This window comes from Dysidea avara, chromosome 7 (assembly GCF_963678975.1).
Source record: "Dysidea avara chromosome 7, odDysAvar1.4, whole genome shotgun sequence".
Classification (NCBI taxonomy): Eukaryota; Metazoa; Porifera; class Demospongiae; order Dictyoceratida; family Dysideidae; genus Dysidea; species Dysidea avara.
In genome coordinates this window covers 29,996,182-30,140,360 of record NC_089278.1, presented here as the reverse complement: position 1 = coordinate 30,140,360, position 144,179 = coordinate 29,996,182, and the positions used below count along the sequence as shown (strand labels likewise).

Sequence of the window (144,179 nt, the reverse complement as noted above, 5' to 3'; positions counted from 1 at the left end):
GTTTTTTTTCTTCTTCTACTTCTTTTCGCACACTTTGCAAAATCCGAAATAAAACACGAATGCGTGCTCCAATCGGGCTGAAATTTGGCACACTTAAGGGCTCATTAAGGCGAATCTCAGTACGAAGTTTGGTAGGAATCCGATGAACATTCACGGAGTTATGACCGATTATTTGCGTAAAATAAGGTCGAAGGTCTGTCACGCCCACAGGGTAAACCGCTAGAAGGAATGAGCTGAAAATTGCCATGTAGATGGAGTAACTATCGTAGGAGTCCCTTTTTGTGGTTTGAAAGGAATCCAGTTAAAGGCCATCGAGATATAGCACAAAACCCAACCTGTGTCACAATCGAGGTCACAATTACGCGATCGATTTTTATGAATAAAAAACTAATAGTTTTCACGCCTACCAGGCAAACCGCTTAGAGTTGTGAGCTGAAAATCGGTGTGTGGCTGGAATAATTATCATAGAAAGTCCGTGCAGTAGTACAGAAGAATCGGATTACAAACCACTGAGTTATGATTCCAAAGCCAACTACGTGTAGCATATGCGAGATCGAGATACTCTAATAGAACAGTCACCCTAATAAAGCATTAAGCTACGTTTATAACTTACTCTATTATAGAATTATATTACATTGCAAGTTATTCAGTAGGGAGTTCAGCTACATACAGTTAATCTTATAGACAATTCAGCTACAAGCAAGTCACCCTGTAGAGAATTCAGCTACAAATATGTTGCTGTAGAGATTCAGAACATTATAAGTCACACTGAAGAGAATTCAGTGATAAACAAGTCACCTTGTAGAGAGTTCAGCTACAACAAGTCACTCTGTAGAGAATTCAGCTACAAACAAATCACTGCGTAAAGAGTTCAGCTACAAAAAAAGCTACCCAGTAGAGAGTTCATCTAGATCAGCTACAAACTAGTCACTTTAAGCAATGTTCAGCTACAAGTAACTCACTCTGTAGAGAGTTCAGCTACAAACAAGTAACTCTGTAGTACAAACAAGTCACCGTGGAGAGAGAGTTCAGCAACCAATCAAAAAACCACCAGTTCAGCTATACAAACAAGATATAACTCTATAGAGAGATCAGGGTAGAAACTTAACAGATCACACTGTAGAGAGTTCAGCTAGAAACAAGTCACCCAGACTAAGTAGAGAGATCAACTAGAAAACATCACCTTGTAGAGAGTTCAAATCACCCTGCAGATAGTTCAGCTACAAACAAATCACCCTATAGAGAGATCAGCTAGAAGAAGTCACTGTGTAAAGAGTTTAGCTACAAAGAAACTACCATGTAGAGAATTCAGCTATGAACAGATCATCCTGTCGAGAGTTCAGCTAGAAACAAGTCATCCTGTAGAGAGATCAACTAGAAGAAGTTACCTTGTAGAGAGTTCAGCTACAAAGAAACAACCATGTAGAAAGTTCAACTGCAAACAAATCAAACTGTACAGAGTTCAGCTACAAACAAATCACCCTGTAGAGAGATCAGCTAGAAACAAGTCACCTTGTAGAGAAATCAACTAGAAGAAGTTACCTTGTACAGAGTTCAGCTGCAAACAAACCATCATGTAGAGAGTTCAGCGCTAGAAGAGGTTACCTTGTAGAGTGTTCAGTTATGAACAAACCATCATGTAGAAAGTTCAGCTGCAAATGAATCACCCTGCAGAGAGTTCAGCTACGAGAAGGTCACCCTATAGAGAGTTCAGCTACAAAGAACCATCATGTAGAGAGTTCAGCTGCAAACAATTTACCCGTATAGAGTTCAGCTACAAATAAATCTCCCTGTAGAGAGATCAGCTAGAAGAAGTTTCCTTGTAGAGAGTTCAGCTACAAACAAATCACCCTGTAGAAAGATCAGCTAGAAGAAGTTATCTTGTGGAGAGTTCAGCTACAAAGAAACCATCATGTAGAGAGTTCAGCTGCAAACGAATCACCTGTAGAGAGTTCTGCTACAAACAAATCTCCCTGTAGAAAGGTCAGCTAGAAGAAGTCACCTTGTAGAGAGTTCAGCTACAAAGAACCATCATGTAGAGAGTTCAGCTGCAAACAAATCACCCGTATAGAGTTCAGCTACAAATAAATCTCCCTGTAGAGAGATCAGCTAGAAAAGTTTCCTTGTAGAGAGTTCAGCTACAAACAAATCACCCTGTAGAAAGATCAGCTAGAAGAAGTTACCTTGTGGAGAGTTCAGCTACAAAGAAACCATCATGTAGAGAGTTAAGGTGCAAACAAATCACCTGTAGAGAGATCAGCTAGAAGAAGTTACCTTGTAGAGAGTTCAGCTACAAAGAAATCATCATGTAGAGAGTTCAACTGCAAATAAATCACCTGTAGAGAGTTCAGCTACAAACAAATCTCCCTGTAGAAATGTCAGCTAGAAGAAGTCACCTTGTAGAGAGTTCAGCTACAAAGAACGATCATGTAGAGAGTTCAGCTGCAAACATATCACCCATATAGAGTTCAGCTACAAATAAATCTCCCTGTAGAGAGATCAGCTAGAAGAAGTTTCCTTGTAGAAAGTTCAACTACAACAAATCACCCTGTAGAAAGATCAGCTAGAAGAAGTTACCTTGTGGAGAGTTCAGCTACAAAGAAACCATCATGTAGAGAGTTCAGCTGCAAACAAATCACCTGTAGAGAGTTCAGTTACAAACAAATCACCCTTTAGAAAGATCAGCTAAAAGAAGTCACCCTGTAGAGAGTTCAGTTACAAAGAAACCACCATGTAGAGAGTTCAGCTTCAAACTAGTGACCTTGTAGAGACATCAGTTACCTTGGCGAGAGTTCAGCTACAAAAAAAAATTACCCTGTAGAGAGGTCAGCTACAAACAAATCTCCCTGTAGAGAGATCAGCTAGAAGAAGTTACCTTGTGGAGAGTTCAGCTACAAAGAAACCATCATGTAGAGAGTTCAGCTGCAAACAAATCACCTGTAGAGAGTTCAGCTACAAACAAATCTCCCTGTAGAAAGGTCAGCTAGAAGAAGTCACCTTGTAGAGAGTTCAGCTACAAAGAACCATCATGTAGAGAGTTCAGCTGCAAACAAATCACCTGTAGAGAGTTCACCTACAAACAAATCTCCCTGTAGAGAGATCAGCTAGAAGAAATTACCTTGTAGAGAGTTCAGTTACAAAGAAACCACCATGTAGAGAGTTCAGCTGCAAAGAAATCACCCTGTAGAAAATTCAGCCACAAACAAATTGCCCTGTAGAAAGATCAGTTAGAAGAAGTTACCTTGTAGAGAGTTCAGCTACAAAGAAACCATTCTGTAAAGAGCTCAGCTGCAAACAAATCACCTGCACAGAATTCAGCTACAAACAAACCACCCTGTAGAGAGATCAGCTAGAAGAAGTTACTTGTAGATTGTTCAGCTACAAACAATGCACCCTGTAGAGAGAGCAGCAAGAGGAAGTCACTTTGTAGATTGTTCAGTTACAAAGAAACCACCATGGAGAGTTCTGTAATAAATATATGTATTATATATATAATTTGTACATTTACTGATAAAATCAGAAATATTTAAAGTACATCTGCTTCCTCTTTTCTTCTTCCTGTGGAAAAGAAAAAAGACAGGTTAAAAAAGTCCCAAAGCTGGCCTATGGCCGGCTTTGGGGTATACAAATACAAAAAGAAGTGAAATCTAATCCAAAACAGCCAGCTGTAAAAAAAGTGTGCAGCCCTAAAAAAGGCTATGGTGATAAAAGATGTGAAATCCAAGGTGGTGGCCAAGAAATGGCTGTGATGGTAGTTTAATGGTTAAAAATTTTAATAACGGCAATTTAGGTGAATTTTTTGCCGAGACCAAGCGACACAAAAATTCACCTGAATTGTCGTTATTAAAATTTTTACCATTAACCTACCATCACAGCCATTTCTTGGCTGCCACCTTGGATTTCACATCTTTTTTCACCATAGCCTTTTTGAGGGCCGCACTGTTTTTCTACAGCTTGGCTGTTTTGGATTAGATATTGAATTACAAGAACTATAATGTTTATGAAGCAATAACTGATTGGCTGTAATAATAGTACATACAGACTATAATGCGTGGTTGATTAATTGCCTGAGGAATAGCTATAAACTGGATTGCTGGTTTTTAGCACATCAAATTGTTTCTTTGGTCACACACAGACTGCATCCTTCCTTGACCACGTAGCTTATCATATTCCAATATTTATTAATAAAGCATTTAAAGGCAATAGCTTTATAATTGTAGATTGTTTGGTTCAGGAAATATGCCACCAAAGCAAGTTTTCCTTTACTAAAAATCTAATGCCTCTACACAGATTCCTCACTGTGTTCACACCTTCAGCAAGCCTTGTAGAATTATTTTATTAGTGATAACATCTATTTCATTCTCCTTGACTGCACATGACAAAGATGCCAGCTGATCTACTTTAATCTACTTGTCACTAGTGTATACAATGAAACTTCAATATCTTGAGACTGACCAAAAGTGTATTGAATATTAAAGAGTACTGATTTTCTAGCTTACATGTTTAAGGGATACTTTGGGACCTAAACTAAGTGTCCAGATTATGCAGGTGTTCCCATTTTAAAGTGTCCTGATTAACATGCAGATTTCATTGTATTATAGTCAATTCAGGATTGTTGGGGTAGGCCGCTGGTTTGAATTCCAATATATTTTTTGTCTAAATACAAGTGTACGTCAAACTTATGTATTCATAGTACAGTGGATCCTCATTTATTGAACCTCAGTTATCCAAACACCTCAAACATCAAAAGTGACCGTTCTATTAGAGCGTTTTGTCATTAGTGTGCACTCTATTAGAGTAAATGACTGTTCTATTAGAGCAATTGAGTGAAACTCTGTACATAAATAAATGGGCTTCAGTTATCAGAACAATTTCACTTATCTGAACACTTTTGGCTAACTATAGGAACAAAAGTATACTTCATGCTGTAACATATGTACTGTATATAGCACATTTGATTGGAATACAGCATGCATGGACTGCTAGTCTTGGGTTTTTGTAACTTCAATTCTCAATATCAACTGCTTAACTTTGGTGCCAGAAAGTGTGCACTGGTGTGCACGAAAGTTTGCACTGGTGTGCACGCGTCAAGTAAAATTTGCTCAAACCGTTGCTTACAGTATAACTACTACAAATACTGCTGGCCTTAAATACTGTGTATACTTTACAAATTCATTTCTTTTTCTTGGCAGAAACTGAAACCATGTTACTCAATATCTCTTGTTGATAAATTATAAGCCTATTTTGGGGATAGGCAACAGTCCATCGTCTACCTATTACACTACACATGCAGTGCTCAGCAATTCCGCCTAATATACTCAAAAATTATGCCTCAGTTTCCATGGTTTTCAAAATAAACATTTGAACTCTTTGAAACAATATACAGCCCCTTAATAATAATTTTTGGGAATTTGCTTAAAAGTATCTGTACTGTTGACTATCGGAAATTAACATGCTCTAATAAAACAGTCATATTAAATGTGGCTACTTGACTGGAATTACTGGCTGTTTTATTAGAGTATGTTGTTCTTTATAAATTAAAGCAAGGATTTATAGTTTGTCATAATTATTCTTGCCTATGTTATACTATCATTATACTTCAAATATCTCATTATCTTAAAATTATACCAGCATAATTGGCAAGTGTCTAATTGGTAATGTTGTCGTACATAAGTAAAAATTAATTCTAATAAGAAAGCACATATTAGGGTTGTATTTGTAAAGACAACTATATAGAAGGACAGAACAAGTAGAACACCCTACAGTATTGAACACACCCTAAATTGGCACCCTAAATTGGCACCCTAAATCCATCTATCAATATGGCTTCTTATACTTACTATTATAAGCCAATTACACATTATGTTTTGTATATGTGTACACTGTAAGTGTGTCAGATTTGTGGGAGGCAGTTACTAACACACAACTCTAGCCTCTTTTTCCATTGTCCAACTTGGTTGATGGCCCCATGCACAACCCATATAGTAGGTCAATTCAGAGAATTTGCAGTGCAAGTGCACTGCAAATTCTCTGAATTCTCTCACCAACACAGTGAGAGAGAGAGAAGCCCATATAATGATCACCATATGGTGCATTCATACACAGACACAACACACTGATGAGTTCATCTCAATGTACAAAATACTTGTGTTTTAGTAGGATGTGGGTGCATGGATAATTACTGCACTCTATAAATTATTCTAAGGGAGTTGGGAAAAGTCGCAGTATAGAATGGCATTGGCATTTTTCATGTTTTAAACATCAATTTTATCTCATTTTCAAGCCTTTAAAATTCAAAAATTCTGAGCATGCGTAACACTCCCAGACTCCCCCAAAATTCTGATATAAATTACAGCCACTTAGCAACATCTATGCTGTGCTCCCTTGTATGTCAGGTCTAGAACTGTACTGTTGTATTCTACATACATATAATGCAATACAATACCAGTACTGAATGGTTAGCTTTTCCTATAGCTGTAGTATTTACAGCTGAACTGACCACAGGCTGTGAAAATACACCATCTAACTCCACAACTGCTCCTAGAGGCAGAAAGGAGAAATTCATGTAATTATCTAACGATGATGTATATTGTTTTTTTAAAATGAAATGTAGACAATGTCCATCTGCCTACAGCTGTATTGTATTACTTTCATGCCAATTATGGCAGTGAATAGTGAAGCCATCTTTCATAACTTAATATTTAACATGTTGCTATATAGTCATAATAATTGAACTATAGGTCTTCTGAGAGATCATAACTCAATACCGTGTGTACATATTTGATATTTCTATGATGTATAGTATAGTTATCATAACCTCTTACCAGTGTAGAATTTTTGCATTATTGTACATGAGATACACAAATGAAATAGTTGAATAACATGCACCTAGATACATACATACATACATGCAAGCAGCAGGTACTTCTTTAATGACAACAATAATGCATATTTTGATGTATATCTAAATGCATGGAACTTATATTGGCTTGTATGCAATGAGATTTCCATATATAATTAATAAACCAGAATTTAGTTTTGTAAATTATCACATATTTTGTTAGCATTTAGTGCCTACCCTATGGTACAAGGCTTTCCCTACTGGCTACTGTGAAATTCAATACCATAGTAGTTTACAGACTCCTAAAATGTGACATGGTGGCTACATACGAGTGGCCACCACCACCAAATGTGGCTGTTATAAGACTAGTAAAATACAAGATGCACTGCGACTTATGCTAAAGCTGAATTCCTTACGTGTATTAGGTCATCACTCAGGAATGAACTGTGCCACTAAAAATAGTAGTTCAGATTGATATCACCAAGGTAATGTTACATCTGGAAAGTTAAATAAACATTTCGTTTGTGCTATCCTTGTATGTGTAATTTGTATACAAATTTGTAAAGAAGCCAAACCATGTCACACATGTATGCACAAAGAATGTACACACTGTACACATGTGTTCACTGTAAGTGAATGCTTTTACATTTAAGTGTAGATAGGTCTTTATATGGCAAGGTATTCAGACTTGCATTGTTCATTATTGGGTATGTGATGTTGTCATGGACACAAAACAGCGTTCACAAGTATTTCCTGTGCCTCATACCTGTCTATACTCTCAAATATAATGTTTTACAATTTTGTACCACTAAAATCTTATCAGTAGCTATGATGGTACATGCCGTATGTAGTTAGAATCACCTAGACTGTTCAACTTTGTTTGGGTAAATGGTTATCAAACTAATAATATAATTATTATGTACATTATAGTTACACATATACTTATCTTTCTTTCTCTTTTTAATGTGATGATGGTTTTACCTCAATTGTAAGGTCATTAGAAGTCATCATACATGTAATAGTATTTCAGCATGCTAATAAATTCATGTATAACTGATATACCCTAAAGACGTATTTCAGTGAAGACACATTATTACAGAATTGCCTACATATGTAGCTATGCATGCGTCACTGAAATATGGTTACACAGCTGTATACACAAAACTGTTTTCTAACTTGACACGGTCACAACAAAATGTGGCCTAGTAGCCAAGTATACACAATTAATGCTCACAGTATTGATGTTAAATTTTAAAAAGGCATTGCCAAACATCAATTTAATTTCATAATAATTATCATTACTTACATGTATTATACTTATACCTAAAAGATGATAGAGTAATTCCCTGTCTATTGGTAATAACAATTTGCGTGACTGAATACAGCAATTACACGAAACAGAGTTCTTTTGTAATCCTGATAAAATGTGATGTATATATGTACGTAACATATAGCACTAGTGCATGGAAAAAATAACTTTAAAAGTTGCTCTAGTCTGATGTTGCTGAAACGAGTCCACTGGTGACAATCAGTCTACATGATAAATAGTTACACACTCAATAATTCTATACAAATAATTTCCAAGAAATGTAGAAAGTGATTCTTATATGCATCAATCTGATCATGAAATGAAATGATGTACATAGCCTTATTCAACATACTTACACTTGTAAGAAAACTTTGAATAAAAGATGACTCCTATTCTTGAGCAAGCCAGGGAATAACACTCAGATGGCTCACTAAAAATTATTAGATGGTTCTTTGTCCATTAGTTTGCTTCTGATGGCTGCAGTATGAGAACTGTTGTCAGATGATTATACGCTTCATAATTAAAACATGCATTAATTTTTCAATCTATTCTACTAGGCTTCAACATAAAAAATAATTATGGTTAGCTATGCATGGTAGAGTTACTTTATGTGGTGGTTTACTCTTTCCATTGTTTGGAAATTTTCAGACATACATATGCATTATTATCAGTATAGGTGCGGCTATACTTCTTGTAATTTACGCATCATAGATGGCAGGAAGTTTAGACCGTACAGGAAGTTTAGAAACACTTAAAAGGCTTCTAACCCATACAAAATGACAATAAAGCTCTATGGCTGCAATAGTATAAAAACAGTTCACTTTGAGCAAAACACCAAGCAACTCAACAGCCGGAGAGCAAGAAAAGAGGTGAATAAGAACAAAAAATTCAATTCTTTAAAGAAGATGAATCACTTGATTACTGCAATCACTTTCACAGTCATCTTGGGGATTGTATCAGGAGCCCCACTACTCACCTGTGATAAGATCAAAGATGTCAATCAAGGAAAGGACAATCAAGACAGATACCTGGTGATATTGAAAGACCCCAAAAGCTACCAGGATGCTGAATATGTGATGGGAATAGTAGATCTGTACCAGTGGTCTCTGGAAATGAATACTATCAATGTCTATGACACTTCAGTAAAGAGCCAACTAGAGCTATTTGAAAATGTAGGATTGCAAGGAACATTATCAAAGCAAGCATTATTCCTGGTAAGGTTTAAAAATGCAATGTGTATATCATGCACTATTGCTGGTATGGCTTCATGACTCACAATGTGTTATTGACATACATAGGTGTGCATGGACAGCAGAGTAGAGTCAATCATACCACACTTCCCAGGACTTACTGATGATTTGGATGATGTCACAGAGGAAGATACTGTTGACTGCTCCAAACTCATTCTTACTGAGCCATACACTGGTGAAGACTACTCTATTGTTCTCAAGTCCAAAACATCTACCACTGATCTGTCCAACATCATCAGTAAAATGGAACAAGAGAAACTGAATGACGAAGATCTCTCCATCACATTCCACTATGCAACAAGACGGGGAAGAGCAATCAAACTGGTAGTGACAATGAATACAAAAGCTCTTGAATTGGTAGGCAAACATTTCTAGTTGCAAAATGATTGACTATATATATACAGATCTGTAAGGAACGAAAAGTGAAAGTCATCAAGCCAAATAATGACATATCTGTGATTGACAAGAGAAATGTTCCTAAGAAAAGCGAATGACCAGGAAACTTATTCATGAATTATTGTATTGCATTTTTAAAATAATTTATCATACTATTTTTACTATTTATATACTTTGTTATTGGGTTTGTGCAAACAGGTGCTTCATTCCCAATGCATGATGCATCATTCATGTCCTAAAGCTATGATTTACATTAGCCTCATGCCGTTCTATAAATGTACAGTAGTAGCGAATATGCAGCTGGGTCAAGTCACAGGAGCAAAATACATCACCTGTCCTATCACACAACCAAATATGCCTCCAGTTTACTTTTTGCTGTTGTGTCCAATATATTGACATGCAGCATTCATTTCCAGAGACCACTGGTACAGATCTACTATTCCCATCACATATTCAGCATCCTGGTAGCTTTTGGGGTCTTTCAATATCACCAGGTATCTGTCTTGATTGTCCTTTCCTTGATTGACATCTTTGATCTTATCACAGGTGAGTAGTGGGGCAAAACAACATGTCTAACATTTAAATAGTTACATGCCATATAAGGAAGAACATATGGGATTAGCTACTGTAACCCTGTATGCGTGCGAGTCATATCATGTGGAAAAGTTGAACACTTTTGGGATACACCGCCATTGCTAAAGTTTAACATCTTTGGCCATCATCTCTGATTTCACAACTTTTTTCACCCAGGCTATTGAAGGAAGTGCATAATAAAACACAGCCATTATTAAAATTTATATCATTGCAGCCATTTCTAGGTGATTCCAACTATTAAAGGCTACACCATTTTTTCAAAGCTTGGCTGTTTTGTTGGATACAGCACTGAATCTGAATATTAGTAGCATTTATGTTTGGTAATCAAAATGTTTAATCATGCAGCAGAAATTTTTACAGGGTACAAAATTGTCATGTGTATATTTTTGCAAACTGTATCAGTGCTTTGAATGTGTCCATCCTTAAATTAACAGAAACTGTAAGGGTTTCTGTATTTCAGTATTATTATATGGCTGTTGTAAACATCATTGTTTAGCTATACAATAGATAAGATAATAGGTAACAATCAATTCATGCATATATAAAAATTAGATGGTGATGATACACTGTCATTCATTGAAATATATAACTGTTTCTGGAACATTTCTATTGTCAATCACAGAAATGTCACTATTTGGCTTGATGACTTTCACTTTTTGCTCCTTACAGATCTGTAATATGCACAAGATAATTGATAATCATAGTTATACTTTACAGTTAGAAACATCTGCTTACCATTTCAAGAGCTTTTGTGTTCATTGTCACCACCAATTTAATTGCTCTTCCTGGTCTTGTTGCATAGTGGAATGTGATGGAGAGATCTTCATCACTCAGTTTCTCTTGTTCCATTTTACTGATGATGTTGAACAGATCAGTGGTAGATACTCTGGACTTGAGAACAACAGAGTAGTCTTCACCAGTGTATGGCTCAGTAAGAATGAGTTTGGAGCAGTCAACAGTATCTTCCTCTGTGACATCACCTGAACCTTCAGTAAGCTCTGGTATCATTGGGTAGTCTGGTATGAGTGACTCTACTCTGCTGTCCATGCACACCTACAACAATAGTATAAATTTAATACACCTTCCACCATGGTTTATTGCAATATTGTACTTTGTATATTTTGGAAACTTACCAGAAATAAGGCTTGTTTTGATAGAGTTCCTTGTAGTCCTACATTTTCTAATAGCTCCAACTGGCTCTTTACAGAGGTGTTGTAAACATTAAAAGCATTCGTTTCCAGAGACCACTGGTATAGATCTACTATTCCCATCACATATTCAGCATCCTGGTAGCTTTTGGGGTCTTTCAATATCACCAGGTATCTGTCTTGATTGTCTTTTCCTTGATTGACATCTTTGATCTTATCACAGGTGAGTAGTGGGGCTCCTGATACAATCCCCAAGATGACTGTGAAAGTGATTGCAGTAATCAAGTGATTCATCTTCTTGAGAGAATGCTATAATTTCTTGCTCCTTATTTAGCTATACCTTTTTCTCTTGCTCTTCAACTTTTCTGTGGATAGCTGCTTTGCTCAAAGTTTAGCTGCTTTATATACTAGCCATAAACTCTATTAATTGGTTACAGGTTAGAAACCATTATGTTGATCATCACTTCTGTTCCTAGAACTTCCTGTGGTTTGTGAAGCATAACGAAAATTACAGGAATTTATGGCCATACATGCCTAGGGCTATACCATACTCTTTTGTATGTCAGGAAGAGTTTAGGGGTGTAGAGAATAGCTACAAAACATTAAGCATTCCTACATATGGGAGGCTAAATGTATTAGTCACATGTTGATAAGCCTATAACTTCACAAGTACGCAAAAAATTTGGAACTTTCAACTAGAGTAGGGATCATAGCACATTGATAAAAAGTACTGAAACAAGTTGGAGTAGTGCATGATATTAAATCACAGTAAAACAATAAGAAGTGTTATATCCCTACTGTGCTCAAGATGCCATTATACAGAAATGCACAGTAGGGATATAACACTTCTTTTTGTATTACTGTGATGTACTACTCCAGCTTGTTTCAGTGCTTTTAATCGATGTGCTATGGTCCCTACTCTAGTTGAAAATTCCAATTTTTTGTGTAATTGTTTGCTAACTTTTTTTTGTAAATAATTATTATGACTGGTGAACCCACACATACCACATCTGAAATGGCGCCATGCGCCTCCAGCTATATCATCTGAAAAGTGAAGTATCCATTGTGCTTCATTTTCAGCTATGTTCAACCCATTAAACAGAAGTATGAATCAAGAACTGTTCAAAAAGCACCTCTGCAATCAAAATAGCCACTATGAAAAATATGGATGATTTCTGTTATGAAGGGAAGCCATTATGTGCTACTGCCAAATCGACATTTTTTGCTGTCAGCAAAGATGAATGGGACACAAAGGAGGACACTGGTAAGTCCATGAAGAATGCATTGTATGTACTGCGGTATGCCAAAAGGTACCTCTCGGGCCGAAGCAACGTCAAACAGTGAAAAAATCAAACCCGTAGCATTAGCCATCATCAAGAAAGTGTTATCAAGTTACGCTTGTCTGAAGGCATTAGTCAGTCAGTCAGGCAGTCAGTCAGGCAGGCAGTCAGTCAGGCAGTCAGTCAGGCAGGCAGTCAGTCAGTAGAAAATTCTGTTAAGTAATTTTTTTTAAAACTCCCTACGAACTTGTTGAAAGCTTTTTGGGTCAATCTGAAAGTTTGCTTGAGCTTAGTTTTATCTAACCAATACTGCCTCATCGTCATTAGGGAAAATTGAGGCTGGTTTTTGGATGATGTTATATCATGGGCCACGCCTACTCCTTTGTGGTCCCTACTATGATATGTAGATCACTAATAAACTTTACTACACTAATAACAGCTAGTAATGGCCTAATACTGAAGGTCTCATAATCTAATAACTGAAAATTCAGCATTGGTTTATCAAACGGCCACAACATCCCCTATTTGTTAGTGGGTGTGTTATGAATTTCAGTCAAGTATCATTATCCAGCTTCCTTATAAGGATATGATTCATCTTTTAAATTTTACAATGTAAGCATAATATTATTAGAAGTCGTAAGTGTTACTGTGCAGCTACATTACTTCTCTTTCATATTTCCGATTACTACATTTCTTGGATTAGGTCATTTGTTCATGAATGTGTGGCAGGCTACCCATGTCATAGCTGTACTAATTGTTAATTTAGTACCAGTGATCTGGTAGACTACATGGAAATTGAACAGTCTTTCAAACTGCTTTCTCTATTCCTGAATGCTGTTTGCATGCAGTTTTGCACTAATGCTGAGAATTATGTCATTTAAATTTCTATCTTTATGTATGAGCTATACATTTATGTTTACTTCAGTATCCTTGCAGTTTGCTTGCATGTAAAAGTTTAATAAAGTACCCCAGGCATATCTCCTCTGAAACCAAACTCAAACTGTCACCTATACCACTTCGGTACATAGTACACACCTCTAAAATAATTATCATTTGGCAGGTGTTTAGCTAGACCGTTAATAGATTTTGTAACAGCTTTTAAGACTTCACAACCAGCCTAAATGGTAACATTCAACGATGATTGTTCGCACTACTGAGAGGTGGTGATTATTTAGATAATATACCATATAGTATGCAAACAATCACCTGTCAGTAGTGTTTCATAATTGAATTTTACCATTTAAGCCACTATGTTGTTTGCTGCTATGTGCATATAAGTACATCAACTATAACAAACTGTATAGCTACAGCTGTTTAGCTGCTCAGAGTGACTTCCCCTTTCCATTGATGTGGATCTGAACTTGTTTGTGCCCCTCTCCTTGCTAGCTCCTGGATTTTCCCCTGTAGTGGGGCTCCTGATACAATCCCCAAGATGACTGTAAAAGTGATTGCAATTAAGTGATTAATTTTTTTTTGAGATTTTTGTGCTTCTTATAATCTCTTCTCATTGTTCTTCAGCTTTATTTTCTTTTCTTTTGTCTAAGGTATACTGCTTTATTGCAGCCATAAAGTTCTGTTGTCATATGGTCTAGAAATCATTTTGTGGGTAAATCTTTCTGCTCCTGCAGGGTCATTTTTTCTGTTCCTGGATTTCCCGTGGTCTTTGATGACACAAGTTTATATTTTTTTATTATGAACTCTTAGTGACAAACCATAAACTTACCAATTATGTGGACTCTTTTGTCAAAAGATACATGTTCTAGAAAATAGAAGCATACAGTAGGTTGGATTAGAACTGCAACAGAGATGGAAAACAGCAAAACACATTCCTTCATCTGTAGTGTTACATGCTGCATTAGCTACCATGTATGTTTTGTGCCATACGTACTATTCATTACAGCAGAACAGAAGATGCGCTACAGCCTTTTGTATCACAAATAGGTAATTGGTGTGGCAACACCTTGGGCAGTGTGTTCTTGTCAGGCTCAAGCAGTGTACATCCCAGGGTGTGCATGATAACAAATAGGTCAAGAGTTACACATTGACAATGCTCAAATAGCCTATCATATTACTTCCAGGAAATACAGGGGTATGGCAATATGCCTTCCTGCATGTCCAATATTCTAAACAAATCTGTATGTAAATATAGCACTTTCAAGAAACATAAATGCAATAAGGAAATAGTCTGGTTTGATACCTGTTTAGGTGAAAAGATAAATTAGCACTTTGTCACTTTCAATTAATTATGCACAGATGATATACTATTACATATAGCTACTTCTTCTATAATAAGAAGCACTGAGAAGTTCACTGACTCATGATATTTGGGTCAAACTTGAAAATTTACACTTAGCCCATGTCATATAGGTAAAGGAACTACAATAGAGGTGGAAATAGCAAGCATATTTCTCCATTCATGGTGTTACTTACTGCATTACAATCAAAACTTGTGTTTTGTGCCATACTATTCAGTACAGTAGAACAGAAGATAAGTCATGGGTTAGTAATATAAAGACTTCTATAAAGTAACAGTCTGATAAAAACTTGTATTGACTTCAGCCTATATTACTCAACTAACCTAAGAAATACAATGTAGGCTATCAAGACAGTTTTGTCGAATTTACAACAACTATTTAACTCAATGTTGGGCATACTGAATTATCAGTTTGCTGATTATGTGTCCAATTTCTTAAATGTAATGATTGCAATACATGAATCATGAATTGTATGAATACATGTAAAATATTTTACTTATGTACAGTCACTTAAAACTACAACATTTGTTTGGTATACTATAAGGAAATGATTCTATTGTTTTGCATTTTCATATCCGTATAATGCTTTGACCAGTATGACATGCAGTCATTTTTACTACATACAAGCATGTAATGGAATATATAGCGGAGTGGCATGTGGCAAGGGTAACATGGGCAAGCAGTTGCTCAACGTAGAAAGAGAGTGTTTGTTGGACAACCACTAAAGCACAATTGATAAAAGTATAAGAGTATAACTAGAGATGGCTTCTGTTGCCATGTTGTCGGTGCTGCTACAGTACTCCACAGAAAATGGTGAATGATGACGTGAGGAAGGAGTAGCAGCAGTGATGAAGTTGAAATTGTTGAAAGAGTTGCAGTCAAGGCTGTCCTGCCAGTGACCTGGAGAATGGTGTAGACTTCACTAGATGGGGAAACCATATGTGTGTCAGTCTACAGCATGTAGGTGGCTGGAGTTGAAGAATTGATTGGTTGAGTGCACTGGCTAGCTGCACCTGGTTGGCTGGGGCCAGTTCTAGTTGTGGATTTTCTGTTGCCATGTTGCTGGTGCTGCTACAAGCATAATAATAACAAGAACCACTACATTTCTTGCACTGCAGATGATTTGTATAACTATACTTCACTAATCATTTGATGTGTTGCTACTGACAACGTGGCTTAAGTGTACATTTTCAGGTTTGGCTATATACACCAGTAAACTAGAGAGGAAGTATACGGTCATCTACTACTGTAAATAATTAAACCAGTGAAGAAATTTTTGATTTTTCCAGTAGGTGGAACTTCTTGAAACGTTACAATTGTATTTATGTTTATCGAACTTGTGACACACATGTTATTTAGACTATTGGACAGGACATCATCATCATGTATGATTACTTAGTTGTGACTATACGTTATGTGAAATAGCTTGCATGCAAAATAGGGCCAGCCAGTGAATTGTATGTGTACAAGTAGCTGGAAGTTTCAACACATTAATTCTGTACACATTATAATAATGCATATGTAGATATACAATGTATGTATGAATGTTTGAAGAAGAACAATTTGAATATCATAAAGAACGGTGGTATTGTACAGTAAGTTTCCTCCCCAAAGGGTAGTTCCTCTCCAGCTAGCATAAGGTAATGTTCATCTCATCTCCATTTTTAAAGGAAACCATATCAAGGCATTAATATTTGCATAAACATTTTCTCTATGCCCCAGGTGCACGTATACACAGTCAGCAGAAAGGTAAAGGAAAGGTGTGCAGAGGATAACCACCCACCAGAACCCCAAAAAGCACATGTCACTGTGGTATTGTGGCATAAAATGATGGTTGGGGGTATATACAATGTATCATTTGCCTATATAATCTTTCAACTGGTGGCAGGTCAAAAATTTGATTTTAGTTATTGCAGTATTGGTGCTTCTGGTACTTTCATCAAGGAGAATGTATGATAGTTAGCAGCAGTACATATTTTGGTGGGGATCCTTTATTTTTGGAAGGGTTCTATTAATCCATTTTCTAGTTTCTGTGTAAATCATGACATGGCCTGTACCATCTCTGAACTCCATACTATCAATGTTTTAGGAGGGCTTCACATAAAACATAATGATGAACTATTGGTACTATTGTATCATGTGATCATTACTTATGTCTAAAGAGCACTACTCATCTAATGTTTTGATATGAAGAATCAACCACTCAAATAGTAGGTAATAAACAAAGTATGAGGTAATTGTGCAGTACAATTATAATATGTATAAAAGGTTATGTATTGTAGAGTTAACTTGGTAATGTTACTGTACAATTAAAAGGCTTGCTCCAGAAACATGATGTGACTCTATATAGTTAATCACTGTGTATCATAATTTGGCTTGATGGCTTTCACCTTTGGCTGTTTACATACCTGTAGGAGTAGGAATACATAGATAATTTGTATATTCTCTTACAAGTGTGACATTTGCTTACCAGTTCAAGAGCTTTTGTGTTCATTGTCACAGTTATTGTAATTAATTTTCCCCTTCTTGTTGTATAGTGATGTGTAAAGGATAGAGATTCATCATTCAATTTCTCTATTTCTACTCTACTGATGATGTTGTACAGATCAGTGGTAGATGCTCTGGGCTTGAGAACAATAGAGTAGTTTTCACCGGTGTATGGTTCAGTAAGAATGAGTTTGGAGCAGTCAACAGTATCTTCTTCTGTGACATCACCTGAACCCAGATGACTACGCTCCGGTACTATTGGGTAGCCTGTTATGATTGATTCTACTCTGCTGTCCATACACACCTATGTACGTTAATGATACAACATCAACACACCATCCATCATAAGTCCATATTAACAATAGTGAGTACATTGTACTTGTAAAGCTTACCAAAACTAGTGCTTGTTTTGAAAGTGTTCCTTGCAATCCTACATTTTCAAGGAGCTCCAACTGGCTTTTTACTGAATTGTCATGGACATTGAAAGCATTCATTTCCAGAGACCGCTGGTACAGATCTACTATTCTCATCACATATTCAGTATCCTGGTAACTTTTGGGGTCTTTCAATATCACCAGGTACCTGTCTTGATTGTCCTTTCCTTGATTGACATCTTTGATTTTATCACAGGTGAGTGGTGGGGCTCCTGATACAATCCTCAAGATGGCTGTGAAAGTGACTGCAATGACCAAGTGATTCATCTTCTTGAGGGAATTATATTTCTTGTTCCTTGTTTAGCTCTTTTGCTTGTTCTTCAGCTTAAGTTGCTTACTGTTTTGCTCTAAGTGTACTGCTTTTATACTAGAATATTGTAGCCATAAAGTTCTATCTATACATTGCAAAGCCATTTTGTGGGTCATTAGTTGTTTTCTTGACTATGACAGACCACACTTTTACACACAATATGTATGCTATAAACATGAAACCTAGCTGTGTTTTGTGCTTTATAAAGTGGAGTATAATGGCTGAGAGATAAACTACAGACTGAAAATATAACCGGCTATACTGATATTCTGACAACTTGTAATTCAAGCCTTTATATTATCAAATAAGTAATGTGCAGGTCACCCAAGGACACAATTCTCTGATGTAGTGGTCTCACTTAATATGTACAATTTGATTCAATACTTGAAACACTGAATTATCAGGTTACGATTTTTTGCTGAGATTAGGTTGAGCCTGTCATTCTGTATGTATGTCTTGTCTTGTATGAGCACTTGTAAATTAGTTTTATTTGCTATCACTTGTTTACTTGCAATCACTTGTAAGCTCAAATTTTTAGTATGTCGTTACGGTGCTAGGAAATTACTTTTTGCACATTAATTCTTCCGTTTGACTTGTGCAATGGCCTCATTAAGGTATATTATGAGTTACTTTAACTACAAGCATGCAAAGCACATCAATTGTATATTATTGCAGAATTGTCATGTACACTGCATTATGGAGAATTAATAAACAAGTGAGCAGTTTAATGAATTTTATTTGCAAGTTGTTACAAGAGTTGTTACATTTTTCATACTACATCTGATTTATACTTTACTAATCACTTGGTATGTTGCTACCTAACTATGATGTGGGTTAAGTGTGCATTTTCAAGTCATCAGTGAATTCGAACTTGTGGAGAAAATATACTTTTAGACTACTTGTGCATAATTAATTCAAAGTAAGGAAGTTGTGATTTTCTTTTCACCCAAACAAATATCAAATCAGACTACTTCCTTAAACATTATAATTGTATTCATGTTTCATGGAACTGCAATTTTTGTATAAATGGATTAGAATATTGGACAGGAAGTCATATCATGACATTTTCCTGGAAGTATTTAATAATGACTATGATGGGTCATTTGAGCATTGTTAAATGTACAACTATTGACAAATCTGTTGTGACGTACATTATCACTTTGTGGCAACCGAGTCATGATAAACAAACAACCTAGCATTGATATGTGTGCACAAGCTGGCAGTTTAAGTGTGTTAATGTATTGAACCACTAATATGTGGACATGTTGGGATCTTTTAGTATGTGTGGTTCTTTTAAATGATGAGGTAAGGTCAAAATGCAAAAGCAATCATAATAATTATGTTTTACAGGATGAAGACTAGTAGAGGCTTGTACACACAGTCTGGTATCCATGACAATGATGACCAAGAGTTAGTATTATTGTTATGAAGTCTACCAAATAGAGAAGTAATAACAATAAATTATGACGGAAATGGTAGAAGTCAATGTGTTTAAGAATGCAGAATTAGCTAGCTCACGATCCCAGCTGTTGTGGGTCTTTTGTCACATGCCTTACAAGTATTTTGTTAAGTTGTGTTTTGTTTGGCGGGAGTTGTGTAAACACAGCAGTCACACAATGTCCCCTAAGTGGTATCTGTCTTCAGGCAAACTTCCAACTGGCCACTAACAAAGGCAACCAATTCCACCAAGTACATATCTCCTCAAGCAGCCGGCTAGTGGCTACTGACCTCTTCACGCTGCTAGGATTACTAAACTGTTAGTGTGTTGTGTTTACCAGTACATGTCTTTTGTACCAGAAGAAGTCTGCTACTTATTGTGACAGCAAACTCGTATATATGTGCTAGCAAGTGTAATATCTATTTTAAAAAAACAATCTTCATTCCTGATAGTATGGTGGGAGTCCACCATTCTAGATTAAACTGAAAAATCTACATGCTGCTTATAATTATTTTCTTTGTTTTTGTTTCTATGTATTTTTTCACCCTAGTCAAGAATTATGAACATCAGGATTGGTACTAATGTGCTAGTGTATGCACCTATACAAATTTTTTAAAAAGGCATCTAAGACATAGACATAGGTTTGCCCATCCCGATCTGTGCGCTAACTAAATCCCACAGTTACGACTTCAATCAAAACAGTTGCATGGATGGATTTCAATACCAGAAAAAATTGACTGAGTGGACAAGAAACATACTTATCACTGATACAAGAATAGGTTTACTTTGTTGAATTAATCAATAAAGCGACTGTGTAATGTACATACACTAGTTGCTAGCTACAACTTGTATTATCATACATCCCGTGTAAATATTGAAACAACAACTGCTCTGTGTTTGTACAAACACACAGTACTAGTGTATCAGTCATTATATTATTGCCAAAACAAAACTTTCAGCTGTCAGTCCTACATGCATTAAAGATTTAATCACTAACACATTATTTTCATTTCTAAACAACATGAATACAATGATTAAACATTCCATTGCCCACACAGTAGTAAACCCATACACTGATCACCAGATGGTGACATGTACAATATATCATATCAGACACAACAAAAGGATGAACTCATCTAATGTATAGAATACTTGTGTTTCTAATAGGATGACACTCCATATATGTAATGAAAGTATCATGGCACTGATGCACTGTGACTAGTGCTGTAATATTCCTACCTAAAAGGCTGATTGTATAATGTCAAATGTCCTGAATTCTTGTACAATAATGTTTTAGCGAAAAATATTTGGCTACAAAACCAGCATGCCTATCAAAAAAATTTTAGCTGTTATAAATCTAATCAAAAACAGCCAAGCTGTAAAAAAAGGAGTGCGGCCCTTGAAAAGGCTATGGTGAAAAAAGATGTGAAATCCAAGGTGGCGACTAAGGAATGGCTGTGATGGTAGGTTAATGGTAAAAATTGTAATAACGACAATTCAGGTGAATTTTGTGCCAAGACCAAGCAGCACCAAATTCAACTGAATTGTCGTTATTAAAATTTTTACCATTAACCTACCATCACAGCCATTTCTTGGCTGCCACATTGGATTTCACATCTTTTTTTACCATAGCCTTTTCAAGAACCACACTCCTTTTTTTACAGCTTTGCTGTTTTTGATTAGATTTCACTTCTTTTTGTATTTGTATACCCCAAAGCCGGCCTATGGCCAGCTTTGGGGCTTTTAACCTATATTTTTTTCTTTACCACAGGAAAAAGAAAAAGATGAAGCAGATTTTATAAATACTTTAACTCATTCTGATTTTATCAGTAAATGTACAAATTATATATATATAATGCATATATTTATTACATGTCAATTAAGCCCCACAGCATAATTTACAGCTGATCTCTCTACTGGGTGACTTGAAATGTAGCTGAACTCTCTACAGGGAGATTTGCTTGTACATAGATGAACTCTTTACAGGATTCTCTCTACAGGGTTCTCTCTACAGGGTTATCTTGACTCTAGCTGAACTCCCTGCAGGGTTATCTGTTTGTAGTTGAATTCTCTACAGGGTGATTTGTTTGCAGCTGAACTCTCTACAAGATAACTTCTTATAGCTGATCTGTCTACAGGGTGACTTGTTTCTAGCTGGTCTCTCTACAAGGCGATTTGTTTGTAGCTGAATTCTCTACAGGTTGATTTGTTTGCAGCTGAACTCTCTACATGGTGGTTGCTTTGTAGCTGAACTCTCTAAAAGGTGACTACTTCTAGCTGAACTCTCTACAGGGTGATCTTTTCATAGCTGAACTTTCTACAGGATGATTTGTTTGCAGCTGAACTCTCTACATGATGATTTCTTTGTAGCTGAACTCTCTACAGGGTGACTTCTTCTAGCTGATCTCTCTACAGGGCGATTTGTTTGTAGCTGAGTTCTCTACAGGGTGTTTGTTTGCAGCTGAACTCTCTACATGGTAGTTTCTTTGTAGCTGAATTCTCTACAATATGACTTCTTCTAGCTGAACTCTCTACAGGGTGACTTGTTTCTAGCTGATCTCTCTACAGGGTGGCTTGTTTCTAGCTGAACTCTCTACAGGGGATTTGTTTGTAGCTGAACTCTCTACATGGTGGTTTCTTTATAGCTGAACTCTCTACAATGTGACTTCTTCTAGCTGATCTCTCTACAGGGTGATTTGTTTGTAGCTGAACTCTCTACAGGTGATTTGTTTGTAGCTGAACCTTCTACAAGGTGATACTTATAGCTGATCTCTCTACAGGATGACTTGTTTCTAACCGAACTCTCTACAGGGTGATCTGTTCATAGCTGAACTTTCTACTGGGTGATTTGTTTGCAGCTTAACTCTCTACATGGTGGTTTCTTTGTAGCTGACCTCTCTACAAGGTAACTTCTTCTAGCTGATCTTTTTACAGGGCATATTTGTTTGTAGCTGAGTTCTCTACAGGGTAATTTGTTTGCAGCTGATCTCTCTACATGGTAGCTTCTTTGTAGCTGAACTCTCTACAATGTGACTTCTTCTAGCTGAACTCTCTACAGGGTGACTTGTTTCTAGCTGATCTCTCTACAGGGTGACTTGTTTCTAGCTGATCTCTCTACAGGGTGATTTGTTTGCAGCTGAACTCTCTACATGGTGGTTTCTTTGTAGCTGAACTCTCTACAAGGTAACTTCTTCTAGCTGATCTTTCTACAGGGTGATTTGTTTGTAGCTGAATTCTCTACAGGGTGATCTATTTGCAGCTGAACTCTCTACAAGGTGACTTCTTCTAGCTGAACTCTCTACAGAGTGATTGATTATTTTTTGCAGCTGAACTCTCTACATGGTGGTTTCTTTGTAGCTGAACTCTCTACAAGGTGACTTCATCTAGCTGATACAGGGTGACTTGTTTCTAGATGAACTCTCTTCAGGGTGACTTACATGTAGCTGAATTGTCTATCAGATTAACTGTTTGTAGCTGAATTCTGTACAGAATATCTTGCAATGTAATATAATTCTAAGTTATAAACGTAGCTGAATGCTCTATTAGGGTGGCTGTTCTATTAGAGTATCTCGATCTCGTATTTGCTACACGTAGTTGCCTTTCGAATCATAACTCAGTGCTTTGTAAAAGGACTTTCTATGATGATTATTCCAGCTACATACTGATTTTCAGCTCATTGCCCTAAGCGGTTTGCCTGGTAGATTTGAAAACTAATAGTTTTTTTATTCCTAAAAATTGATCGCGTAATTTTTACACAGGTTGGGTTTTGTGTCATATCTCCATGGTCTTTATCTCAATTCCTTTCACACCACAAAAAAGCACTCCTACGATGATTACTCCATCTACATATCAATTTTCAACGCATTCCTCCAAGGGGTTTACCCTGTAGGCGTGACAGACCTTCGACCTTATTTTACGCACATAATCGGTCATAACTCCGTGAATGTTCATCGGATTCCTACCAAAGTTGGTACTGAGATCCGCCTTAATCAGCCCTTCAAGTGTGCCAAATTGCAGTCCTATCCGAGTACGAATTCGTGTTTTATGGCAGATTTTGCGAAGTGTGCGAAATGAAGATGAAGAAAAAAACGAAGAAATTAAAACGAAATTTTGTTCGATCGTATCTCGGAAATGGCTGGACCGAGTTTCTTCAAATTTGGTATGTAGACTCCCATAACTGGCCGGCACGTTTGTAGCAAATTTGGTTCCAATCGGAGTAGGGATCACAGAGCTACATAGGTGTGTAAATTGCGTTTTCTTTCTTCCTGTTAATATACTCACGGTGTGGCGCGCCGGCTTCTTGGGCCGCACGACACACTATCGTGTGTCTTGATACATATAGCACATAGTATATGTAAGTATTTTGTAATCATATTCCTAAACACATGTACAGTTCTAAAGAAGACTACTCTAGTCTCAAAAATATCATGTTACAATTGCTTAATCTGCATAGGAAACATTAAGATAGTTGTTTGTACTAGTGTGGTGGATTAGGTGCTATTGCAATACACTTGATGTACATGTTAAAACATTTACGTAGCTCCATCAAACTAGTCAACAGGTTATTGATATCACCTAGGCAATATCAAAACTGGCAAGGTACAATAAACTGTATGTATTGCTATTTTTAGCATTGCAACAGTACGAATGTGTAATTTGTACACAATTTTGTAGGGAACCCATATCATGTTACATTGTACATGAATATTGCTACATGTAAGTGTAGCTAAGTCTTTATTTGGTAAGTAATGATGACCACCACATATAACAATATTATCCACTCAGGTGTCATAGACGCAAGACAACGTAGACAAGCATTTTCTGTTTTCCTATAGTCTATTTCCTGTGAAGCTTTAATATCGAACTTATAGAGAAAATAACTTGACTTTCCACGCTTACAGCAGGTTTTCCAAACACATTTTAAAAGTACACCTACATAAAACTGGTGAAAATTGATTCAATTACACAAAAGTACAAAATTAATATATTATGCAATGAAGAACTCAGGAATTCAGCCAATGAATATCACAAGTAATCATTATAGTCAATTTTATACAGTCTGATATACTGTATAGGTGTATACTTAAGCTCCTTAATATATATGCAAGTTCACTTGTGCAAAACCTCTCACCTAGCTACATGTGGGTATGTATGTACAAGTTGAGCTGAGCTGTCAACTCATGGATAGAATTACACAACTTCTTGAAATTTGGGTTATTGGTAGACCTGCTAAGAATATATTTCAAAAATTTTCGTTTAGATGTCTGATACACCATCTACAACCAATCAAAATTTACACCATACATTCTATAGAGAACCCATAAAGTACATAATGTGTTGTGGCCTTTTCCCATGCTTCAAGTGTAATGGAGCTAGTGTCTGCTCTTGACACCTTTACTATCACAACCAATTATCTAATTGGTTGAAACACTATTTCTCTCAAGAAAAAATTCTGCTGTTTCCACAGGGCTCAACTTAGTGTTTACAGTGTATATTGTAGTCCACAACTCTAATTATATACTTAATAATTGTGTAGTGATATTATTAAAAGTGTATGGTTACTCTAAATACAGCAATATTGGCACATCCACTGCATATACTAAACTTAATTGTAATTGAACAAAGACATGAGGCCATTCACTCACTGTACATACTGGTCAAAGTACCTTAAGAGTGAAAGTCCGAAATATAATTAACAATTGGTGACTTCACAACAAAGGAATTCATTTCCTAATATGGATGTGTGAAGTACACATACCATGCAATGACGGGCAAATAACTGTGACATGAACACCTGCCAGAAATTTGTGGTCTAAAGTACATAAGTGTAGCATATGTATGTGAAAAGGTTTTACAAGTGCTAATACAAGACCCCTATGTGGGTAGATAAATTCTTGAGATTTGGAAAACATGAACTCAAAAATTTCAACAAATTTTAAGAATTATCTTATAGATACAGCACTCATAACCAAAACACTTCATTAATTTTTTAGTATGAATTAAAATTATAAAACAGCATTGTCATCCTCCAGTGGTATATAATTTGGCTTGGTAACATGTATTCAAAGTAATCAATAATAGAAGTCGTACAACATTTAAATTACCAGCTAGCTGTTGTTGTACAATAAAAAAGCTGCACAAATAAGAAGCCAGTTTAGATTCCATATGAATACTGAAATAGAAAGCAGAGATACAAATTTTTAGTACATATACAATTAGTCATTTTCTAGGATGCTTTTAATTGCCAATTCAACAGTACTCAGCATTAACTATAATATAGAGCTAAAGATTGACGTTTAAAAGCCATCAATTGTGGGGCAGTGTTGAAGTAGCCAGGCATCTGTCAATCGCCCTCTGTGGCCACCGTTTGTTCATATTCTTATGCAAATGATGTCACTGACATGTGATCTCACTTTAAGATACTATTAATTAAAATACTCCAACAGTTACAAGCTTAGATTAAAAATTGAGAAAATTCAAAGAATAGCTGTGACCCTGTTTTGTAAAGTTTGAATAATGGAAAATAATGTCTATATCCTTTTTAGTTACCATTTCATCTCTCTGATCTGTTATACTTAAGAGATTTGAGTGCAACACTTAACTGAAAATCAGATAGACTGTGTTATTCAGACTGCAAACCACCACAAAGTATCAGAAGTCTTTTTCACTTCTTCAGTACCTTGTTACCATGCTATTTTGTGGTACACTATATACACAGAATTTAGGCATTGTGTCTTCTGCATGGTGAATATTTACTGCTGTTGTGTTTGACAAGCCACTGTGGCTTGTCAAACGTATTCCAGACATGAGCTAGCATGTTTTATTGTTAAGGGTATGACCATGATTCTTGTCACTATACGTCAAAGAGCACAGGAAACTCAAGAATACAAAGAATGGTTCAAAAATGGCTTCAAACCCACACAAGATAAACTATCAGAACTTTATGGCTGCAATATCCTACTATAAAAGCAGTGCACATTGGGTAAAACATCATGCAAACAACTCAGCCAGTCTCAACGCTGAAAGCAAGAAAACAGCTGAACAAGAAACAAGAAATTGACTGCTCTCAAAAAGATGAATCACTTGATCACTGCAATCACTTTCACAGTCATCTTGGGGATTGTATCAGGAGCCCCACTACTCACCTGTGATAAGATCAAAGATGTCAATCAAGGAAAGGACAATCAAGACAGATACCTGGTAATATTGAAAGACCCCAAAAGCTACCAGGATGCTGAATATGTGATGGGAATAGTAGATCTATACCAGTGGTCTCTGGAAATGAATGTTTTCAATGTCCATGACAATTCAGTAAAAAGCCAGTTGGAGCTCCTTGACAATGTAGGATTGCAAGGAACACTTTCAAAACAAGCACTAGTTTTGGTAAGCTTTGAAAGTCCAATGTACTCACTATTGTTAATATGGACTTATGGTTGATGGTATGTTAATGTTGTATCATTAACGTACATAGGTGTGTATGGACAGCAGAGTAGAGTCAATCATAACAGGCTACCCAATGATACCAGAGCTTACTGAAGGTTCTGATGATGTCACAGAGGAAGATACTGTTGACTGCTCCAAACTCATTCTTACTGAGCCATACACTGGTGAAGACTACTTAATTGTTCTCAAGCCCAGAGCATCTACCACTGATCTGTACAACATCATCAGTAGAGTAGAAATAGAGAAACTGAATGATGAATCTCTATCCTTTACATATCACTATGCAAAAAGAAGGGGAAAAGCAATTACAATAATTGTGGCAATGAACACAAAAGCCCTTGAACTGGTAAGCAAATGTGGCACTTGTAAGAGATATACAATTCATCTATGTAATCCTACACCTACAGGTATGTAAGGAGCCAAAAGTGAAAGCCATCAAGCCAACTATAAATGATACATCTGTGATTAACTAGAGTGATGTTCCTGGAGCAAGCCTTTTTAAATTTTGCAGTGCAGTAACAACCACACAAAATTATGTGACTTATACATGAATTATTATTGTACTGCACAATCATTTTTAAAATTGTTTAACATTGTTCTATGTAAAACATAATATTTACAATTAAACTACAGAGAAGCATTCCTATTGAGTCAATTTGCTACTATTTAGGAGTAAGGATGTTACATAATGACTATAACCACATCCACATTTGATTATAAGATAAAACAATAAATTTTGGCTTTGCATCTTTATTGCACTCTAGTAGAATAAATTTTCATCTACCAGCTAAGCCTTGTTTTACAACAATCTGGCACTTAAAGAAATCATAGACAATTAATACACACTATTATCTGGCCAATGAGGCTTATAACTACACCACATCAGTATGCAAAGAAGAAAGCACAATTTTCACACATACATTTATAGCTTCATGTTTCTCTAAATGGTACAATATTAATGAAACCTTTCTGACACTGCATTAGTCTACCTGTCTTGTGTGACATCTTGGGTTGTAACTGAGTTATGCAATCGTACAACCAAAAATAAAGCAACCCAACCAATAAATGATGTGCACAAGTAGGCAGTTTAAAATGTATTAATTCTGTAATATGTAGAGTCAGTGTTGATTTGAGAACATAGATAAAAGTGTACTCACTGGAACCTCTCTTAACAAACTTTACAGCATATAGGAGTGAATAGAAGCTGAACAAAACCTCTATAAATTTTGTTCTATCTCTTCTGAAAAAATTTTATATTGTAGAAAAAGTTATATATTCTTGGCCCGAAGTATCCATTATAGAGTAGGTCTGTAATAAATACATATAGTTGAAGTCTTATCAGTAATATAATCAGCTAGGCCTTAATTGGTGATAATCAGCACATCATTCTTTCATGGCTGTTTATCTGCTGAAGATCCTAGCATGCCATCACATGCCATTGCCTCACTTATGCTGTAAAACGTGTCCATTACAGTCATCTTAAGGCCAAAATTTTCTGACCTTATAGCAGGTAGCTGCATTACCACTTTGTGGATCAATGGCCAAGTAGTTTAGACAGGTGACCTGATTATACTACATGCATTGTTGTAGAATTAATCTAGTAAGGTATAACATGCACAATTTAAATCTAACTGCATGGCAGTTGTAATTTATGTGTGCTCACTATTACAAAGGAAGTGTATTACTACTGTCCTACATAAAAATTGAACAATAATATTATTATGTATGTAGCAGCTATTGTATATAAAATATGTACTATATGTATACACTGCAGAACTGCAGTTAACAGTAATACACATGTCACTGTTTGAAGAAATTTTTCATGGCATTTTTAACGGTTTGGAATCATACCATGTACAACAGGTGACTGAAGTTGATCATTGAGTATAATATGAGAACAATTGAACCCAGTGCAAGAACAGTATTCAATGTCTTATATAGCTTTCTTCTTTGTGTATCTCACATTCCTCTCTAGCTTCCCCAATCAAACATACTATAAATATCTCAATGTCATCAGCTACCTGGCATGTTGTTGCCAAGCACACTAACCGTGAACTAAAATTTGATAGCATCACTAATATATAATAACAGAACATGAGACTCGGTTTAATTTCAGCATTTGAGCAACTCACACAGAGCAGCAATATTGTTTGGCTTCACGTGGTGCTTCTACATAATAAAGAAAGTATGTGTGAACAAAGAACATACTAAATCTTGTACTAGAGATGTACTAATTTAACTTTTCTGAACTTGATACGATCTAGGAAGTTTTTACTGATCTACCAATATTGTACTGATCTACTATCTTTTATCTCAGAAGTATGTATGCGATGACTGATCTGTTACAGGCAGTTTTTATAATCTCAAACTAAACTTATTGGTCAATTGTTAGTTGAATAATAGGACACCACCCAGACAGCCAACACCCACAAATACTTTAATGCATGCTTTCACCGAGAATTACTTGGAACTTGTAGGCTGTTGTAGCTGAGATTTTGATAGTTCTAGACTATTTGAAATGGTGTAGCACATTCAATGTTTCTCCCAAGGACCTCTGGTAAGTTTAAGGGACTACGTTTTAGTAAAAAAAACAACAGTAAAATTGTGTGTATTTGTATGGCTTCTTGTAGTTCTTAGTAGGCATTCAGCAAAGAAATGATAGTATACTTTAGTGAATAAGTTTAGTATGTTTGAAGACATGACAATTAGAAAGATCGGTATTAAATCGGTAGCTTCTAGAGAAAATCCTGATTTTGCTTAAATCGTCTAGATCAACACTAATCCGATACTAGATTGCAGTAGATCGGTACATCTCTACCTTGTACACATATTGAAACTATACCAGACACAATCATTAATAAAGTTTAGGGAAAATAATAAGTTTGATTAGGGATCAAGAAGTAGTAAAACAAGGTATTTACTGTATAATAGGGATCATGGAGGCTTGGGTTTTACTGTCCAAAAATATCATGCAAAAGCCCGCTTCATAGTAGCTACCATCCTGGCACCTTGGCAGTATTGGTTAGGTATAACCAAGCCCATGCATCATAACTAATTCCAATTCAATTCCATTATGCTAGGAAATGAGACTTTTGCACATTAATTCTTTAGTTTTAATTTACTAGTGCAATGACCGCATAAAAGCATGTAAATCACATCAATTGTATATTATTGCTGAATTGTCATGTACACTGTATTATGGAGAATTAATAAACAAGTGAGCAAGTTAATGAATTTGATTTGCAAGTTGTTACAAGAGTTGTTACATTTTTCATACTACGTACATATGTTTATACATTGCTAATCACTTGGTGTGTTGGTATATACCTAACTATGATGTGGGTTAAGTGCGCATTTTCAAGTTTAGAACAAACTTCAGTGAACTTGCAGAGAAACTATTCTATTAGACTATCTGTGTATAATACATTCAAAGTAAGGAAGTTTTGATTATCTTTTCACCCAAACAAATATCAAACCAGATGACTGCATCCTTAAACATTATAATTGTGTTCATGTTTCATGGAACTGCAATTTTTATATTATTATTATATTGGACAGGAAGTCATATCATGACATTTTCCTGGAAGTATTTAGTAATGACTGTGATGGGTTATTTGAGTATTGTTAAATGTAAAACTCTTAACAAATCTGTTGTGACGTACATTATCACTTTGTGGTAACTGAGTCATGAGAAACAAGCAACATAGCATTGATATGTGTGCACAAGCTGGCAGTTTAATTGTATTAATGTATTGAACCACTAATAATTATGTGGACATGTTGGGATCTATTGTGGTTCTTTCAAATAACTCTGTGATGAGGTAAAGTCACTCTACAATATTGGGATGGTATGTGTAAATAGGTAGGCAACTAGCTATTTAAAATAAAACTTTATATCATAATAATTTTGTTTTACAGGGTGAAGACTAGTAGAGGCTTGTGCACACAGTCTGGTATCCATGACAATGATGACAAAGAGTGAGTACTATTGCTATCAAGTCTACCAAATAGAGAAGTAATAACATTAAATTATGACAGAAATGGTAGAAGTCAATGTGTTTAAGAATGCAGAGCTATCTAGCTCACAATCTCGGCTCTTTTTTCACATGCCTTACAAGAATTTTGTTAAGTTGTGTTGTGCTCGGCGGGAGTTGTGTAAACACAGGAGTCACACAATATCCCCTAAGTGCTATCTGTCTTCAGGCAAACTTTCACCTGCCCACTAATAAAGGCAACCAATTCCACCAAGGACCTATCTCCTCAAGCAGCCGGCTAGTAGCTACTGGGCTCTTCACACTGCTAGGATTACTAAACTGCTATATAGTATTTTGTGCTTGCCAGTACATGTCTTTTGTACCCACAGAAGAGGTCTGCTACTTATTGTGCCAGCAAAGCTGTATATATGTGCCAGCAAGTGTAATATCTAGTGGCTTAAAAACAATCTTCATTCCTGATAGTATGGTGGGAGTCCACCATTCTAGATTAAACTGAAAAATCTATGTACTACTAGTATGATTATTATTATTATTTTTTCTATGTATTTTTCACCCTAGTCAAGAATTATGAACATCAGGATTGGTACTAATGTACTAATGTATGCACCTATATAAAGTTTCAAAAAAGACATTAAGACACAGACATAGGTTTGCCCACCCCTATCTGTGCATTAACTAAAATTAATCTTACAGTTACGACTCAGTGATGGATACAGGGGGTTGCAATGGTTTCAGCTGAAACCCCTCTGAGAATAGTGCGCTCCCCTAATTTATTTATGACTTGTTGTGTGGGTGATAAAATCACCATGAGTTATACATAGTGTATTATATTAGAACTTTTCCTACTGGTGAAACTTCATACTTTTACCTTTGAAGATGTTCAACAACAAGTAGACCTAGTGACTTTTTTTTGGTCTTTGACTTACAGTTGAGTGGAACCTGAAATCCCCTCTGCAAATTTCTAGATCCGCCACTTTGAATTCAATCAAAACAATTGCATTGATGGATTTCAGTACCAGAAAGATTGACTGAGTGGACAAGAGACGTATGTATCACTGATACAAGAATAGTTTTACTTTGTTGAATTAATCAATAAAGCGACTGTGTAATGTACATACACTAGTTGTTAGCTACAACTTGTATTATCATACATCCAGTGTAAATGTTGAAACAACAATTGCTCTGTGTTTGTACAAACACACTGTACTAGTGTATCAGTTATTATATTATTGCCAAACCAAAACTTTCAACTGTCTTAGGTCAAAGTCCTACATGCATTAAAGATTTAATCACTAACACATTATTTTCATTTCTAAACCACATGAATTCAATGATTAAGCATACCATTGCCCACACAGTAGTAAACCCATACACTGATCACCAGATGGTGACATGTACAATATATCATATCAGACACAACAAAAGGATGAACTCATCTTAATGTATAGAATACTTGTGTTTCAAATAGGACGACACTCCACATATGTAATAAAAGAATCATGGCACTGATGCACTGTGACTAGTGCTGTAATATTCCTACTTAAAAAGCTAATTGTATAATGTCAAATGCCCTGAATTCTATTTGCATCTTATACAATGATGTTTTAGAAAAAAATGTTTAGCTACAAACCCAGCAAGCTTATTAAAAAAATTAGTTGTTATATGGCACATAATATATGCAAGTACGTATACTGTATACTCCTAAACACATGTAGCTATATACAGTTCTAAAGAAGACTACTCTAGTCTCAAAAATATCATGTTACAATTATAGGAAACCTTAAGATAGTTGTTTGTACTAGTGTGGTGGATTAGATGCTATTGCAATAGACTTGATGTACATGTTAAAACATTTACGTAGCTCCATCAAACTAGTCAACAGGTTATTGATATCACCTAGGTAATATCAAAACTGGCAAGGTACAATAAACTGTACGTATAGCCATTTTTAGCATTGCAACAGTACGAATGTGCAAAATTTTGTAAGGAATCCATATCATGTTAGATTGTACTACATGTAAGTGTAGCTAAGTCCTTGTATGGTAAGAAATGATGACTACCATCAAGAGTTAATAATAGTAGTAGGGAGGGTAACTCTTGCTACCATATATATCCATATTATTCACTCGTGAGTGTTGGTGTCATGGACACAAGATAACATGGAGAAGCATTTTCTGTTCTCCTATAGTAATGTCCTGTGAAGCTTTAATACCAAATTTTGTATATAGCTATATATATATGGAGAAAGAAAATAGCTTGACTTGTCACACTTACAGCAGATTTTCCAAGCACATTTTTGAAGTACACCTGCATAAAACTGGTGAAAATTGATTCAATTACACAAAAGTACAAATATATTATGCAATGAAGAACTCTGGCATGCAGCCAGTGAATATCACAAGTAAACATTAATAGTCAATATCAAATTTAATACAGTCTGATATACTGTACAGGTGTATTCCCTTAAGCTTCTTAATATATATGCAAGTTCACTTGTGCAAACTCTTTTACCTACATGTAGGTATGTACGTACAAGTTGAGCTGAGTCGTCAACTCATGGATAGAACTACACAACTTCTTGAAATTTGGGTTATTGGTAGACCTGCTATAGAACATATTTCAAAAAATTTTAATTTAGATGTCTGGAGTAATTTAGATGTCTTTTAATATTTTAATTTAAAAGGCCATAAATTTATGACCAATCAAAATTTTCACTATACATTTCTATAGGGAAGCCATAAAGTACATAATCTGTTATGGCCTTTTCCCATGCTTGTAATGGAGCTAGTGTCTTTACTGTCACAACCAATCATCTAATTGGCTGAAATACTATTTCTCTTGAAAAAATTCTGTTTTATATAGCTGTTTCCTCAGGGCTCAGCTCAGTGCTTACATACTGTAGTCCACAACTCTAATTATATACTTAATAATTATGTAGTGATATCATTAAAAGTGTATGGCTACTCTAAAATACAGCAATATTGGCACATCCACAACATATATACTAAACTTGTAATTGAATGAAGACATAAGGCCATTCACTCACTGTACATACTGGTCAAAGTACCTTAAGAGCAAAAGTCCAAAATACAATTAACAAATGGTGACTTCACAACAAAGGAATTCATTTCCTAATATGGATGTGTGAAGTACACATACCATGCAATGATGGTCAAATGACTGTGACATGAACACCTGCCAGAAATTTGTGGTCTAAAGTACATAAGTGTAGCATATGTAAGTGAAAAGGTTTTACAAGTGCTAATACAAGACCCCTGAGTGGGTAAATAAATTCTTGAGATTTAGAAAAACTGAACTCAAAAATTTCAACAAAAATTTAATATGTGACAAAAAGGTACCTTTTTCACACACAAAATTTGACCCATTTCTTGAACTTTGAAGTGTCATAACATTATTGTCATGGCTCATAATTGCCTGAAATCTTTCATGAGTGTAGCTACAGTATCTGGCTACATTTTGAAACCAAGAGCAAGTTAATCAGTACAAGGACTCAAGGGTTACATCATTTTATTTGCTGGTATGTAAAATGTGTGGAAAATTAAGGTACCCTTTCGCAAATCCAGTCACATATTAAGAATGATCTTATAGATGCAACACTCATAGAAAAACACTTAGTTAATTTATTCTTATCAATTAGTATGAATTAATATTATAAAACAGCATTGTTGATACATAATCAATGTTGGCTTGGTAACATGCATTCAAAGTAATCAATAATAGAACATTTAAATTACCAGCTAGCTGTTGTTGTATAATAAAAAAGCTGCACAAATAAGAAACCAGTTTAGATTCCATATGAATACTGAAATAGAAAGCAGAGATGCAAATTTTTAGTACATATACAATTAGTCATTTTCTAGGATGCTTTTAATTGCCAATTCAACAATAATTACAGTATGATATAGAGCTAAAGATTGACATTTATAAGCCAGGCAGTGTTGAAGTAGTCAGGCAGCTGTCAGTTTCCCTCTGTGGCCACCGTTCATTCATATTCTTATGCAAATGATGTCACTGACATGTGCTCATTTTCTCAAAAATAATCTCACTTTAAGATACTATATACTATTGAAATGCTCCAACAGTTATAAGCTTAGATTAAAGCATGAGAAAATTCAAAGTTACCAGCGGAATAGCTGTGATCCTGTTTTGTAAAGTTTGAATGATGGAAGATAAATTAAATGTCTATATATCCTTTTTAGTTACCATTTTATCTCTCTGATCTGTTATACTGTACTGTAGAGCACTTAAATATATTACCACCATGCCAGATTGAAATGAGTGTAGAATATTGAAGGAAAAGATTTGAGTGCAACACAAAATCAGATAGACTGCTATATTCAGACTGCAAACTGCCACAAAGTATCAGAAGTCTTTTTCACTTCTTCAGTAACTTGCTAACGTGCTATTCTGTGGCACACTATATACACAGAGTTTAAGGCACCATGTCTTCTGCATGGTGAATATTTACTGCTGCTGTGTTTAATGTGGCTCACTGAGGCATAAATAAGGATTATGCCAGACATGAGCATGTTTTATTGATAAGGTTATGACCATGATTCTTGTCATTATACGTCAAGAGCACAGGAAACTCAAGAATGCAAAGAATGGTCCAGAAATGGCTTCAAACCCACACAAGATAAATTAGTAGAACTTTATGGTTGCAATACCCTACTATAAAAGCAGCGCACATTGGGCAAAACATCATGCAAGCAACTCAAAGCTGAAGAGCAAGAACAGCTGAAAAAGAAACAAGAAACAAGAAATTGATTTCACCCAAGAAGAGATGAAATGCTTGATCACTGCAATCACTTTCACAGTCATCTTGGGGATTGTATCAGGAGCCCCACTACTCACCTGTGATAAGATCAAAGATGTCAATCAAGGAAAGGACAATCAAGACAGATACCTGGTGATATTGAAAGACCCCAAAAGCTACCAGGATGCTGAATATGTGATGGGAATAGTAGATCTGTACCAGTGGTCTCTGGAAATGAATGCTTTCAATCTCCACGACACTTCAGTAAAAAGCCAGTTGGAGCTCCTTGAAAATGTAGGATTGCAAGGAACACTTTCAAAACAAGCACTAGTTTTGGTAAGCTTTGCAAGTTCAATGTACTTACTATTACTTATGATAGATGGTGTGTTAATGTTGTATCATTAATGCACGTAGGTGTGTATGGATAGCAGAGTAGAGTCAATTATACCAGACTACCCAATGATACCAGAGTTTACTGAAGGTTATGGTGATGTCACAGAGGAAGATACTGTTGACTGCTCCAAACTTATTCTTACTGAACCATACACTGGTGAAGACTACTCTATTGTTCTCAAGCCCAGAGCATCTACCACTGATCTGTACAACATCATCAGTAGAGTAGAGATAGAGAAACTAAATGATGAATCTCTATCCTTTACGTATCGCTATGCAAAAAGAAGGGGAAAAGCAATTACAATAATTGTGACAATGAACACAAAAGCTCTTGAACTGGTAAGCAAATATTACAGTTGTAAGAGAATATACAATTCATCTATGTATTCCTACTCCTACAGGTATGTAACGAGCCAAAGGTGAAAGCCATCAAGCCAAACTATGATACATCTGTGATTAACTAGAGTCATGTTTCCGGAGCAAGCTTTTTTTTAATTTTACAGAGCAGCAACAACCATACAAAATTATGTGACTTATACATGAATTATTATTGTATTGCAACATCATTTTTAACTTTAATTTTTTCTATTTAAAACATAATATTCACAATTAAACTAAAGAGAAGCTTCCTATTCAGTCAATTTGCTACTAGTTATGAGTAAGGATATTACATAATGACCATAACCACATCCACATTTGATAAAACAATAAATTTTGGCTTTTGCATCTTTATTGCACCCTAGTAGAATAAACTTTCATCTACCAGCTAAGCCTTAAAAATTGTGTTTTACAACAATCTGACACTTAAAGAAATCATTGACAATTAATAGAGGACTTGCAGCGTGACGTAAATCATCGTAATTGCTAAGCAACCGTAGCTGTCGGCCATGTTTTGGGACAGTGTTGTGGCTAAAAAGCGCTTTCTCAGGATTTGGTACAGGCTGTAATGAAGGGAATCAGTGTTGAGTTGTGTTGTAAATACCACTCAGCTCATTAAAAAGGCAAAGAAGTTAGAATTGGTGAGTAATGTATCAAAATTTAGTTAGCCACCTATTTCACGAAGCCAATGATAAGATCCTCTATTTTAAAACCAGTCCCGCTTCCCAGTGCCACTATACCCAGCGCTTAGTGAATAAATCTTGTTACCTTCATTCTGACCCAATATGCGCCATACAAAGTTGTCCCGAAACATGTCCGCCTAGCAACCATTGCTTCACGTGTGCAAGTCCTCTATACACACTATTATCTGGCCAATGAGGCTTATAACTACACCACATCAGTATGCAAAGAAGAAAACACAATTTTCACACATACGTTCATAGCTTCATGTTTCTCTAAATGGTACAATATTAATGAAACCTTTCCAACACTGCATTAGTCTACCTGTTTTGTGTGACATCTTGGGCTGTAACTGAGTTATGCAATCTATTTACAACCAAAAACAGCAACCCAACCAATAAATGACGTGCACAAGTAGGCAGTTTAAAATGTATTAATTCTGTAATATGTACAGTCAGTGTTGATTTGAGAATATGATAAAAGTACACACTGGAACCTCTCAACAAACTCTACAGCATATAGGAGCAAATAGAACAAAACCGTTTTTTATTTTGTTCCATCTCCTCTGAAAAAATCCTTATATTGTAGAAAAAGTTATCCACACAAATACAGCCAAGCTGTGAAAAAAGGTGCGGCCTTAAAAAGCCTGTGTGAAAAAAGTTGTGAAATCAAAGGTGGCGACCAACACATGGCTGCAATGGTGTATTAAATTTTATTAGCATTAACATCATTGCAGCCATTTGTTGGCTGCCACCTTTGATTTCACAACTTTTTTTACCCAGGCTTTTTAAGGCTGCACCTTTTTTCACAGGTGATCAGCCGTGATAGCAGTGGCTCAGTGGTTAAGGATTTGGGTGTTCAATATGGAGGTCCCTGGTTCGAGCGCTGGTCAGTAACTTTTTTCGACATTTTTTATGCACCTTTTTAATCCCGCGGTAACTGTTCTATTAGAGTATTTCAACTCCGTGATTTACAGTTGTTTGGTTTTTGCCTTGTAGCTCTGAGGCTGTCAATGCAATTTCTTTTAAATCACAAAAGGTTTGAGCTATGATGGTTAACCTACATGCATATCGATTTTTAAAGTTTTTCCCATAAGTTGCTTACCTTGTAGGCGTGACAACAAGTTGGCCTATTTAACTGCAAATAATCGTCCAGAGCTCTATGAATATTAATCAGATTTACACCAAACTTTGTACGTGATACATTCTGAAAGTATACCAAAGCTCAAGACAATTGAGCTAGCTACACATTTGCATTTATAATGGTTTTTGTAAAGTGTGCAAAAAGAAGAATCTAAGCCCCCCCCCCCCCCCCCGAGCCCTCTAAAAGAAGAAAGAAAAACAAAGAAATTAAGCCAAATGTTGAAGGCTTATATTTCATGATTGCGTTAAGTAATCTTGCTCAAATTTGGTATGTGGGGTCCTTAAGGTGGAGGGCATTTGCAGTATAAAAATGATTCCTATTTGAGGAGGGAGCACAGAGCTATGTATGCATGAAAACCGCGTTTTATTTCTCCCTGTAAATATACTCACGCCGGATTTCTTGGCCGCACGATACACTACCGTGTGTCTTGAATATATACTTGGCCCGAAGTATCCATTATAGAGTAGGTCTGTAGTAAATGCATATAGCTGAAGTCTAATGAGAATTATGTGGCCAATATGTAAAGGTGACCAGCCAATTCAGGTGGCCATTAAGGGATGTTCCACTGTATATCTGGTAATACATTCACCTGTGTACAGGTGTTTTACTGGGTAAGATACTTTGACAAACAAATTGCACTGAGAGATGCATTGCTAGGATCTTCAGTGGAAATCAAATGATGTAATAATCAGTAATAATCAGCTAGGCCTTGGTGATAATCATCACACCTGTCTAAAACTACTTGGCCATTGATTCACAAAGTGGTAATGCAGCCACCCGCTATAAGGTCAGAAAATTTCGGACCTAAGGTGACTGAAATAGACAAGTTTTACTGCATAAGTAAGGCAATGACATGCGGTGCTAGGATTCTTCAGCAGATAAACAGCCATAAAAGAGTGCATGACCTAATTATACTACATGCATTGTTGTAGGTAAGGTATAACATGTACAATTTAAATCTAACTGCATGGCAGTTGTAATTTATATGCACTTACTATTACAAAGGAAGTGTATTACTACTGTACCACATAAAAGTTGAAACAATATTATTTAGCAGCTATTGTTTATAAAATATGTACAGTATGTATACACTGCAGAACTGCAGTTAACAGTAATACACATGTCACTGTTTGAAGATATTTTTCATGGCATTTTTAGCGGTTTGGAACCGTACCATGTACATCAGGTGGCTGAAGTTGATCATTAAGTGTAATATGATAGCAACTGAACCCAGTGCAAGAACAGTATTTAATGCCTTTATAGCTTCTTCTTTGTGTATCTCACATTCTTCTCTAGCTCCTCCAATTGAACATACTATAAATTTCTCAGTGTCATCAGCTACCTGGTCTCTTGTTGCCAAGAACGATAACCGTGAACTAAATTTGATAGCATCACTAATATATAATAACAGAACATGAGACTCAGTTTAATTTCAGCATTTGAGCAACCCACACAGAATATTTTGGCAACAGCAATATTGTTTGGCTTCAAGTGACGCTTCTACATAATAAAGAAAACACAAGAACCAAATAACTAACCTATAATAAAAAAGATACTAAATCTTGTACTAGAGATGTACCAATTTAACTTTTCTGAACTTTACCGATACTGATATGATCTAGGAAATTTATTACCGTTCTACTGATATTGTACTGATCTGCCATCTTTTATCTCATAAGTATGTTAAAACTGATCTGTTACAGGTAGTTTTTATGAGATTTTATAATCCCAAACTAAGCTTACTGGTCAATTGTTAGTTGAATAGTGATCACAGTATTATTACTGGAATCAATACCAATGGTTGTGTGGACACCACCCAGACAATCAACACCCACAAATGCTTTAATGCATGCTCCTACCAAGAATTACCTGGAACTTGTAGGCTGTTGTAGCAGAGATTTTTATAGTTCTAGACTATTTGATAAGGTGTAGCACATTCATTGTTTTCTCCCAAGGACCTCTGGTAAGTTAAAGGGATTACGTTTCAGTAAAGAAACCAGTAAACGTGTGTGTATTTGTATGACTTCTCATAGTTTTCAGTAGGCATTCAGCAAAGAAATGTGGTAGTATACTTTAGCGAATAAGTTTAGTACGTTTAAAGACGTGGTGATTAGAAAGATCGGCATCAAATCAGTAGTTTCTACAGAAAATCAGTTCAACTGATGTTACTTAAATCGTCTAGATCAGCACCAATGTGATACTAAATCGGTAAATCGGTAAATCTCTACCTTGTACACCTATCGAAACTATACCATACACAATCATTAATAAAATTTAGGTAAAAACAATTTAAGTTGGATTAGAGATCAAAGAAAAAAGTATACATAGCTAAAAGTAGTGAAACAAGAGAGGTTGTAGATATAATAGTGGGAATTTAATCCATAGTTTAGTTAATGTCCAATAGTATACTACCATATTATCTGGTATTAAACACCAAATGTGCAATGTTGGCAATCAAAATGCAGTGTCAGGATAGTGTGTTTATGCAAGCTGAATATAAAGCCATATACATCAAAGTGTCCCCAGTCTTTTACTTGGATATACAAGATTATAGCAGTTGTCCTCGGCTGTATATGAAGCCATATACACCAAAGTACTGACAGTCTTTTATTTGCGTATAAACCTGTAATATTAGGGAGTATGGAAAACCGGGATGCCCAGATCAGTATTATATTTGCTATTGGAATCACCTGCAAGCACTAGCATGCCACACATTATAAAGACTCCACAGTGGAATGAATGAAATTTGCCTGCTAATATGCTCTATAACATTTCTATTATCCTTACTTGTAACAAATCTGCAGGGTACACCATGAATAAATATGAGAGTGATCATTAATTGGAATATGCATTAAATCATTTATCTGAAAATGATCTTTCTCAGCCAAACTTCATCTAAGCATTCAGTGGCATAGCTAAGGTGGGTACTGGTAGGGCACAGGCCCAACCAATCAGTTCCAGTGCCCTACTAACTCAGGTACTCACCGTACGTAGCTAGCTATAGCTAAATTGTGTGATACAAGGTGCAATATGAAGCCTCCTACAGCTACGTAGCTTATTAAAATGTACGTACAGCTAGTGTCCTACTAGAGATGACAAAATGTAGCTGTAAAATGTCATCAAATTGAATCTCAGCATGTAATTTTCAAACATTTTCCTAGGGGGCATGCCCCCAGATCCCCCCTAGCTGCAGCATGCAAAAATGATGTGCTTTGCACATCATGGTTGCTGCAACTTGTATGCATACAATGGTGCCCAACCAATCCTTCTGGGATAGCTACGCCACTGTAAGCATTCCTAACTACACAATCGCTACAATTCCAAGACATAGTTTTGTTACACTTACACAAGCTAGCTAGCCTACTGATGGTCATTATTAGAGGCATACTTCAGTACAAAATGGATTGTGGTGAGTTAGCACAGTACTAGCTAGAAGTTGCATAATCATTTGGTTATTAGTTAAGGGTATGGAGTGTAGCTGAGATATATAGCTGGGTTGTTTTAGGATGTATGGTCAAGTGCACTGATCCTAATTAACACTCACTTTTCTGTTGATTTATCTTGTACCATGCAGATTTGCTACAAGTAAGAATTACCAATCAAGCCAATATGGCACAACAGACTCTGTTGTAGCTAACTAGAGGCCACTGGTGATGTACCTGTATATCAGCGGTGTGGCATTGGCACAGTGATCACAGTCTATAATATCATGCATACAGCCATGCACAACATACAAGTGGAACTTGTTCTTGGTTATGGCTCTACAATGTGGTACTCGTACTTTAATGTATTTTAGTGTTTAATAATATTATACTTCCCTCTCAAGACATGGACTGCCATCAATAATAATAATATAATTCGCGTATCAAGTGTGTTCACTTTACTCTGACTATTGAAAAAGGTGGCCAAATTACCAGCCAATTAGAGTTACAAAGAATTAATTTAGGATGTAGCAAGGGTGAATGTATAGAACACAGTTGAATCATTAGGATTCAATGTTGCAAGTTTATAATTGTAGTAAGTTGTATCAACTTAACTTTTATTCTTGGCTGCTTCAGATATCAGCTGTTTTGGTTGCCAGTTACTTATATTTGCCTGTTTTACAGCCAAGGTATTCTTTGGCAATCATAGTCAGTTGTAGTGACATTATTGATTCTTGGCCGCTCTAGATATCAGCTCTTTCAGTTACCCATTAATTTCATGGAGTGTTTTTCTACAGATTATCTGTTTTACATGGGGTTACAGATACTTGTAGTTTCTTGGACGCACCTTTGTTTTACAGCGAAGGTGTTTTTTGGGGGGGATATCACTAATTTTTGTCAGTTATATAATTTACAGACCCAATGTTCAAGCCATGGGGGGTGTATGATGAATTCTGCCAATGACTGTTCTATTAGAGTATTTTATTGCCTGACTGTTCTATTAGAGTATTTATTGCTTGACTGTTCTATTGGAGTATATCAATCATTCTGTACTTGTCAATGAACAAAACCTGCTATGACCATTGCCATAGTGCCCTGAGGATGACCTATCAACTTGGTTTGTCACTCGTAGAGCTAGATGCTTTGCTAAGGGTTATGAAAGAGATCACAAACATCATACTATTATTTTTATTTCACTACATAAAAACACACATTTAATCATATACAAGCACAAGACACTCACAAAATGTGCAAACACTATACACATGTTCACAAACATACACCACATATTGGTTGTACTCAAGTTAATATCACATCTCTTGTGAAATGCTCTTGTAGGAGAGATGGTAGCGCCTTTACTTGATGCTAAAAAGTTCTTGCAGAAAAGGAAATTGTGTTGTAGATACTGTTTAGTGCCAGTTAATTACACAGGTCACTCCATAGTTAAGCCATGAGGATATCCAAGCAAGTGTCTTTGGTGTTGCGACTGATGTTCCAGGTTAGTTGCATGTATGTTTAATTTAAGGTTAAGTTCAGTGCCTGCTTGTTCTTTTACAGGTCTCACTTAACCTTGTGTCGTCATGCAGACATCTGAATATTGTGCAAGCTGTGTGGAACAACCCCAACTCATATACACAATCATTGGCAACCACGAACCACATGCATATGTACATTCAAGCAATCTGTTACAAAAGTTGAAAGTCACAACACAAGCTCATACCAGCAAACCACGAACCACATTCCAGCAATTTGTTACAAACTTTGTTGCATCATGGTATGTGCATAATGATCAATTAATGAAAGCCACAACACAAGCTCCATGGTGCATTAATGGAAATAAATAAGTTCCACCTGACTGACAATCATCATGTGACCTATTTAGGGGATATCCCTTGGAAAGACCCTGCACAGTAACACTTCAAGTGAAAAGTGAACACACTTGATACGCGAATTATATTATTATTATTGATGGCAGTCCATGTCTTGAGAGGGAAGTATAATATTATTAAACACTAAAATACATTAAAGTACGAGTACCACATTGTAGAGCCATAACCAAGAACAAGTTCCACTTGTATGTTGTGCATGGCTGTATGCATGATATTATAGACTGTGATCACTGTGCCAATGCCACACCACTGATATACAGGTACATCACCAGTGGCCTCTAGTTAGCTACAACAGAGTCTGTTGTGCCATATTGGCTTGATTGGGATCAATTGCTAATTGTGCCTTCACCATATTCCTTATTCTGCATAGCCTCACTTCACTGCTGAGTCATCTTCAGAGACACGTCACACCTACAATATATAGTTAATTTCAATATAGCTAACTTAACTTGGTTTTTGTGTAGGTTGTGTTTTAGTATTGTGGTTTTCTGATGCCAATTAAACTCCCTTGCCTGTGTACGTATGCATATGTATCATTTCCACAGGTACACGCACACTGCTCTGAGTGTTCCCTATGGCACTGTTTATACTTGCCCAATGGGTAGGTTGCAACGTTGGTGTATGTACTTGGTTGTATGTGACGCGGTCCTAGTAATAATAATAAAAATAGTAATAAAATAATAAATTGTGGAAGACATCTTGTACTGTTGTGCCAATTGTTATAGGTTCCTTGGGATCAATCCCTCAGTTCTGAGTTACAAAAGATTGGTGCTAATGTAAACTCTATATCCACCATGCAGAAGCCAGTTATACTAAGCACTTGCAGAATTTTAAGCCACTATTTGACATAAGAATTTATTAGTAATTGTAACTGTTTATTAGATTATTATATTTGTGCTGTAAGTAATAGTTGTAACACACCTTTGAGGTTTGTATCCGATTTGTAAACACTCCACCCTCAGGCCGCACTGATTTGTAAACACGACACCCGAGGACCGCAGGCCCGAGGATGGAGTGTTTACAAATCAGATACAAACCGAATGGGTGTGTTCTAACTGATTTGTGTATGGGGCGTGCGCAGATCAAAGACGCCCGTTTGTAACGGCCACAACATCCCCTATTTGTTAGTGGGTGTGTTATGAATTTCAGTCAAGTATCATTATCCAGCTTCCTTATAAGGATATGATTCATCTTTTAAATTTTACAATGTAAGCATAATATTATTAGAAGTTGTAAGTGTTACTGTGCAGCTACATTACTTCTCTTTCATATTTCCGATTACTACATTTCTTGGATTAGGTCATTTGTTCATGAATGTGTGACAGGCTACCCATGTCATAGCTGTACTAATTGTTAATTTAGTACCAGTGATCTGGTAGACTACATGGAAATTGAACAGCCTTTCAAACTGCTTTCTCTATTCCTGAATGCTGTTTGCATGCAGTTTTGCACTAATGCTGAGAATTATGTCATTTAAATTTCTATCTTTATGTATGAGCTATACATTTATGTTTACTTCAGTATCCTTGCAGTTTGCTTGCATGTAAAAGTTTAATAAAGTACCCCAGGCATATCTCCTCTGAAACCAAACTCAAACTGTCACCTATACCACTTCGGTACATAGTACACACCTCTAAAATAATTATCATTTGGCAGGTGTTTAGCTAGACCGTTAATAGATTTTGTAACAGCTTTTAAGACTTCACAACCAGCCTAAATGGTAACATTCAACGATGATTGTTTGCACTACTGAGAGGTGGTGATTATTTAGATAATATACCATATAGTATACAAACAATCACCTGTCAGTAGTGTTTCATAATTGAATTTTACCATTTAAGCCATTATGTTGTTTGCTGCTATGTGCATATAAGTACATCAACTATAACAAACTGTATAGCTACAGCTGTTTAGCTGCTCAGAGTGACTTCCCCTTTCCATTGATGTGGATCTGAACTTGTTTGTGCCCCTCTCCTTGCTAGCTCCTGGATTTTCCCCTGTAGTGGGGCTCCTGATACAATCCCCAAGATGACTGTAAAAGTGATTGCAATTAAGTGATTAATATTTTTTTGAGATTTTTGTGCTTCTTATAATCTCTTCTCATTGTTCTTCAGTTTTATTTTCTTTTCTTTTTGCCTAAGGTATACTGCTTTATTGCAGCCATAAAGTTCAGTTGTCATATGGTCTAGAAACCATTTTGTGGGTAAATCTTTCTGCTCCTGCAGGGTCATTTTTTTTGTTCCTGGATTTCCTGTGGTCTTTGATGACACAAGTTAAAAACTTACCAATTATGTGGACTCTTTTGTCAAAAGATACATGTTCTAGAAAATAGAAGCATACAGTAGGTTGGATTAGAACTGCAACAGAGATGGAAAACAGCAAAACACATTCCTTCATCTGTAGTGTTACATGCTGCATTAGCTACCATGTATGTTTTGTGCCATACGTACTATTCATTACAGCAGAACAGAAGATGCGCTACAGCCTTTTGTATCACAAATAGGTAATTGGTGTGGCAACACCTTGGGCAGTGTGTTCTTGTCAGGCTCAAGCAGTGTACATCCCAGGGTGTGCATGACAACAAATAGGTCAAGAGTTACACATTGACAATGCTCAAATAGCCTATCATATTACTTCCAGGAAATACAGGGGTATGGCAATATGCCTTCCTGCATGTCCAATATTCTAAACAAATCTGTATGTAAATATAGCACTTTCAAGAAACATAAATGCAATAAGGAAATAGTCTGGTTTGATAACTGTTTAGGTGAAAAGATAAATTAGCACTTTGTCACTTTCAAGTAATTATGCACAGATGATATACTATTACATATAGCTACTTCTTCTATAATAAGAAGCACTGAGAAGTTCACTGACTCATGATATTTGGGTCAAACTTGAAAATTTACACTTAGCCCATGTCATATAGGTAAAGGAACTACAATAGAGGTGGAAATAGCAAGCATATTTCTCCATTCATGGTGTTACTTACTGCATTACAATCAAAACTTGTGTTTTGTGCCATACTATTCAGTACAGTAGAACAGAAGATAAGTCATGGGTTAGTAATATAAAGACTTCTATAAAGTAACAGTCTGATGAAAACTTGTATTGACTTCAGCCTATATTACTCAACTAACCTAAGAAATACAATGTAGGCTATCAAGACAGTTTTGTCGAATTTACAACAACTATTTAACTCAATGTTGGGCACACTGAATTATCAGTTTGCTGATTATGTGTCCAATTTCTTAAATGTAATGATTGCAATACATGAATCATGAATTGTATGAATACATGTAAAATATTTTACTTATGTACAGTCACTTAAAACTACAACATTTGTTTGGTATACTATAAGGAAATGATTCTATTGTTTTGCATTTTCATATCTGTATAATGCTTTGACCAGTATGACATGCAGTCATTTTTACTACATACAAACATGTAATGGAAATATATAGCGGAGTGGCATGTGGCAAGGGTAACATGGGCAAGCAGTTGCTCAACGTAGGAAGAGAGTGTTGTTGGACAACCACTAAAGCACAATTGATAAAAGTATAAGAGTATAACTAGAGATGGCTTTTGTTGCCATGTTGTCGGTGCTGCTACAGTACTCCACAGAAAATGGTGAATGATGACGTGAGGAAGGAGTAGCAGCAGTGATGAAGTTGAAATTGTTGAAAGAGTTGCAGTCAAGGCTGTCCTGCCAGTGACCTGGAGAATGGTGTAGACTTCACTAGATGGGGAAACCATATGTGTGTCAGTCTACAGCATGTAGGTGGCTGGAGTTGAAGAATTGATTGGTTGAGTGCACTGGCTAGCTGCACCTGGTTGGCTGGGGCCAGTTCTAGTGGTGGCTTTTCTGTTGCCATGTTGCTGGTGCTGCTACAAGCAGAATAATAACAAGAACCATTACATTTCTTGCACTGCAGATGATTTGTATAACTACTTCACTAATCATTTGATGTGTTGCTACTGACAACGTGGCTTAAGTGTACATTTTCAGGTTTGGCTATATACACCAGTAAACTAGAGAGGAAGTATACGGTCATCTACTACTGTAAATAATTAAACCAGTGAAGAAATTTTTGATTTTTCCAGTAGGTGGAATTTCTTGAAACGTTACAATTATTGTATTTATGTTTATCGAACTTGTGACACACATGTTATTTAGACTATTGGACAGGACATCATCATCATGTATGATTACTTAGTTGTGACTATACGTTATGTGAAATAGCTTGCATGCAAAATAGGGCCAGCCAGTGAATTGTATGTGTACAAGTAGCTGGAAGTTTCAACACATTAATTCTGTACACATTATAATAATGCATATGTAGATATACAATGTATGTATGAATGTTTGAAGAAGAACAATTTGAATATCATAAAGAACGGTGGTATTGTACAGTAAGTTTCCTCCCCAAAGGGTAGTTCCTCTCCAGCTAGCATAAGGTAATGTTCATCTCATCTCCATTTTTAAAGGAAACCATACCAAGGCATTAATATTTGCATAAACAATTTCTCTATGCCCCATGTACACGCATACACAGTCAGCAGAAAGGTAAAGGAAAGGTGTGCAGAGGATAACCACCCACCAGAACCCTAAAAAGCACATGTCACCTGAGAGTGTGGTATTGTGGCATAAAATGATGGTTGGGGGTATATACAATGTATCATTTGCCTATATAATCTTTCAACTGGTGACAGGTCCAAAATTTGATTTTAGTTATTACAGTATTGGTGCTTCTGGTACTTTCATCAAGGAGAATGTATGATAGTTAGCAGCAGTACATATTTTGGTGGGGATCCTTTATTTTTGGAAGGGTTCTACTAATCCATTTTCTAGTTTCTGTGTAAATCATGACATGGCCTGTACCATCTCTGAACTCCATACTATCAATGTTTTAGGAGGGCTTCACATAAAACATAATGATGAACTCTTGGTACTATTGTATCATGTGATCATTACTTATGTCTAAAGAGCACTACTCATCTAATGTTTTGATATGAAGAATCAACCACTCAAATAGTAGGTAATAAACAAAGTATGAGGTAATTGTGCAGTACAATTATAATATGTATAAAAGGTTATGTATTGTAGAGTTAACTTGGTAATGTTACTGTACAATTAAAAGGCTTGCTCCAGAAACATGATGTGACTCTATATAGTTAATCACTGTGTATCATAATTTGGCTTGATGGCTTTCACCTTTGGCTGTTTACATACCTGTAGGAGTAGGAATACATAGATAATTTGTATATTCTCTTACAAGTGTGACATTTGCTTACCAGTTCAAGAGCTTTTGTGTTCATTGTCACAGTTATTGTAATTAATTTTCCCCTTCTTGTTGCATAGTGATGTGTAAAAGATAGAGATTCATCATTCAGTTTCTCTATTTCTACTCTACTGATGATTTTGTACAGATCAGTGGTAGATGCTCTGGGCTTGAGAACAATAGAGTAGTTTTCACCAGTGTATGGTTCAGTAAGAATGAGTTTGGAGCAGTCAACAGTATCTTCTTCTGTGACACCACCTGAACTCAGATGACTACGCTCCGGTACTATTGGGTAGCCTGTTATGATTGACTCTACTCTGCTGTCCATACACACCTATGTACGTTAATGATACAACATTAACACACCATCCATCATAAGTCCATATTACAATAGTGAGTACATTGTACTTGTAAAGCTTACCAAAACTAGTGCTTGTTTTGAAAGTGTTCCTTGCAATCCTACATTTTCAAGGAGCTCCAACTGGCTTTTTATTGAATTGTCATGGACATTGAAAGCATTCATTTCCAGAGACCGCTGGTACAGATATACTATTCCCATCACATATTCAGCATCCTGGTAGCTTTTGGGGTCTTTCAATATCACCAGGTATCTGTCTTGATTGTCCTTTCCTTGATTGACATCTTTGATCTTATCACAGGTGAGTGGTGGGGCTCCTGATATAATCCTCAAGATGACTGTGAAAGTGATTGCAATGACCAAGTGATTCATCTTCTCGAGGGAATTATATTTCTTGTTCCCTGTTTAGCTCTTTTGTTTGTTCTTCAGCTTAAGTTGCTTACTGTTTTGCTCTAAGTGTACTGCTTTTATACTAGAATATTACAGCCATAAAGTTCTATCTATACATTGCAAAGCCATTTTGTGGGTCATTAGTTGTCTTCTTGACTATGACAGACCACACTTTTACACACAACATGTATGCTATAAGCATGAAACCTGTGTTTTGTGCTTTATAAAGTGGAGCATAATGGCTGAGAGATAAACTACAGACTGAAAATATAACCGGCTATACTGATATTCTGACAACTTGTACTTCAGCCTTTATATTACCCAACTTTATCAAATGAGTAATGTGCAGGTCACCCAAGGACACAATTCTCTGATGTAGTGGTCTCACTTAATATGTACAATTTGATTCAATACTTGAAACACTGAATTATCAGGTTACGATTTTTTGCTGAGATTAGGTTGAGCCCGTCATTCTGTATGTATGTCTTGTCTTGTATGAGCACTTGTAAATTAGTTTTATTTGCTATCACTTGTTTACTTGCAATCACTTGTAAGTTCAAATTTTTAGTATGTCATTACGGTGCTAGGAAATTACTTTTTGCACATTAATTCTTCTGTTTGACTTGTGCAATGACCTCATTAAGGTATATTATGAGTTACTTTAACTACAAGCATGCAAATCACATCAATTGTATATTATTGCAGAATTGTCATGTACACTGCATTATGGAGAATTAATAAACAAGTGAGCAATTTAATGAATTTTATTTGCAAGTTGTTACAAGAGTTGTTACATTTTTCATACTACATCTGATTTATACTTTGCTAATCACTTGGTGTGTTGCTATAATCACTTGGTGTGTTGCTACCTTACTATAATGTGGGTTAAGTCTGGATTTTCAAGTCATCAGTGAATTCGAACTTGTGGAGAAAATATACTTTTAGACTATTTGCGCATAATTAATTCAAAGTAAGGAAGTTGTAATTTTCTTTTCACCCAAACAAATATCAAATCAGATTACTTCCTTAAACATTATAATTGTATTCATGTTTCATGGAACTGCAATTTTTGTATAAATGGATTAGAATATTGGACAGGAAGTGACATTTTCCTGGAAGTATTTAATAATGACTATGATGGGTTATTTGAGCATTGTTAAATGTACAACTATTGACAAATCTGTTGTGACGTACATTATCACTTTGTGGTAACCGAGTCATGATAAACAAACAACCTAGCATTGATATGTGTGCACAAGCTGGCAGTTTAAGTGTGTTAATGTATTGAACCACTAATATGTGGACATGTTGGGATCTTTTAGTATGTGTGGTTCTTTTAAATGATGAGGTAAAGTCAAAATGCAAAAGCAATCATAATAATTATGTTTTACAGGATGAAGACTAGTAGAGGCTTGTACACACAGTCTGGTATCCATGACAATGATGACCAAGAGTTAGTACTATTGTTATGAAGTCTACCAAATAGAGAAGTAATAACAATAAATTATGACGGAAATGGTAGAAGTCAATGTGTTTAAGAACGCAGAATTAGCTAGCTCACGATCCCAGCTGTTGTGGCTCTTTTGTCACATGCCTTACAAGTATTTTGTTAAGTTGTGTTTTGTTTGGCGGGAGTTGTGTAAACACAGGAGTCACACAATGTCCCCTAAGTGGTATCTGTCTTCAGGCAAACTTCCAACTGCCCACTAACAAAGGCAACCAATTCCACCAAGTACATATCTCCTCAAGCAGCCGGCTAGTGGCTACTGACCTCTTCACGCTGCTAGGATTACTAAACTATTAGTGTGTTGTGTTTACCAGTACATGTCTTTTGTACCAGAAGAAGTCTGCTACTTATTGTGACAGCAAACTTGTATATATGTACTAGCAAGTGTAATATCTATTTTAAAAAAACAATCTTCATTCCTGATAGTATGGTGGGAGTCCACCATTCTAGATTAAACTGAAAAATCTACATGCTGCTTATAATTATTTTCTTTGTTTTTTTTTCTATGTATTTTTCACCCTAGTCAAGAATTATGAACATCAGGATTGGTACTAATGTGCTAATGTATGCACCTATACAAATTTTTTAAAAAGGCATCTAAGACATAGACATAGGTTTGCCCATCCCGATCTGTGCGCTAACTAAATCCCACAGTTACGACTTCAATCAAAACAGTTGCATGGATGGATTTCAATACCAGAAAAAATTGACTGAGTGGACAAGAAACATACTTATCACTGATACAAGAATAGTTTTACTTTGTTGAATTAATCAATAAAGCGACTGTGTAATGTACATACACTAGTTGCTAGCTACAACTTGTATTATCATACATCCCATGTAAATATTGAAACAACAACTGCTCTGTGTTTGTACAAACACACAGTACTAGTGTATCAGTCATTATATTATTGCCAAATCAAAACTTTCAGCTGTCAGTCCTACATGCATTAAAGATTTAATCACTGACACATTATTTTCATTTCTAAACAACATGAATACAATGATTAAACATTCCATTGCCCACACAGTAGTAAACCCATACACTGATCACCAGATGGTGACACGTACAATATATCATATCAGACACAACAAAAGGATGAACTCATCTAATGTATAGAATACTTGTGTTTCTAATAGGATGACACTCCATATATGTAATGAAAGTATCATGGCACTGATGCACTGTGAGTAGTGCTGTAATATTCCTACCTAAAAGGCTGATTGTAAAATGTCAAATGTCCTGAATTCTTGTACAATAATGTTTTAGTGAAAAATATTTGGCTACAAAACCAGCATACCTATCAAAAAAATTTTAGCTGTTATAAATCTAATCAAAAACAGCCAAGCTGTAAAAAAAGGAGTGCGGCCCTTGAAAAGGCTATGATGAAAAAAGATGTGAAATCCAAGGTGGTGGACAAGGAATGGCTGTGATAGTAGGTCAATGGTAAAAATTGTAATAACGACAATTCAGGTGAATTTTGTGCCAAGATCAAGCGGCACCAAATTCAACTGAATTGTCGTTATTAAACTATTTACCATTAACCTACCATCACAACCATTTCTTGGCTGCCACCTTAGATTTCACATCTTTTTTCACCATAGCCTTTTCAAGGGCCACACTCCTTTTTTGACAGCTTGGCTGTTTTTGATTAGATTTCACTTCTTGTTGTATTTGTATACCCCAAAGCCGGCCTATGGCCAGCTTTGGGGCTTTTAACCTATATTTTTTTCTTTACCACAGGAAAAAGAAAAAGATGAAGCAGATTTTATAAATACTTTAACTCATTCTGATTTTATCAGTAAATGTACAAATTATATATATATATATAATGCATATATTTATTACATGTCAATTATTCCCTCAGCATAATTTGCAGCTGATCTCTCTACTGGGTGACTTGAAATGTAGCTGAACTCTCTACAGGGTGATTTGCTTGTACGTAGATGAACTCTTTACAGGATTCTCTCTACAGGGTTCTCTCTACAGGGTTATCTTGACTCTAGCTGAACTCTCTGCAGGGTTATCTGTTTGTAGTTGAATTCTCTACAGGGTGATTTGTTTGCAGTTGAACTCTCTACAAGATAACTTCTTATAGCTGATCTGTCTACAGGGTGACTTGTTTCTAGCTGGTCTCTCTACAAGGCAATTTGTTTGTAGCTGAATTCTCTACAGGTTGATTTGTTTGCAGCTGAAGTCTCTACATGGTGGTTGCTTTGTAGCTGAACTCTCTAAAAGGTGACTTCTTCTAGCTGAACTCTCTACAGGGTGATCTTTTCATAGCTGAACTCTCTACAGGATGATTTGTTTGCAGCTGAACTCTCTACATGATGATTTCTTTGTAGCTGAACTCTCTACAGGGTGATTTGTTTGTAGCTGAACTCCCTACAAGGTAACTTCTTCTAGCTGATCTCTCTACAGGGCGATTCGTTTGTAGCTGAGCCCTCTACAGGGTGTTTGTTTGCAGCTGAACTCTCTACATTATAGTTTCTTTGTAGCTAAACTCTCTACAATATGACTTCTTCTAGCTGAACTCTCTACAGGGTTACTTATTTCTAGCTGATCTCTCTACAGGGTGACTTGTTTCTAGCTGAACTCTCTACAGGGGATTTGTTTGTAGCTGAACTCTCTACAGGTGATTTGTTTGTAGCTGAACTCCCTACAAGGTAACTTCTTCTAGCTGATCTCTCTACAGGGCGATTCGTTCGTAGCTGAGCTCTCTACAGGGTGTTTGTTTGCAGCTGAACTCTCTACATTATAGTTTCTTTGTAGCTAAACTCTCTACAATATGACTTCTTCTAGCTGAACTCTCTACAGGGTTACTTATTTCTAGCTGATCTCTCTACGGGGTGACTTGTTTCTAGCTGAACTCTCTACAGGGGATTTGTTTGTAGCTGAACTCTCTACAGGTGATTTGTTTGTAGCTGAACCTTCTACAAGGTGATACTTATAGCTGATCTCTCTACAGGATGACTTGTTTCTAACTGAACTCTCTACAGGGTGATCTGTTCATAGCTGAACTTTCTACTGGGTGATTTGTTTGTAGCTGAACTCTCTACATGGTAGTTTCTTTGTAGCTGAACTCTCTACAATGTGACTTCTTCTAGCTGAACTCTCTACAGGGTGACTTGTTTCTAGCTGATCTCTCTACAGGGTGACTTGTTTCTAGCTGAACTATCTACAAGTGATTTGTTTGCAGCTGGACTCTGTACAAGGTGACTTGTTCTAGCTGATCTCTCTACAGGGTGATTTGTTTGCAGCTGAACTCTCTACATGGTAGTTTCTTTGTAGCTGAACTCTCTACAATGTGACTTCTTCTAGCTGAACTCTCTACAGGGTGACTTGTTTCTAGCTGATCTCTCTACAGGGTGACTTGTTTCTAGCTGATCTCTCTACAGGGTGATTTGTTTGCAGCTGAACTCTCTACATGGTGGTTTCTTTGTAGCTGAACTCTCTACAAGGTGGCTTCATCTATCTGATACAGGGTGACTTGTTTCTAGATGAACTCTCTTCAGGGTGACTTGCATGTAGCTGAATTGTCTATCAGATTAACTGTTTGTAGCTGAATTCCGTACAGAATATCTTGCAATGTAATATAATTCTAAGTTATAAACTTAGCTGAATGCTCTATTAGGGTGACTGTTCTATTAGAGTATCTCGATCTCGCATTTGCTACACGTAGTTGCCTTTCGAATCATAACTCAGTGCTTTGTAAAAGGACTTTCTATGATGATTATTCCAGCTACATACTGATTTTCAGCTCATTGCTCTAAGCGGTTTGCCTGGTAGATGTGAAAACTAATAGTTTTTTTATTCATAAAAATTGATCGCGCAATTTTGACACAGGTTGGGTTTTGTGTCATATCTCCATGGTCTTTATCTCAATTCCTTTCAAACCACAAAATAGCACTCCTACGATGATTACTCCATCTACATATCAATTTTCAACGCATTCCTCCAAGGGGTTTACCCTGTAGACGTGACAGACCTTCGACCTTATTTTACGCACATGATCGGTCATAACTCCGTGAATGTTCATCGGATTCCTACCAATGTTGGTACTGAGATCCGCCTTAATCAGCCCTTCAAGTGTGCCAAATTGCAGTCCTATCCGAGTACGCATTCGTGTTTTATGGCAGATTTTGCGAAGTGTGCGAAATGAAGAAGATGAAGAAGAAAAAAACGAAGAAATTAAAACGAAATTTTGTTCGCTCGTATCTCGGAAATGGCTGGACCGAGTTTCTTCAAATTTGGTATGTAGACTCCCATAACTGGCCTACACGTTTGTAGTAAATTTAGTTCCAATCGGATTAGGGATCACAGAGCTACATAGGTGTGTAAATTGCGTTTTCTTTCTTCCTGTTAATATACTCACAGTGTGGCGCGCCGGCTTCTTGGGCCGCACGACACACTATCGTGTGTCTTGATACATATAGCACATAGTATATGTAAGTATTTTGTAATCATATTCCTAAACACATGTACAGTTCTAAAGAAGACTACTCTAGTCTCTAAAATATCATGTTACAATTGCTTAATCTGCATAGGAAACATTAAGATAGTTGTTTGTACTAGTGTGGTGGATTAGATGCTATTGCAATACACTTGATGTGCATGTTAAAACATTTACGTAGCTCCATCAAACTAGTCAACAGGTTTTTGATATCACCTAGGTAATATCAAAACTGGCAAGATACAATAAACTGTATGTATTGCTATTTTTAGCATTGCAACAGTACGAATGTGTAATTTGTACACAATTTTGTAGGGAACCCATATCATGTTACATTGTACATGAATATTGCTACATGTAAGTGTAGCTAAGTCTTTATTTGGTAAGTAATGATGACCACCACATATAACAATATTATCCACTCAGGTGTCATGGACGCAAGACAACGTAGACAAGCATTTTCTGTTTTCCTATAGTCTATTTCCTGTGAAGCTTTAATATCGAACTTATAGAGAAAATAACTTGACTTTCCACGCTTACAGCAGGTTTTTCAAACACATTTTAAAAGTACACCTACATAAAACTGGTGAAAATTGATTCAATTACACAAAAGTACAAAATTAATATATTATGCAATGAAGAACTCAGGAATTCAGCCAATGAATATCACAAGTAATCATTATAGTCAATTTTATACAGTCTGATATACTGTATAGGTGTATACTTAAGCTCCTTAATATATATGCAAGTTCACTTGTGCAAAAACTCTCACCTAGCTACATGTGGGTATGTATGTACAAGTTGAGCTGAGCTGTCAACTCATGGATAGAATTACACAACTTCTTGAAATTTGGGTTATTGGTAGACCTGCTAAGAATATATTTCAAAAATTTTCGTTTAGATGTCTGATACACCATCTACAACCAATCAAAATTTACACCATACATTCTATAGGGAACCCATAAAGTACATAATGTGTTGTGGCCTTTTCCCATGCTTCAAGTGTAATGGAGCTAGTGTCTGCTCTTGACACCTTTACTATCACAACCAATTATCTAATTGGTTGAAACACTATTTCTCTCAAGAAAAAATTCTGCTGTTTCCAAAGGGCTCAGCTTAGTGTTTACAGTGTATATTGTAGTCCACAACTCTAATTATATACTTAATAATTGTGTAGTGATATTATTAAAAGTGTATGGTTACTCTAAATACAGCAATATTGGCACATCCACTGCATATACTAAACTTAATTGTAATTGAACAAAGACATGAGGCCATTCACTCACTGTACATACTGGTCAAAGTACCTTAAGAGTGAAAGTCCGAAATATAATTAACAATTGGTGACTTCACAACAAAGGAATTCATTTCCTAATATGGATGTGTGAAGTACACATACCATGCAATGACGGGCAAATAACTGTGACATGAACACCTGCCAGAAATTTGTGGTCTAAAGTACATAAGTGTAGCATATGTAAGTGAAAAGGTTTTACAAGTGCTAATACAAGACCCCTATGTGGGTAGATAAATTCTTGAGATTTGGAAAACATGAACTCAAAAATTTCAACAAATTTTAAGAATTATCTTATAGATACAGCACTCATAACCAAAACACTTCATTAATTTTTTAGTATGAATTAAAACTATAAAACAGCATTGTCATCCTCCAGTGGTATATAATTTGGCTTGGTAACATGTATTCAAAGTAATCAATAATAGAAGTCGTACAACATTTAAATTACCAGCTAGCTGTTGTTGTACAATAAAAAAGCTGCACAAATAAGAAGCCAGTTTAGATTCCATATGAATACTGAAATAGAAAGCAGAGATACAAATTTTTAGTACATATACAATTAGTCATTTTCTAGGATGCTTTTAATTGCCAATTCAACAGTGCTCAGCATTAACTATAATATAGAGCTAAAGATTGACGTTTAAAAGCCATCAATTGTGGGGCAGTGTTGAAGTAGCCAGGCATCTGTCAATCGCCCTCTGTGGCCACCGTTTGTTCATATTCTTATGCAAATGATGTCACTGACATGTGATCTCACTTTAAGATACTATTAATTAAAATACTCCAACAGTTACAAGCTTAGATTAAAAATTGAGAAAATTCAAAGAATAGCTGTGACCCTGTTTTGTAAAGTTTGAATAATGGAAAATAATGTCTATATCCTTTTTAGTTACCATTTCATCTCTCTGATCTGTTATACTTAAGAGATTTGAGTGCAACACTTAACTGAAAATCAGATAGACTGTGTTATTCAGACTGCAAACCACCACAAAGTATCAGAAGTCTTTTTCACTTCTTCAGTACCTTGTTACCATGCTATTTTGTGGTACACTATATACACAGAATTTAGGCATTGTGTCTTCTGCATGGTGAATATTTACTGCTGTTGTGTTTGACAAGCCACTGTGGCTTGTCAAACGTATTCCAGACATGAGCTAGCATGTTTTATTGTTAAGGGTATGACCATGATTCTTGTCACTATACGTCAAAGAGCACAGGAAACTCAAGAATACAAAGAATGGTCCAAAAATGGTTTCAAACCCACACAAGATAAACTATCAGAACTTTATGGCTGCAATATCCTACTATAAAAGCAGTGCACATTGGGTAAAACATCATGCAAACAACTCAGCCAGTCTCAACGCTGAAAGCAAGAAAACAGCTGAACAAGAAACAAGAAATTGATTGCTCTCAAAAAGATGAATCACTTGATCACTGCAATCACTTTCACAGTCATCTTGGGGATTGTGTCAGGAGTCCCACTACTCACCTGTGATAAGATCAAAGATGTCAGTCAAGGAAAGGACAATCAAGACAGATACCTGGTGATATTGAAAGACCCCAAAAGCTACCAGGATGCTGAATATGTGATGGGAATAGTAGATCTGTACCAGTGGTCTCTGGAAATGAATGTTTTCAATGTCCATGACAATTCAGTAAAAAGCCAGTTGGAGCTCCTTGACAATGTAGGATTGCAAGGAACACTTTCAAAACAAGCACTAGTTTTGGTAAGCTTTGAAAGTCCAATGTACTCACTATTGTTAATATGGACTTATGATTGATGGTATGTTAATGTTGTATCATTAACGTACATAGGTGTGTATGGACAGCAGAGTAGAGTCAATCATAACAGGCTACCCAATGATACCAGAGCTTACTGAAGGTTCTGATGATGTCACAGAGGAAGATACTGTTGACTGCTCCAAACTCATTCTTACTGAACCATACACTGGTGAAGACTACTTAATTGTTCTCAAGTCCAGAGCATCTACCACTGATCTGTACAACATCATCAGTAGAGTAGAAATAGAGAAACTGAATGATGAATCTCTATCCTTTACATATCACTATGCAAAAAGAAGGGGAAAAGCAATTACAATAATTGTGGCAATGAACACAAAAGCCCTTGAACTGGTAAGCAAATGTGGCACTTGTAAGAGATATACAATTCATCTATGTAATCCTACACCTACAGGTATGTAAGGAACCAAAAGTGAAAGCCATCAAGCCAAACTATAAATGATACATCTGTGATTAACTAGAGTCATGTTCCTGGAGCAAGCCTTTTTAAATTTTGCAGTGCAGTAACAACCACACAAAATTATGTGACTTATACATGAATTATTATTGTATTGCACAATCATTTTTAAAATTGTTTAACATTGTTCTATGTAAAACATAATATTTACAATTAAACTACAGAGAAGCTTCCTATTGAGTCAATTTGCTACTAGTTAGGAGTAAGGATGTTACATAATGACCATAACCACATCCACATGTGATTATAAGATAAAACAATAAATTTTGGCTTTGCATCTTTATTGCACTCTAGTAGAATAAATTTTCATCTACCAGCTAAGCCTTGTTTTACAACAATCTGACACTTAAAGAAATCATAGACAATTAATACACACTATTATCTGGCCAATGAGGCTTATAACTACACCACATCAGTATGCAAAGAAGAAAGCACAATTTTCACACATACATTTATAATAGGTTCATGTTTCTCTAAATGGTACAATATTAATGAAATCTTTCTGACACTGCATTAGTCTACCTGTCTTGTGTGACATCTTGGGTTGTAACTGAGTTATGCAATCGTACAACCAAAAATAAAGCAACCCAACCAATAAATGATGTGCACAAGTAGGCAGTTTAAAATGTATTAATTCTGCAATATGTAGAGTCAGTGTTGATTTGAGAATATAGATAAAAGTGTACTCACTGGAACCTCTCTTAACAAACTTTACAGCATATAGGAGTGAATAGAAGCTGAACAAAACCTCTATAAATTTTGTTCTATCTCTTCTGAAAAAATTTTATATTGTAGAAAAAGTTATATATTCTTGGCCCGAAGTATCCATTATAGAGTAGGTCTGTAATAAATACATACAGTTGAAGTCTTATTAGTAATATAATCAGCTAGGCCTTAATTGGTGATAATCATCACATCATTCTTTCATGGCTGTTTATCTGCTGAAGATCCTAGCATGCCATCACATGCCATTGCCTCACTTATGCTGTAAAACGTGTCCATTACAGTCATCTTAAGGACAAAATTTTCTGACCTTATAGCAGGTAGCTGCATTACCACTTTGTGGATCAATGGCCAAGTAGTTTAGACAGGTGACCTGATTATACTACATGCATTGTTGTAGAATTAATCTAGTAAGGTATAACATGCACAATTTAAATCTAACTGCATGGCAGTTGTAATTTATGTGTGCTTACTATTACAAAGGAAGTATATTACTACTGTCCTACATAAAAATTGAACAATAATATTATTATGTATGTAGCAGCTATTGTATATAAAATATGTACAGTATGTATACACTGCAGAACTGTAGTTAACAGTAATACATATGTCACTGTTTGAAGAAATTTTTCATGGCATTTTTAGCGGTTTGGAATCATACCATGTACAACAGGTGACTGAAGTTGATCATTGAGTATAATATGAGAACAATTGAACCCAGTGCAAGAACAGTATTCAATGTCTTATATAGCTTTCTTCTTTGTGTATCTCACATTCCTCTCTAGCTTCCCCAATCAAACATACTATAAATATCTCAATGTCATCAGCTACCTGGCATGTTGTTGCCAAGCACACTAACCGTGAACTAAAATTTGATAGCATCACTAATATATAATAACAGAACATGAGACTCGGTTTAATTTCAGCATTTGAGCAACTCACACAGAGCAGCAATATTGTTTGGCTTCACATGGCGCTTCTACATAATAAAGAAAACATGTGTGAACAAAGAACATACTAAGTCTTGTACTAGAGATGTACTAATTTAACTTTTCTGAACTTGATACGATCTAGGAAGTTTTTACTGATCTACCGATATTGTACTGATCTACTATCTTTTATCTCAGAAGTATGTATGCGATGACTGATCTGTTACAGGCAGTTTTTATAATCTCAAACTAAACTTATTGGTCAATTGTTAGTTGAATAATAGGACACCACCCAGACAGCCAACACCCACAAATACTTTAATGCATGCTTTCACCGAGAATTACTTGGAACTTGTAGGCTGTTGTAGCTGAGATTTTGATAGTTCTAGACTATTTGAAATGGTGTAGCACATTCAATGTTTCTCCCAAGGACCTCTGGTAAGTTTAAGGGACTACGTTTTAGTAAAAAAAACAACAGTAAAATTGTGTGTATTTGTATGGTTTCTTGTAGTTCTTAGTAGGCATTCAGCAAAGAAATGATAGTATACTTTAGTGAATAAGTTTAGTATGTTTGAAGACATGACAATTAGAAAGATCGGTATTAAATCGGTAGCTTCTAGAGAAAATCCTGATTTTGCTTAAATCGTCTAGATCAACACTAATCCGATACTAGATTGCAGTAGATCGGTACATCTCTACCTTGTACACATATTGAAACTATACCAGACACAATCATTAATAAAGTTTAGGGAAAATAATAAGTTTGATTAGGGATCAAAAAGTAGTAAAACAAGGTATTTACTGTATAATAGGGATCATGGAGGCTTGGGTTTTACTGTCCAAAAATATCATGCAAAAGCCCGCTTCATAGTAGCTACCATCCTGGCACCTTGGCAGTATTGGTTAGGTATAACCAAGCCCATGCATCATAACTAATTCCAATTCAATTCCATTATGCTAGGAAATGAGACTTTTGCACATTAATTCTTTAGTTTTAATTTACTAGTGCAATGACCGCATAAAAGCATGTAAATCACATCAATTGTATATTATTGCTGAATTGTCATGTACACTGTATTATGGAGAATTAATAAACAAGTGAGCAAGTTAATGAATTTGATTTGCAAGTTGTTACAAGAGTTGTTACATTTTTCATACTACGTACATATGTTTATACATTGCTAATCACTTGGTGTGTTGGTATATACCTAACTATGATGTGGGTTAAGTGCGCATTTTCAAGTTTAGAACAAACTTCAGTGAACTTGCAGAGAAACTATTCTATTAGACTATCTGTGTATAATACATTCAAAGTAAGGAAGTTTTGATTATCTTTTCACCCAAACAAATATCAAACCAGATGACTGCATCCTTAAACATTATAATTGTGTTCATGTTTCATGGAACTGCAATTTTTATATTATTATTATATTGGACAGGAAGTCATATCATGACATTTTCCTGGAAGTATTTAGTAATGACTGTGATGGGTTATTTGAGTATTGTTAAATGTAAAACTCTTAACAAATCTGTTGTGACGTACATTATCACTTTGTGGTAACTGAGTCATGAGAAACAAGCAACATAGCATTGATATGTGTGCACAAGCTGGCAGTTTAATTGTATTAATGTATTGAACCACTAATAATTATGTGGACATGTTGGGATCTATTGTGGTTCTTTCAAATAACTCTGTGATGAGGTAAAGTCACTCTACAATATTGGGATGGTATGTGTAAATAGGTAGGCAACTAGCTATTTAAAATAAAACTTTATATCATAATAATTTTGTTTTACAGGGTGAAGACTAGTAGAGGCTTGTGCACACAGTCTGGTATCCATGACAATGATGACAAAGAGTGAGTACTATTGCTATCAAGTCTACCAAATAGAGAAGTAATAACATTAAATTATGACAGAAATGGTAGAAGTCAATGTGTTTAAGAATGCAGAGCTATCTAGCTCACAATCTCGGCTCTTTTTTCACATGCCTTACAAGAATTTTGTTAAGTTGTGTTGTGCTCGGCGGGAGTTGTGTAAACACAGGAGTCACACAATATCCCCTAAGTGCTATCTGTCTTCAGGCAAACTTTCACCTGCCCACTAATAAAGGCAACCAATTCCACCAAGGACCTATCTCCTCAAGCAGCCGGCTAGTAGCTACTGGGCTCTTCACACTGCTAGGATTACTAAACTGCTATATAGTATTTTGTGCTTGCCAGTACATGTCTTTTGTACCCACAGAAGAGGTCTGCTACTTATTGTGCCAGCAAAGCTGTATATATGTGCCAGCAAGTGTAATATCTAGTGGCTTAAAAACAATCTTCATTCCTGATAGTATGGTGGGAGTCCACCATTCTAGATTAAATTGAAAAATCTACGTACTACTAGTATGATTATTATTATTATTTTTTCTATGTATTTTTCACCCTAGTCAAGAATTATGAACATCAGGATTGGTACTAATGTACTAATGTATGCACCTATATAAAGTTTCAAAAAAGACATTAAGACACAGACATAGGTTTGCCCACCCCTATCTGTGCATTAACTAAAATTAATCTTACAGTTACGACTCAGTGATGGATACAGGGGGTTGCAATGGTTTCAGCTGAAACCCCTCTGAGAATAGTGCGCTCCCCTAATTTATTTATGACTTGTTGTGTGGGTGATAAAATCACCATGAGTTATACATAGTGTATTATATTAGAACTTTTCCTACTGGTGAAACTTCATACTTTTACCTTTGAAGATGTTCAACAACAAGTAGACCTAGTGACTTTTTTTTGGTCTTTGACTTACAGTTGAGTGGAACCTGAAATCCCCTCTGCAAATTTCTAGATCCGCCACTTTGAATTCAATCAAAACAATTGCATTGATGGATTTCAGTACCAGAAAGATTGACTGAGTGGACAAGAGACGTATGTATCACTGATACAAGAATAGTTTTACTTTGTTGAATTAATCAATAAAGCGACTGTGTAATGTACATACACTAGTTGTTAGCTACAACTTGTATTATCATACATCCAGTGTAAATGTTGAAACAACAATTGCTCTGTGTTTGTACAAACACACTGTACTAGTGTATCAGTTATTATATTATTGCCAAACCAAAACTTTCAACTGTCTTAGGTCAAAGTCCTACATGCATTAAAGATTTAATCACTAACACATTATTTTCATTTCTAAACCACATGAATTCAATGATTAAGCATACCATTGCCCACACAGTAGTAAACCCATACACTGATCACCAGATGGTGACATGTACAATATATCATATCAGACACAACAAAAGGATGAACTCATCTTAATGTATAGAATACTTGTGTTTCAAATAGGACGACACTCCACATATGTAATAAAAGAATCATGGCACTGATGCACTGTGACTAGTGCTGTAATATTCCTACTTAAAAAGCTAATTGTATAATGTCAAATGCCCTGAATTCTATTTGCATCTTATACAATGATGTTTTAGAAAAAAATGTTTAGCTACAAACCCAGCAAGCTTATTAAAAAAATTAGTTGTTATATGGCACATAATATATGCAAGTACGTATACTGTATACTCCTAAACACATGTAGCTATATACAGTTCTAAAGAAGACTACTCTAGTCTCAAAAATATCATGTTACAATTATAGGAAACCTTAAGATAGTTGTTTGTACTAGTGTGGTGGATTAGATGCTATTGCAATACACTTGATGTACATGTTAAAACATTTACGTAGCTCCATCAAACTAGTCAACAGGTTATTGATATCACCTAGGTAATATCAAAACTGGCAAGGTACAATAAACTGTACGTATAGCCATTTTTAGCATTGCAACAGTACGAATGTGCAAAATTTTGTAAGGAATCCATATCATGTTAGATTGTACTACATGTAAGTGTAGCTAAGTCCTTGTATGGTAAGAAATGATGACTACCATCAAGAGTTAATAATAGTAGTAGGGAGGGTAACTCTTGCTACCATATATATCCATATTATTCACTCGTGAGTGTTGGTGTCATGGACACAAGATAACATGGAGAAGCATTTTCTGTTCTCCTATAGTAATGTCCTGTGAAGCTTTAATACCAAATTTTGTATATAGCTATATATATATAGAGAAAGAAAATAGCTTGACTTGTCACACTTACAGCAGATTTTCCAAGCACATTTTTGAAGTACACCTGCATAAAACTGGTGAAAATTGATTCAATTACACAAAAGTACAAATATATTATGCAATGAAGAACTCTGGCATGCAGCCAGTGAATATCACAAGTAAACATTAATAGTCAATATCAAATTTAATACAGTCTGATATACTGTACAGGTGTATTCCCTTAAGCTTCTTAATATATATGCAAGTTCACTTGTGCAAACTCTTTTACCTACATGTAGGTATGTACGTACAAGTTGAGCTGAGTCGTCAACTCATGGATAGAACTACACAACTTCTTGAAATTTGGGTTATTGGTAGACCTGCTATAGAACATATTTCAAAAAATTTTAATTTAGATGTCTGGAGTAATTTAGATGTCTTTTAATATTTTAATTTAAAAGGCCATAAAATTTATGACCAATCAAAATTTTCACTATACATTTCTATAGGGAAGCCATAAAGTACATAATCTGTTATGGCCTTTTCCCATGCTTGTAATGGAGCTAGTGTCTTTACTGTCACAACCAATCATCTAATTGGCTGAAATACTATTTCTCTTGAAAAAATTCTGTTTTATATAGCTGTTTCCTCAGGGCTCAGCTCAGTGCTTACATACTGTAGTCCACAACTCTAATTATATACTTAATAATTATGTAGTGATATCATTAAAAGTGTATGGCTACTCTAAAATACAGCAATATTGGCACATCCACAACATATATACTAAACTTGTAATTGAATGAAGACATAAGGCCATTCACTCACTGTACATACTGGTCAAAGTACCTTAAGAGCAAAAGTCCAAAATACAATTAACAAATGGTGACTTCACAACAAAGGAATTCATTTCCTAATATGGATGTGTGAAGTACACATACCATGCAATGATGGTCAAATGACTGTGACATGAACACCTGCCAGAAATTTGTGGTCTAAAGTACATAAGTGTAGCATATGTAAGTGAAAAGGTTTTACAAGTGCTAATACAAGACCCCTGAGTGGGTAAATAAATTCTTGAGATTTAGAAAAACTGAACTCAAAAATTTCAACAAAAATTTAATATGTGACAAAAAGGTACCTTTTTCACACACAAAATTTGACCCATTTCTTGAACTTTGAAGTGTCATAACATTATTGTCATGGCTCATAATTGCCTGAAATCTTTCATGAGTGTAGCTACAGTATCTGGCTACATTTTGAAACCAAGAGCAAGTTAATCAGTACAAGGACTCAAGGGTTACATCATTTTATTTGCTGGTATGTAAAATGTGTGGAAAATTAAGGTACCCTTTCGCAAATCCAGTCACATATTAAGAATGATCTTATAGATGCAACACTCATAGAAAAACACTTAGTTAATTTATTCTTATCAATTAGTATGAATTAATATTATAAAACAGCATTGTTGATACATAATCAATGTTGGCTTGGTAACATGCATTCAAAGTAATCAATAATAGAACATTTAAATTACCAGCTAGCTGTTGTTGTATAATAAAAAAGCTGCACAAATAAGAAACCAGTTTAGATTCCATATGAATACTGAAACAGAAAGCAGAGATACAAATTTTTAGTACATATACAATTAGTCATTTTCTAGGATGCTTTTAATTGCCAATTCAACAATAATTACAGTATGATATAGAGCTAAAGATTGACATTTATAAGCCAGGCAGTGTTGAAGTAGTCAGGCAGCTGTCAGTTTCCCTCTGTGGCCACCGTTCATTCATATTCTTATGCAAATGATGTCACTGACATGTGCTCATTTTCTCAAAAATAATCTTACTTTAAGATACTATATACTATTGAAATGCTCCAACAGTTATAAGCTTAGATTAAAGCATGAGAAAATTCAAAGTTACCAGCGGAATAGCTGTGATCCTGTTTTGTAAAGTTTGAATGATGGAAGATAAATTAAATGTCTATATATCCTTTTTAGTTACCATTTTATCTCTTTGATCTGTTATACTGTACTGTAGAGCACTTAAATATATTACCACCATGCCAGATTGAAATGAGTGTAGAATATTGAAGGAAAAGATTTGAGTGCAACACAAAATCAGATAGACTGCTATATTTAGACTGCAAACCGCCACAAAGTATCAGAAATCTTTTTCACTTCTTCAGTAACTTGCTAACGTGCTATTCTGTGGTACACTATATACACAGAGTTCAAGGCACCATGTCTTCTGCATGGTGAATATTTACTGCTGCTATGTTTAATGTGGCTCACTGAGGCATAAATAAGGATTATGCCAGACATGAGCATGTTTTATTGATAAGGTTATGACCATGATTCTTGTCATTATACGTCAAGAGCACAGGAAACTCAAGAATGCAAAGAATGGTCCAGAAATGGCTTCAAACCCACACAAGATAAAATAGTAGAACTTTATGGCTGCAATACCCTACTATAAAAGCAGCACACATTGGGCAAAACATCATGCAAGCAACTCAAAGCTGAAGAGCAAGAACAGCTGAAAAAGAAACAAGAAACAAGAAATTGATTTCACCCAAGAAGAGATGAAATGCTTGATCACTGCAATCACTTTCACAGTCATCTTGGGGATTGTATCAGGAGCCCCACTACTCACCTGTGATAAGATCAAAGATGTCAATCAAGGAAAGGACAATCAAGACAGATACCTGGTGATATTGAAAGACCCCAAAAGCTACCAGGATGCTGAATATGTGATGGGAATAGTAGATCTGTACCAGTGGTCTCTGGAAATGAATGCTTTCAATCTCCACGACACTTCAGTAAAAAGCCAGTTGGAGCTCCTTGAAAATGTAGGATTGCAAGGAACACTTTCAAAACAAGCACTAGTTTTGGTAAGCTTTGCAAGTTCAATGTACTTACTATTACTTATGATGGATGGTGTGTTAATGTTGTATCATTAATGCACGTAGGTGTGTATGGATAGCAGAGTAGAGTCAATTATACCAGACTACCCAATGATACCAGAGTTTACTGAAGGTTTTGGTGATGTCACAGAAGAAGATACTGTTGACTGCTCCAAACTTATTCTTACTGAACCATACACTGGTGAAGACTACTCTATTGTTCTCAAGCCCAGAGCATCTACCACTGATCTGTACAACATCATCAGTAGAGTAGAGATAGAGAAACTAAATGATGAATCTCTATCCTTTACGTATCGCTATGCAAAAAGAAGGGGAAAAGCAATTACAATAATTGTGACAATGAACACAAAAGCTCTTGAACTGGTAAGCAAATATTACAGTTGTAAGAGAATATACAATTCATCTATGTATTCCTACTCCTACAGGTATGTAAGGAGCCAAAGGTGAAAGCCATCAAGCCAAACTATGATACATCTGTGATTAACTAGAGTCATGTTTCTGGAGCAAGCTTTTTTTAATTTTACAGTGCAGCAACAACCATACAAAATTATGTGACTTATACATGAATTATTATTGTATTGCAAAATCATTTTTAACTTTAATTTTTTCTATTTAAAACATAATATTCACAATTAAACTAAAGAGAAGCTTCCTATTCAGTCAATTTGCTACTAGTTATGAGTAAGGATATTACATAATGACCATAACCACATCCACATTTGATAAAACAATAAATTTTGGCTTTTGCATCTTTATTGCACCCTAGTAGAATAAACTTTCATCTACCAGCTAAGCCTTAAAAATTGTGTTTTACAACAATCTGACACTTAAAGAAATCATTGACAATTAATAGAGGACTTGCAGCGTGACATAAATCATCGTAATTGCTAAGCAACCGTAGCTGTCGGCCATGTTTCGGGACAGTGTTGTGGCTAAAAAGCGCTTTCTCAGGATTTGGTACAGGCTGTAATGAAGCGAATCAGTGTTGAGTTGTGTTGTAAATACCACTCAGCTCATTAAAAAAGGCAAAGAAGTTAGAATTGGTGAGTAATGTATCGAAATTTAGTTAGCCACCTATTTCACGAAGCCAATGATAAGATCCTCTATTTTGAAACCAGTCCCGCTTCCCAGTGCCACTATACCCAGCGCTTAGTGAATAAATCTCGTTACCTTCATTCTGACCCAATATGCACCATACAAAGTTGTCCCGAAACATGTCCGCCTAGCAACCGTTGCTTCACGTGTGCAAGTCCTCTATACACACTATTATCTGGCCAATGAGGCTTATAACTACACCACATCAGTATGCAAAGAAGAAAACACAATTTTCACACATGCGTTCATAGCTTCATGTTTCTCTAAATGGTACAATATTAATGAAACCTTTCCGACACTGCATTAGTCTACCTGTTTTGTGTGACATCTTGGGCTGTAACTGAGTTATGCAATCTATTTACAACCAAAAAAAGCAACCCAACCAATAAATGATGTGCACAAGTAGGCAGTTTAAAATGTATTAATTCTGTAATATGTACAGTCAGTGTTGATTTGAGAATATGATAAAAGTACACACTGGAACCTCTCAACAAACTCTACAGCATATAGGAGCAAATAGAACAAAACCGTAATAAGTTTTGTTCCATCTCCTCTGAAAAAAGCCTTATATTGCAGAAAAAGTTATCCGCACAAATACAGCCAAGCTGTGAAAAAAGGTGCGGCCTTAAAAAGCCTGTGTGAAAAAAGTTGTGAAATCAAAGGTGGCGACCAACACATGGCTGCAATGGTGTATTAAATTTTATTAGCATTAACATCATTGCAGCCATTTGTTGGCTGCCACCTTTGATTTCACAACTTTTTTTACCCGGGCTTTTTAAGGCCGCACCTTTTTTCACAGGTGATCAGCCGTGATAGCAGTGGCTCAGTGGTTAAGGATTTGGGTGTTCAGTATGGAGGTCCCTGGTTCGAATGCTGGTCAGTAACTTTTTTCGACATTTTTTATGCACCTTTTTAATCCCGCGGTAACTGTTCTATTAGAGTATTTCAACCCCGTGATTTACAGTTGTTTGGTTTTTGCCTTGTAGCTCTGAGGCTGTCAATGCAATTTCTTTTAAATCACAAAAGGTTTGAGCTATGATGGTTAACCTACATGCATATTGATTTTTAAAGTTTTTCCCATAAGTTGCTTACCCTGTAGGCGTGACAACAAGTTGGCCTATTTAACTGCAAATAATCGTCCAGAGCTCTATGAATATTAATCAGATTTACACCAAACTTTGTACGTGATACGTTCTGAAAGTATACCAAAGCTCAAGACAGTTGAGCTAGCTACACATTTGCATTTATAATGGTTTTTGTAAAGTGTGCAAAAAGAAGAATCTAAGCCCCCCCCCCCGAGCCCCCTAAAAGAAGACAGAAAAATGAAGAAATTAAGCCAAATGTAATCTTACTCAAATTTGGTATGTGGGGTCCTGAAGGTGGAGGGCGTTTGCAGTATAAAAATGATTCCTATTTGAGGAGGGAGCACAGAGCTATGTATGCATGAAAACCGCATTTTATTTCTCCCTGTAAATATACTCACGCCGGATTTCTTGGCCGCACGATACACTACCGTGTGTCTTGAATATATACTTGGCCCAAAGTATCCATTATAGAGTAGGTCTGTAGTAAATGCATATAGCTGAAGTCTAATGAGAATTATGTGGCCATTATGTAAAGGTGACCAGCCAATTCAGGTGGCCATTAAGGGATGTTCCACTGTATATCTGGTAATACATTCACCTGTGTACAGGTGTTTTACTGGGTAAGATACTTTGACAAACAAATTGCACTGAGAGATGCATTGCTAGGTTCTTCAGTGGAAAACAAATGATGTAATAATCAGCAATAATCAGCTAGGCCTTGGTGATAATCATCACACCTGTCTAAAACTACTTGGCCATTGATCCACAAAGTGGTAATGCAGCCACCCGCTATAAGGTCAGAAAATTTCGGACCTAAGGTGACTGAAATAGACAAGTTTTACTGCATAAGTAAGGCAATGGCATGCGGTGCTAGGATTCTTCAGCAGATAAACAGCCATAAAAGAGTGCATGACCTAATTATACTACATGCATTGTTGTAGAATTAATCTAGTAAGGTATAACATGTACAATTTAAATCTAACTGCATGGCAGTTGTAATTTATATGCACTTACTATTACAAAGGAAGTGTATTACTACTGTACCACATAAAAGTTGAAACAATATTATTTAGCAGCTATTGTTTATAAAATATGTACAGTATGTATACACTGCAGAACTGCAGTTAACAGTAATACACATGTCACTGTTTGAAGATATTTTTCATGGCATTTTTAGCGGTTTGGAACCGTACCATGTACATCAGGTGACTGAAGTTGATCATTGAGTATAATATGATAGCAACTGAACCCAGTGCAAGAACAGTATTTAATGCCTTTATAGCTTCTTCTTTGTGTATCTCACATTCTTCTCTAGCTCCTCCAATTGAACATGCTATAAATTTCTCAATGTCATCAGCTACCTGGTCTCTTGTTGCCAAGAACGATAACCGTGAACTAAAATTTGATAGCATCACTAATATATAATAACAGAACATGAGACTCAGTTTAATTTCAGCATTTGAGCAACCCACACAGAATATTTTGGCAACAGCAATATTGTTTGGCTTCAAGTGACGCTTCTACATAATAAAGAAAACACAAGAACCAAATAACTAGTCTATAATAAAAAAGATACTAAATCTTGTACTAGAGATGTACCAATTTAACTTTTCTGAACTTTACCGATACTGATATGATCTAGGAAATTTATTACCGTTCTACTGATATTGTACTGATCTGCCATCTTTTATCTCATAAGTATGTGAAAACTGATCTGTTACAGGTAGTTTTTATGAGATTTTATAATCCCAAACTAAGCTTACTGGTCAATTGTTAGTTGAATAGTGATCACAGTATTATTACTGGAATCAATACCAATGGTTGTGTGGACACCACCAAGACAATCAACACCCACAAATGTTTTAATGCATGCTCCTACCAAGAATTACCTGGAACTTGTAGGCTGTTGTAGCAGAGATTTTTATAGTTCTAGACTATTTGATAAGGTGTAGCACATTCATTGTTTTCTCCCAAGGACCTCTGGTAAGTTAAAGGGATTACGTTTCAGTAAAGAAACCAGTAAACGTGTGTGTATTTGTATGACTTCTCATAGTTTTCAGTAGGAATTCAGCAAAGAAATGTGGTAGTATACTTTAGCGAATAAGTTTAGTACGTTTAAAGACGTGGTAATTAGAAAGATCGGCATCAAATCAGTAGTTTCTACAGAAAATCAGTTCAACTGATGTTACTTAAATCGTCTAGATCAGCACCAATGTGATACTAAATTGGTGAATCGGTAAATCTCTACCTTGTACACCTATCGAAACTATACCATACACAATCATTAATAAAATTTAGGTAAAAATAATTTTAAGTTGGATTAGAGATCAAAGAAAAAAGTAGTAAAACAAGGGAATATACATAGCTAAAAGTAGTGAAACAAGAGAGGTTGTAGATATAATAGTGGGAATTTAATCCATAGTTCAGTTAATGTCCAATAGTATACTACCATATTATCTGGTATTAAACACCAAATGTGCAATGTTGGCAATCAAAATGCAGTGTCAGGATAGTGTGTTTATGCAAGCTGAATATAAAGCCATATACATCAAAGTGTCCCCAGTCTTTTACTTGGATATACAAGATTATAGCAGTTGTCCTTGGCTGTATATGAAGCCATATACACCAAAGTACTGACAGTCTTTTATTTGCATATAAACCTGTAATATTAGGGAGTATGGAAAACCCGGATGCCCAGATCAGTATCATCAAGACACACGGTAGTGTGTCGTGCGGCCCAAGAAGACGGCGCGCCACACCCGTGAGTATATTGACAGGAAGAACGAAAACGTCATTTTCACATCTTTGTATCTCGGTGATCATTTATCTGATTGGAACCAAATTTTCTACACAGTTACCCGCCAGCCAGGGGAGTCTACATTCCAAATTTGAAGGAAATCGCTCCAGCGATTTCCGAGATATGAGCTGCCAAAGTTTCGTTTTTTTTTTCTTCGTTTTTTTTCCTTCTTCTTCGTCTTTTCGCACACTTGCAAAAATTGCTATAACAAGCAAATGCGTACTCCGATCGCCTTGAAATTTGGCACACAGAAAGGGAGTCCAAAGGCGAATCCTAGCATCAAATTTGGTACAAATCCGATAAATGGTTCAGGAGTTATGACCGATTATTCGCGTAAAACAAGATCGATTTATTGCCACGCCTACAGAGTAAACCGCTTCATGGAATGAGTTGAAAATTGCTATGTAGATGGAGTAACCATCGTAGGAGTGCCTTTTGGTGGTTTGAAAGGAATCGAGATAAAGACCACGGAGATATGACACAAAACCCAACCTGTGTCACAATTACGCGATCGATTTTTATGAATAAAAAAGTATTAGTTTCACGCCTACTAGGCAAACCGCTTAGAGCAATGAGCTGAAAATCGGTGTATAGCTGGAATAATCTTCATAGAAAGTCCTTGCAGTAGTACAGAAGAATCGGAGTACAAACCACTGAGTTATGATTCGAAAGCTAACTCCGTGTAGCAAACGCGAGATCGAGATACTCTAATAGAACAGTCACCCTAATATAGCATTCGGCTAATTTATTTACTCCATTATAGAATTTTATTACATCATAAGTTATTCAGTAGGGAGTTCAACTGCAAACAGTTAATCTTATAGACAGTTCAGCAAGAAGACAGTTACCATGTGGAGAGTTAAGCAAATATATCACTATAGAGATTCAGAACATTACAAGTCACACTGAAGAAAGTTCAGCTATAAACAAGTCATGCACCCTGTAGAGAATTCAGCTACAATTAAGTCACTCTCTAGAGAATTCAGCTACACAGAATTCAGCTACACACAAATCACTGTGGAGAGAGTTCAGCTACAAACAAATTACCCTTTAGAGTGATCAGCTACAAACAAAACACTTTGCAGAGTGTTCAGCTACAACAAATCAACCTTTAGAGCGATCAGCAATGAACAAATCAACACAAATCTACCTGTAGAGAGATAAGCTAGAAACAAATCACCCTGTAGAGAGTTCACAGCTACAAAAAATTACCCTGTAGAGACATCAGCTAGAAACTAGACACAATGTAAGGAGTTCAGCTACAAGCAATCACCCTGTAGAGAGTTCAGCTAAAACAAATCAACCTGTAGAGAGATCAGCTACACACAAATCAACTTGTAGAGAGATCAGCTAGAAACTACACACAATGTAAGGAGTTCAGTTACAAACAAATCACCCTGTAGAGAGTTCAGCTAAAACAAATCAACCTGCAGAGAGATGAGCTACAAACAAATCACCTTATAGACAGTTCAGCAACAAACAAATTACCCTGCAGAGAGATCAGCTACACACAAATCAACTTGTATAGAAATCAGCTACAAACAAATCACCCTGTAGAGAGATCAGCTACAAACTAGACACAAAGTAAGGAGTTCAGCTACAAGCAAATTACCCTGTAGAGAGTTCATCTATAAACAAATCAACCTGTAGAGCAATCAGCTAGAAACAAATCACCCTGAAGAGAGGTCAGCTACAAAAAATCACCCTGTAGAGAGATCAGCTAGAAACAAATCACCCTGAAGAGAGGTCTGCTACAAAAAAATCACCCTGTAGAGAGATCAGCTACAAATAAATTACCCTGTAGAGAGATCGCTACAAACAAATCAACCTGCAGAGAGATCAGCTACACAAAAATCAACTTGTAGAGAGTTCAGCTACAAACAAATTACCCTGTAGAGAGATCGGCTACAAACAAATCAGCCTGTAGAGAGTTCAGCTAAAACAAATCAACCTGCAGAGAGATCAGCTACAAACAAATCACCTTATAGAGAGTTCAGCTACAAACAAATTACCCTGTAGAGAGATCAGCTACAAACAAATCAACCTGCAGAGAGATCAGCTACACACAAATCAACTTGTAGAGAGATCAGCTACAAACAAATCACTCTGTAGAGAGATCAGCTAGAAACTACACACAATGTAAGGAGTTCAGCTATAAACAAATCACCCTGTAGAGAGATCAGCTAGAAGAAATTACCTTGTAGATTGTTCAGCTACTAGCAATTCACCCTGTAGAGAGGGCAGCAAGAAGAAGTCACCTTGTAGAGTGTTCAGTTACAAAGAAACCACCATGGAGAGTTCTGTAATAAATATATGTATTATATATATATTTTGTACATTTACTGATAAAATCAGATATTTAAAGTACATCTGCTTCATCTTTTTTTCTTCCTGTAGTAAAGAAAAAAAGACAGGTTAAAAAAGTCCCAAAGCAGGCCTATGGTATACAAATACAAAAAGAAATGAAATCTAATCCAAAACAGCCAAGCTGTAAAAAAACAGTGCAGCCCTCAAAAAGGCTATGGTGAAAAAAGATGTGAAATCCAAGGTGGCGGCCAAGAAATGGCTGTGATGGTAGGTTAATGGTAAAAATTTTAATAACGACAATTTAGGTGATTTTTTTGCCAAGACCAAGCGGCACAAAAATTCACCTAAATTGTCGTTATTAAAATTTTTACCATTAACCTACCATCACAGCCATTTCTTGGCCGCCACCTTGGATTTCACATCTTTTTTCACCATAGCCTTTTTGAGGGCCGCACTGTTTTTTTTACAGCTTGGCTGTTTTGGATTAGATATATATTACATATATCACTTTAATGTGGGCATTCAAAGTTGCCACTTAGGGTTTAAATTGCTTGGGCAATATCTTGTGACCAGGCAATTTTTTGCACTTGGGCGATATCTTGTGCCTGGGAATTATCATGGAAACAAAGTTTGCTCATGGCATTGATTCCCAACCAGTTTAAAGATACATTACACTTTGACTCGCTATGTTGAGCGATACAGAGCATTTAATTGTGGGTTTCGGTTTACATATTAGGCTAGGCTCAGTGTAGTTGCTAAGTTTCAACTAATTGACAGTTACTAAATGACAAATGATACATACTTGCCTGCGGTTAGGTAAGTATATATATGCACTCATCTGTGGTTTTGAGGCACGTGACACTAATGCCTGTCATGCTTATTTGCAGGCTAATAGTCTGTGGAGGGTGCCAGTATGATCAATACTTAGGCTGATAGCCTTGCCACATTGGGCGATTGATCATCCCAGCCAGTAGGACTTCTACCACTGGATTCATTTTACAGACATACCACTAGACTTTGATGATGGGTGGCAACAGGTAACATTGCTCCTATGTTTGTTGATATGAATGGAAAATTCTTGGAGATATACAGAAATTACCAAGTCCCACAATCGAATGTCACTACCAATTTAAGTGAGCTGACTTGTGAGAGGAAGGCCACCAGCATGTCTACCAAGCCAAACTATGGCAAATTAAGTGCAAATTGCTTTTAAAAGTTTATTTGGTTGTGTATTGGTTGTTGGTATGTTGTGTAGCATGGCTAAATTTAGACACATGCTATATATCAAGAGTTAATAATACCGCTTAATGAGTTATTTTCGAAGGAGTTTAATTTTCAAATTATTCAAAGAATACAACTTCTATGAAAATTTAACTCTTCGATATAAAGCCTTGTGCTGGGATGGCTGAATTCTGTCCACTATTAAACAGAACTCTACATCTTATCATCTCGGGTAAACGAAATACGAAAATACATAACATCTCTTTCCGTACCTGGCAGGTAAACAAACACCTTTGCTTTCTTATTATTGATGCTGCAATGCCACGCCCACAGCGAATCAACGGTGAAGATTACTCATTTCCCATTGGCAAAACCACCTTTTCTATAGTAGAGCAGTCCATATTTTTTATAAATTATAAATACAATAACACCTAAAGAATGTCTCACTTTCGATTGTACCACTACGCGTGGTCACTGTCTTCAATTAATTTAACATGCACACTTACAAAAATAATTTTAGTGGCACTAAGCACGATGATAGAGTATTCGAAAATATTATCTTTGAAATATATTTTAGCAGCTGTTCTTTGCCTTTGAAATTAACCCATTATATGGTAGTGTCCAATGCAGTATAGGATCTCTAAAATGAGCCTGAGTAATTCAAAGGCATTCTATCACATGTGCAAAATGTTTACACAGAAATGTGATGATTGAAACAATCTTCACTAACAACTTACAGAGAGAATTCCTTACTCAGGCTCACTTTTAGAGACCCTATACTGTGTCGGACACTCTCCTTCACTATTATTAACTCTTGTTAGCAATATTATATAATTATAAAGCTTGGCTCACTAGCATTTATATGCACCCCTCCTCCTGAAGTTTACGGGCCTCAGGGTTTATCAACAGTAACTTTCCCTCTGACTTCAGAGTTGGGGTGCACAAAATGCAATACACCTCGTAGCCACGGTATCGTGCGGCCAAGAAAGCTGGTGCACCACACCTTGAGTATATTGACAGGAAGAAAGAAAACAGCTTTTTCAAGCATGCATAGTTCCATGACCCTTTCTCCATTTTTGCATTATAGCTGTCCGCCAGGTAGGGTAGGCCACACAGCAAATTTGATTAAATTCGCAACAGCCATTTGCAAGATATGGGCATTCAAACTTTCGTTTTAATTTCTTTGTTTTTTCTTCTTATGCCATACAGGGGCTTTGATTTATTCTCGCACGCTTTGCAAAACTTGCTATAAAATGCAAACATGTAACTTGATTGCCTCGATCATTGGCACAAATGAAGAGCATGTAACGGTGGATTTATGTACCAAGTTTACTGTGAATCTGAGGAATATCCAAGGAGTTATGAGCATTTATTCATGTAAAAAGAAGATCAAATTCTGTCACAGCTACAAGGTAAACCGAGTATGGGAATAACCTGGAAATTGGTGTGTAGATAGGCTTATCATTGTAGAAGTGCTTTTTGATAGTTTGAATAGCAATAGAGTTACAGCGACAAAGTTATAAAGCAAAAACCAAACAAGTGTAAAATTGTGGGATTGAGATTCTCTAATAGAGCAGTCACCACGGGGTAAAAAGTGTATAAAAAATGTCAAAAATTACCTTACCAGAGTTCGAACCAGAGACCTCCATATCTAACACTGCATCCTTAACCACTGAACCACTGCTACCTTGGCTGATCACCTCACTTAATTTGTGCTTTATAAATGTAATTTTTAGTTTAAATCTACATATAATCAAACGTTTGTAATTTTATAGATCTACCAATAGAAGTTCTAGATTGTTCTAGAACATTCTATGTATGTTCTATTGGAATTCTTAAAAAAATGTGTATTCTATTAGTGTATTACAATAATATTGTCAAATATTGAACAATGCAATACATTTATAAGTCTGTCTTCAATAATCATCATTGTGTCTGCATAGAAAAGAAGAAACGTGAGTAAAAACAAACCCCAAAGTTAGCCATAGGCTGGTTTTGGGGCCTTATAAAGTATAAAAAGAAATGAAATCCACACAAAAACAGCCAAGATGTGAAAAAATGGTGCGGCCTTAAAAAGCCTTGGTGAAAAAAGTTGTGAAATCAGAGGTGACGGCCAAGAAATGGCTGCAATGATGTTAATGCTAAAATTTTTGATAATGGCTGTGTGCATTATTAAAAATTTATTAGCATTAACATCATCCCTTTGATTTCAAAACTTTTTTCGTTCAGGCTTTTTAAGGCGGCACCATTTTTTCACAGGTTGGCTGTTTTTGTGTGGATATTATCACCTGCTATTACAAAAGCATTAAGAACTGTGGCCTACGTAGCTGCTGTAGCAATCAAAAGTACTGAGTATAGAATAAATTATATTATTTTATTTAAATAGCCAAAATTTGTAAATTTAAAAATTTAAGCAGGAAACGTTTAGCATGAAACTAAAGGGAATTACAGTATTTGCATGCATGCTTACTGTAAGCAGAAAAAAGTGGATTTTATTTGTCTGAAATGCCACCTACTTTAGATATATGCACACTTTATACACATTTAGCTTTTATATACACAGAGACTTACTTTTCGAAGAATCCACAATGAAGTAAATAAAAATCCAAGACCAATGCAAAACACAGCAATGTCTGGTAACAGTGCTCCATAAAATGCAACAGATTGACATTGAGGGGTACAGAACCATCCATTATCTTGATATCTTGTTATATTCACAGCAATTATTGGAGACAATAATCCAAACAGTGCTACTATAGTCACTTCAGTGATGTGGATTTTCTTTCTACGTGATGGTGAGTCCAGCCATAGTTTCATTTGGAATGGAAACGCCAAACCAAGGAACAAGTGAAGAATGTGAAAGCACCAACTCCCCACAAAACAGGAGTATAAAAATTGTAATACAATCCCTATAATTATTGACAATAAAAGTATTACCATACTGACAACATAGCATACTGTAGATATACATTTGTACATGTATATATTTGTTTGTTGGATTCAAATAAATGCATGGGCCAAACAGACTGCATGCATTCCTTCACATGTATATGGAATACACATTATCTATACCTGCAGATATACTAGTTTACATTGAATTCATAGCCATGACTATAGTATGTTCACGTTGAGCTGAATCCTGAAAAATGCCTAAAAATTAAAAGTGGATTTTTTCTCAACAGAGTTAACATTTCAGCCAACTAGATGATTATTGGTAACAGCAAAGGTGTCAACAACAGACACGTACGGTTTGGCTCCATTACAAGTTCGGGAAAGGGCTGTATTGGACACTGTACTTATATGGCTTCCCCATAGGAAATGTATTGTGAAAATTTTGATTGACTGTAAATATTATGTCTAACATTTGAACAACGAGATTTTGAAATATTTTTAGCAGGTCAAGCAGTACTACAAATGAGCCAAATTTCAAGATCGTGTGTAATTGCATCCATGAGTTATTAAATGTTTTTGAGGGTTCAGCTCAACGTGAACATACTATAAAGTAGGGATTAAAAGTCAACTAGTATACGTAGCTGCTGACTTCCCTTGTTTCATTGCTTTTTGTCTCTGTTCCCTACTCAAATGGTTCCTTCCACTTGTTTGTTTACTTTTTGTTGTAATAACATGATTCACCATCGCATACCACATCAAAGGAAATATGCCACCAGACTATTGTGCAACTGAAGGGTATATCCATTCACTGGACTGAACTACTGGACTGGATTACTGGACTGGACTACTGAACTCACATAATTTTTGTTCTATTGCCTTTTGTAGCCAGAATTAACCATGGAAACTGTGTTTTCTGTTGGTGGAATACAATGAATTAGGCAGAAAATAAGCTCCTAACAGAATGCGTCAGCTCACGTGCCTCACGTGAGTGTATAAAAGTTAGTTATAATGAGTATATTTCATTCTAGCCAACAGGTAACACTGACATTCCGTTACTTTTTGAGCACGAGTATTCACAATGTCTTCACCATCTGTAGAAGTACTTCTTGATAGGCTTACTAGCAAAAACAGACTCAGCAGCAGTCAACCAGCCTCCAGCACAATGTGACTAAAGTCCAAGAAGACTCAGCTAGGCAGAAGATAGAGGAAGAAAAGCAGGTAAAATTTGCCAAGAGAGGAAAAGAGATAAATAAGATACAATTTTGCTTCAACCAGAAGATTGATAGCTGTCTTGTGACTTGTTTATTACTGAACCCTCCACAGTATGATTTGTTTGTAGCTGAACTCTCTACACTGTGACTTGTTTGTAGTTGAACACTCTACTGGGTGACTTTTGTAGCTGAACTCTACAAGTGACTTGTTATGTAGTTCATGGCTGAACGTTCTACAGGATGACTTGTCTGTGGCTCAACTCTCCACAGGGTGACTTGTTTGTAGCTGAACTCTCTACAGGATGACTTGTTTCCAGTTGAACGTTCTCTAAAGTGACTTTTTAAAAGCTGTGTTTACAGGTGACTTGTTTGTGGCTGAACTCTCCACAGGGTGAATTTTTGTACCTGATCTCTCCACAGGGTGATTTGTTTGTAGTTAAACTCTCTATAGGGTGACTAGTTTGTGGCTGAACTCTCCATAGTGTGATTTGTTTGTAGCTGAACTCTCTTCAGGGTGACATTTGTTTGTAACTGAAGTCTCTACAGGGTGATTTTTGTAGCTGAACTCTCGATAGGGCGACTTGATTGTAGTTGAACTCTCTATTGGGTGACATTTTATTACTCTATAATTATGGTGATTTGATTGTTGTTAAACCCATCTATACAATGTGTACAAATTTGGACTGTAAACGTGCTGCATTATGTTCTTACAGCCCTACAGTTTTGAAGAAAATTGACTACAGCATGTGTGAGATATAGCAAGTTTTCCAAGTGTTGTGAAAAGAAGAAAAGTAAAGACGAACTTTGAAGGCATATATCTCAGTGATGGCTTGGCAAATTCTGCTCAAATTTGAAATAGGATATGCCCAACCCCGAGGGAAGTTTCACAGCAAAATTGGTTAATTTCCAGCCAGATGCTATTGAGTTACGGATGTGTGAAAATGGCATTTTCTTGGCTCCTGTAAAATACATACTTGTCTGTTACGCACCCGCACTGGCTGTACTTGGCCACATGATACACTATCGTGTGTCTTGATGGCAGCCATTCAAACTAATAATTATTCTTAAATGTACATGTATCTTTTAAGATTGGCTTTAATTTTTTTTATATTGGACGCATTCTTTTTACACAATACATAATGTAATTATTGTGTGTGAGTGTGTGCACTCCGAAAGTATAATAACTACTGTGACTACATCACGTGCATTTATCTGTGCATTCCTCTCCATGGAACTCACCTTGAATATCACAAAAGTATGCACGCTGTGTTGTACTTTTTAAGTAGTTGCGATCTGAACAGAACAAAGAACTTCCAAAAATATGTGACACAAGTGGAAATGTAATAAAAACCACTACAGTAAAAAAATACATTCGTTATTAAAACTGCAAACAAAGGTGCATATCAGTAAAGTTGTGTGCATTTTAAATTCTCCCCGCCAAAACAACTTGGCTGTAAAAAGGACAAATTTGTAAAAGTAACTGGCAACCAACAGAGCCAAGATATGTAGCAACTAGAATGAATGTTAACACAAGTAACTATGCCGGTATAATAAAGTTTGTACCACTAACTTGTGTCTTTCTGCATTCCATATACCTCTATATAACTAGTTAGTAATTTGGCCTTCTATTGTATTAGTCAAGCAGTGTAGACAAAAAGTGGCCAAGTTACGTACTAGCCAATTACAATTTAATTAGGAATGCAATGAGACATGAGTCAATGATAAAGGTACAATGTTAAAACTTTGCTAATCAGATGTAGTTGGGCCATTCCAGATAACAGCTCTGTTAGTTGCTAGCTGTTTTTACTTTCCTGAATGTGGTTTGATTCCTGTAATAATAATCCTACTTCGTGTAATAATATACACAATACAATCAACCTAGTTATGAAAGAGCAGCTCATTCTCAGCTACCCATTGTAGTAATGACTTTTGGTTCTAGTTACAGTGCTATACACACATTCTTCCTTTCTTCTAGAGTCCGGAGAAACAAAGTAAGGGTGTATATCTAAAGATCCCAAAGTTGTGCAAACTTGAGACAGATATGTTTATTAAACCAAAGGGACTTAACCAGGGGAAATAAAGTACACTAGATAAAATATATGGAATGTTTGGCCAGCAATGGTCTGATTGATAAGCTATACCTCATATCAGAGATGACAAGAATGCAAAAATCAGTCAATGTTTCAAATACTAATGCAAAATGATCCTAATTTTCCATTTGTGTACCTAGCAACAAGCATCACGTAGAGAGTTCAGCTATATACAGACAATACAAGACATACTATAATTTATATTACATTAGAGAATTCAGCTAGAAATAAGTCATCTTTTAGACTACATAACCAGGGACCCTGTAGAGTGTTCAGCCACATTGCAAGTCACTCTGTAGACTGTTTAGCTACGAAAAAAGAGAGAGTTTATAGCTATAAAACATGCCATCCTGTACAGAGTTCAGTTACAAACAAGCCACCCTGTAGAGAGTAAACAAATTACCCTGTAGAGAGTTATGAACATGTCACCCTGTAGAGAGTTCAGTTACAAACAAGCCACCCTATAGAGAGTAAACAAATTACCCTGTAGAGAGTTATGAACATGTCACCCTGTAGAGAGTTCAGCTATACTACAAGTCTCCCTGTAGAGAGTTCAGCTACATTACAAGTCACCCATAAGGAGTTCAACTACATAACAAGTCACCCTGTAGACAGTTCAGCTATATTACAATTCATGCAGTATAGATGTCACAATAAGGCCTCCTTCATAGAGTTCAACTATGTTAAAAGCTGCCCTTTAGAATGTTTAGCTACTGTACAAAACAAGTTACCCTTTTAGAACTTTTGCTCACATACAATTATAATTACTTAACAATAAAACAGTTGAAGCGGACAATGCAAATTGAAAGGTCTTGTGGTAAAGAAAAAAGGCAGCTAATAAAGGAAGCCCCAAAGCCAGCCACAATTACAAAAAGAAGTCTATACCAAAGCAACCAAGCTGTCAAAAAAGGTGCACACACCCTACAAAAAGGTCGGGTGAAAAGTTGTGAAATCAAGGTGGCAGCCAAGAAATAGCCACAATGATCGAATGCCACTTATTTTTAATGATCACACTTGTGAAGTCATAGGTGATGGCCAAGAAATAGCTGCAATGCCTCAATGATCACATGCATAATTAATAATTATTGGAATTAGCATCATTGCAGCCATTTCTTGGTCTCCAACTTTAATTTTCCAAATTTTTTTTCACTCTGGCCTTTTGATGGCTCTTTGTTTTGGTACAGAATATATAGCAACACCAGGTCATAGTTGTTTAGATTAGTATTGCACAAGTTAACAGTCATCTATGACTCATTAATGAGATTTATAGTTATAACTTACAATATACTTCCCAGATGATAATGTTGTACACAATGTATATCTGAGGAAATCGCAATCTGTAAACATTAAATCAATTGCATAACATCATATGGTATGGCAGCTATAGTAGGGACCACAAATGTTAGCACTTTAATTCACAAAAAGGATTGATCAAACTTCAGCCTTACAACACCTTAATGGCGCCTTGGCAATGTCAAAAAGGCAAAGCCAAACATCCCTTCAGTGTAACCTAAAATTTTTAATGTTTCCAATATATTGCTACAAATTTTTTGATTCTTATTTAGTGGAATTTTCTACTGGCTGACTGCTAAGAAGAAATTCTTGAATTGGCTGAAATAAATATCAATACAGTAGATTTGTATAGTAGGGATCACTAAGGTTTGCACTTTCCTTCAGAAAGTGTTTGGCCAGAAACCAATCTTACAGTAGTTTCATAGCGCTTGTTAGTGCTGTATAATCAAGCCCAAACATGCCTTCAGGGTGACCCAAAACACTTCCAATAAAATTTACTATGAAAGTTCAATTTTTGTTTAGTGAAACTTCCTACTGACTGATTAAATAATTAACTGCCTGATTGACTGATGCTGTTAGACAAGTATACCTCAACAAAAAGCTAATGCTACCTGCTTGATTTTTCACTGTTAGACATGATTTCAGCCAGACAAATGCCTTTGGATATAACCATAGACTAACCTGTGTCCTCCTTTGTATCACACTGCTTTATGCAGAGTTCACAGATAAAAAAAACTTCAGGGGCAGTGAAGCAGGCCAAAGAGTGGGGGGCCAGGCCAACTGTAAGCTGAAGACCAAAAAAAAGGTAAGCTAACTACCTGCTGACAATAATTGCCCTCGACCAACTATATCTCTTTATTTATAACTACACATACGCATAGATTATTAATCCCACACACAAATCTATGACATATGTAACTTGCTACACTGCTTCTCTGAATAATGTGACTGCTCTATTAGAGTATCTCGATCTTTTCTTGCAAACATTGTCTCATAAAAGTCAGGGGAGGGGGTATGGCCTCCCTGCCCCACCATCTCCACTGCCAATGAATGGCTTTGTCTATTACCTTCATATCACATAACAATAAAATTGTTCATATTTTTGTACCACTCCTCCAACAGTTGACATGTATTTTGATATGTTGTAGCTAGGGCTTGTAACACATAAAACAAAGCCCAAAGTAATCGATAGTTAGTATAGGGAGTGCATTTATGGTTGATATCCAATGCCATTATTTCCTTTGATTTGCAAGTTCACTAATGATGAAAGAAATATGTTACAAAAAGGTCAACTAAACATTGGAGAAAATTAGGGAATTATAAAAGCTAGCTAGTAGGGGCCTTTACAACAAAGTGCTTAAACAAGGGAGGTCATTGCCAGAATTGTAAATTGAATCCCCATAGGAATTTAATTTGCAGTTCAAACAATAATCCCCCATTCCCAGCAATTTTTGTTGCCTATTAAAATTCTAATGTTACATTATGTTTGCACTGTAGCTATTCATTTCCTATAGGGATCAGCTACAATTACAACTTTCAAACAAATATAGAAGTAAAATGTCCTATGATTTTACAGTTTACATTAAGCTGAACTGCTTTATAAACTATTGGCTCAACTAATATTCATCCTTTTAGCCACAGACTTCTTCTATTTCCATTACAAAGAAATATTTAAGCCTATCTATTAGATACAGTACATCATGCAGCAATAATGTATAAAAACTTACAACTTTTGGCGATTGTAGTAACAAACAATCATAGTGATAGCCCCTACAATTAAGCCAAATATCCCACCTGTGGCTGCTAAAAAGTGGAAATAATAAATGGAGGTATCTGCTGTTGATAAGAAAGCTTCACCACACACTGGTAAACATGTTGAGCCACAAAAATGGTCAAAACCAGTTGGACAAGGAAGCTTTGGAGCTTTTGAAAATGTCAAATTGCCATCTTTGGCATAACTCACACAATCTGGGACAGATCTGTTACAAATACTCTCTACTATTCTCCACTCAGAAGGACATTTGTTGTCTCGAACTTCTTTACACTCTTCAGTCAGGTCTACTGAAGAACTATTACCATCACACAATAGAAGTGTTGCATTGCAAAAAAATGATAAAGCATCATTTTTGCCAGATTGTGAAGCAGCACTGTTTAATAATAACCCTAAAAGATAAACTGAGTGTAGACCTAACACAGCTGTAGAATTTAATGCACAATCTTGAAATTCAGTAAAGTTTGCTTTACAATTTCCTATCAACCAAGTGGTATCAAGCTCTGGACAATTAGCCTATAGCAACAAAAATGGATTCACCATTTTAAGGAATATACACCTTCAAAAAATGAAGACATGCAATCATAAAAGTTACATGACGCACAATAAATATAAACACGCACACAAAAATGGCATGTTGGTTCTACACCAAATCACAGATGCAAGTGTATCTATAAACTTCATTATGTACATATCACATACTTGCATGTTATGAACTAAATTTAAGAAGTGCTGTGCTGTACATGCATAATGAAATTAATGAGATTAATACAATCAAAATTCAAGCATCATGAGTCATGATAGCTCTAGTTCTGTTAATAGTACCATTTTAATATACAGTGGAACCCCGGTTAACTTATCCAGATTCTCGGTTAACCAAACTACGGAAATGATTGCTCTATTAGAAAATTTCTTTATGTTATTTATACACAGTTTCAGAGATATGGACGTTTCAGCTAGACCACTCCTGGTCCCAAGGAGTTTGAATAACTGGGGTTCCACTGTAATAAGTTGTGAGTTTCATATAAAATAGCCACTTATGCACATATATGCATACACGAAAACTCACAGAGCAACTCTCAAAATTGACATCATCAATGACAGAATTCTGCATATCATGACATGATGCTGCACTAGATAGATTGATGTTATACCAAATGATTGGAGCAACAAATAACAATATCATCAAACAAATAGTGACAAATAAAACTATCATCAATTGGACTTTTACAACTTTAGTTATGTTTTGTGTAGTAAAAACTTCAGCTGCAAGATTTGTTATTGAGCCTCTTAAAGAAGAACGTTTTATTTCATTATTTCCATTACCATCTTTAGTATCATCTAGTGATTTTGGGCTATTTGGCACTTGTAAATAGTCTTTATGTAGTTCATCGCTTCCAATACAAAATGATGTGCTAACAGCTGTGCTGGTGATGGTATCATCAAGCTCTTCTGTATCTTCCACTGTTATCTTAATATCACTAGCAAATTTAGTAGTATGCATTGAATTGCCACTTGTTTCACTCATGGTGTAAACTAATTTTACAACAGTACATAAATAAACCTGTACAATGATAAACCAAGGCACATGGTATGTCATACCGCCAAAGAAGCTGTTGTCACACAAGTGTGTTATTGACAGGAAAAACAATCATGTAATTTTCATGCATACATACAGTAGCTCGTTGTGAATAAGTGAGACTATTTTTCTATGGAAATGTCTTTCACATTCAGTAGTCCACACGTATACCAAATTTGAGAAAAATCGCTCCTGAGATACAGCCTTAAAATATTGGCTTCATTTTCTTCTCATTTTTCTATTTATTTTTGCACACTTGCAAAAACTATACTATAAAATACAAACACATAATCCAATTGCCTTTAATTTGGCACACATAAGCAGGGTTTATAAACTCCGGCCTATTATGCCTAAAATTTTACCTATTATGCTTTTGAGCATTGCTCAAAAATTAAGCCTATTATGCTCAAAATTATTCTTTCAAAATCAAGATTATGCTTTAGAACTGACTGTTTTATTAGAGTATATCCTTTCCTGACTGCTGTATTAGAGTAAGTGACTGTTCTATTAGAATATCTCAATCTTATTTCTGCAAAGTGTGTATAATCAACAAAGAAACGGTTTAATAAGTTATATCACATGTTTTTAAATATGAAATGTACTAATAATACTAATGGCAGTGAATCTTTCAGGCACGCGTATTGCACATTTTAATAAAATTTTCAAATATCGTCCCTATTATGCTGGCATTATGCTTGATGCTTTTGGTCACCTAATATGCTTTACATTATGCCAGCATAATCGGCCGGTGCCTAAGGGTTTAATGCCAATTCTCAGTTACCAGAGCAGTCGGGTACATAATAAGTTACTTTATTTCAGTTATATACAGAGTGTTTAGCTACAAACAAATCACCCTGTAGAGAATTTAGCTACAAGAAAGTCACCATGTAGAGAGTTCAGCTGTGTTACTAGTTTCCATTTAGAGAGTTTAGTTATGTAGTTAGAAAGTAGAACTATAAGAATTTCACCCTGTAGATAGTTTAGCTATGTACATAACAAATCACCTGTAGAAAGTTTTAAATTAGCTATGTACATAACAAACCACCCTGCAGAAAATTCAGCTACATTATAAGTCTCTGTGTAAAGAGTTCAGTTCACCTTGTAGAGAGTTTAACTACATAACAAGTTACCCTTCAGCTACATGTACATTCAAGTCTTTTCGTAGAGAGTTCAGCTAGGCTACAAGTCACCCTGTAGAAGTTTCAGCTTTGCTACAAGTCACCCTTCAACTATACAAGAAAGTAACTCAAATCACCCTGCTTAGAGCTCAGCTACATTACAAGCCACCATGTGCAGAGTTCAGCTACGTATGTTAAATCACCCTTTACAGAGTTAGCTACAATAAGTTATCCTGTATAGAATTCAGCTATGTTGATGTAACAACTCTAGATTTCATGAAACACTTGTATACACAATACATTCATAACACCACAGTGCAGTTCTCTACTGTTTTCTAGTCATCACCTTTCATTTGTGTTTACATCAAATACAATCCACTGCTTTTTCTAAGAGCTACTCTTATGACAATTTTTCTATGCTGAGATGTCAGGTTGTTGTATGTATTAGCATCTATTAGTCATGCCAGTGACTTTTCAAAGTAGCTTTCCTTTAAGAGGCTGGTAAGTTTGTTAATTTGATTAAAGCAAGAACAAGCATAAGAAGCATGTTTTGTACCACTATTTCACTAGAGCCTAGGATGTGGACCAAATGTCACCAGATGACTTTTATATGATTGAATTTGTGGATGGCTGGGAATGAGACTAGCAAACCTAGAAGCATTCATCACCCATAAAGCCTCACAACTGATCGCACTTGTTTTATATGGTGGCATAAAAATAATAGATTGTGAGCCAATGTATACTGGCACTATTCAGCCATTATTAGCAGCTTTAGCAACAACTATCACTGTGCCAATGAAATAGTACATAAATTAATATAACTGTATTGCTACTTATATGTACACAAATGGATGGGACTACCTTTACAGACAGGAAGTAACCATTTGCTACAAACAACCTGGGTGACTTGTAATTGATATCCATGAATTGTAGTGAGCTTCATAAAGCCATATGCAGCACATGATTTTAAAATAGGAATGTGATTTGCAGAAACAAAATTGCACCACAATGAGCTAACTGTTATAAGTGTATAGCTGTGGTGGATCTAGAGGAGTCACGTGATCCCCCTCCTGTAGTAAAAATATTCTACTAAAGCAATAAAATACCCAGTCACTGCACATGTGACTTCACAGTTATTGTAGAAAGTAAACTTTCGTCTACAGCACTATCCCATGGGCATAGCTCATAACTACTGAGCTATACATGAGTGTCACTGATTCTTACAACTCATCTTTAATGCAGACTATTCAGAAAGTGCAATTTATTTTTGTAATTTGTGCATAAAATCATTACATTCTATATCAGAATTTTCAGCCATGAAATGTATACTTAGCTTCTGAGGGACTGTGCACTCCCCCATTGACCATAAACCTTTATAGGTGATTAGAGACATTGAACTTTCTCATTTCCCACCACTGATTTTTACTACCACAGGAAGTATGGAAGATTTGACCACTATAGTGATGGGGTGCTATGTTCTGCAATAAAGTGCATACGTGGTGCCAAGAGTTATTAATTCTTCCCAGTAACTGAGGCCACCTATTATTGTGCAGGTCACAGAAACCCACGTTTACAGTTTTTAAAAATCAATTAGGCTAATTTGTGACCAGATTTGCGAAAAGGGGTCTTCCACACACATCCAATTCTATGAACTTGGGAACCATAACATAGTGATCAGTTAACATATATTCCTGAAAATTTCTCCAATTATTCAGCAATGTTGGTACTCACTACTAACCAAATTTCAAGTCAATAGCATTTTCCAATCTTAAGTTATTAGTCATCAAAGTTGGTAAATTGGATGTGTGTGGAAGACTCCTTTTCACAAATCCGGTTACATTTGGCTTTTACTGTATGTGTGAATCACAAATGATGACATTTTTTATTGTTTTTATTGGGTTAGGTTGGCTGTCTGATGCTATTGGAAAAGAAAAACTAATTCTATTACTATCATCATAGCACTTTTACTGAGTTGTCCTACATGTACCACACAGGTAGTACACATTATACTACACGATGTGTGGTTTCATTTTAATAGTTTTTCAATTGAAAATGTATTGGACATACCTGCAGTTTAGCTGTGTACAGTGTATGGGGGTACAGCTAGTGGAATTAAATGGGATTGATTTCAATAGAATTAAATGATGCAATTTAATAATGTAACTCCCCCTGGAGATCTTATGATGGTGCCATAACTCATCTGATAAGTAAACATATAGAGATTATAGGCCTTATAAGTGAGATAAAACAAAACTCAATAAGATGATAGGAAATACACTACCTGTGTGCATACTAAACGTTCCTCTTGTATGCGATATGTATAGCTTAGGCTTGCTTCATTGAATAACCAATTGTAAATGAACTATATATCACTTCCTATTAATCACATACAGTGTACTACCAGAGGAAGTGATCCCGTGGTTTCAACAAAATGGCATAGGTCGAGGAATATGAAGCTTGAGAAGATATTTGTAGGTGAACATTACAATAATAATAATACAATGTAACTTGGAATTTTGATATAAATACTACTTCAAAGCTAGGGGACGTGATTGATCATACCTCTTTTTAATTTTTCAACTCAGAATGCTTGATCAGCAATGTTGTCCGTCCTCAGTCATTAAAGAATTATATACACCCACAGCAACACACAACACAAATTACACACGCGTAGCTACACAACAATACAAATAGGCAGATTTTATAGCGCCGTTAGTGAGCATATTAAAAAAAAGATAGGACAAAAATAAGTCAGATAAAACACATAAAAACAGCAATGGTGTAGTCAGGTTGGGGATTTGAACCAATCACTACTCACTCTTTATTACTACTGTACCACAGCACTGCCAGCTATTGACATGCTCCCTTAATTTAACATTCTGTCTTATAAATGTATGTATAAACTCAAGCAACCTTTTCTTTAACAAAGGTGAAGAAGAAACCAAAGACCCTAAACCCTAACTGAGGTCGGTTATGCATATATTTCACTGTCTGTATGAAGCTTTCTGGTGAGTTTGAAACTTACCACCATAAACCTTCATCATATGAAATCACAGAAATATCAACTAAATATATAATACTATTACCAAATGTTTTGGACCATCAGTAATACAATGGTGGATCCAGGATGAAATGCCCCCCCCCCCCCCCCTCCCACATTGACTTTGTAGAGGACTTCTAGTAAATACTAAGGCCAAGATCAGCTTATAAAACTCATGAAAATATGCATCTGAAACCAAAGTTGAATTGTCAACTAGCACCTTCGTACGTACTAAGCACTTCTAAAAATAATTATCGTGTTGCTATTACTTAAGACATTCAGAGCCTTTTAAACAGCTTTTAAAACTTCACAACCATCTGCAAAGGCCAAAATGGAAAAAATCAACAGTGAAACACTATTATTTGCTGCTTCAAAATGCAGAGCAACTAACAAGAGAATCTTTTATCCCCAACCACCTACCAACTTAGCCTGTTTGTGTCCCTCCCCTTGCCAGCTCCTGGATCCGTCCCTGAGTAATAATATCATCTTTCTAAACAAAATTAGGTGACCAGTGTGGAATCAGATGTAGCTACTAGCTGGAAAGGATTTTGGCACCATTGAGAGAATCCCATGGAATATGATACATAAAAATGTTGGTGCTCTTCACCCAGATGGTCAGACTAGCAACATAGATAGACTATAAATCCACCTTATCACATCACTATGAGGAAGAGTTGATTTTTCTTGTCTTAACTGGTAGAGCAACTTGAATTCAAAAATATGTGCTTCTTTTTCTGGTTTTTAAAAGAAAGTATTCCTGTGCCATGAACCAGTGAATCATTTGCTTATTACTGTGTACACTTTTTAACTAGATAATATCTAGCTAAGTAGTAAGTTTTATCTGGTCCTTTTTGTGAAGCACAAAATTTAAAAAAATAAATTTGTGTCTCTAAAATTGATATTTCTGTGAAGACAACAATTGTGCCTCCTCCAGTTTCATGGTAGATCTAGCAAGGACATACTACAATCACAATGGTAGGGGGATCGATTTGTAGAAGTTAATTTTTTCAGATTGCAGACCCTAACATGGTTGATTAATTACAGGGGCGGATCTAGGATTCTTAAAAGGGGGTTTATGGTGGTAGTAGGACTCAGATGCCCGGGTCTGGGGGAGCAGCACCCAGATGCTGCAAGGTTTCAATTTTGCAATGCTTGAAATTTCATAAAACTTACTGTTTAAAACCTACTATTTTACAGAGTTTCTGATATATTGATGCTCACTAGCTTTCAATATGTCATGTTTTCACCAATAGTTATGTAGTTAGCTATGACAGATTGGTCTACTGAACTTGTTATGATTAGCTTCAAGTATTTAGCTAGCTTCATAGCTATAGTCATGATTCTGTTTATCAACTCTTCATTATCACTATTACCATCACCTTCTATATCCTCTTCTGTTTGCTCTGTAGTCTTGGAAGGTTTACTGCTATATCATTAACAGGGGCAGAGAACAGTACTCTAATAATTATTTGGCAAATCCATTTGAGGTGGTTAGCATTCAGGAAGTATCTAAGAATCATCATTAACGGCACTTTAGTGTGCAAATCGCAATATTAGGGCATATATTCCCCCACAGGAAAATTTTGAAGGTTGAGATTGAATTTGAGAACAATTTCAGTGGTTCATGTGTACATGCATATATATACAATATTCCTCAATGACTGTCATTCAAAGTACTGTACGTACAAGCAGATATATAGCTATCAATAAATGAAGGCCTTTGAAATACGCACACATTATTTGTAAAGATACATCTCCAATTGCAGACAGGTTTACATCCTAAAAATAAATAAATTGCGGAACTAGCATATTGTTTAATGTTTCAAGTGAATTTTCTGTTAGATGATTGTTCTAATAGAGTATCTCGATCTTATACTCTCAAAAATACTTGAGTTTTGAGTTTTACTACAAGAATAGTGAAAGTAGTTAGCAGATGAGTATTAGTGAGTAACTATGATTTGTGTGTTATATCCTATGACACTGCACAAAAAAATATACTTCTTGAGATTTCATGCATAAGGAATTGTGACATTTCCTTGAGTCAGAAATACCCGAATGTGCGAAATTCCTGGATTAAAGGAAATGTAAAGGAATTGCATAAGAAATTGTCACAATTAATTTACTTTTGATAATTTATGTAAAGGAATGTGCCAAATTCCTATCAGGAAATGTGAATGAACTATAACAATTTGTGCAATAAACTTGTACAATTCCTGAAAATTTCATTTGCAACCGTCTCAGCAAAAATCCGACTTGTTTGCACAAACATACATATTGAAATTTTAAAATAATTTGTAAAATTACGAATGCTACAAAAACTATGCAAGTTTTTATCAGGCCAGTACTCGACGAATGAAGACCCAAATTGATTAAACTATATACCATCTTATTCACCTGTTCATGGAGAGTTTGAACATTTTTGTTTCATTTCTCTAGCTCCAACGGTATGCGTGTCATGTGCATTTGTTTACAATGCAGTAAACGTAAACAGGATTGTCATCATTTCTTCACCAAACTGCCTTCATATCCACATGCGTAAGTATCTACAGGGATAATTCTATACCTTCTATCCCACTGAAGCCATACATCAAAGTAAACAACTGGTAGTTAAACCCCAGTACATATATGGAAATTACACATTAAGTTAAAAGAAGTGCAATCAGAGCAAATTGAAGCCATACACACCATAAAATCTACAAGTTCAGCAAAATTTAAACCATACAACTGCATGTTCAGCAAAAATTGAGGCCATACCATTACAAAAACTACATATTCAGCAAACAATTATTAATAAGCTATACATAACTGACATGCTTATTACAGGTTTTTGCAATTGAATTCGTCGCCTTTGCAATTGAATTCGTCCCATTTGCAATTGAATTCGTCCCATTTGCAATTGAATTCGTCGGTATTGCAATTGAATTCGTCCCGTTTGCAATTGAATTCGTCGGTTTTGCAATTGAATTCGTCCCGTTTGCAATTGAATTCGTCGGTTTTGCAGTTGAATTAGTCGGTTTTGCAATAGAATTCGTCGCGTTTGCATTACAATTCGTCATAAACAAAACGGCTCCAAGGAACCAACCCGTTCATTAAGAAATGAACTATTTATGCTTTGGAGAGTTACACTTGAGACACTAGAAGGTAATTGAAGCTGGTAGTACGCGAAGCTGATAGCTGTCTGACAAATTAATTAGCTTGCTCGCGAGTGACCACACCCATCGCGAATCGCGCAGTAGAGTTTGGAATGTTGCTGGAGAGGCTGCAGAGGAAGAATCATTGCCTTATAAAGAGTTGTTTACTACTGTTGTACTTGAACAAGTTCTTGTAGCAGCTGCTACATCATGTTTTCATGTTTGCTTCAGCTGCCATTCTTGTTACGGACGAATTTAACTGCAAAAGCGACGAATTCAATTGCAAAACCGACGAATTCAATTGCAAACGGGACGAATTCAATTGCAAACGGGACGAATTCAATTGCAAACGGGCCGAATTCAATTGCAAACAGGACGAATTCAATTGCAAACGGGACGAATTCAATTGTAAACGGGACGAATTCAATTGCAAACGGGACGAATTCAATTGCAAAAGCGACGAACTCAATTGCAAACGGGACGAATTCAATTGCAAAGTCGCCGAATCAGTTCAATTGCAAAAACCTGTAACACATTGTTGATAAACTTGACTACTTCAAAGTGTGGGATACGGGTTGATGGGGTTTAACTATAACTTGGCCTCGAACTTGGCTGATGTGCTGATCCATGGTGAACGTCTTAAGCCAAATTGCAATGTTGTAGACTAATCCAAACGGAAGTTATGGCTGAGAATGTAAGCGCCTGTAGTTTATTTTCAGTATAGTTGCTGTACAAATCGATTATCTTGCTTTTCCTACTGTCTAGTGCTATAATTCCAAAACTACACACCACAGAAGGTTGAAACTTTGGTGGTCAATTCCTCCTTGGACACGGCAGATATTTCTGAGTGAATAAAATTTTTTTTTGCAAACAAGTTGGGTTTTTGCTGAGATGGTCACATTTTAAGTTTTATTACAGAAACACCATGGAAACATATCTTTTTGTGCAGTGTGAGCGTATTGTTGTAGTTAAGGAAGAATCAGTTGCTGGACAGCTGTTCTGAAGTAAGCCCAACCCCAAAGGGGTTTCTGGAAACAGAAATCCCCCTAAAATCACCCCTGAATTACCTATAATTTAGTTAGTTTATCTCTGTCATTAGTAAGGGAGAAACAAGGATCTGGTCCGGTTTGAATCCTACAGTCGTCTTGACACTATCCAGATAATTGGATAATGTTAACCAAAGAAATGTGATGTATTTCATAGTTACTCATGTCTATATGAATCACAAGCGTGCATTTACAAACCAATCAATGTCTAAAGCTGTTTTGGCATTTACCAATATTAAATCAGCTGTAAGTCTTTAAAGCGGAGTCTTTGTTGTACTATGGTAGAGCGGAGTTTAAGTGTATGGGACCATAAATATTGCATTGTGACATAGCTAACTACATGATGTATCAAGACAATTGTGGTATGGAGAATAATATACTATCTATGGTTAGTGACTTATGCACACAAGCTCTCCTTCTGTGTTGCACAAAGACCACTTCATGATTTAGATTATGTCACACATACTGAGCTAGTATGATTTGGTGCTTTCCTCGTGTGCTTTCAGCACTGAATTCCAGGAAAAAAAGTGGTGTGGCACGGGTCAAGGGGTTGATATACAGGCACTCACTGTGGTTAGATCTGCGACAGCGGTCAAAGTCTAAGTCAAAGGTCAAGGCCATCAAATTCGTGCCAAGTCAACGGTCAAGGGTGAAAAGTTCCGACCCACAATCGAAAAGTACTGAAATATCGTCGCTAGGTTATCGGTCAAAGGTTGAAAAAGGCTCTATAGTTACAGTTCAAAGCGAAATTTCGGCCGGTCAAGCGCGGACGCAGATCTCCCTACAGCGCGTACCTTTAGACAGGAATCCCCCACAGTAGCTTCCTGGGATTAGGCTAATGAAACTTGATTACCAGTTTCTCGCTCAGATTTTTGAAAATTTGATGCGGGCGGGCGGTTATTATTCATTATTTTTCCAGAAGCACAACACACATCCAAACATGAAGATTTCTGCCAAAAAACAGTGGGATCTACACTGATTACTCTTGCATTAAATAGCTAAAGTACGTTACTAATCTATAACAAGTGATTTTTCCATTAGAGTATAGCTGATTGCTCTATTAGAGTATGTAGAGTATTTCGATCTGAAATACCAATAATGAAATTCCATGCGGGTGGATCAAAAGCATGCGGGCGATGACGCGAAACTGCTAATCAAGTTTCATTGGCCTTATATATATGCTTATATGTACGTGACATCCCTTTCGGGTTTCAGCCTGATCAAATTAGTGCTAAAATAACCCACTGGTAGCTACGCTACCTAGATCAGTGAATACAATTCTCTTTTTGATAAAACGACGTCTGTACGGATGTCAGTGTTGGGACTGGAATATGGTAAAGCGTGGCACGTGGCCTAAACTTCACTGAAGCGTATACACTTGAGCATATAATCATGAAGTGGTCTTTCTGCCCGGCGTAGCACGGAAGGAGGTAGCCGGAGTAAACTTGTCACCTACTAATCATAGATAGCATAGCTATTGTCCGTACAGAAAATATACTATCTAGCTATGCACCAACGTTGCGTAAGATGTAGCTAGCTATGTAACCTTACCGTCAATTTGATACCAATGTCACATGATTGTCCCACTCCGGAACTTTTGAGGTCACTCTAATCAATTCAATACTGGGAGGGGGTTGTCTTGTGAATACAATAACTTGATACTGAGTAGCTACGTCTTTAATTTATCAGGCGGTTAGTATGTGTTATCATTACTTTGGCGGCGCCCGTCCGTTAGCATGTTGGGAACTATCACTGGTAACCAGAGAATGTTCTACACACTCACGAATCACAACAAAACATGTTATGTCAATTATGCAGAATGTCAGCAAACATTGGATGTCAATAGTCTGGCAGCGCTCGCCCCTTCGCCTTCACTCAATGTGAATGGGCGGGCGCCGCCAGGCTAGGATGTCAAGCCAATCATCACAACCAAATTCACGCTTGCAGTATATACAACTCGTCGCTCGAGGTACACATTGGTAGGCATGAGTCACGTATTAGGAATGCATTGATGGTTGCACATGATCTAATTATTCATTGCACTTTGCACTAGGATGCAGCCATACACATAATTTTATCAACTGTCATTAGTTTTCTAGTACAATAGGCAATCAGGCAGTACATCACGTGACCCCAAGAATATTCACGTTGCTTGTTTGAATGTAATGTTTGCTTGCTTGAATGTAATGTTTGCTTGCTTGAATGTAATGTTTGCTTGCTTGAATGTAATGTTTGCTTGCTTGAATGTAATGTACTGTAATACGTTCATCTTTACCTATCATGTAGACCGAATGTTACAACCACTTAAGTGCAATCTAAGTGCTAACCATACAAACCATGTAACCAAAGTCACTACTGCTTATGCATTCATCTAACATAAAAGCAGTTACTGAACTGAAAGTTAGTGCAATAACATCAGGGCTATATTGATCTGACAGTCACATGACACTAGGAAGGGCCAACTCTGCAAATCTACTCTGCTTTTATTTTCATGTGAGCCATGGACTTTACAACTCTGTGAATTTAATTGTGGAGTACTACATGTACACTTGGAGTTCTTCCACTTGTGTAAAGTGTTAACAATAATAATAATATTCTTCTAGTTACAATTGCTGAGAGAACCATGGATGCATGGTCACAAATTACCCTTGTCTTTTGACAAAAATTGATAATCTAATCTAATTATCTAATCTACATATAGTTGGCAGCAAGTATGAAAGTTAGGACCTCGCTATTCAAGAAGAGGCTGTCCACTGAAATTTTGCAAAGAATCCAGGACTGTATAATTATGCTAAGTATACAACACCAGAGTTGTAGAAAAGGCTATAAATAGCTACACGCCAACCAACAGCTGGAACTACTTTTCACAACAAAAATTAATGTAAGTGTTTTGTGTACTGAGACAGGTACAGTGAAATCACTCAGTGGATTATATTTTCAATGGGTGAAAATTGTACTGTACAGGAATATGCATAGTACTTGTGTAGGTGTGTATGTTGTGTGTTTTTGTATTCAATGCTGGTCACTGTAAAGCTTTAATAATATCTAATATTGTTTAGTGAGTTGAGGTACTTGACATCCTTGATGGAATGCTTTTGCCACCACTGGGTTTCTAGTACTGAATAGCTGGGTAATACCATGCAGCAACTGTCGACGTATATGAGGTTGTCGCTATTAACCCTGCAGTCAGAGAATATGTCAGATGCCGTTACAGGATGTGACTTTGAATTTCTGTCTCTAGGGGTATACTGAGATGTGCATAGAAATGTGTCCATAGTTTATTATGTCATGAATTCATTTTACATGCAAGTAAGGGTTATCATAAGAGCATAATTATCAACACCCATAAGGATAACACCCGACTGTTTGCATGAACATGAGAACACAGCATACATGACTTTTGCAGTCAGTTGAAAAAACACGACTGGGCAATTGCAATCAGAACAACAAATCAGTTATCCTTTCAGGACAAGCACATTTGTATTGAGAATAAATAGCTTTTTTCAAAGGCTAAGGGTTATATATTATCTAATCAAAAACAGCCAAGCTGTAAAAAAAGGTGCGGCCCCCAAAAAGGCCATGGTGAAAAAAGATGTGAAATCCAAGGTGGCGGCCAAGAAATGGCTGTGATGGTAGGTTAATGGTTACATTTTAATAGCGACAATTCAGGTGAATTTTGTGCCACTTGGTCTTGGCACCAAATTCACCTGAATTGTCGTTATTAAAATGTAACCATTAACCTACCATCACAGCCATTTCTTGGCTGCCACCTTGGATTTCACATCTTTTTTCACCATGGCCTTTTTGGGGGCCGCACCTTTTTTTACAGCTTGGCTGTTTTTGATTAGATATCACTTCTTTTTGTATTTGTATACTGCAAAGCCGGCCTATGGCTGGCTTTGGGGCTCTTTAACCCATGTGTTTTTTTCTTTACTACAGGAAGAAGAAAAGAACTTAAAGAAGAATTTTAGTACTTCAATTATTTTTGATTTTATTAGTAATTATACAAATTATATACATATATTTATTACATGCCCATTATTCCCCACAGGATATTTTTTTGCAGCTGATTTCTCTACTGGGTGACTTGAAATGTAGCTGAACTATATACAGGATGGTTTCTTCATAGCTGAACTCTCTACAAGGTAACCTCTTCTAGCTGGTCTCTCTACAGGGTATTTTGTTTCTAGCTGAACTCTCTACAGGTGATTTGTTTGCAGCTAAACTCTCTACATGGTGGTGTCTTTGTAGCCGAACTCTCTACATGATGGTTTCTTTGTAGCTGAACTCTCTATAAGGTGACTTCGTCTAGCTGAACTCTCTACAGGGTGATTTTTTTGTAGCTGAACTCTCTGCAGGGTGATTTGTTTGCAGCTGAACTCTCTACATGATGGTTTCTTTGTAGCTGAACTCTCTACAAGGTGACTTCGTCCAGCTGATCTCTCTACAGGGTGATTTGTTTCTAGCTGAACTCTCTACAGGTAATTTGTTTGCAGCTAAACTCTCTACATGGTGGTTTCTTTGTAGCTGAACTCCCTACATGAAGGTTTCTTTGTAGCTGAACTCTCTACAAGGTAACTTCTTCTCTACAGGGTGATTTGTTGTAGTTGAATTCTCTACAAGGTGGTTTGTATGAGGCTGAACTCTCTACATGGCGGTTTCTTTGTAGCTGAACTCTCTACAGACTGATTTGTTTGCAGCTGAACTCTCTACATGATGGTTTCTTTGTAACTGAACACTCTACAAGGTGACTTCTTCTAGCTGATCTTTCTACAGGGTGAATTGTTGTAGCTGAACTATCTACAAGGTAACTTCTTCTAGCTGATCTCTATACAGGGTGATTTGTTTGTAGTTGAATTCTGTACAGGTGGTTTCTTTGTAGCTGAACTCTCTACAGAGTGATTTGTTTGCAGCTGAACTCTCTACATGATGGTTTCTTTGTAACTGAACACTCTACAAGGTGACTTCTTCTAGCTGATCTTTCTACAGGGTGAATTATTGTAGCTGAACTATCTACAAGGTAACTTCTTCTAGCTGATCTCTATACAGGGTAATTTGTTTGTAGTTGAATTCTATGCAGGTGGTTTCTTTGTAGCTGAACTCTGTACATGATGGTTTCTTTGTAGCTGAACTCTTTACAAGGTGACTTCTTCTAGCTGAACTCTCTACGGGGTAATTTCTTTGTAGCTGAACTCTCTATATGATGGTTTCTTTGTAACTGAACTCTCTACAAGGTAACTTCTTCTAGCTGATCTTTCTACTGGGTGATTTGTTTGCAGCTGAACTCTCTACATGGTGGTTTCTTTGTTGCTGAACTCTCTACAAGGTGAATTCTTCTACCTGATCTCTCTACAGGGTGATTTGTTTGTAACTGAACTCTGTACAAGTGCGTTTTTGTGGGTAATCTCACTGCAGGTTGATTTGTTTGTAGCTGAACTCACTAAAGGGTGATTTTGCTTGTAGCTGAACTCCTTGCATTGTATCTAGTTTCTAGCTGATCTCTCTACAGGGTGATTTGTTTGTAGCTGATCTCTCTACAAGTTGATTTGTCTGTAGCTGATCTATCTGCAGGTTGATTAATTTGCAGCCGATCTCTCTACAAGGTAATTTGTTTGTAGCTGAACTGTCTGTAAAGTGATTTATTTGTAGCTGAACTCTCTACAGGGTGATTTACTTGTGTAGCTGAACTCCTTACATTGTGTCTAGTTTCTAGCTGATCTCTCTACAGGGTGATTTGTTTGTAGCTGATCTCTCTACAAGTTGATTTGTGTGTAGCTGATCTTTCTACTGGTTGATTTGTTTGTAGCCGATCTCTCTACAGGGTAATTTGTTTGTAGCTGAACTCTGTACAAGGTGCTTTTTTGTAGGTGATCTCACTGCAGGTTGATTTGTTTGTAGCTGAACTCACTAAAGGGTGATTTGCTTGTAGCTGAACTCCTTACTTTGTGTCTAGTTTGTAGCTGATCTCTCTACAGGGTGATTTGTTTGTAGCTGAACTCCTTACATTGTGTGTAGTTTCTAGCTGATCTCTCTACAGGGTGATTTGTTTGCAGCTGATCTCTCTACAAGTTGATTTGTGTGTAGCTGATCTCTCTGCAGGTTGATTTGTTTGTAGCCGATCTCTCTACAGGTAATCTGTTTGTAGCTGAACTCTCTATAAGGTGATTTGTTTGTAGCTGATCTCTCTACAGGTAATCTGTTTGTAGCTGAACTCTCTATAAGGTGATTTGTTCGTAGCTGATCTCTCTGCAGGTTGATTTGTTTTAGCTGAACTCTCTACAGGGTGATTGCTTGTAGCTGAACTCCTTACATTGTGTCTAGTTTCTAGCTGATGTCTCTACAGGGTGATTTTTTGTAGCTGAACTCTCTTCAGGGTGATTTGTTTCTAGCTGATCTCTCTATAGGTAGATTTGTGTTGATTTGTTCATTGCTGATCGCTCTAAAGGTTGATTTGTTGCAGCTGAACACCCTGCAAAGTGTTTTGTTTGTAGCTGATCACTGTAAAGAGTAATTTGTTTGTAGCTGAACTCTCTCCACAGTGACTTGTGTGTAGCTGAATTCTGTGTAACTGAATTCTCTAGAGAGTGACTTAATTGTAGCTGAATTCTCTACACAGTGCATGACTTGTTTATAGCTGAACTTTCTTCAGTGTGACTTGTAATGTTCTGAATCTCTATAGTGATATATTTGCTTAACTCTCCACATGGTGACTGTCTTCTTGCTGAACTGTCTATAAGATTAACTGTTTGCAGCTGAACTCCCTACAGAATAACTTGTGATGTAATAAAATTCTATAATGGAGTAAATAAATTAGCCGAATGCTCTATTAGGGTGACTGTTCTATTAGAGTATCTCGATCTCGCATTTGCTACACGGAGTTGGCTTTCGAATCATAACTCAGTGGTTTGTAATCCAATTCTTCTGTACTACTGCAAGGACTTTCTATGAAGATTATTCCAGCTATACACCGATTTTCAGCTCATTGCTCTAAGCGGTTTGCCTAGTAGGCGTGAAAACTAATACTTTTTTATTCATAAAAATCGATCGCGTAATTGTGACACAGGTTGGGTTTTGTGTCATATCTCCGTGGTCTTTATCTTGATTCCTTTCAAACCACCAAAAGGCACTCCTACGATGGTTACTCCATCTACATAGCAATTTTCAACTCATTCCATGAAGCGGTTTACCCTGTAGGCGTGACAACAAATCGATCTTGTTTTACGCAAATAATCGGTCATAACTCCTGAATCATTCATCAGATTTGTACCAAATTTGATGCTAGGATTCGCCTTTGGACTCCCTTTCTGTGTGCCAAATTTCAAGGCGATCGGAGTACGCGTTTGCTTGTTATAGCAATTTTTGCAAGTGTGCGAAAAGACGAAGAAGAAAAAAAAAAACGAAGAAAAATAAACGAAACTTTGGCAGCTCGTATCTCGGAAATGGCTGGAGCGATTTCCTTCAAATTTGGAATGTAGACTCCCTTGGCTGGCGGGCAACTGTGTAGCAAATTTGGTTCCAATCAGATAAGTGATCACCGAGATACAAAGGTGTGAAAATGACGTTTTCGTTCTTCCTGTCAATATACTCACGGTGTGGCGCGCCGGCTTCTTGGGCCGCACGACACACTATCGTGTGTCTTGATCTAATCAAAAACAGCCAAGCTGTAAAAAAAGGAGTGCGGCCCTTGAAAAGGCTAAATATATTTGGAATTTCAATTTAGAGTATTTCACTATATGACAAGCTGTCTAAATTTTCATTAACTATAACAGCACATGTATTGAGTGCTGAGACAATTTTCCTACCAATTCCTACAATGACTTGGTACTATACCCTATGCTGCTGCATAATTCCCCATGCACATGGCTGAAAGACTATACAACAATTAGGGATATGTCTTGTATGGGTCTACAGCTTGTATTGTGAAAGTTACTGAACTGTAAAACTTGTATCCTTTATCTGACCACATGTGGAGAAAGTTAGTTCTTGTTTCATGGAAATGTGTACCCACAATATCACAGTGTTTGCTCTATTATGTCTATAACTATGCTTTAAATATTGAACTATCAAAATAAAAGCTGCATGCTTTATCATAATTAGATGCCGAAAGTAATTCACATGTAATCTTAAAAAGCATGGGTGGAAGAAGTCCTTGAAAGATGGGTATATATCTCTGTGATGTACCCACAGGTGAGAGGTACACCTACCCTAGGATATTACTGAACTATAACTATGTATTTTGAGTACACGCTGTGTATTGGCAGGTTCCAGTTAAGGGTTGCATACATAGAACCCCTTTTGAAATGGTAGTATGTGAAGCCAAAGTCAGTTAATTGCTCAAGGAAATATACTTGTTATATAAATCTAATCAAAAACAGCCAAGCTGTAAAAAAAGGTGTGGCCCCTAAAAAGGCCATGGTGAAAAAAGATGCGAAATCCAAGGTGGCAGCCAAGAAACGGCTGTGATGGTAGGTTAATGGTAAAAATTTTAATAACGACAATTCGTGTGAATTTGTTTTGGCACCAAATTCACCTGAATTGTCGTTATTAAAATTTTCACCATAAACGTACCATCACAGCCATTTCTTGGCCGTCACCTTGGGTTTCACATCTTTTTTCATGATGGCCTTTTTAGGGGCCGCACCTTTTTTTACAGCTTGGCTGTTTTTGATTAGATATCACTTCTTTTTTGTATTTGCATACTCCAAAGCTGGCCATAGGCCGGCTTTGGGGCTTTTTAAACCTATCCTTTTTCTTTACCACAGGGAGAATAAAAAGACAGAGCAGATTTTTAATTATTTCAACTGTTCTTTATTAGTAATTATATACATATACTTATTACATGTCTATTATTCCCTACTGGGTAACTTGTTCGCAGCTGATCTTTCTACTAAGGGACTTGAAATGTAGCTGAACTCTCTACAGGTTGATTTGTTTGTAGCTGAACTCTCTACAGGGTGATTTGTTTGCAGCTGAACTCTCTACAGGGTGATTTGTTTGTAGAAGAACTCTCTACAGGATAGTTTCTTTGTCACTGAACTCTCTACAAGGTGACTTGTTTAGCTGACTCTCTACAAGTCTAGCTGATCTCTCTACAAGGTAACTTGTATCTAGCTGAACTATCTACAGGATGATCTGTTTGTAACTGAAATCTCTACAGGGTGACTTGTTTCTAGCTGATCTCTGTATAGGGTAATTACTTTCTAGCTGAACTCTCTACAGAGTGGGTTCTTTGTTGCTGAACTCTCTACAAGGTGACTTCTTCTAGCTGACCTCTCTATATTGTGACCTGATGTCTCTGCAGGGCGACTTTTATCTTGCTGAACTCTCTACAGGGTGATTTGTTTGTATCAAAACTGTCTATAGGATGATTTTTTTATACCTGAACTTTCTACAGGGTGATTTGTTTGTAGCTGAACTCTCTACAGGGTGATCTTATCTCACTACAGGGGGTGATTTGTTTGTAACTGATATCTCTACAGGTAAATTTATTTGTAAGTGAACTCTCTACAAGGTGATTTGTTTGTAGCTGATTTCTCTACAGGGTAATTTGTTTGTAGCTTAACTTTCTACAAGATGATTTGTTTGTAGCTGAACTCTCTATAAGGCGATGTGTTTCTAGTTGATCTCTCTACAGGGTGATTTTTTTTTGTAGCTGAACTCTCTACAGGGCGATTTGTTTGTAGCTGATCTCTCTACAGGGTGATTTGGTTGTAGCTGATCTCTATACAGTGGGTGATTTATTTGTAACTGAAATCAGGGCCGCCCACGGGGGGTGGGGCAACTGGGGCATTTTGCCCATTGGCCCCAGCCTGAAAGGGGCCCCAGGAGGCCCCATGAAGGGCCCCCTGAATACCTGTTTAAAAGATCGATATACTCTAATAGAGCAGTCAGATCTAAATACTCTAATAGAGCAGTCACAGTATTCTTCAGAGGAGCAGTGTAGCAAGCTTATAGATAAGGAGATATGGTTGGTGATGGGTAGTTATTGTCATTGCCAGCAGGTTTCGACGTTTTCTTTTTTTTTTTTTTTTTTGTTGGTCAAGGGCCCCACTTTAACTCTTTGCCCTGGGCCCCTTAATTTATCTGGGCGGCCCTGACTGAAATCTCTACAGGTTGATTTGTTTGTAGCTGAAATCTCTACAAGGTGTTTTGTTTGTAGCTGATCTCTCTACAGGGTAATTTGTTTGTAGCTGAACTCACTGCAAGGTGATTTGTTTGTAGCTTATCTCTCTACAGGGTGATGTGTTTGTAGCTGAACTCTCTACAGGGTGATCTGTTTGTAACTGAACTCTCTACAGGATGGTTTCTTTGTCACTCAACTCTCTACAAGGTGACTTGCTTCTAGTTGATCTCTCTAGACGGTGACTTCTTCTAGCTGAACTCTCTACAGGGTGACATGTATAGCTGAACTCTCTACAGGGTGATCTGTTCATAGCTGAACTCTCTACAGGGTGATTTGTTTGTTCTCGTTTCAAACTGATCTCACTGTAGCAGGGGGATTTATAAAAGGGGAGGGCTAACTCAAGCAACTAATCTCTTGGGTAGAAGTGTGCAAAGCACACTTCCCAGCATGCGAATCATGCTGGAACTAGGGGGGTCTGGGGGCATGCCCCGCCCCCCCCCCCCCCCCCGGGAAATTTTTGAAAAATAGATGCTAAAATACTGCAATTTTGAGACATTTCCACATAAAATTCATAATATTTTCTGCCTGTAGATATTTCATATACTGCCTTTAGATTATAGGTATGGCTCTCTGAAGCATTTTGTTAATGGAAAAGTTTGGGTAGGTTCAGACAACCGAGTACATGATGCACCCTCTCACAATTGTACAACACTGAATAGGTGCATGTTAGAATAATAATGTTGAAAATTTTGAAATTTGAACAATACAAGATTGAATCTGAGAGCATTTTCAATGGAAATTGCGTAGTTGAATTAAGTATTGCCATACATAATAACTACACAAGTAGATGAAAGAAGCCCTTTAAACAGATCAATGCACGTCATTGTATGTATAGGTGCAGGCAGATTAGGAAAAATTCCATAACAGAACCAATTATATGCTTCCAGTGAATGTTCTATTAGAGTAGTTAGCTGACTGCTCTATTAGAGTATCTCGATCTTGTACACATCCAATGCTGATCCGGGTCCTTGTTGCATAAACTTTAGCATAAATCCACTGATAATACCTTGGAAAGATGTTTATAAGGTAGATTTATGAGTATTTGTATTATTAGTGATCATATAATTATGCTAAGACAAGATTTCATTATAATACTCAGCATATTGATCAAGTAAAGCCTAATAGTGAAGGGGGGGGGGGGGCTTCAGCCCCCAAAGCCCCCCCCCCCCCCCCTTGATCCGCCCCTGTGTAGGGTAACTTGTAGCTGAACTCTCTACAGGATGGTTTCTTTGTAGCTGAACTCTCTACAGAGTGATTTTTTTTTTGTAGCTGAACTCTATATAGGGTGATTTGTTTGTACCTGAACTTTCTAGAACTCTTTACAGGGTGGTTTTTTGGTTGCTGAACTCTCTACACTGTGACTTGTTTGTAGCAAAATTTTCTACAGAGTGACTTGTATGTAGCTGAATTCTCTACAGAGTGACTTACTTGTAGCAGAACATTGTATAAACTATAAAGTGACTTGTCTGTAGCTGAAATGTCTACACGGTTACTTGTTTGTAGCTGATCTCTATAGGTTAACTTGTTTAAATAGATGAACTCTCTACAGGGTAGTTTCTTTGTAGCTGAACTCTCTCCTCAGTGACTTGAATTCTCTAGAGAGTGTAGCCGAACTCTTTACAGGGTGCACGACTTGTTTATAGCTGAACTCTCTTCAGTGTGACTTGTAATGTTCTGAATCACTACAGCAATTTATTTGTAGCTGAACTCTCTATAGGGTGACTTGCTTCTTGCTGAACTGTCTATAAGATTAACTTTTTGCAGCTGAACTCCCTACAGAATACCCTGTAATGTAATAGAATTCTATAATGGAGTAGATAAATTAGCTGAATGCTATATAATATGTTTTACTCACAATTTTCACAAAAAGTACCATACCTAGCTATTTGGTGCAAAAATGACTTATGATCACATTGGCTCATAAAACAACCAATTTCATGCCAATTACAGTAATCATGGAGATTGAATCAACCTTTTGTTAGAGTTCAATATTTACACCTGTTTAGTCATAACAATGTACATAGCTGAACTAGACATTCAGTGAGATCATAATTATTGTGTGTACACATTTCCATGGTGTAATAACTATCTTCCCTACCCCACCTGTCTCAGCAAGTATTACAGTTCAATAACATACACTTACAATACAAGCTGATTATTAAACAAGGTACAAAGTAGAGTCATACATATGTCATATTTCTTTAATGACCATCAATGAGAATTATATGATGTTGTTTGATTTTCCATTAAAAATGAACAAAAGTATCGTAAAGGATTTTGGCATCATGTGCATATAATTAAGAGTTGTGTAAACAAATAAACTACATTAATTTTACTGCTATCCTATGTGTGTGTATATATATAGTTCCAAAATTAACAGAGTGCAAACTGTACTGCAAGGCCTGGTAACTTGATTGTGATTGAAATGCAAAACACGTGCATATTTATGGTACAATCCTGTTGTATATTTATAGACATTCGTAGCTATTGTATATCAAGATAGCGGTCTTCTTGGTATCAGAATTGGCAGGCTAAAAATAAATTGCGTATACAGTTACTATTTTCAACCTTGTAACGCTACTATGTGCAATTTGTACACAATCGTGTAGGGAAGCCAAATCATATCACACCTTTATGTACAAAGAATGTACACAATACACAGTGACATGTGTCCATTGTAAGTGACGGTTGTTACATGTAAGTGTAGCAAAGTCTTTATATGGTATAAATGCTGACTATTGTATATAACAATATTATCCACTGATGAGTGTTGTTGTCATAGACACAAGACTGTGTGAACAAGTTTTTCCTGTTCTTCTATTAGTATCCTTTCCTGCCTTAGACTGCCTATACTGTTATGTCTACTAGCTGCACATACACATGGTAAGCATCAGTAGCCTGAAGTATAACTAAATATTTGCATAAATGAGTTATGTGCACGAAGCAGGAAGTTCCTGAAAGTGTTTTTTTGTGTGTGGAAATGCATGTATCAGAGTAAGCAAGTTAATAATCCCCACTCTGCAGTTGGTGTATATACGTATGCAGGTAATAAGTTGAGAGATGTCAAATTTCTGGCCATGGCCATACTATTTATATGTACGTATACTTCAAACTGTATGAAGATATTAGGATTTCTGCTGTAAGTACATATACAGTATTTATACATATATATAGTAACTAAAGTAAGTTTCTCTACTATGCATAATGTGAAATCAGCTAGGCTAAGTTTAGATGTGTTAGCTCAACCAGATTAAAACATTAGTGGAGTGATAGCTATAGCATGGTTGAACTATACACTAGCATTCCTGGATGAGGTCACTGAACTGGTAAAAGTATCATCCGGATCAGAGTGCAATGCAGTAAATTATAGTGGCTTCACAACAAAGGAATTTATTACCTAAAATGGATATGAAGTGTATCAAATGACCGTGACAAGAACATACGCCACACTTATGTGGTTTGTAGTTTAAAGTATGCAGTTGTAAGTAAGAGTATTTTACAAATGACCCTGCTAAAAATAACCCTTAAGATTTTGAAAATTACATAAAAACCTTTAACAAAAATAGCACACATAAAGACTTTGTCACTATTTTTGTAGATTTTAACTTCAACACAGCAATGCTTCATCCTTCAAACTCTCAGCTTTTATGTACGAAAAGCAACTGTGGGTTGAATTTGCATAAACATCCACAGTAGATAGTACCACAAATTTAATGTAAATGATAACGTGCAAATAGCAACTGAGTACTGTCACACTAAATAGCTCCACAATAGGAAGCCAATTGGTATCATATGAAATAAGAAATGAACACTAAAACAGAAAGTATGTGAGCAATTTTTTCAATATAGACATATGCATATACACATACAATTTTCTAGGTTGTTTTGGCTGCTACAGTACATCAATATTTCTTGGCTGTTGCTATCTATAGAGTTAAAGACTAATGCATCCAATGCCTGCTACATATCCTTTGCTACACGTAATATATTACAACTTACACAATTTGTCAACCAAAAAATGAAAATCCAAAGTGGTGTAAAATTTGCCACATTAGAACAATTAGGGATGAGTCACTCAATTGAGATTCTGGTATAGCCTTCTACCCTGCAGGAGACTATGTAATGTATAGCTATATAACTAATGGGTAAATTCTGTGCTTTACTGTATAACAGAAAATAAATTGTGGACAGTGAATTAAATAACTACAAACTTCTAATGTACTGATCTAAGTATGTAGCACTCATACTACATGTGAATTAAACCACATGCATGTTTCTGCTGCTTTTCAAGGTAGCACTCTGCAACATAATAAATCCTTCCAGACATGAGAAAGCATGGTAAGGGCATGGCCATACTACTTGTTATTGTGTATCACAGATTAACAGGAAGCTCAAGAAGACAAACAATAACCCAAAACTGGCTTCTAAAACCCACACAAAATGACCAATAAGATTTTATATGGCTGTATATCCTACTATAAAAGCAGTACATCTTGGGCAAAGAGCAAGCAACTCAAAAGCCGAAGAATAAGGAAAGGAGCTAAAAAGAAACAACAGATTGAATTCTCTCAAGAAGATGAATCACTTGATCATTGCAATCACTTTCACAGTCATCTTGGGGATTGTATCAGGAGCCCCACTACTCACCTGTGATAAGATCAAAGATGTCAATCAAGGAAAGGACAATCAAGACAGATACCTGGTGATATTGAAAGACCCCAAAAGCTACCAGGATGCTGAATATGTGATGGGAATAGTAGATCTGTACCAGTGGTCTCTGGAAATGAATACTGTCAATCTCCATGACACTTCAGTAAAGAGCCAGTTGGAACTACTTGACAATGTAGGATTGCAAGGAATACTTTCAAAACAAGCACTAGTTTTGGTAAGTATCCTCACCATTACATGTGTTCATGATTATGATGATAGGCTAATGTGTACCATTGACATATTTAGGTGTGTATGGACAGCAGAGTAGAGTCAATCATACCAGACTACACTGAGAATTCAAGTGATGTCACAGAGGAAGATACTGTTGACTGCTCCAAACTCATTCTTACTGAGCCATACACTGGTGAAAACTACTCTATTGTTCTCAAGCCCAGAGCATCTACCACTGATCTGTACAACATCATCAGTAGAGTAGAGATAGAGAAACTGAATGATGAATCTCTATCCCTTACATACCACTATGCAACAAGAAGGGGAAAATCAATTGCAATAATTGTGACAATGAACACAAAAGCTCTTGAACTGGTAAGAAAATGTTACACTTGTAACAATTTATCTATGTAATTCTACTCCTACAGGTATGTAAGGAGCCAAAGGTAAAAGCCATCAAGCCAAACTATGATACATCAGTGATTATCTAGAGTCATGTATTAATATTCAAATGTGCAGTAATATCATCAAGTAAACATATGTAACGTTATTTATGTACATTAATTGCATTGTACAATCATTTTTTAAAGGATGTGTAATTGTGCACAATACTTTGCTGTTTTTTAAAACATACTATCTTTTACAACTGCGTCACAAAGAAAATTGCTGTCAATTTGCTAGTGGATGATTATTCATTTTGATTTGAGTAAGGGTAGTAACAGCATTATACAATAATATTGCAAAAAAGTATTCCATGCCCACTATAGTATAACTTAGAACTAATTATACAATATTTATTAGCATTTGCACACTAGTTTGCTCAATTGAGTAGCACAAACAAGAGAGCTGAATTAGTAATAATTATTACAAATTTAATACATTAGGACCTTGAACAGAAGCAACTGTTCTATTAGAAAATTTTGATATTACATGTATGTTCCATTAGAGTAGTTAATCAAAATTTTTCTTTGAACAAGTTTTCACTTATCTGAATACTTTTGTAAAATGCTTTTGTGATTGAACTGGTGCACAGGTGTTTGGATAATAGAGGTCCCACTGTATTTAAAGAAGTCAAAGAAACTCAAGACGAAATGACAGGCATGCGGCCAAAACAGTCAGTGTGTTCCTATTCCCTTGTATTAAATTATGTCCTTTACTAGTACAGTGAAACCTGTGTACTAAGGACACCTTGGAACTGACCAAAAGTGTTTTGATTATCAAGGTGTCCTGATTTTCCAGGTACATGCTAAGGGGTACTTTGGTACTGTTACCAATGTCCATATTATGTAGGTGTCTTCATTTTCAAGTGTCCTGATTAACAGTATAATAATACACATATCAACTTATTGTCTATTGGATTTCATTCAGCTTAATTCTAAGTTAAGAATGATTATTGACATAAACAATCAAATTGTTACAATGCTAAGAAATAACTATATCAATCTGTAGAAAGGTTGATCATTATGTAACTTGATTCTTTGCTTATAATGAAAGTGTGTCACAAACACTAAATCAAGACAATATTACTAAAAATTTCTATTTCAACAGACTGCCAAGAATTTGGAATCACTTTCCCGTTATTGATTTAGATCTCAATGTTGTTACAATCAAGCAAAAATTATGTACTCACCTTTGGAATCACTTTTTATCAAACTTCAATTCAGATAACAAATGTAACTACTCCTTCTTGTGTCCTTGTGTCAACTGTAACAAGCACCCAAGAACTCCTATCTTTTATAGCAACAACCAATGTAATTTTCAATTGTACTTAGTTACTCTGAATAAAAAGTGCACAAAAACACAGAGAAAGCCCAATAAAGATTCAAAGTAGGGACTTTAGATCCAAAACTACTGAACCACCTCTATAGTTTCCAATACATACTTTCCAGCTTTAAAGGATTTAATATATAAATTTAATGACTGTTTTAGAAACTTCTGGAAGACTTTATGTATGAATGTTGTGTTAGAATGCACAAATCTGCTCTATTATAGTAAATTCAATTTTATCAACGTTTAACTCTATGCATGTACACCTGCATAATGTAGACACTTAATAATAATATAGACACTTCGTAATGGTCCTAAAGTATCCCTTAGCATGTAAAGTTACCTGAAAAACCAGGGCACTTTTTGTCAGTCCAAAGACGTCCTTAATACACAGGTTTCTAATAGTAAAGGAGAGCTTCAATTATAGCTTGCTAAAGTAACATAAAAAGCCAAGAAGTATACACATAAAGTGAGGGTGGATAATTTTGCATGGTCTATTCATAGTATAGTTTCTACAATGATGCAGTTACACTGAAAGTCAGGATATTGGATTATTTCCTATCTATTCTATTGATGTTTTGGAGCTTCAGCTAGGTGCCAAGCAGCAAGCAATTGCCAACTGTCATCAGTTTTTGTCAAGTTTGGCTCTTGCCTATCCTTGCACCCAAGTTACAACGTTCTGTACTACTCTCCAGTAAGAAAGGTTCATGTAGCTGGCTTATTACCCTTCCTCTTTCAGATTATGGCTACTACACCTTACATAAAGGAGCCTTTTGTGATGCCCTTTGTCTTTGCTATGGTTGGAAGCCCTCTTCCTTGCCTTCTAGTTGTGTTTGTGGGAAGTCAATGACTGTTGAGCATGCTTTTAGCTGTTCTTTTGGTGGCTTTACTTAAATAAGGCATAATGAATTGCGGGATACCACTGCTGCCTTGTTGTCAGAAGTCTGCTACAATGTTCGCATTGAACCACCATTACAGCCTTTGTCAGGTGAACAATTTCACTATAGATCTGCTAATGTTGAGGATGGTTCCTGGCTTGATGTGAGAGCTGAGAGTTTTTGGGGACAAGATAAGAAGATGGCCTTTTTGATGTAAAATATGTATTTAACCACCTCTTATGCCTCCTCCCCTTTGGCCCAATATGCCATCGTTCAGCTGAACTGGATAAGAAGAGAATGTATGATGAGCGAGTATGTGAATAGAGAGGGCACCTTCTCTCCTTTGGTGTTTTCCTGCTCTGATGGTGGGATTGGTACAGCTGCAACTGCTGTCTACAAAAGGCTTACAACACTGATATCTGAGAAACGTGATCATCCCTATAGTTTTGGATCAGATGTAAACTTTCTTATTCATTACTTCGTTCTGCAGTGATGAGTATCAGTGGATCCATCACAGGTGTAATTTACAAGATCCAGCTATTGACTTGGCCTGCTCCAATAGTTTGGAATTGGAGTAATTTTATGATGTTTTTTTATGTTATTAGCTAGTTGAGTATTATGTTAATAAATAAATATATACATAAAATTATCAAGACACCTTATTAATCTAGTATTTACAATTATGTCCGACTATGCATAGTAAATAATCAGAAAGTACAAAATTAATATACATGCATGCATACTGTTTTACAAAAGTAATTTGAAAACTGGGGCATCTATGCTTTCCTTTCAAATATTTTGTAGGTGTTAGTCAGCTACAAAAATTAATCCATGATGTGTAAGAGCTGTCTTCACTTACTGTGAGGTTCACAGCAATGACATTTCAAGTCTGGAGGACACGAAACATGTAATATGGAGTACAATAAGGCCTCTATGCACACCAGTTGATACACAACAACTTGGGGAATTTGAATGGTCAGCAGTATTATAATACTATTCATACAGTTCTATGTTTCCTGAATAATTCTTTTAGATTTGTTTTGAGATACGTTAAGGAAAGCAATTCCTTGATATTCCATGAAAAAGTCCCATTGTACAGGATGTGTAGTAATGGTCACTTGAAATGGTCTGTATGTCACATAGGTAGGGAAATAACTTCACTTTTCAATGATTAGTATGATGACATTCATGGGAGGAAGTTGTGATATGGTACACCAGGAAAAGCATAATATGATTATAATGTTCTTCTCATGAAAGGAAGAGGTTAGTTATAGATTTTCCATGAACAACATGCATGATTTATGAACTGTACTTACCAAAGAATTAATGCTATATTATAGTTTCATTCTAACTCACCAACAGTATAAGCCCTAATGCATTACCACCCACCCCTTTATTATGACTTGTGAGCATGTTAAATTGAACCATCTTCTAAATTCAAATTCTTACAGTCTACTGCACAAGGTATACAAATTAGCAGAAAATTAATGTTATAGCCATGCTGTAGGGATATAGCTATACTATATTTATGCATTCTAAAAGTTTAACCAACAGATAACTAGAAGTGATACCTTGTCTGTGTTCTTCACCTAACCTCACAAGTAATGCCGTTGTAGCTTGGCACAGGGTCTGCACTGAGATAAATAAAATATGACCAAAAATGTCTAATAGAGACTTAAAGATCTAGAACACTAATCATGTTACTATCTGTTTTCTATTGTCTGCCCTTGGCTTCTGGTAACCCTGTGACAGGCACGTAGGTCGCATAATCTTTTTTTTGAAATTTGCCAGATAGTATGTGTTTTGCAAAGTTAATTTTGAGAACATATCATGATTTGGCTGCAAAAAATAGGGAGGCTACTGCCTTGGTTTCTCACTCCTCCAGTTGCTGATACAAACAGCACATTTACACTAAACACAATTCACTTGCCAATTGAAGAAATACACTGCAACAAATATTAAAACAATGCATACCATTGGTAAATTTCATTGCCTGACCTTTTGTAGGTATTGTGCATACAGTACTTATATACATACCCACAACCAAGGTCTATTGGACAAGTCAAGTGTGCTGTCCATCAGCTACCTATTCCAAATAAATATTTAAACTTCACTAGATTATAAATTACTTACGTACTGGTACGTACATACAGAATAGGGACATTAAGGTTTTTAAGTGATTGTGGTACACAACAGACTAGCACACAGGATACTGAATTTCAGACCATATAACCACACTAATCAGTAATGTTATAACATTGGTCATAAAGTTTTTTTTTTAACCTGGAATTGCATTTTATGGCTGCAAACCAGCAGTATAAAATCAGCATACTTCCAAGTGAGTAATAGCTAAATCAGAAGAGCAGCAAACAAGAAGCAGATCCGATATCTTATTCTCTCAAGAAGATGAATCATTTGATCCTTGCAATCACTTTCACAGTCATCTTGGGGATTGTATCAGGGGCACCACTACTCACCTGTGATAAGATCAAAGATGTCAATCAAGGAAAGGACAATCAAGACAGATACCTGGTGATACTGAAAGACCCCAACAGCTACCAGGATGCTGAATATGTGAAGGAAATAGTAGATATGTACCAGCGGTCTCGGGAAATGAATGCAGTCAATGCATTTGACACCACAGTGAAGAGCCAACTAGAGCTGCTTGAAAATGTAGGATTGCAAGGAACCCTTTCAAAGCAAGCGTTATTTCTGGTAAGCTTTTTATGTGCAACATATACGCAATAAACCATAATGAATGGTGTATTATATATTGATGTAGGTGTGTATGGACAGCAGAGTAGAGTCGATCGTACCAGAATATCCAATGATACCAGAGCTTACTGAAGGTTCTGGTGATGTCACAGAGAAAGATACTGTTGACTGCTCCAAACTCATTCTTACTGAGCCATACACTGGTGAAGACTACTCTATTGTTCTCAAGCCCAGAGCATCTGACACTGATCTGTACAACATCATCAGTAGAGTAGAGATAGAGAAACTGAATGATGAATCTCTATCCTTTACATATCACTATGCAACAAGAAGGGGACAATCAATTACAATAAATGTGACAATGAACACAAAAGCTCTTGAACTGGTAAGTAAATTTTACACTTGTAAGAGAATATATATATATATATATATTATATATATATATATATATAACCAGGTGTGTTAAATTTATGTACTGTATATTGATGTAGGTATGCATGGACAGCAGAGTAGAGTCAATCATACCAGAATACCCAATAGTACCAGAGCGTACTTATCGGGATTCAAGTAATGTCACAGAGGAAGATACTGTCAACTGTTCCAAACTCATTCTTACTGAGCCATATACTGGTGAAAATTACTCTATTGTTCTCAAGTCCAGAGCATCTGACACTGATCTGTACAACATCATCAGTAGAGTAGAGATAGAGAAATTGAATGATGAATCTCTATCCTTTACATATCACTATGCAACAAGAAGGGGAAAATCAATTACAATAATTGTGACAATGAACACAAAAGCTCTTGAACTAGTAAGCAAATGTTGTACTAGATATACAATTAATCCTACACCTACAGGTATGTAAGCAGCCAAAGGTGAAAGCCATCAAGCCAAACTATGATACATCTGTGATTATCTAGAGTCATGTTTCTGGAGCAACCTTAAAATGTGCAGCAATATATGTATCATCATGCAACTAAACATATGTGACATTTTTATATACATGAACTGTATTGTACAATAATTTTTTAAACAGCAAATTTGCATTATTTTTGAATTTTTAAACATAATATCTTTCACAGCTGAATCACAAAGAAAATTGCTAACTGTCATTTTGCTAGTGACGTTACTTAATTCATTTTGATTTGAATAAGGGTAGTAACAGTTTTACGAGTAATCCACACCATTAAAACACACAATAGTGTCATGCGGCCAAGAAAAGCCAATTCATCTGGGCGCATGACAGACAAGTTACAGGAACCAAGTAAAGGTGATTTACACATATTCGTACCTCAGTAACGGCTAAACAGAAATGGTCCATTTTTTTGTGAAACATCCCTCGAGGTGGGACATCTAATTTGGGTTAAAACCATTTTTGTGGTATGTACCTTTAAAGTTTGTCTTATTGTCTTCGTAGTTTTCTTCCGTTTATTATTATTTTTGCACCACCTACAAAAATTTCCTGGATTCATTTCAGATTTGGAGGGTATACATAGTTCATTTTAGTACATTTATTTTCTAATTTGTGTACTGATAGGTAAAAGTGGTACAGAGTTACAAGTGATTATCAAAAATTACAAATGTGACATTTTTGTCATACGTACCTGCAGGCTAAATTGGTATGCAGCTAGGCTGATAATTGCAGTATGGACCTTTTGTGATTGAAAGTACTGAGAGTATTAGCTAAGGAGATATAAAGCAAAAACCAAACATGTGAATCAAGCATGATTGAGATACTTTAACAGAACAGTCACCAAGAAGTAAAACAGTGCATGGAAATATCAGAGAAAGAGTTCAGTGTTCAATCCACACGTATACGTCTAAACCATTTACCACTCTGCCATGCTGTCAACTGCTCACTATACACTTAAATTCTCCCTTACAAATGGAAGTTGCAATTTACTTCACTACAATCTAATTTTATAGATACCTAGCTGCTGGTATAGTTCGAATATCAAAGTTATTCTGACACCTTAAGTTTTTTCAGGGTGATAATGAGACACCTGGTTAAATTTCATCATGATATGTTATATCTAATCCAAAACAGCCAAGCTGTAAAAAAAGTGTGCGGCCCTCAGAAAGGCTATGGTGAAAAAAGATGTGAAATCCAAGGTGGCGGCCAAGAAATGGCTGTGATGGTAGGTTAATGGTAAAAATTTTAATAATGACAATTCAGGTAAATTTTGTGCCAAATTTACCTGAATTGTCATTATTAAAATTTTTACCATTAACCTACCATCACAGCCATTTCTTGGCCGCCACCTTGGATTTCACATCTTTTTTCACCATAGCCTTTCTGAGGGGCGCACACTTTTTTTACAGCTTGGCTGTTTTGGATTAGATTTCATTTCTTTTTGTATTTGTATACCCCAAAGCCGGCCTATGGCCAGCTTTGGGACTTTTTTAACCTATGTTTTTTTTCTTTACTACAGGAAGACGAAAAGATGAAGTAGATGTACTTTAAATATTTTATCAGTAAATGTACAAATTATATATATATAATACATATGTGATCGGATTTGTGAAAAGGGATCTTCCACACACATCCAATTTGCCAACTTTGACAATTGATAACTTCAGATTGGAAAGAGCTATTGCCTTGAAATTTGGACAGTGGTGATTTCTTTGCAGCTGAACTCTCTACATGATAGTTTCTTTGTAGCTGAACTCTCTACAAGGTAATTTCTTCTAGCTAAACTCTTTACAGGGAGATTTTTTGTAGCTGAACTATCTACAAGGTAACTTCTTCTAGCTGATCTCTCTACAGGGTGATTTGTTTGTAGCTGAATTCTTTACAGGTGATTTGTTTGCAGCTGAGCTCTTTACAGAATGGTTTCTTTGTAGCTGAACTCTCTACAAAGTAACTTCTTCTAACTGATCTTTCTACAGGGTGATTTGTTTGTAGCTGAACTATCTACAAAGTAACTTCTTCTAGCTGATCTCTCTACAGGGAGATTTGTTTGTAGCTGAACTCTCTACAGGTGATTTGTTTGTAGCTGAATTCTGTACAGGTGATTTGTTTGTAGCTGAATTCTGTACAGGTGGTTTCTTTGTAGCTGAACTCTCTAAAAGGTAACTTCTTCTAACTGATCTTTCTACAGGGCAATTTGTTTCTGGCAGAATTTTCTACAGGGTGATTTCTTTGCAGCTGAACTCTTTACATGATGGTTTCTTTGTAGCTGAACACTCTACAAGGTAATTTCTTCTAACTGATCTCTCTACAGGGTGATTTGTTTGTAGCTGAACTATCTACAAGGTAACTTCTTCTAGCTGATCTCTCTACAGGATGATTTGTTCTTAGCTGAACGATCTACCAGGTAACTTCTTCTAGCTGATCTCTCTACAGGGAGATTTGTTTGTAGCTGAACTCTCTACAGGTGATTTGTTTGAAGCTGAACTCTCTAAATGATGGTTTCTTTGTAGCTGAACTCTCTACAAGTTAACTTCTTCTAGCTGATCTCTCTACATGGTGATTTGTTTGTAGCTGAACTATCTACAAGGTAACTTCTTCTAACTGATCTTTCTACAGGGCAATTTGTTCGTGGCATAATTTTATACAGGGTGATTTCTTTGCAGCTGAACTCTCTACATGGTGGTTTCTTTGTTGCTGAACTCTCTACAAGGTAACTTCTTCTAGCTGATCTCTCTACAGGGTGATTTGTTTGTAGCTGAACGATCTACAGTGTGATTTTTTTGTAGCTGACCTCTCTTCAGGGTGATTTGTTTCTAGCTGATCTCTCTACAGGGTGATTTTTTGTAGCTGACCTCTCTTCAGGGTGATTTGTTTCTAGCTGATTGCTCTACAGGTTGATTTGTTTGTAGATGAACTCTCTACAGGGTAATTTGCTTGTAGCTGAACTCCTTACTTTGTGTCTAGTTTGTAGCTGATCTCTCTACAGGGTGATTTGTTTGTAGCTGAACTCCTTACATTGTGTGTAGTTTCTAGCTGATCTCTCTACAGGGTGATTTGTTTGTAGCTGATCTCTCTACAAGTTGATTTGTGTGTATATAGCTGATCTCTCTGCAGGTTGATTTGTTTGTAGCCGATCTCTCTACAGGTAATCTGTTTGTAGCTGAACTCTCTATAAGGTGATTTGTTTGTAGCTGATCTCTCTGCAGGTTGATTTGTTTTAGCTGAACTCTCTACAGGGTGATTTACTTGTAGCTGAACTCCTTACATCGTGTCTAGTTTCTAGCTGATCTCTCTACAGGTTGATTTGTTTGTAGCTGAACTCTCTTCAGGGTGATTTGTTTCTAGCTGATCTCTTCTACAGGTAGATTTGTATTCATTTGTTCATTGCTGATCGCTCTAAAGGTAATTGATTTGTTGCAATTGAACACCCTGCAAAGTGTTTTGTTTGTAGCTGATCACTCTAAAGGGTAATTTGTTTGTAGCTGAACTCTCTCCACAGTGACTTGTGTGTAGCAGAATTCTGTGTAACTGAATTCTCTAGAGAGTGACTTAATTGTAGCTGAATTCTCTTAACAGTGCATGACTTGTTTATAGCTGAACTTTCTTCAGTGTGACTTGTAATGTTCTGAATCTCTATAGTGGTATATTTGCTTAACTCTCCACATGGTGACTGTCTTCTTGCTGAACTGTCTGTAAGATTAACTGTTTGCAGCTGAACTCCCTACAGAATAACTTGTGATGCAATAAAATTCTATAATGGAGTAAATAAATTAGCTGAATGCTCTATTAGGGTGACTGTTCTATTAGAGTATCTCGATCTCGCATTTGCTACACGGAGTTGGCTTTCGAATCATAACTCAGTGGTTTGTAATCCGATTCTTCTGTACTACTGCAAGGACTTTCTATGAAGATTATTCCAGCTATACACCGATTTTCAGCTCATTGCTCTAAGCGGTTTGCCTAGTAGGCGTGAAAACTAATACTTTTTTATTCATAAAAATCGATCGCGTAATTGTGACACAGGTTGGGTTTTGTGTCATATCTCCGTGGTCTTTATCTCGATTCCTTTCAAACCACCAAAAGGCACTCCTACGATGATTACTCCATCTACATAGCAATTTTCAACTCATTCCATGAAGCGGTTTACCCTGTAGGCGTGACAACAAATCGATCTTGTTTTACGCGAATAATCGGTCATAACTCCTGAACCATTCATCGGATTTGTACCAAAGTTGATGCTAGGATTCGCCTTTGGACTCCCTTTCTGTGTGCCAAATTTCAAGGCGATCGGAGTACGCGTTTGCTTGTTATAGCAATTTTTGCAAGTGTGCGAAAAGACGAAGAAGAAGAAAAAAAAAAACGAAGAAAAAAAAACGAAACTTTGGCAGCTCGTATCTCGGAAATGGCTGGAGCCATTTCCTTCAAATTTGGAATGTAGACTCCCTTGGCTGGCGGGCAACTGTGCAGCAAATTTGGTTCCAATCAGATAAGTGATCACCGAGATACAAAGGTGTGAAAATGACGTTTTCGTTCTTCCTGTCAATATACTCACGGTGTGGCGCGCCGGCTTCTTGGGCCGCACGACACACTACCGTGTGTCTTGATTGTGGGTTGGTTTGAATGATCAGTTGATTGATTGATCTGTTTAAACTTCAAGTACCCAGCCAAAGGCTGCTATTACGTACTGAAATGTATACAGCAAATTAAACAGTAACTATATGTAATACAAAATCAACAACGGGCTACACTGCACACAAAAAACACACAATAGAACAAGAAAAATAAATACAAAACAAACAACAGATATATTAAGTTTCTTGAAAAAGGTGAGTATAGAGGCTGCCACTAAATTCAGGCATTGATATTCTGAAATATGCTAGCAGGAATGGAATTCCACCATGTAGCTAGAAGACCAGTGTTGAAAATGTTTCTGAGAAAAGTTCTGTTTGAATGACAGGTAGTAATATGATAGCTATGCAGGACATGGTGGCTTACTGTCACCATAGAAAGGAATAGAGGATATGCATACTGAAAACATTCTAATAAGTACGTGATGTTTAGACGGTGAATAAAGTGCGAATTGAAGTGTGGACAGCATCAGCGCTTCTTACAGAGTGGTGATTTCTTCAACCCAGGAGATAGTATAACTGGTGAGTGAAAGCCTGCCTGTAGCCGGCACTAGTGGTGAGTACCGTGAGTTATAGTCTGAGCGTAGTTATCAGCGTTTCTTACAGAGCAGTGATTTCTTCTACTGACCTAGGAGGTAGTACAACTGGCGAGAGAAAGCCTGCCCGTAGCATTAGTGGTGACTTAAGTTATAGTCTGAGCCGCACTTGCTACCCATACTTTTATATGGAATTTTCACAGATTCAGTTCGAGTCGGCGTTCACCGTCAACTTTTTTGGAAAGCGCAGACGCACTACTTTAATTAATCATTACTTTCGAATAAAATAGTGTACATATCCTCTATTCATATTCATGACATGGCATGAAGAAAGTCAACTGCAGTAGCAACAATACCCGGCGACATTATTACTACAACTACTGTATACCGCAACAAAGCAACTTCTAGCTAGCTCGGCTACTCACATTTATTTGTTCAGATGAGCATTTAGCTGAGCAGGAAGAGATACTTTCTTGGCTGTCATATATCTACGCAGCACTGATCCAATCACGTCACGTGACCTATCAGATAATAGCAGCAAATGAAATTCACGGCGAGGCTTCGAGGTGAAACGGTGACAATGGGAAACAGTAATGTTTGTAGCTATCAAATTACTTTGCTTGGAAAATGGGGCTGTTCTGGTATTTCATGATGTAGCTGAAGCACTGCACCTACAGTGTCACGATACGCCTCTGGCTGCATTCGTCGAGGAATTCGTCTCGAGCTTGGAACTGGAAACCACAATCGAAATGTTCGCCTACATTGCAGTGATTTTTGAATCACATTGCAGTGATTTTTGAATCACATTGCAGTGATTCAAGATGCCGGAATGGGGATTGCTCACTGCGAGGTTGTTTTCAGTCTCGTTGTTTGTTGCAGTAGTTACCACAAGTATTCGAAATGTAGGGGGGAATCCACCTCCTTCATAATTTTTTATAGTGTTGCTCATTGAACATAGCTAGGCACCTTAGACATAATTCAAGCATTTTTATGACTATGTGTAATATAATAAATGTGCCTGTAGCAAATTGTTACCCATATTGACATAGCACAAGGAGAACTAGGTGGGATAGAGCACCCTCTACGTTTAGAAACCGAGATACTCTAATAGAACAGTCATTTACTCTAATAAAACAGTCAAGAGTAACATAATTATATAACACTGTTTGTCGTTTTAAACCTAAAGCACCTGTTCTAAATTAAATTAATGACTCTATCCACACCCTACTGACTATAGAAATTCTCTGGAGATGCAGCTGCACACCAAATTCCAGGATTGTCTATATGCTTAATTTTTTTGTGATGCACCTTATGCTAATCCTAAAAATTTCAACTTAATTTCAGCCAAAATTAGCACCAAAATCATTCTCAAAAAGTCAATTTTTCAAAATTTCTTTATAGCTACAGCTCAGTAGCATTCGTAATTCCAGCATTGAATTTTCATAAGTATTTACTAATTTTAGTCAAAATTATCTCACAATATTAAGTTTTCAAAATTTCAATAGGTAGCAGTGGCATGGTTTTTAACTCAGTATTTGAACTCGGTATCAACAAATTTCAGTCAAAATTGCCACTAAATCCAATCTCAGAAGGTTAAATTTTCAAAGGTTCCTTAGGGAGCAGCCTAGGCCTTTACACTAATTCTGGTTTTTAACTCAGTATCTTCCAGTGTTCAACTATCAATAAATTTCAGTCAAAATTGTCACCAAAGTCAATCTCAGAATGTTAAAGTTTCAAAATTTTCTGGGGGGGCATGCCTCCAGACCCCCCTAGAAGCTCATGCTTCACATTTTACGGAGTGTGCTTCTCACACTGTGGAGTGACTTCTACCTGTGTGCCTCCCCTTATCAAAATCCTGGATCCACCCCTGAAATGTATTGTCATCATTTATTGAAAGAAACTCTTCCTATACTTATAATTTTTTACAGTAGTTGCCCTCCGCCTCAGTCAGACTGGACGTTTTAATGGCTCACTTATGTAATTCATGTAATTCTGGGTGCTGATAGTATACCAGCTACTGTACCTTACATTTCAGCTTAATTTTAGTTTGTACAATTGTTTTCAGCAGCAAAATCGCAATAAAATACTAGCATTATCAGCCAACCAATTCAAAGGTGCTAGTCACTATGTACTGGTATGCATGTAGCTACCATACTAGAGCACTGGATATTTGTCACAAATCTATTTCACTGTAAAATTAATTATGCTAGCACATACCCGATGTGAATGCCTTTTTTGTCACTCCTTTGTACAGTAGTACAGTATGTGTTACAATATGTACATGCAACACAGCCCTCCTGTCTTTTTTTATACATTTGTACTTTGGACTCCAAATAAATTCTCTGTTTCCAGCCTGCCCTACACCCAGGGATATTTGCATGTGGGTGGTGGTTATTCCTTTATAGGTAGGATTCCTTGGATTGGAGGCTTTTCAAGTAGTCTGGCCACAACCAGACCATGTATGCAGCACCTGAATAAAAGCATGTTGCTTTATTATTTATTTATTGTTACTGTGTAGGACTCAAAATGAGTATAAATACACAGATAATCATACAGTCAGCTAATTATAGTCTGTGGGAAAGAGGTGAGCAGATAAGTCATCTTTAAATTGATTAAGGCTTTCCAACTCTACTATTGATTGAGGTAGTCCATTCCATAGTATAATGTAATGTTAATGAACTCAGACAGGATTTAGTTCTGGATAAAGGAATTGAGAAACGCTGATCATGACCACGAGTAGTTAGTGATTATGGTGTAAGCGTTAAAGAGGTCTTAGCTAATCCATGTAATATTTTGTAGAACATTGTTAGCTTTAAAAAAAAATTCTCCCTTGTTCAAGTAATGGTCATTTAAGTTATTCTGACATGTTGGTTACACTGCTGTAATAGGACAAAACGAGCTGAGCTCCATTGCACCTTTTCTATTGACTTATCTGATACTGTAAATGTGGTGACCACACTGCAGCTGTAAATTCCAGAATAGGCCTCACTAGAGACATGTAACAGTTAGATTTGACAGATCTGGGGCACTTAAAAAGATTTTGCTGTAAAGATACTTTAGCTTTAATGGTTTTACTACATACTTCATTGATGTGTTCTTTCCAAGTTAGATGTTCATCATTTGTTATTCCTAGGTATTTGGCTGATTTGTTCTGATGGATTTGCTGACCATAGATTTGGTAAGAATGCTTTGTGTAGTTTGTTTTCCTTGTTATAGCTAAGTGTCAGCGTTGAAACCGGGTCGGGTCATCCGGGTCATCCGGGTCAACCGGGTCACATTTTCTCCGGGTCATCCGGGTCTGACCCGGTTTACAAATTATCCGGGTCTGACCCGGATTGGATCACGTGAGAAACGAAATTGATCGTTTAACGACGTGGAACCTATAAACGCTAGTCGCGTAGCTCTTTCGTGAGCCACGCCCACTTATCGCGTTACAAACATACGCTCAGCCACGCCCATTTATTAGTAAGTGCAGTCTGTAGCATGAAACTGTGTCCGTTTCTGTCTGCAAGCTTACGTGGAGCCACGCCCACTAATCGATTAATGTATGAGTTGTATATAGTCTAGGTCTAGTCTTGCAGCAGGGTAAGTGCTTTTGTGAGCCACACCCATTTTAATATATTGGGAAATTGCAATACTAAGTATGTATGAAGCCACACCCAATTGCTGTCTGTAAACTCACAGTAGCTACGTGGAACCAAACCCACTGACTGATTTTAAATTATAAACTTACTGGCTTAGTTTATCACATAACTACTCGTTTACTCAACACGAATCGAACACTCAAAACGTAGTCTCGCTCGCTCGAGAATACCCGAAACATAGCTCTTATCTCGCGCCTCGGCTTAATTTAATCCGGGTCAATCCGGGTCACATCCGGGTCAAATCCGGGTCTGACCCGGATTGCTATCCGGGTCAGTGGGTCATCCGGGTCAGCAGTAGTGACCCGGTTTGAAGTGTATGCATTTACTAGGATTAAATTTTATTTACCACGTGTTTGCCCAGTTTTCCAGAGTGAGAAGATCAGATTGAAGGCATGCAATGTCAGTTTCTGTGTTAATTACTCTATATATCAATACGTCATAAAGCCTAATTATACTTGTAATAGACTTAGCGATGTCATTGATATAATAGAGGTGCTAATACAGAGCTTTGAGGTACTCCAGAAAGGAGAGGGTGTGAATTGCTAGATTTGCCTTCAAGTAAAACTCTCTGTGATCAGTCTGACAGGTAGTCTTTTATCCAATGTAGTAGTTTACCAGTAACTCCATAGTGCAAAAGTAAGTTTGTGACACAATTTTCTGTGGGAAACCTTATCAAAAGCTCTAGAAAAAGAGCATCGATATTGAGTTCTTGCATCAAGACTAAGGTGAAAGTCATTCATAACTCCAAGTAATTGTGTGTCACATGATCGACCTTTGTGAAAGCCATGTTGGTTTTTGCTTAAGATGTTCTGATCTTTCAAGTTGTAGGAATGGCACAGACATGGTTTTTTGCTAGCTTATTTCTCAGACGCATTAGGGGTGGATGCAGGAGCTGTCAAGAGGAAGGGCACAGACAGGCTAGTTGTTGGGGAGATCAAATTCTCTTGTTGGTTGCTATACCTTTGAAGCAGCAAATAATTACCTCTTAGCAGTGTCTCACTGTTAATTTTTGCCATTTTGGCAGTTGTGAATTCTTAAAAGCTGTTAAAAAGGCTATGACTGTCTTAAACACCAGTAACATGATAATTATTTTGAGGTACTTAGTGTACATGATGGTGCTGGGTGACAGTTTGACATTTACTTTGACTTTCGTTTCAGGTCTAGAGAGAGTATTGCCCTACACTGTTAAAATGAAGAGTAACCACAACTCTCAAGGAGTTCCCAGTGTAGGGAGGATTTAACACCCCTGGAGAGTAACCATTACTGTAAAGGAGTAACTGGGGAGTAACACATGCTCTGAAGGTGGTGTCGCTTACTCTTCAGAGTAATGGTTATTCTCTTCAGAGTGCTGGTTACTCTCCATGGGGTGTTAAATCCTCCCTACACTGAGAACTCTCAGAGTGGTGGTTACTCTTTATTTTTAACAGTGTATTGTTTGAATAAAGTTGGCAACTTTTCTAGATTCAAGTATATGACTACTCTATTAGACTAAGTGTATCTTGATCTTTAAAAAGACTGAGAAGGGGCAAAATTAAGTATATAGAGGCTTTGGCTCCTCTTCCTTGTGCTATGCATCAAGACACACGGTAGTGTGTCGTGCGGCCCAAGAAGCCGGCGCGCAACCCCGTGAGTATATTGACAGGAAGAAAGAAAACGCAATTTTCGCACCTCCGTAGCTCTGTGCTGCCTTGATGAAACAAGACAAATTTTGCTGTGTACATTTCCTCCAACTTCAGTACTCCACATTCCAAATTTGAGCGAAATCGCTTCAGGCATTCCTGAGATATGCGACTTCAAAAATTGGCTTAGTTTCTTCGTTTTTTTTTCTTCTTATTTTTCTTCCTCTTTTCGCACACTTACAAAAACTGCTATAAAACGCGAACGCCATATCCGATCGCCTTGAAATTTGGCACACAGAAGGGGGGTATAAAGGCGCATCTCGGTACCAACTTTGGCTGGAATACCATAAACAGACAAAGAGTTATGAGCGATTATGCACGAAAAATAACACCAATATGTTGTCACGCCTACAGGGTAAACCGCGTATGGGAAGAAGCTGAAAATCGGTGGGTGAATAGGTTAACTATTGAACCTCAAACCTTTTGTGGTTTGAAAGAAATCGAGCTAAAAACCAGGAAGATACAGCGAAAAAATCAACAGTGTGTAACAATTACGCAATCGAGATTAGCTAATAAAAACGACTGCTTACCACGCCTACCAGATAAACCGCTTTGGGTAATGCTTTGAAAATCGCTGTACAGATGGAGTTATCATCTTAGAAAGGCTCTTCACTGGTGTAGAAGAATCAGACTTAAAGCCTCGGAGTTATAACACGAAATCCAACTTGGTGTAGTAAGTGCGAGATCGAGATACTCTAATAGAGCAGTCATCCTAATAGAGCAGTCACCCTGAACAGAATTCAAGAGATTAGTTAGAAATAAGTAACCTGTATAGAGATCAGCTACAAACAAATCACTCTGTAGAGAGTTCAGCTACAAACAATTCACCCTGTTCAGACATCAGTTAGAAGAAGTTTTCTTGTAGAGAGTTCAGTTACAAACAAATCACCCTGTTGAAAGATCAGCTAGAAGATGTCACCTTGTAGATAGTTCAGTTACAAAGAAACCACCATGTAGAGAATTCAGCTACAAACTAGTGACCCTGTAGATACATCAGCTAGAAGAAGTTACCTTGTAGAGAGTTCAGCTACGAAGAAACCATTCTGTAAAGAGCTCAGCTGCAAACAAATCACCTATACAGAATTCAGCTACAAACAAATCACCCTGTAGAGAGATCAGCTAGAAGAAGTTACATTGTAGATAGTTCAGCTACAAACAAATCATCCTGTAGAGAGATCAGCTAGAAGAAGTTACCTTGTAGATAGTTCAGCTACAAACAATTCACCCTGTACAGAGCTCAGTTAAAAGAGGTTTCCTTGTAGAGAGTTCAGCTACAGACAAATCACCCTGTAGAGAGATCAGTTAGAAGAAGTTACCTTGTAGATCGTTCAGCTACAAACAATTCACCCTGTAAAGAGATCAGCTAGAAGAAGTTACCTTGTAGAGAGTTCAGCTACAAAGAAACCATCATGTAGAGAATTCAGCCGCAAACAAATCACGTGTAGAGAGTTCAGCTACAAACAAATCTCCCTGTAGAAAGATCAGCTAGAAGAAATCACCTTGTAGAGAGTTCAGTTTCAAAGAAACAATCATGTGAGAGTTCAGGTACAAACAAATTGTCCTGTAGAGAGATCAGCTAGAAGAAGTTACCTTGTAGAGAGTTCAGCTACAAAGAAACCATCATGTAGATAGTTCAGGTACAAACAAATCGCCCTGTAGAAAGATCAGCTATAGAAGAAATCACCTTGTAGAGAGTTCAGCTACAAAGAAACTATCATGTAGAGAGTTCAACTACAAACAAATCACCCTGTAGAAAGATCAGCTATAGAAGAAATCACCTTGTAGAGAGTTCAGCTACAAAGAAACCATCATGTAGAGAGTTCAGCTACAAACAAATCGGATTAGATAGTTATATACATGGACATTAATTTTGTGTAAAGACGTATTTGCATATATTGTGTACAATATACACCTGTTTGAGTTATTGCAGTAAGCAACACAATATGATGCCAAATTTCTGAAGGAACTTTTATATCTACCCCTGGGATAAGGATACATATCTAATTATAATTTCCGACTTTTCTCTGTTAGATGAGTTAAGTTATGTGCTCATCTGTTACACGAAAAGAACAATGTAGAATTTTAGTTAAATATTAGGGCTGAGTGATTGTGACATTTTGCTACTTTCATGATTGTTGGATCCAACATATCACGACTATGATAACTGTCATGATGTTTTAACTCACATGCATCAGCATCGTTTAAAGCACACTTTGTATGAATTATTTATTTTATTAATACACGGTGAAATTGTGTACAACTGTTCAACACAATTAAGGCCATAGTTAAATACAAACAGCATAATGGATAATAGTACCTTAGGATTCAACAGTTTCTAACAGGTAAGCTTTAAACTGTGTAAGATTTATTCACACAATGAACTGTGTCAGGCTTGTTTTCCCAATTGTGTTCTTCCAAAACAGTATGTGCGTTCTTCCACAACAGTATGTACCACCATTTTGAATATAGTATTGTACATTTGCATGTCATCATGATTATTTATAATACATATCAACATCATGATGTTCAGAGACAATCACGATTCATCCCAACAATCAATATAATCTCCCAGCCCTATTAAATATAGTGATTGCATAGCAAGAATTGGCCAGACTTTTTCCTCTTCAGCTGCACTGCATACAGTGAAACCTCAGTTATTTGGAGCCCACTTACCTGGATGCTTGGTTAACTGAATCACAAACATGACTGCTCTATTAGAGTAGTGACTGTTCTATTAGGGTAGTCTAGTACTACAATAGCAATGCTGTTTATTTACACAGTTTCACAGATATGGACTCTTCAGACTTATGGACCACCCCTGGTCCCAAGGAATTTGGATAACTGAGGTTCCACTGTTATAACTTCATGAAATCCTCATGCATGGTTGTGTTAATATCCCAATTATATAGATGATACATGTATGTAAACATGAGTGCAATTGTTATATATTTGTCTTTGTGGTGTGATTTATATATCCAACCTTGTTCTGTAGTTTCACCTACACAGACATGTTCTGTTATGTACTCTTATGGTACTAAACATGCGGGTTGTCAAGATTTCACCAAATGGCAATGTTAGGATTGATGTTGTCTACTGATGAAGGTTAGTATTCTGTAATTCTTACCGCATTCAATACATTAAGTTTTAGTGCCAAGATCCTAACAAGATTCTGACTCCCTCCATAAACTTACATATCTTTTGGTACTTACTACAGACAAGAGTAAATTATTTACTCTTGCTACAAACATAATCAAATTTGTGAATCACAATTACTATTTTCAACTGCTCAGTTGATACGGTAAGGAGTGAGTGTTTGTTATCACATAAAGAAATGGTAGTTTGAGTATAGCTTTAAATACTATATAACTATGTCTCAAATTTCTTTTCTAGATCCACCTCTGTTTAGCCACAATATTGTATTTGCAATTTACTAGCAAGATATGTAGTTTGAATAATTATATGTACAGACACTGTGAACATGTATACTGTATGATACCATCATTTATGATGTACCAACCACTAAAATTATCCCACATAGCTACAATTTTGCTCTTGTATGTATCTCATTATAAGAGCAGATTATTAAGTTAAAAATTTACAAACATGTTAGACATACTTACTATTATTTTAAAAGTGATTGTGCAACACAAAAATTCATGTATACATTTGGTAATGAATTGTATATTAGCCAATAATTAACTCTCTTGATGACATGTAGTCCATTGCCTCATGTTGTAAATTTAAAATGAGACAACAGATATCGCAGGTCCTAGAGTAATTTCAGGTTCTCGTGGTACTGGAATGTTTAGTCCATTTTTTTCACACATCTGCAAAGCAAGCGTTAAAAGGTAAAAGTTTATTCTGTGTATTGTATACATTGTGGTAAATAATTTCCATTATCATGATTATGGAATTAATAGACTTACATAAGTTAGTGACAACTCGTTGAGTCTTGCATGAAGTGTTACTGCATCCCCTCAGGTCTCACAGCTTTGATCAGAAGTTAGTGCCCAGAAGCCATCAATCTTGTTTGTTCTTCTCTCTAGTTGTCTCTTCATTTTTTCACATCGAGCTTGTTTATCAACAAGTAACTCTGGACTAAGAATCTGGATGCTGTAGGTTTGGTGTTCCTTTATAGCTATCACATCTTGGCATGCATCGTCTGCCACATTTGGTGGAACTGTTGTTGGTGCAGTTGTAGTTGTGGTGGTGAGTGGTTGTGTGATACTTGCTGTGGTGGTTTCCTGATCATACTCCACAAATGTGACTGCTGGATAAGTACAGGCCTGCATAGAAAAGACACTATCATCACTATATGTATACATATACAGCATACAATTGTAGTCTAATAAATACATCAGCTTTTTGCATATGTACCTTAAGATAAGCAGCTCTGTTCATTTTGAAGATGATCATGTTTAGAAATTCTGTCATAATTGCTGACTGGACATCAGCAGAGTTATCAGTGTACCCTTCTACAGCTTCTTGGATTGTATACAATTCTGTAGCATCTTCCACATTATATCCAAATATAAATGTCGGGTATTCTTCAGTTGTTACTGGTAAACTACAGTGAGGGTTTGTACTGCTGAAGTCTTGTTCTGTAGTAGTAGTGATTTCTCTCTTGTTAATGACAGATGTGACATAATTTGGTATGATAGCTTCCACCTCTGGCTCCTTGCATACCTGTATGTGTACAATAGAGTCAGTGAATATAATGTACTGTAAATGTATTATATATGAGTGTGTGTAAGTAAATAAAGAAGTTACTTACCAGTTCAAGAGCTTTGATATTCATTGTTACTATCAACTTTAATGATGTGCCCCTCCTTGCTGCATAGTGGTATCTGAAGGACACAGCCTCATCATTCAGTTTCTCTATCTGTACTCTACTGATGATGTTGTACAGATCAGTGGTAGATGTTCTGGGCTTGAGAACAATAGAGTAGTCTTCACCAGTGTATGGCTCAGTAAGAATGAGTTTGGAGCAGTCAACAGTATCTTCCTCTGTGACATCACCAGAACCTTCAGTAAGCTCTGGTATCATTGGGTAGTCTGGTATGATTAACTCTACTCTGCTGTCCATGCACACCTACAACAATAGTATAAATTTAATACATCTTAATTCCACCATGGTTTATTGCATTATTGTACTTTGTATTTTTGGAAACTATACCAGAAATAAGGCTTGTTTTGATAGAGTTCCTTGTAATCCTACATTTTCTAGTAGCTCCAACTGGCTCTTTACTGAAGTGTCAAATACATTGACTGCATTCATTTCTAGAGACCACTGGCACCGATCTATTATTCCCATCACATATTCAGCATCCTGGTAGCTTTTGGGGTCTTTCAATATTACCAGGTATCTGTCTTGATTGTCCTTTCCTTGATTGACATCTTTGATCTTATCACAGGTGAGTAGTGGGGCTCCTGATACAATCCCAAAGATGACTGTGAAAGTGATTAAAATGATTGAGGGATTCATCTTCTTGAGACTAAAACACCTCTTCTTTAGCTGATTTCCTTGTCTTTGCTCTTGAATTTCTGAACTGCTGGTTGTGTGCCTGAGGGAACCAGTCCTATAGTTAGATTGCAGCCATATAGTGTGGGTAATTGTATGGCTTAGAAGACATTGTGGTCAGTTTCTGTGATTCCTGTGGTCAATGACGCATGAAGGTTGTGAAGGATACAGTTGCCAGTCATGACTTAAACTTCTCTTCCTAGTTCACTGAAAGTATTGCACATACCAGTAGATGATTCCATATTTGTGGCTTGAAACTGAAATATTGTTTCAAATTAACTAAGTGTGGCAATGTTGTTTGTCTTATTGTGGGTGATGCATTATGTTAGTTATACTGTAACTGGAGAATAAATCCGAGGGTGTGAAATACTTTCATGTTGTGTCATGTACATAAACTATAAAGGCTTATCGTTTTATATTGTGTTGAAAATAAAAACTACAGCTTGTTCAACTTCTGCCAAGCCTTATAGAACTCCTTGATGTATCTGAAGTTGCACAACAACCACTGTAATTATAGGGACATGAGTTTGTAAAACATGCTCATAAGTAATGCACACAATTCCTGGTAACTCTACACTGTTTACATTGTAGCTATATGGTAAAGTTGTAACATAATTGGCATTCAAGTTTATTCATATAGGTGTACCATTTTCTACTGGTATAACTCTATAATGAATTCATAATCCACTATGACTGGAAGATATTGGCAGTTCTCTGATGCATGGTTAGCCTAAATAAAGCTTGCTTTTATAATGCATCCACTAGAATCTTTTTGTGATTCGCATTGATTGTATATCATACAGTACGGTAGTACTGTACGTTAAGAACTGGGCTTTTCCAACCAATTATATCACCCTCAAAAACCAGCTTCAACTTCCCTTCTTGACAGCTTGGCAGCTTTGGTTTGGCACAGCCAAGCCAAAAAATTTCCTCAGACTAACCTCCAAAAAGTTTCTGGCTATGGAATTTAAAAAAACCCAATGGAATCATGCTGACTGACCGACCGACCGACCGACCGACCGACCGACCGACCGACCGACCGACCGACCGACCGACCGACCGACCGACCGACCGACCGACCGACCGACCGACCGACCGACCGACCGACCGACCGACCGACCGACCGACCGACCGACCGACCGACCGACCGACCGACCGACCGACCGACCGACCGACCGACCGACCGACCGACCGACCGACCGACCGACCGACCGACCGACCGACCGACCGACCGACCGACCGACCGACCGACCGACCGACCGACTGACTGATATGTCCAACCAAGCTTAGCTTGACAATGGATAAGGGTACAGGCTTGATTTCTTCACTTTTTGATGTTGCTTCGTCAAGCCTTTTGGCCAACTGCAGTACATACAACACACACTTGTCTTTGTCCTCCAGTTCTTTTCACTCCAGTTCTGTACACTGACAACACAAGGTGTTGATTCATAATAGCACAGCACAGCTTCCCTGTGGCTGTGTTGGCTATTACGTTTATCGCCCATGTTTCCGTAGCAATTGGATTGATTGCAGTGATGCTTCTCGTACTGTTTTTCATTTGTAATGCTGTGTGACGGGTTGAACACAGGTGAAAGCAAAACTATAATGGCCACTGAAGCTTGCAAATCGTCCATATCTTTCGTGGTGACTGGATCGATTGCAGAGATACTTCTCCTACTTTTCTTCATTTGTAGTGCTGTATAGTGAGCTGAACATAGCTGAAAGCAAAGTGTAATGGCTACTTCACTTTTGACTCAGTAATTGATAGTTAGGGTGCATTTTTAGTTTTGGATGAAGTCAACAATTGTCTATAATGTTAGAGGTGCATGACTGTTCTACTAGAGTATCTTGATCTTTAAAATTGAAGAGGCTAAGCTAAGCCCCTTCGATAAAATTAAGCAGAGCTCTCCATGTAAAAAGACATACTTAATGTATTTTGTATAACATGAAGTACAGTACACCTGTTTGTTGTCAATGTGCTTATTTATATATTAATTTTATTTCTTTTAATACTGTATAGGACTCTGCCTATACAGTGTATGACACACTGATATACAGTAAATGCAAAATTTCTGAAGGCAGGGAGGACCCCCTTCCCCTATGAACTCCTAAATAGTAGAACCACAGTCAACCATTTGTCTCAAGCTGATATTGTTTACTTGTTGAGCCCATCTGATAATCAGCGACAGATTGTGGCTCCCTGAGGCTTTAGGTGGGGGTTCTTGACTTTGAAACCACAGGGATTTCTAAGGCCATGAATCTCTCAAATAGAACTCCATACACTGGTAACAAGACAGAGATTAGACATTATACCTATAAGAAAAAAGTACTGTGCATGCTGATTATAATAAAGGATTCCAAAAGCTAGATTTTGTGGACCTCTAGATAACAGAAAGACTAAATATCCATTCCTATCTAGGCCACCAAGAGCAACCAATGTAGTATCCATCCTTATCAAAGGGGTATCATGAAATAGCTAGGTCATGAAGTACAATAATAGAGGAGAGTGTTGCCACTATTCAAATATTGTGTGTATATGGGGAAAGGGTAAGGATGTAATGAAGATCAATGTGTTGTGTATATAGCACTGTGCGATGATGTAATGATGGCCATTACCTGTGTCTTAATAATGAAAAACATTTCTTTATACTGATAATGATATGGTCTTGATGAAAAATTAAAATTTTCATGCAAGAGTAATTGTTTCACTGAACTTGCTGCTTAGTTGTAGTCCTATTGGTGAACATATGTACACTCTCAACAATACCATATGAAGGTTATCAGCAGTTTACGGAGTTTATCTGAATTCCAGAAAGTTCATCCACCTAGCCAGGTTTAGTAGTGTTAAAATTGACAGTGTGTTTTGTTATAATGGGAAACGTTATCTAATAATAATGGAATCTTGGTTAAAAACAATAATCTCGAAAAAGGCAGATGGGTGGTTGCATAATCTTGTATAGCTATGTGTACTTCTATCACCAGTTAAAATAGCATCAATATACTTTAGAAGCAGGTATAATTACAGATAAACTAGGCTATTATCCCAATGATTACATCTAGGATGATACACATATATGTATAAAATATGGCTGAGTGTAATTATAATTTGTTTATTTATATGTTCATGTATGTGCAGTACATGTTAATCCAGCCTTGTTCTGCCATGCTATAAAGTCGGTTCCCCTACACCGATATGTATTAAACATACTCTTATATGTTCAAATACATAGTTCATTTCACCACATGGTGATGTTTAATGTCCAAGATGTGTGTTATCTACTGTTTAAGGTTAGCGTTCTGTAATTCCCACTGCATGTAACACTGAAGTTTTATCATTGAACGTATATGACATACTATGCCTGTACTTGTGTCAACATATCTTTGGGTTTCTGCTGGTATGTATGTTTATGTAATGGATTCATAATTCAGCATATAAATGGTGTAGCATTGCAATACATCCTGTAGTATATGCGTTCAGTTTGAAATAAAGCACCAACAAAATAATGACTCTTCTGCAACCAACTAAGCAGGAATGCACTATAGTCAATGACAGTTTTAATCATGCATATATACTTACATGTAAGTTTCATATCTTGAATATATACCATAAATAAATTTGCATATATTATGTATGACATTTGTGCATAGTGAAACATGGCTGAGGAATAATCAATTATTCCCTATCAGATAATACATGCGTATAGCTACCACAGGTGGACCTCTTCTTTTTGGATTTGCCACTAGCTGTGTAGCAGCAACAGTATTGTAATTCAGTGCAGTTTACTAGCTGTGAATATGTGATGTATGATACAGTTGGCACAAAAATATCCCAGTGTATACCAGCATAATATTGCTCTTGTATTTCATTTATAAAAAGAAACACAGATTATTCTTAAAACTTACAAACATACTATACATATTTACAAATACATAAAAAGTGATTGTTCAATATAGCAATTCATGTATACATATGGTAATGTATTGGAAACTCTCTTGATGCCATGTAGTCCATTGCCACATGTTGTTGTAATTTTAAAATGAAATATTGGATGTTGCAAATCCTAGTGTAATTTCAGGTTCTGGTGGTACTGGAATGTAAAGTCCATTTTTTTCACACATCTGCAGAAGCAAAGATAAAAATTTAATTAATAGTAAACAATTGGCACTTATTATTATTAAAAATTTCCACTATATGTATTAGTACATATCTACTTACAAAAGTTAGTGACAACTCGTTGAATCTTGCATGAAGTGTTACTGCCTCCCCACTGGTCTCACAGCTTTGATCAGAAGTTAGTGCCCAAAAACCTTCAGTGTTTTTTGTTCTTTTCTGTAGCTGTCTCTTCATTTTTTCACATCGAGCCTGTTTATCAGCAAGTAACTCTGGGCTAAGTATCTGGATGCTGTAGGTTTGGTGTTCCTTTACAGCAGTCACATCTTGGCATGCATCTTCCGCCACAGTTGGCGGAACTGTTGTTGGTGCAGTTGTGGTTGTGGTGGTGGATGGCTGTGTGGTACTTGCTGTGGTGGTTTCCTGATCATACTCCACAAATGTGATTGCTGGATAAGTACAGGCCTGCATAGAAAAGACATCAAAAGCTCACATTACGTGCACAACACAATAATATTATACAATTGTACATAATTTCAAGCTTATGCATACCTTGAGATAAGCAGCTCTGTTCATTTTGAAGATGATCATGTTCAGAAATTCTGCCACAGTTGCAGACTGGACGTCAGCAGAGTTATCAGTGTACCCTTCTACAGCTTCTCTGATTGTATCCAATTCTGTAGCATCTTCCACATTGTATCCAAATATAAATGTGGGGTATTCTTCAGTCACTTCTGGTAAACTACAGTGAGGGCTGAAGTCTTGTTCTGTAGTAGTAGTGATTTCTCTTTTGTTAATGACAGATGTGTCGTAGTTTGGTATAATGGATTTCACCTTTGGATCCTTGCATACCTGTATGTGCACAATAAAGTCAGTGAATATGTGCTATGAATTTATTATATATGAGTGTACTTACCAGTTCAAGAGCTTTGATATTCATTGTCACTATCAATTTTAATGATGTGCCCCTCCTTGCTGCATAGTGGTATCTGAAGGACACAGCTTCATCATTCATTTTCTCTATCTCTACTCTACTGATGATGTTGTACAGATCAGTGGTAGATGTTCTGGGCTTGAGAACAACAGAGTAGTCTTTACCAGTGTATGGCTCAGTAAGAATGAGTTTGGAGCAGTCAACAGTATCTTCCTCTGTGACATCACCAGAACCTTCAGTAAGCTCTGGTATCATTGGGCAGTCTGGTATGATTGCCTCTACTCTGCTGTCCATGCACACCTACAACAATAGTATAAGTTTATTACACCTTCTATCATGGTTTATTGCAATATTGTACTTTGTATTTTTGGAAACTTACCAGAAATAAGGCTTGTTTTGATAGAGTTCCTTGTAATCCTACATTTTCTAGTAGCTCCAACTGACTCTTTACTGAAGTGTCAAATACATTGACTGCATTCATTTCTAGAGACCACTGGTACAGATCTACTATTCCCATCACATATTCAGCATCCTGGTAGCTGTTGGGGTCTTTTAATATTACCAGGTATCTGTCTTGATTGTCCTTTCCTTGATTGACATCTTTGATCTTATCACAGGTGAGTAGTGGGGCTCCTGATACAATCCCCAAGATGACTGTGAAAGTGATTGCAGTGATCAGGTAATTCATCTTCTTGAGACTAAAAACTTATAGTTGATCTTAATTTGCTCTTGAACTTCTGAATTGCTTGCTGTGTCTGAAGGGCACCAAATTTATAGTCAGATTGAAGCCATATAGTAACAACATTGTATGGTTTGGCAGCCCTACGCATAGTCAGTTACTGTGATTCCTGTGGTTGTGATGTTGTAGAGGATGTATGTACCTGTACAGTCATGATTTGAACTTCTCTTCCTAGTTCACTGAAACTGCACATGTTGGTACGTAGGTGGTTACATTTCAGTTGATAATATTTCAAATTATGTGTGACAAATGAATGTTGTTTGTCTTATAGTGGGATAGGGTGAACTCAGTGATGCATTATGTTAAGTGTACTACAACTCAGACCAAAGACTAAACCTTATAGGATGTGCTATACTCTCATGTTGTTTCATGTACATCAACTATAAAGGATTTTGTTTTGAATACATTTAAACATTTGGTGATATGTTTAAAATAAAACCACAACATGTTTAGGTGTAAAAAATACTTTCTATTTGTGGAAGAAGCCTTACAAACTCCTATATATATTTTACAATACTATCAGACTTAAAGCAAAGGGACATACAATTTGTATAGCATGCTCATCCACTGCAAATGTAATACACATACTGTAATTCCTTGTTTATAGACCATTTACATTGTAGTAATATATGAGTTGTAATACAATTGGCACTAAAATATTGTTCATTTGTAAGCTAATTATGGGTGTACCATTTCCTGATGTACTGCTACAAATTTCATCTCCAAAAATTCATACCGTATTTTATACAAGATCATTATGTTTATGTTCTGACTGAAAGACATTAGTTCTTAGTCTCCTTTATCGTGGCTAAAGCCCTTGCTTGCTTTTGTTAATGCATCTACTGATTGGCATTAATACTATTTACACATTTAAGACAAATTCTAATGTAAAGTAGTTTTGCTAATGATCACTTAATACTACAAACTTTTCTTGTTACAATCATGTGTACATGGAATGCTTCTATATTAGGTAGTGAACTCAATTGTCTTGAAGTCATGCTGTAAAAATTAAATTTGTTATGTTGAAATTTGCAGTTTCATTCTTCCCACACCACTTGACCAGTATCCACCCAGGAATGCTACAAATCACTTCTTTCAAAGGCTTCACTTGGTAGGTAGCTATGTGCACGATTCCAATTAATTGCAAGTTTACAAGAGAGGTAGCTAGCTGTGCATCACTGGGGAATGTTCCCAAGTGGAAAGCTTTCACAAATTCCATGCATGGTTTGCCTTTGACTGCAAATGTTTTAGCCAGTTAAGGGCATTCATAGTTTTATTAACAATATTGTACAATACAACCAGAAAGGAATTCCTCTGATCGGTTTTTATTGTGGAAAATTGTAAAAAATCTGAAGTGAACTACCATATTGTTTTTTATCATATAAAGGTATTCGCAGAACTGTATTGATTATTCAGAGTTTAACACCAATGAAGTTGCCCATTATCACAATAAATAAGGCTTCTCAGTTGTACACCTGGCTTGCTACATGCAGGCTATACTTATTGCAAACATCTTACATAAAGAACCAGAGGAGGTTGGATACACTCAGTCTAAGCACTACCTAAATACATTTCTCTTAATGTTGCATTGTTTTATTTGGTATTTCATGTGATCCTCAATAGTTGTAATACAAACTGAAAAATGATGGGGTTCGCTGGGGATCGTTAGATATTCAGCCGGAACGTGCTTCACGTAAGCTTCAAGACAATGTACCTTGTTTTGTAAAAAGTGCTTGAGTTCTGGGTGAAATTAGTAAGTTGCAGTTTGGTGTATACAACTTCACCAGACTTCAGTACAGTCATGTACGTATTCTATAAAATATACAATGATGATTCACTGCTTTACACTGAGATCGGATTATTACCCTCCCCGATAAAGCGATTTTTGTATAATTTGTTTTAGTGGCGTTTGGAGCGTGTCCAACCTCCTCTGACAAAGAACAGTGTTATATTGATTATGTCTAATTGTTATGATAGACACAATGTATTTTAAAAGGAAATTGCAATTACTCCCTTCTTCCACAAAAAGTAATGCTTTGTGGTGTGTGCAGCAGGTAGATTTATTCACAGCACTGAGTCTAGACTAGCAAATATGGTAGAATTAGCAAAACATTATATCATTACCATATAGCCGGATTTTATTTTTTTACCTCAAGTACAATTAAGTTTGTCAGCAAACAATATATAAATTCTTGGTCACAGAGTGTTGTGACTGTGTCAAATGTACGTGTGTAATAGTGACTGTATTTCAGCAACCCACTTGTTTTATAACACTATTGGTGGTCAAGACATCACTGGTTGTCATGATCCTGTGATGATCTATTGAAGGTGCTACTTTGCCAATGAATTGATTCATAATGGTTTAAGTGGTACTACCTATGTTTTCCTTGTGTACTGTACAATCAGTGTGGTCATGTAAGAATCCTGTTGTAAACATGGTGACTTCAAACAACCTTCACTACAAGGTGACAACAATTAAGGGTCACCATATTTGTGTGTAGTGTGATGTGACATGCACACTACCAGAGAAGTATGCCATGAAACATCTATGGTTTTTTCATGAAATGTTAAATCTCCCCTATGAAATGTACCATGAAAGTCAATTCATGGTATACAATGGGTTGTTTCATGGGCCATGAAATGCGTTTCCAGATCAGATTATCATGGTACTTTCATGGCGTTGCAGAGATTTCATGGGTGCAGTACCCATAAAATTCATGGGATAAACCATAGGTATTTTCATGGGTATTTCATGGTTATTTTCATGGCAATTTCATGTACTGTATCTGGTAGTGATGGTGAATTACTGTGATCACTTATTTGGTACCATGTTGACTATACAGTTGCAATGCATGCAGAAAATTACTTAAGTAGAGCATATACAATTTTGATAAAACTACCAAATGGATTAAGAATCTATATCAGTAGGTTCATGATGGAACATGGTGAGTACTGTACTGTCAATTGCCTCTAATTTTGGGTCAACTGAGTAAGTGTCGCTAGTTTACCAAAGCAGCCAGTGATTGCATCCACCAGAATCACTTCACCAGAATCACAAGGTGGAGCCACCTACAACTCCGACTACACTTTAACTACAAGCCACTTACCATTCTAAGTCTAAACTTGAATTAAAGCTCTGTATTGGAGTGTTGTGGAAATGTGATGTCTTGATGTATAATTATTCACATACATACATACATACATGCCCATGCACCATGAATCAATGTATGTACGTGTGGGCAAATGCACGTACAAAACATAGCATCAATAATCGCGTTGTCTAGAAAATAAAATACTATTAGTCCACAATTATGAATCAAATAAGCTATTTGCTCCCATAAACAATAATGGAAGAAGTTACATATGTTAGGTCATTGTAAAGCAAGCCATTGCATCGACACTTTGTCATCTAAGGAATAGAAGGTAAATGGCATTCATTGTTTCTCATGTAAATCACACTGCCAACATTACATAAGCTATAACCTTGATTGTCATGCCATATATGAAGTGAGGGAGGCTATTAGCTATACCACCAAGTCATTAAACTTTATTCATGTAATCAATAGAACTTAAAAGTTCTACAGATAGCACAAGCAAATTGGTATTGATAGCAACTAAGGGAGTATGTGCATACTTCAGTATGTGTAATTAACCAAGATATAGCATATGTATGTCTATAGGATTGTAGGGCTTTCATGCGTGTGTACATGTACCCATAAAACATTTTAACTACACAGAATGTACACATAAAATAACGAACGATACCATTCCATGTGCTAAAAATACAAACACAGCTGTGCTGTAGAGATTCCTAACTGCATTAGGGAAACAGGTAAAGTGTACACATATGTCTATTACAATTTAATATCATTATAAACTCAGTAATGCAGACTATGTTATACACTGTTGACCTTGGTACATCCAATGTTATTGTTGTGCCTGTGATCACCATGGATACCTTTTCTGTCTGTCACTACATAGCTACTCCAATATCTCCCTTGTTCCAAACAATGGCTGTAGTCAATTTTAACCTTTGCTGCCACAAATAAAATGGTGGATTTCCAAATCACTTTAGAACAGCTGGGTGGAGTAGGCAAGCTGTTACACCTTAGGAACATGACTGTACATACTCTTTTTTTTCTAACATACATAGATCGTGGTTGTAGAGTTATAACTCTTCATGCTCTAACTATAGTCAGAAACTATACAAGAAACTGCTACACACCAGTACCTGGTGCTGGAATTCTGTGCTGCCAATCATATCAGTACTCTGCAACTGATGAAGCCATCAATGGTAAGATGAAGTAATTTGTTATGTCTATTGTGTATCTATCAACAGCTGGTGACCATTAATCAGCTTAAGAGTATAATATATGGGTTCTGATGTGTTAGCCAAGCTGTGAAAAAATGATGCGGCCTTAAAAAGCCTGGGTGAAAAAAGTTGTGAAATCAAAGGTATCGGCCAAGAAATGGCTGCAATGATGTTAATGCTAAAAAATTTTAATAATGGCTGTGTGCATTGTTGAAATTTATTAGCATTAACATCATTGCAGCCATTTCTTGGCCGACACCTTTGATTTCACAACTTTTTTCACCCAGGCTTTTTAAAGCCGCATCATTTTTTCACAGCTTGGCTGTTTTTGTGTGGATCAAGACACACGATAGTGTGTCGTGCGGCCCAAGAAGCCGGCGCGCCACACCGTGAGTATATTAACAGGAAGAAAGAAAACGCAATTTTCACACCTATGTAGCTCTGTGATCCCTTATCCGATTGGAACCAAATTTGCTAGAGACGTGCCGCCCAGTTAGGGGAGCCTACGTACCAAATTTGAAGAAAATCGCAACAGGGCCAATTCCGAGATACGAGCGAACAAACTTTCGTTTTAATTTCTTCGTTTTTTTCTTCTTCATCTTCATTTCGCACACTTCGCAAAATTCGCCATACAACACGAATGCGTGCTCGGATTGGGCTGAAATTTGGCACATTTAAAGGGCTCATTAAGGCGGATCTCCGTACCAACTTTGGTAGGAATCCGATGAACATCCACGGAGTTATGACCGATTATTTGCGTAAAATAAAGTCGAAGGTCTGTCACGCCTACAGGGTAAACCCCTTGGAGGAATGAGTTGAAAATTGATATGGAGATGGAGCAACCATCGTAGGAGTGCCGTTTTGTGGTTTGAAAGGAATCGGGATAAAGACCATGGAGATATGACACAAAACCCAACCTGTGTCAAAATTACGCGATCGATTTTTATGAATAAAAAACTATTAGTTTTCGTGTCTACC

The 144,179-nt window shown here is 36.5% G+C and overlaps 11 protein-coding genes across 11 annotated transcripts; 7 read left to right on the top strand and 4 right to left on the bottom strand.

Moving 5' to 3' along the window:
- Positions 1–9,003: 9,003 nt before the first annotated feature.
- LOC136261937 (uncharacterized) lies at positions 9,004–9,964 on the top strand. The gene is made up of 3 exons (XM_066056028.1): positions 9,004–9,364; positions 9,449–9,757; positions 9,805–9,964. Exons 1-3 carry the CDS (start codon positions 9,056–9,058, stop codon positions 9,892–9,894), a joined length of 708 nt encoding a protein of 235 aa, XP_065912100.1. The 5' UTR covers positions 9,004–9,055; the 3' UTR covers positions 9,895–9,964.
- Positions 9,965–10,821: 857 nt separating this feature from the next.
- Positions 10,822–11,899, bottom strand: LOC136262093 (uncharacterized). Its single transcript, XM_066056240.1, has 3 exons — positions 11,524–11,899; positions 11,126–11,443; positions 10,822–11,061 (listed from the first exon to the last, which is right to left on the bottom strand). Exons 1-3 carry the CDS (start codon positions 11,830–11,832, stop codon positions 10,960–10,962), a joined length of 729 nt encoding a protein of 242 aa, XP_065912312.1. The 5' UTR covers positions 11,833–11,899; the 3' UTR covers positions 10,822–10,959.
- Positions 11,900–17,281: 5,382 nt separating this feature from the next.
- LOC136262425 (uncharacterized) lies at positions 17,282–18,307 on the bottom strand. The gene is made up of 3 exons (XM_066056689.1): positions 17,953–18,307; positions 17,544–17,864; positions 17,282–17,481 (listed from the first exon to the last, which is right to left on the bottom strand). Exons 1-3 carry the CDS (start codon positions 18,259–18,261, stop codon positions 17,428–17,430), a joined length of 684 nt encoding a protein of 227 aa, XP_065912761.1. The 5' UTR covers positions 18,262–18,307; the 3' UTR covers positions 17,282–17,427.
- Positions 18,308–26,750: 8,443 nt separating this feature from the next.
- On the top strand, positions 26,751–27,818 carry LOC136261319 (uncharacterized). Its single transcript, XM_066055304.1, has 3 exons — positions 26,751–27,125; positions 27,214–27,531; positions 27,593–27,818. Exons 1-3 carry the CDS (start codon positions 26,817–26,819, stop codon positions 27,656–27,658), a joined length of 693 nt encoding a protein of 230 aa, XP_065911376.1. The 5' UTR covers positions 26,751–26,816; the 3' UTR covers positions 27,659–27,818.
- An 8,101-nt stretch (positions 27,819–35,919) lies between these two features.
- Positions 35,920–36,968, top strand: LOC136261345 (uncharacterized). The gene is made up of 3 exons (XM_066055336.1): positions 35,920–36,293; positions 36,372–36,689; positions 36,752–36,968. The coding sequence occupies exons 1-3, from the start codon at positions 35,985–35,987 to the stop codon at positions 36,812–36,814; spliced, it is 690 nt and encodes a 229-aa protein (XP_065911408.1). The 5' UTR covers positions 35,920–35,984; the 3' UTR covers positions 36,815–36,968.
- A 21,535-nt stretch (positions 36,969–58,503) lies between these two features.
- On the top strand, positions 58,504–59,571 carry LOC136261861 (uncharacterized). The gene is made up of 3 exons (XM_066055940.1): positions 58,504–58,878; positions 58,967–59,284; positions 59,346–59,571. Exons 1-3 carry the CDS (start codon positions 58,570–58,572, stop codon positions 59,391–59,393), a joined length of 675 nt encoding a protein of 224 aa, XP_065912012.1. The 5' UTR covers positions 58,504–58,569; the 3' UTR covers positions 59,394–59,571.
- Positions 59,572–67,676: 8,105 nt separating this feature from the next.
- LOC136261260 (uncharacterized) lies at positions 67,677–68,730 on the top strand. Its single transcript, XM_066055229.1, has 3 exons — positions 67,677–68,050; positions 68,129–68,446; positions 68,509–68,730. The coding sequence occupies exons 1-3, from the start codon at positions 67,742–67,744 to the stop codon at positions 68,569–68,571; spliced, it is 690 nt and encodes a 229-aa protein (XP_065911301.1). The 5' UTR covers positions 67,677–67,741; the 3' UTR covers positions 68,572–68,730.
- Positions 68,731–71,581: 2,851 nt separating this feature from the next.
- On the bottom strand, positions 71,582–97,448 carry LOC136261416 (uncharacterized). Its single transcript, XM_066055415.1, has 8 exons — positions 97,311–97,448; positions 86,915–87,381; positions 85,802–86,361; positions 84,063–84,118; positions 81,931–82,044; positions 79,160–79,497; positions 71,736–71,783; positions 71,582–71,677 (listed from the first exon to the last, which is right to left on the bottom strand). Exons 2-8 carry the CDS (start codon positions 87,371–87,373, stop codon positions 71,675–71,677), a joined length of 1,578 nt encoding a protein of 525 aa, XP_065911487.1. The 5' UTR covers positions 87,374–87,381; positions 97,311–97,448; the 3' UTR covers positions 71,582–71,674.
- A 12,989-nt stretch (positions 97,449–110,437) lies between these two features.
- LOC136260808 (uncharacterized) lies at positions 110,438–111,469 on the top strand. Its single transcript, XM_066054678.1, has 3 exons — positions 110,438–110,827; positions 110,899–111,198; positions 111,252–111,469. The coding sequence occupies exons 1-3, from the start codon at positions 110,519–110,521 to the stop codon at positions 111,312–111,314; spliced, it is 672 nt and encodes a 223-aa protein (XP_065910750.1). The 5' UTR covers positions 110,438–110,518; the 3' UTR covers positions 111,315–111,469.
- A 4,362-nt stretch (positions 111,470–115,831) lies between these two features.
- Positions 115,832–117,241, top strand: LOC136260837 (uncharacterized). Its single transcript, XM_066054716.1, has 4 exons — positions 115,832–116,183; positions 116,251–116,568; positions 116,675–116,995; positions 117,042–117,241. Exons 1-4 carry the CDS (start codon positions 115,875–115,877, stop codon positions 117,102–117,104), a joined length of 1,011 nt encoding a protein of 336 aa, XP_065910788.1. The 5' UTR covers positions 115,832–115,874; the 3' UTR covers positions 117,105–117,241.
- Positions 117,242–136,911: 19,670 nt separating this feature from the next.
- Positions 136,912–138,880, bottom strand: LOC136260781 (uncharacterized). Its single transcript, XM_066054647.1, has 5 exons — positions 138,530–138,880; positions 138,133–138,450; positions 137,769–138,068; positions 137,322–137,681; positions 136,912–137,224 (listed from the first exon to the last, which is right to left on the bottom strand). The coding sequence occupies exons 1-5, from the start codon at positions 138,836–138,838 to the stop codon at positions 137,138–137,140; spliced, it is 1,374 nt and encodes a 457-aa protein (XP_065910719.1). The 5' UTR covers positions 138,839–138,880; the 3' UTR covers positions 136,912–137,137.
- Between the last annotated feature and the right edge of the window lie 5,299 nt (positions 138,881–144,179).

Coding starts and splice junctions, on each gene's coding strand:
- LOC136261937 (XM_066056028.1), top strand. CDS start 9,056: ATGAATCACTTGATTACTGCAATCACTTTCACAGTCATCTTGGGGATT. Junction 9,365..9,448: donor CAAAGCAAGCATTATTCCTG/GTAAGGTTTAAA, acceptor TGACATACATAG/GTGTGCATGGACAGCAGAGT. Junction 9,758..9,804: donor ATACAAAAGCTCTTGAATTG/GTAGGCAAACAT, acceptor ATATATATACAG/ATCTGTAAGGAACGAAAAGT.
- LOC136262093 (XM_066056240.1), bottom strand. CDS start 11,832: ATGAATCACTTGATTACTGCAATCACTTTCACAGTCATCTTGGGGATT. Junction 11,444..11,523: donor CAAAACAAGCCTTATTTCTG/GTAAGTTTCCAA, acceptor CTATTGTTGTAG/GTGTGCATGGACAGCAGAGT. Junction 11,062..11,125: donor ACACAAAAGCTCTTGAAATG/GTAAGCAGATGT, acceptor TGCATATTACAG/ATCTGTAAGGAGCAAAAAGT.
- LOC136262425 (XM_066056689.1), bottom strand. CDS start 18,261: ATGAATCACTTGGTCATTGCAGTCACTTTCACAGCCATCTTGAGGATT. Junction 17,865..17,952: donor CAAAACAAGCACTAGTTTTG/GTAAGCTTTACA, acceptor TAACGTACATAG/GTGTGTATGGACAGCAGAGT. Junction 17,482..17,543: donor ACACAAAAGCTCTTGAACTG/GTAAGCAAATGT, acceptor CTACTCCTACAG/GTATGTAAACAGCCAAAGGT.
- LOC136261319 (XM_066055304.1), top strand. CDS start 26,817: ATGAATCACTTGATCACTGCAATCACTTTCACAGTCATCTTGGGGATT. Junction 27,126..27,213: donor CAAAACAAGCACTAGTTTTG/GTAAGCTTTGAA, acceptor TAACGTACATAG/GTGTGTATGGACAGCAGAGT. Junction 27,532..27,592: donor ACACAAAAGCCCTTGAACTG/GTAAGCAAATGT, acceptor CTACACCTACAG/GTATGTAAGGAGCCAAAAGT.
- LOC136261345 (XM_066055336.1), top strand. CDS start 35,985: ATGAAATGCTTGATCACTGCAATCACTTTCACAGTCATCTTGGGGATT. Junction 36,294..36,371: donor CAAAACAAGCACTAGTTTTG/GTAAGCTTTGCA, acceptor TAATGCACGTAG/GTGTGTATGGATAGCAGAGT. Junction 36,690..36,751: donor ACACAAAAGCTCTTGAACTG/GTAAGCAAATAT, acceptor CTACTCCTACAG/GTATGTAACGAGCCAAAGGT.
- LOC136261861 (XM_066055940.1), top strand. CDS start 58,570: ATGAATCACTTGATCACTGCAATCACTTTCACAGTCATCTTGGGGATT. Junction 58,879..58,966: donor CAAAACAAGCACTAGTTTTG/GTAAGCTTTGAA, acceptor TAACGTACATAG/GTGTGTATGGACAGCAGAGT. Junction 59,285..59,345: donor ACACAAAAGCCCTTGAACTG/GTAAGCAAATGT, acceptor CTACACCTACAG/GTATGTAAGGAACCAAAAGT.
- LOC136261260 (XM_066055229.1), top strand. CDS start 67,742: ATGAAATGCTTGATCACTGCAATCACTTTCACAGTCATCTTGGGGATT. Junction 68,051..68,128: donor CAAAACAAGCACTAGTTTTG/GTAAGCTTTGCA, acceptor TAATGCACGTAG/GTGTGTATGGATAGCAGAGT. Junction 68,447..68,508: donor ACACAAAAGCTCTTGAACTG/GTAAGCAAATAT, acceptor CTACTCCTACAG/GTATGTAAGGAGCCAAAGGT.
- LOC136261416 (XM_066055415.1), bottom strand. CDS start 87,373: ATGAGTGAAACAAGTGGCAATTCAATGCATACTACTAAATTTGCTAGT. Junction 86,362..86,914: donor TCAATTTTGAGAGTTGCTCT/GTGAGTTTTCGT, acceptor TTGTTGCTATAG/GCTAATTGTCCAGAGCTTGA. Junction 82,045..84,062: donor TATCATCTGGGAAGTATATT/GTAAGTTATAAC, acceptor TTTTTACTGTAG/TGGTTTTTATTACATTTCCA.
- LOC136260808 (XM_066054678.1), top strand. CDS start 110,519: ATGAATCACTTGATCATTGCAATCACTTTCACAGTCATCTTGGGGATT. Junction 110,828..110,898: donor CAAAACAAGCACTAGTTTTG/GTAAGTATCCTC, acceptor TGACATATTTAG/GTGTGTATGGACAGCAGAGT. Junction 111,199..111,251: donor ACACAAAAGCTCTTGAACTG/GTAAGAAAATGT, acceptor CTACTCCTACAG/GTATGTAAGGAGCCAAAGGT.
- LOC136260837 (XM_066054716.1), top strand. CDS start 115,875: ATGAATCATTTGATCCTTGCAATCACTTTCACAGTCATCTTGGGGATT. Junction 116,569..116,674: donor ACACAAAAGCTCTTGAACTG/GTAAGTAAATTT, acceptor ATATTGATGTAG/GTATGCATGGACAGCAGAGT. Junction 116,996..117,041: donor ACACAAAAGCTCTTGAACTA/GTAAGCAAATGT, acceptor CTACACCTACAG/GTATGTAAGCAGCCAAAGGT.
- LOC136260781 (XM_066054647.1), bottom strand. CDS start 138,838: ATGAATTACCTGATCACTGCAATCACTTTCACAGTCATCTTGGGGATT. Junction 137,682..137,768: donor ACAGAGCTGCTTATCTCAAG/GTATGCATAAGC, acceptor TTTTCTATGCAG/GCCTGTACTTATCCAGCAAT. Junction 137,225..137,321: donor ACGAGTTGTCACTAACTTTT/GTAAGTAGATAT, acceptor TTGCTTCTGCAG/ATGTGTGAAAAAAATGGACT.